General features: G+C 39.8%; 2 protein-coding genes and 2 long non-coding RNA genes across 6 annotated transcripts; 1 reads left to right on the top strand and 3 right to left on the bottom strand.

Moving 5' to 3' along the window:
- Positions 1–1782: 1782 nt before the first annotated feature.
- Positions 1783–39622, bottom strand: LOC128621492 (WSC domain-containing protein 1). The gene is made up of 10 exons (XM_053647299.1): positions 39583–39622; positions 38492–38548; positions 25508–26098; positions 24676–24790; positions 18792–18976; positions 9836–9957; positions 9102–9273; positions 6986–7150; positions 4414–4614; positions 1783–3703 (listed from the first exon to the last, which is right to left on the bottom strand). The coding sequence occupies exons 3-10, from the start codon at positions 25911–25913 to the stop codon at positions 3351–3353; spliced, it is 1719 nt and encodes a 572-aa protein (XP_053503274.1). The 5' UTR covers positions 25914–26098; positions 38492–38548; positions 39583–39622; the 3' UTR covers positions 1783–3350.
- An 18562-nt stretch (positions 39623–58184) lies between these two features.
- Positions 58185–59291, bottom strand: LOC128621060 (uncharacterized). Its single transcript, XM_053646538.1, has 2 exons — positions 59214–59291; positions 58185–58706 (listed from the first exon to the last, which is right to left on the bottom strand). The coding sequence occupies exons 1-2, from the start codon at positions 59289–59291 to the stop codon at positions 58185–58187; spliced, it is 600 nt and encodes a 199-aa protein (XP_053502513.1).
- An 8944-nt stretch (positions 59292–68235) lies between these two features.
- LOC128621688 (uncharacterized) lies at positions 68236–79721 on the bottom strand. Of its 3 annotated transcripts, XR_008388307.1 has the most exons (5): positions 76384–76404; positions 76107–76233; positions 75677–75956; positions 70317–70509; positions 68236–70189 (listed from the first exon to the last, which is right to left on the bottom strand). It is a non-coding gene; the product is annotated as an uncharacterized LOC128621688 (long non-coding RNA). The 3 variants fall into 3 exon arrangements; XR_008388305.1 differs by having other exon boundaries at positions 76107–76414; XR_008388306.1 differs by lacking the exons at positions 75677–75956; positions 76107–76233; positions 76384–76404 and adding an exon at positions 79620–79721.
- Positions 79722–93582: 13861 nt separating this feature from the next.
- On the top strand, positions 93583–94187 carry LOC128621683 (uncharacterized). Its single transcript, XR_008388304.1, has 3 exons — positions 93583–93683; positions 93797–93891; positions 94149–94187. It is a non-coding gene; the product is annotated as an uncharacterized LOC128621683 (long non-coding RNA).
- Positions 94188–121896: the final 27709 nt, after the last annotated feature.

The following is a 121896-nucleotide window of genomic DNA, read 5'->3' as shown; positions in this document are numbered from 1 at the left end:
AGCATATTAAAGTAAAGTAAAGTAAGCATATTAAAAAGTCCTAATTGTCAAGAATTATAATTATAATATTTGTATAATGGAAATATAATTTCCCATGTAGTTATTCTGTTAAACTTTGAAGTTTGGAAATTTAAAACTGCGTAAAATGTAAAAACCTGAAAAACCTTCAGATTCTAGCTGTAAGATTATGTGTTAAATCGGGTTTGGCTAACTGTCTCGCTAACCATGTCCACGTTAAGTATCATGGGCCACTGGAGATTCTATAATCTTTAAATCTATAATCTCACTGCTGCTACACCAAACCTGATCTCGATCCATGCAGCTGTGCTACCCAGTGTGAAATTCAGACACATCTGGAGTGGACTGCCATCGCACTAATCTTCTTAGTGAGGATTAGCAGGATGCTAGCACCGCAGTTTGTCTATTAAAGCAGGCCAGATTATGTTTAAAGAGGTTTCAGTAAGTAAGTTGAATCAACATGACGGTCATTTGGGATGTTTGTGTAGTGAAGAAAAGCCACTTTTTAAAATGGGACTTCTGACTGTTTAGTGATGAACAACGTTGCTATCAAGTCCTGTTTCTAAGAGCTTTCAGGTCGTCGACCAAACTTCACACGCAGTTGACACCTTGTGTTTGTAGCAGCATTGCAAGCACTCTGAAATCTGATCATAGTAATGTCCGATACCCAGCTCTATATTCGCACCGATGCGTGACAAGTCACTCGTAACGCTTGTACTTTGCTTCTTGCGGGCGTGGAGCGAGCATTGCTCTTGTCGCTCGTAGGTGTGTACCGTCATTTTTAGCTCTGACTAAACAGTATAGAAAGAGTAGAAGCCAAAATGTAGCCTACAGCACACTTACATTTACTGCAGTATACAATTTATTTGTCTTTAAAGTGTACTTGGAATGAATTCTAATATGCTAATCAAATGAAAAAGTCTGAAAATCGGTCATTTGAAGTATGCTACGTGCCAGGTTTCATATTAGCTTTGTTAGCAGATGAAACTAACTGTACTAGCTACATACACTCACAAGAGGCACCACCCTATACAGCGCCCTCTACTAATATTGGCACCCTTGGTAAATATGAGCAAAGAAAGCTGTGAAAAATTATCTTTATTGTTGAACCTTTTGATCTTTTGCTAAAAATATTCACAAAAATGATCTGCTGTCATGGATATCAAACAACTGCAAACATAAATGGTTTATCAAAAATATATTTTTGTTAAATACAGGTGTGAAACAATTATTGGCACCCTTTTAGTCAGTTCTTTGTGCTACCTCCCTTTGCCAAGATAACAGCTCTGAGTCTTCTCCTATAACGCCTGATGAGGAGAATACATGGCGAGGGATCTGAGAGCGTTCCTCCATACAGAACCTCTCCAGATTCTTCAAATTTCAAGGTCCACGCTGGTGGGCTCTCCTCTTCAGTTCAACCCACAGGTTTTCTATGGGGTTCAGGTCAGGGGACTGGGATGGTCATGACAGGACCTTGATTTTGTGGTCAGTAAACCATTTTTGTGTTGATTTTGATGGATGTTTTGGATCATTGTCCTGCTGGAAGATCCAACCACGGCCCATTTTAAGCTTTCTGGCAGAGGCAGTCAGGTTTTCATTTAATATCTATTGATATTTGATAGAGTCCATGATGCCATGTATCTTAACAAAATGTCCAGGTCCTCTGGCAGAAAAACAACACCAGAACATTAAAGATCCACCTCCATATTTAACCGTGAGCATTAGGTACATTTCCATATGGCTACCTCTCTGTGTGCACCAAAACCACCTCTGGTGCTTATTACCAAAAAGCTCTATTTTGGCTTCATCTGACCATAGAACCCGATCCCATTTGAAGTTCAGTAGTGTCTGGCAACTTCCGGTTGCTTCTGATTGTAGTTTTGGAGATGTTCTGACCCCAAGACGCAAGTAACATCTGCAATTCTCCAGCTGTTTGCCTTGGAGATTTTTTGGCCACTCGAACCATCCACTTCACAGTGCGTTGAGACGATATAGACACACGTCCAATTCCAGGTTGATTCATAACATTTCCAGTTGACTGGAACTTCTTATTTATCGCCCAGATGGTGGAAATGGGCATTTTCAATGCTTGTACTATTTTCTTAGAGCCACTTCCTATTGCGTGAAGCTCAACAACCTTTTGCTGCACATCACCGCTATATTCCTCGGTCTTACCCATTGTTATGGATGACTAAGGGAATTTGGCCTTTGCGTTACCTGTGTTTCCTTTTCCTCGTCACCCAGGTGTACTAAAAAATGTAAAATATCAATGGGAATATACTATAATATGTTTCTCATATGAATTCGTAGGGGTGCCAATAATTTTTTTTTTTGCTAAACCTGTGTTGTGTTTGCAATTGTTTGATATCCATGAGAGCAGGGTATTTTTTTAAATGAATTTTTTGAACAAAAGATCAATCGTTTAAACAATAAAGATAATTTCTCACAGCCTTCTTCGCTCATATTTACCAAGGGTGCCAATATTAACAGAGGGCACTGTAATTATAGGTAGGGAAATGAAAAATTGTTGTACTACACGCGGCATAGGATTAGTCCGAGGAATCATCGAGTGTACCGTAGCTAATTTGCTTAACTCACGTGTTGTTGCTGTTGCTGAAATTGCGGCTACGTAGAAAATGAAAGACCACCCGTTTCTTTCTCATTTGCTAGTGTGAACGTACAGTAAGTGTGGTGTAATAACACTTTATTTTAAGGGTCACGCATCAGTGTGGTTAATTAAGGTCTTGTTGAAGAAATGTTGTTCAGTAAAGCCCAAATTAGACACATAATTCGAGGTCTAATAAACAGTGCACCTCCTATTCCTATCTGTATTTGTTTATAACACATCTGTTCATTCCCAGTAATAAACTCGTATTGGGTTACAACCCTAATATCAGTGTAGAATATGCATCATCTGACTGCCCCGTCATTGTGTAATGATATTATTTGTGTAAGAAATCTCTACGGAAGTCACATTTTCTTGTTTGTCAAATCATTTTATTGAAAAATGTCACTTCTTATCTAATTACACTGAAAACATTTTGGAGACTAAGCAAAGTTTATTAAATGTAACTTTAGAAAATGGCATACACATTATAGACATCAGTTTCCACTCGGTCAAAATACTCAACGTTTTGAATCTCAGAATCTCACGAGATCGAATCTTTAATGAATCTTAAGCATGATGGAGTTCTGCTGAGTGCCAAAGCTTTAAACTGGAAAACAAATGTCAAATCCTGACCGAGCTCCAAGAACAGAACCGACATTTCTCTCGAATAAAGCCCTTCGTTTGAAACTTTGAAGGAAAATGAAACATGGGATATAAACCCTCATCATCTTGGGATGTACTCCTGAGGCAGGCCGCTGTGGTTGCTTTCTCTGAGTGCCTGATCCACGACCTTAATATAACTGTCAATCAACCGCCTCATGTCCGGGGTGAAGGGGTCAAAGGTGGGCCGGCGAGCGCCGGAGCGTTTGAAATGCCCGTCCTTGTTGGTTTCGGCGCAGAGGAGGCGTTCCTCGCTGGTGCTGACGTTGAGAAAGACGATAACAGAGCGGAGCCTGGGCACCAGCGACTCCTGCAGCTCTTCATAATGAAGCACCAGCAGCTTCTGGCCAAATCGGAGCCAGTCCAGAACATGAGACGCCCACCAAGACGCGTAACTGCCGACAAACTCGGGCCATTCTGCATCGACACAGAGATAGCACAAATATCTGTTTAATCCTTGTGTCTCAATCGTCCTTAATTAAATTTCGCAAATACAACTGGCTCTCTGCCTTTTGCATTACTGAGACAACAGCATCGACTCAGGCAATGAGTGAGAAACAAAACACTCGGGGTTGTGCTGTTATTGGAAAAGAATCAACGACTGAGTTACTGTCGCAATACCAAAGTTTACAGTTTTATTTTCCTATAACAGCACAACCCCAAGTGCTTTATTCCTCTTATACTAAAGCATCTGAATTAAATGATAGGTTGTATTTTTTTTTTTATCCATTTGTAGTTACAATTAATGTTGTGGAATGTCCATAAAAGCGTTATGGGAAAACTGTTAGCATTTAAATTATATCAGCTCTCACTAGTCTCTCTCTTTTTCTCTCACTTGAAGTTAATAAAACCAAAAATTATCGAGAATAAAAGCAAAAACTGGCACCGGAGACTCCTTCCATACCTGCTAAATAAACCTCTCCATACAGAAAACATGTTAGTTGTCGTTACTATAGAAACAATAATGTTTTATAATACGCTACCGTCAGAGCTGCTACTATAGAAAATGAATCAGCACCTTCGGACCAATCAGAATCCAGAATTCAACAGTTAAGCCTATTATATATTTATTTTTTATGATTATTATTTTTTTTTGCCAGTGAAAGAATGTGGCGTGATGGCGATACCGTTACTCTTCCAGTGCTGGTCCGAGGCGTAGCCGAGATGTCCTGCACATTTGCGATTAAACTCGGCCATGAGAGAGCGGTACGGGTTTCTGATCAGCAAGATGGCTGAGTCATACATCTCGATGTCGCGCTTGCCGCTCTCGTGCGTCTTCACGCAGATGGTGCGGCCACTTTTCCAGTAATCCTTCTCGCCCTTGAAGCCTGAACAGAAGGAGGGAGGTTTGAGATGTGATGCCAGAAAGACGTGGGCGGATCTCAGAGCCACGTCTCAATCCAAACACACACAGTTTCGAGTAATCTGAGTAATGGAGCTTCTCCTTCACACACCAGACTAATGATGTCAGGTCAGCGATGGATATGAGCAAGTGTCTGACTTTCAGTGTCGGTCAAATCTACATCTCCCTGCTTTACCCAAGGCCTTATCACTTTTTTAATTACTTATTTATTTCATGGTTACTTTATTATTAGTATTATTTTAAAAGTATTTATCTTTTCAATTTCCTGTTTTTCTTTGAGCTGCATTTAGTGTATGAATTATACTAGATATAGAAGTCTTTATTATTATATGACTTATGTAGGAGTCAAGAAAGCCTCAGCTATTCATCTTGAATCAATAACTTGTACACTATATTTAGTAAAATGTTGTGAAAATGACAGAAAGGCTGTGCTGTTACAACATTGACGATTCCTAAATCTGGACCTGACAAGGTCTGAGTGAAGTGGCCTCTGCCCACTTCCAACTGAACTCTAGTGCAGCTTGACTGCAGCAGGAAAGCGATCTGACTGCAGGAAGTGAATTAATCATGCTGTGTGTTTTGGCTTGCAGTATTTTCATACATGTGAGCTGCTAAACTCAGCCATGAGGTTGCAAACTGAGCCAAAGGACATCGCTGTAGAGCTGCAGAAATGTCACATGTTATGGAGATTTGTGCCAATGGATAAAAAAACCAACAATATAAACCTCGAATGTGATACACGAAATGGTTTAAACTAGCTGTTTATATCTAATTATATTTACATCTAATCGTATATTTCGCCGTGCCCTCCATGCTCGGGTGATTTTGATCATTTCTATAGACAAATGGCGAAGCTTTGTTTAATTTTCGGTTGCATTTCCACCAATGAATAAGAGAGTTTTTACAATTTTACCTTTAATTATGTAGAAAGAATTTCTATCAAAAGATTTGGCAGCTGCCAACATTAAATGACAAATATGGAGCTCAAGTTGAATAAAATACCTCTCCTTTACGATATACCTCTTTTGGTATCTGTATGTCACAGCGTCCATCTCGTTAAGAAAGTGAAGGTGATCTGTATGCATGATAAACCCACCCCTAATCGGTACTTCCGGTAATTTTCAGATGAATTAAATCATATCAGTTATTACAAATTTGCAAGCAAGTGGAAGCCCATTTTTCTCCAAACAAATCATTAATGACTTTTTAGTTATTTCAAAATCTTGCAGTATCAGTACAGCAACCTATACAGCATGCTATTCAAACAAACAAACAAACAAATAAATAATAAACAGTTTAAACATTTGACATGTTTTCTATGTTCTATTGTGAATAACATACGGGTTTATGAGATTGTGCAAATCACCGCATTCTGTTTTTATTGACATTTTACACAGCGTCCCAACTTTTTTGGAATCGGGGTTGTATTGTAAAGTGTTACCGAGGCTCTTTGCATGGTTAATGTTCTTGCTTCCTAAATGAAAAAAAAACAAACAACAAAAAAGCTACTTGAATTGACTTCATTCAAATGCGTACATCGGTTCCACATGATTTACGTGAACACGGTTTGTTTTCATATATCCAACATGATATGATCACGTATTTCCAAAACCTTGAATAAAAACTAATGCCGCACGCTCACTTAAACTGAGGATCAAACCCAGATGGCATTTTGCCACAGCCATTGCCACTGTACTATTCTACTACTACATTTTAAGTGTTCATTTATTACTATAGTTACAGTTCCAGTCAGTGCCAACATCCTCACGAGATTTCATTACGTAATTGGTTTAAATTAATACTACGCAAATAATTAAATCTAGGAATTAGAACCTTATTAAAATCCCTTTTTTTTTTTTAAATGAGAAATGTAGTATTTTTTATCTAAACTATATGTAATACAGTCTCTTAAATCTGACCGACTACATATTCCATTTCTTTCAGTGCAGACGGACTAACTGGTATTATAATGATAATGAGTCTTTATTGGTCACATATACAGTAGAGCATAGGAAAATTGTTTTCTTTGCATACCCCAGCCTGTCAGGAAGCAGGGGTCAGAGCCATGATACAGCACCCCTGGAGCAGAGAGGGTTAAGGGCCTTGCTCAAGGGCCCAACAGTGACAGCTTGGCAGTGTTGGGGGTTGAACCCCCAACCTTCCAAGCAGTAACCCAGAGCCTTAACCACAAAGCCACCACTGCCCCTGATATTACACTCCTATCACACTGATATTATATTATATATACACTATATTACTATATATATTACATATACAGTATGTAATATATTACTATATAATGGATACAGTTAGAAGAAAATGTCAGGTCTGTTTACCTCTATTATAAAGTGTGCCATCAAAGTAGTAGCTGCCTGTGTAATATCCAGTAGCGAGCTCAATCAGGTGTCTCACCCAGGTGTTACCCGCTCCAGGAAAACTGGACAGAGCGACCAACCGGCTCGATTTTTCTGGCAGGAATCTTCGTTCCGTACATCTGGAGTCTGCAGGAGGAACACTGTGTTATTTATCACCAGATGAACAAATGGATGAACCTGTTACATTTTGCATAAAAACGTGTGGTAATGTAGCAAAACGTTTCCCATTTTTGGATGGTAATAGTACACAGGACACACATGCAAGTGAGTTTTTAGTTTTTGAAAAAGACTGTTTTATAATTATTAAATTAATGTTACCGATATATGAAGATATATATATATATAGAAAGATGTTAGATTTCTTGTTTATTTGGAGACAACAAAACAGCGAACAATTCCACAAAATGATTGGTTAGAAACGCATTCATATAAAAAAATAAAATCAACTGAAATGTGTCCGAAGTCTAGCTGCAACACAAACACAACTAATGATCTTAATGCTCTATTAAAACATCATTTAAAATGCTTCTGTTTCATCAGTTCAGTCAGATAAACTTTGAATATTAATGAGCTTGGAGGCAGTGAAGGAGCCAGCGTGGGCACAAGGGTTATTAGAGAATATTTCTATAACATTCAGAAAGGGAGGATACAAACTTTTGAACTGATTTCATTTGGATTTTTTCCACTATGAATATATTTGCATTCATCAACTGACCATTTTTGCTATTTGGTTTATATTAATGCACTCGTTCTAATACGTTATCGGAATTGATTTATCTTTTTATACTAACAGCTTACTCGTGGACTTAAATAAACACATTTAAGGGGAAAAAAAAGTGTAATTGTTGATAGTGGTTTCTGTGAGGAGATGTTTAGTGAGCATTTTGTGAAAGGAGCCTCCAGTGTCAGAGCTTGGTAACAGTCAGAGATAAAGCTGTCACTTTAAGTTCCCTTTCAAAGGGAACTCCACGTTGCCTGAGTTTCATGCTGTGGGAAGCGCCTTCGTGTGTGACCAGTATCTGAAGCTTGTGTAACATCATGCCTATTTATAGGCCTGCCGTGATCAGGAGATGACGTTTGACTGCTACTACTTGCACGTATCAGTGCCCCTCCCCCAGATATTAAGCACTTTCCAAGTCACGAAAACAAATATGGATGCTTCTTGCATACTTCGTGAGTACTGTTTTATTGTATTTTCAAATTGTTGCTGGACTGTTGGTTCGTCCCAAACTGAAATAAGAGCCGGCATCTCTTCTCTACACCAGCGCCACTTCGACTGCTCGGATGCTGTGTTGTGAATGGAGCATGATCATGTGCCCAAGTGATGCAAACATCGAAGTTCATAGAAAGTACAACCCACCAGAAACTCACTCCTTCTTCGACCATTTTAATTCTTTCTGGATGCCAGAGATTTATCACTGAGGGGACGTGTATAAAAAATTTTTCCAACGTCCCCTTGCTAAACTAACCCAATCCGAATAGGAAAGTCCATAGCTGGGTTCAATACACGGACATGCAAAGCGAAACAGGAATTATCTATGATCAAAATGCAGTGTCAAAATTAAGATAAACAGAACTGAAAGCTGAGAAACACACGATAACAATAAACCAAGGCAAACTATTGATGAATCAAACACAGAACAGGTGAACACTATCAGTAACAGACCAATGACGGGATAGGGAAGGAGACAAGACCAAAACAAAACAAGGCGGATGGACAAAATATAAAGCAAAGCATTTGGAGAACTAAACAAGTGAAAGCAGTGCTTTCAGAGGAATTTGCTGCTATAAAGTAAGTGATGACAGGAACTAACTTGTACCATGGATGTTCCACGATATTAAATGTAATTATAAATGGAAAAAAAAAAGCATGACATGATGTTCTTAAATAAAACACCACCCCATCATCGATTTGCTTCCTGTAACACCGAATTCCTTACGTGTTGTCTTTATTATGTTCAAGGGGGTACAAACCTTCGCACCGAGTTGCACAATATTAAAGGTTCTATGCACCGAAGCTACACGAGAATCAGCCGACATGTCGGTGTGTTTGATTAGCACTCGGTGTGGCTCTTACCCTGCACAGGTGTCTGATAGACCTGAAGGACGTACGGGAGTGGTTTTCCAGTCGGCAGGCTGCTGTTGATCTGAGCACAGTGATCTTCATTCACTGGATCGTGGAAGGAGAAGGTTGGAGTAGCGTAGCCGCAGAAACACTCCGGAGCGCTCAGCATGGCTAAGGGAAACTCCTAATGAAAGAAACAGGGAGTGTGTTAATGTCCTGGAGAGAAGAAATGTATGGAGGCTCTTCAGCTTTCGGGTTGTGTTTGTGCCAAAGCAGCATTTCAAACATCTGTGATGAAAATGATGAAAATATCGCTGAGACATTTACTCAAACAGCGATCTTTGTTTTTCTGTGTATCATTACCTGCATTTATTTTTAGATCCTATTAGCAGAAAACACTTTCAAATACCAAAATTTGTTTCACAGTTGACAATCAATTGACTCTGTGGGCAGAGCGTAGCGAAGCATTACCATCTAACCTCGGGTTCTCCAATTACTCTGGAATAACACCACTCAGCAAGTTGCATGCACGATTGATTACAGCATTAATTGATTGTCTTAAGGGCCACATTAATGTTTAAACTAGCAGATTGTTTTCAGAAGGGCGGCAGCAGAAATCTAACTCAGTGAAAAGCTTTACTCTGAGCTTGGACGCCAGGAGAAAGGACAATCAGTGCTAATCTCCTAGTGATGTAAGCAGAATAATGAAGCATAAAGGGGGATGGAAGACAGCAGGGAGGCAATACCTTGTCCATGCAGGCCTCGATGCACATCTGGGAGGTGAGGTTAGGCTGAACCAGGCGGATCAGAGACGCCGTGGTTGTGTTGTCGGGTCTTCTGAAGCAGCCACGATAGCGTACGTTCCTGTCTGAACGGGGGGAAAAACATGACACAAAGAATCAGATCTGTTATTAATCTGATTTACGTGGATCATTCGAACTCAAAAAAATTATTACCAAGATTTAACAGATTCTCTGATGTGGTTTATCCAATCGCACGTGTTTATGTAAATTATTTAGAAGAAGACGAGCTTCAGGGATAGAGATATTAGCTCAGAAAGTGGAGAGTTTTCACAGAATGTCACTGAGTTTGAATTTCTTTGTCTACCTGACTTTCAAAATCTCATCGCTTAATCATTCACAATATACAGGAAGTTGCAAGTGAGTAGTTGCTGAGCTGGGGGGCGGGGAATGAGGGCGGAGGGAGGCGGGCGTTGTTGTGTTTGACTTACCTTGGAACTAGGTCAGGAAGTCAGAACTCGGAATGATGTCATTTTCGACCTCCGTGTCGTGTCGTGCAGCAAATGTGTCTGTATGTTAACTGATCTAAAGTAAATACTTGTATATACAGTATAACTCATAATGATCATTATAATCAAATTATAATTTGTTTACTGCTGATGCTGTGAGCGGCCATGTTGGTTTGATGTGACGTGCTGAACACGGGGTTAAGGAGACCTTCCTGAGTTTATGAGTAGAAATTCTGTGTCGAAGGGGCTTTGGTGTTTTTGTTTTTTTCCTAGACAGAAGTTGGAAATTCACAGTTTTAGTCTAACACACCATTAGTCGCTGAGCCCTTAAATTAGTTGCTGACTGGGAAATTTGGTCTAAAATCATGTACACTACTTATTAGGGAACTGAACACACAGCTTGTTTAAAAAAAAAACAACCATAATGACGAAAAAGTAATGTTTAAAGACAATTAGACATAAAAGTCTTTGTTTATTTTCCCAGGGTTAAGTTCAGTGCTCATGACATGGCAACATTAAGCACCACTACAAACGAAATATGACCACCAATTTGGCTTAATTATATCCATGAGCCATCAGTAATGGTTTTTGTTTGTTATCAGAGGAGTTTATGTAACTGGACCCTTTAAAAGCAGTTAGCTAGCCAACTAAGATATTTGAATATGGTGAATATGGTGAAGTTTCTGATTTGCATATTCATAAATGTTCATAGATCCTTTCAATTCCTTAGTAGAGTAAAGGTGAAGGTTGAGAGGGTTCGTAGGTCGTTTGAACAGATTCTTGATAGATTCATGAGCATTAAAAGTGCTCTAAAGGCACTATAAGAAACCTCAAAATCCATATAGGGTGAAAAAAAAAAAGTGCTGCAATAAACTTACATGAAATCAAAAGCAAAATTAATTTCAACTGATCTGCCTCAAGGCTATATGAGATAATACAAAAACAGACTAATTGAAGGCATGTCTGCATTTCTGAAATGCCAGTTCCACTTTCATCCAATGGTGAAAACAGCTAATTATTATTATTATTAATTTTTTTATTATTAAATAAATAAGTAAATAAATAAATTATATATATATATATATATATATATATATATATATATATATATATATATATATATATATATGTATGTATGTAATGGAGCATGGTTTGCAATTCAGTGCGACTAAACTACATGAACTACATGCTCAAGAAGTTGGTTAAGATAGACACTAAAGCTACGTTCAGATTGATTTAATTTGAATTAATTCGTTCAAATTAATAGAATTTATAAAAACCAAGATCATTCGAGGACAAACAAAAGCTTGTTTCTCTTAGTTGTAATTCTTGTAATATTTTATTTATTCACATGTGGTGCCTCATCTAGTGGATAACTTATTAAATGTAAAGCAACGTTCGATGTTATGTTAAGTGAAATTACGTACATTAGAAAACAGTATACCTAGATCAATATAGTGCATCTTTAAAACTAATTTAAAGTACATCATTGGACCTTAAGGACCACTGATGTACCATTAAAGCTTTACTATAATTGCTAATTAAAAGTACAGGTTAAAGGATAACGATACATAATAAAGGTATAAAAATATATCCCCTTGATGGTACCTGCTAATTAAGGAAAAAATAAAATTTGATACCCTTATTTCTGTAGGTGAGGATGTAGATGAGAAGGAGAAAGAGAGCTATTGATGTGCAATGGCGGTATTCATAGCGAATCCTGTGTCATAGACTACGTTGCTATCTGACTTTGTTTGAAGATCTCAGGGTGAGTTTCATCCAGGGGTGAAGTAAAACCAGGCTTTGAGGGAAAAAAAAAGGGTACCGAACTGTACTTTTGCTTGTCGCTGGGATGGTAGTATCAAACATACACATTGTGTAACTTTAGCATTAACTTTTGTATTTCAGCAACGCATGCATTTATACCACTCGCGCTGCATTACATTACATATCCAAATATGAAAGCGAAAAAAAAAAAGGTGACGCTGTGCATCGTGGAAATCAGTATTCTATTAGCTTTGTCTGTAATGCAGTGGCATTGTTTGAACACCATAGATCCCAACCTGTGCACCCCGTAGAGTTAAAATATGTATGTCAGATGATCGTGTTCTTGCATGGAGAACCTGCGAGATCTGCACTTAGCCCGATAGCTAAGGATCGCAACAATCAAGACACATTATACGTTATACAGTTACACAACCATGTACACGACCAACAGTTAAAAGAGCTCTTCGGTAGCTTTTAAGCAACACCAAAGGCCGTGGAAAACGGGCAGTTTAGCCGATTTGGAGCTCTATTTCTGCTATGTAGCTCATTTTGTTTCAGACGATTATTTTCAAAATCCCCGGGTCAGTCACGTAGTTTGTTCAATCAAAATTTTGGGGAGAATTAATAAATGTATTTATTTATTTAATTTTTTAAGATATGGTGAATCTGTGGTACATTTTGTATGAATTTTGTGGTATGTTTACAACCGTAAATTTGCTCCATTCAAAATTTGTTCAAAATATCCCGAGAATCAGATCAAATCTTGATCGGAGTGTGTCGTTCCACCCCTACATGTGACGCACAGTTGAGCTTCTTGAATGTTGTTGCCATGTGTCCTGGTGGAATGGACGATTCTTTCAGTGGGACTTTGACTTCAGCAAGGTGGCACTGAAGCTGGCAGGCTTATTTTATTTCTTATTTATTTCTTCAACAAAAGACTCCTAAAAGTGTTTGTTTTTACTCTAGATACACGTGGAACAGTATCTCTACTTCAGTGTTGAAATTCGTCTTCTTAGGCCTTTCGGTATACTCCATGTTGCGGGCCACTAGGCTTTTTAAACGGAAAGTCGTTTAACATATTTGGCAATTTGAGGGCGTCGCTTTGTGTTAATAAGCGTGGCTGTAAACAAGCACAGCGATTCAGAATATGTGGAATTGATCAACTTGTCCTACGCACACGTTGATAAATGAGACCCTTGATTTGCTTGCAGTGTGAATACAGACTTGTGACACCGTCATCAGACGCATCAAGTCGTATCCCACCCATCTCCGAGAGTGTGTGCACTGCACAATTACAGCAATTCCAGATTCTTTAACTAGCATGTGTCAGCTTGCCTGTGGGACATGCCATGACACACAATACCCATCAGCACCTCGGTGGAATTAACCAGACCCAGACTATTGTTTTGTTTTTTGCGCTCCAAATAATTGAAGCCTCAGAAGGACTCGAACAATGTTTGAACCTCTGTGGGCTGTAACAAGGAAACAACTCCAAAATTATTACACACACCGCTTTGGAAACTTGGGGTTTAGTTGAGAGACTGAGGCGTAATGACGGTAAGACTATAACACCCGACACCACAGTGACACAGCTGTGTGCGGGATTTATTAAACAGCCATAAGCTGTTCTTGCTACTATGTCATTAATAGACAGGATTGAGCTGGATTTATAGGAATAGGTTACAGAGTCTGCATGTAAAACATACAAGAACATTTGATTTGTTCAATTTTCATTCAAATTAACAAAGAACCGTGCATATTTAAGGTATAAAATATGCTTTGGGAGGTGTGTGTGTGTGTTTGTGTGAGTCAGGTGAGTCAGAGTGAGAGGATGTAGCTGTTGTGGTGTTGTGTCGTGTGGTTTGTGTGGTGTTGTGTTGTGTGGTGTGATGTTGTGTGGAGTTGTGTTGTGAGGTGCTGTGTGGTGTTGTGTGGTATAGTGTTGTGTGGTGTTGTGTGGTGTTGTGTTGTGTGATGTTGTGTGGAGTTGTGTTGTGTGGTGCTGTGTGGTGTGGTATTGTGTGGTGTTGTGTGGTGGTGTGGTGTTGTGTGGTGTGTGGTGTTGTGTTGTGTGGTTGTGTGGTGTGGTGTTGTGTGGTGTGTGGTGTTGTGTGGTGTTGTGTGATGTGATGTTGTGTTGTGTCGTGTTGTGTGCTGTGGTGTGATGTTGTGTGGTGTTGTGTGGTGTGGTATTGTGTGGTGTTGTGTTGTGTGGTATTGTGTGGTGTTGTGTAGTGTGGTGTTGTGTGGTTGTGTGGTGTTGTGTGGTATTGTGTGGTGTTGTGTTGTGTGGTGTTGTGTGGTTGTGTGGTGTGGTATTGTGTGGTGTTGTGTTGTGTGGTTGTGTGGTGTGGTATTGTGTGGTGTTGTGTTGTGTGGTGTTGTGTGGTTGTGTGGTGTTGTGTGGTGTTGTGTGGTATTGTGTGGTGTTGTGTTGCGTGGTGTTGTGTGGTGTTGTGTGGTGTTGTGTGGTGTGGTATTGTGTTGTGTGGTGTTGTGTGGTGTTGTGTGGTGTTGTGTTGTGTGGTGTGGTGTTGTGTGGTGTGGTGCTGTGTGGTTGTGTGGTGTTGTGTGGTGTGGTATTGTGTGGTGTGTGGTGTTGTGTGGTGTTGTGTTGTGTGGTGTTGTGTGGTATTGTGTGGTGTTGTGTGGTGTGATGTTGTGTGGTGTTGTGTTGTGTGGTGTGGTGTTGTGTGGTGTTGTGTGGTGTGGTGTTGTGTTGTGTGGTATGGTGTTGTGTGATGTTGTGTTGTGTGGTGTGGTGTTGTGTGGTGTGATGTTGTGTGGTGTTGTGCGATGTTGTGTGGTGTGGTATTGTGTGGTGTTGTGTTGTGTGGTTGTGTGGTGTTGTGTTGTGTGGTATGGTGTTGTGTGATGTTGTGTTGTGTGGTGTTGTGTTGGTTTGGCTCCAGCTGCACTTTGCCAGGGTCAGAGAAGCAAAACTCAGACATATGGCTGTTCACAGAACTGAAGCCAGAATCTAGTTCACCTTCTGGATAACCTCTATTAGACAGGATAATAGCAGTGTAGTGTGTGTGTGCGTGTGTGTGCGTGTGTCTGTGCGTGTGTGTGTGTGTGTGTGCGGGTGTGTGTGTGAATAACAAATATGCTATTCAGAATGAACAGATAATGCATATTAAATGAATACAAATAGAGATATGAATACGAGGCACACATTTTTTTTTAGAAAGCTTGCCAGAAAAGGTCACAGGTCACAGACTGGAGATGTGCATCAGGATCCCAGGACACAACAAAAACCTGCCCGAGTGGGAGGTGGTCAGATATGAAGCGTGCGTCACAACAAAGACCATCTTCATTAATGAGAACATGCAGCAATCCTTGGTAAAAGCCTAGTCTAGATCATGATGGTTTATAGTGTGGGAAACAGAACCAAACAAATTCATTACAAAATATCACAGGCAATCAAAAATAATAACTGCATAAGTGGGATGTAAAAAAAACAACAACAACAGTTCCATACAAGGCTCCAGAAGAGCGTTCACGCTGTCATCAGGAGATCGTTTTGGAATGAGTTCGAATCCCAAAGATATCACAGCCAGTCAACATCCGGGAGACAAGGGAGCAAAACTGGCCGTGTTCTCTGCATGGAAGGGAGGGTATACTCTCCGTCCGCTGTCAATAACAGTGACGCTTGCCAATCGTGGATGTCTGTGAGCTCATATATGTAGAAGAGGGTGGATAGAGCTTTCCTCAGAGTATGTTACACTGCCTTGTCATGCAGCATGAACAGCATTTTGAAAAATGGGTGTCTCAGAGGAAGCATGTGTTCGCCCTCACCCTCACCAATAACTACCATGTGATAAGCTAGATATAACTGGGGACATAAAAATGGGTTTGCAAGCCCAAAAAGTCCTGTGCACATCTTTGAGGAACCATAGCCAGATAAGACCACGCTGACAGTACTGGTATGGTGGTATGGTTTATATTTAAAAAAAAAAAAAAATTAAAATAAATTCTGGTTTAGGCCACGCCCACTTGAGATTCAATTCCAAATTTGAGATATTTGGAGCACTAAGCAGATTATAATGCAATACCACTATATATATATATATATATATATATATATATATATATATATATATATATATAGGTATTGCGTTACACTCCTTGCTTGTGTGTGCATGTGTGTGTAGGTTCTTGGAAAATCTGTTGGATGTCTCTGTGGAAAACAGCCAGAACTGAAAAGAATATCTACAACAGACTTTGACACCTCTACTTTAAGAAACCGTAAATATGTTTCAAAATGATGAGGAAATATTTTTATTTCCTTTCCAACCTTGCCTTGGCGACTTCCTACAAAGGGGCCCGTGTTCCAATTTGAAACTGTCTAAGAGAGACTAAATGAGCCCCTGTGCTATGAGGCGCAACTATAATGGATTCATAATAGTAATGCTGTGTTTCTGAAAGGTTGTAGAACTCCTTTTAGCCCTCCCATTCACTGGTGTGACCGGTCGTCAATGAATATATGCTGGGCTAGCCTAGTCTGTTATTGACCGTATACTGATCTAAACATGAATGCACATCTGCCTGCCAATCAGAAACCAGTATTTTATTCTTACATTCATTAGTTCATATTGAAATTTCCATAACATTGGCTGCTGCTTGTCATTCATACGAGTCTGGCACAGAATATGATAAAGAGCTTATTACGCTAATTACCCAGCTAATAACATGCACGATAAAGGAAGAGGCGAGTGGAGATCTGGAACTTTGGATTTATAACCTGTTTTAGTTTCAAGCCTGAGCAGGAATTTGCTGATTCATTATTTATTTGAATGAAACCCTAAAAGAAATCAGTCGTTAATACATCACCGGTTCTCCATGCTGTCCTGTAAGAATATGAGCAGGTCTGTGAGTAGAAGCTGGAGGATTGCCTGAGGTCAAATTTCTTCAGTGTTTATGAAGAGGTTTTGTCTTTGGGGAACGAGTGAGAAGATTTATCTACCACTTAACATCAGGAACGGTACATTCGATCACATTTGATCTTTTCAATGAAGTTAGTTTTGACGCTGAAAACTAGAGATATATCGTTACCGGTATATGATACCGGTGTCAGGTGTCAGTCCGCTCGTTGACTCATACTCGTGAAAAATGCTCTGATACTGACATCCAGTATAGGGAGATGCAATCCAATATGTCATGTGATCCTAGTGTACAATTTCACACTATTGAACAGATGACACGAAATGGCAGCGATCTAAAGGTATTTCACGATTGATGACAATCGAAAGCAAAGCAGATTGCGAGATGTGCTCTGTGAAAATTTCAAGAGGAGGAACTACAGCATCTTCCTACAGTATAAGCGTCACGTAAATAACGTAAAGGAGGTTAGGACGGATGGAAGTGCAGATGAGAGCGTTTAGTAACGAGAGGCAGGAAGACAAATCCAAATCATGAGCGTGGTCAAAAACAGGCAGTGGGTCAGGCGATCAACAAACAGGCATAGAGTCGAGAACGAGAAACCACGAACAAGCTCAAAGAACACGAATCAAAATGAGGAACAGGGAACAAACGCTTGGTACGGTGATAACACTCAATACTTCGCAAAGTCATTGTGTTCAAACAGTCTCTTTATACTGTAGTTGTGAGTGCTTGTGAACTGGATGCAGCTGTGCGTGATTAGAATGAATGAGTGTTCTGGGAATTGCAGTCCATGGCGGCCATGTTTGTAGGCCGCAATGCTGGATAGGAAATATAGTCACTGGTTCGTTGTGACATGACAATAAGCAGCCTGAATAAACATCTTAAACATAAAACCTCAGCACGATGAGTTCAATGCTAAAACCAAGCACTAGCTAGGCGAGATCAAATGTCTAGGTGAGTGAAAATAACAGCTATGTTGTTCTTGATGATCGGACGCTCTCAGTCATCGACAACTCGGAAATCAGACACGGGAAAAAACAAAAACAAAAACGTGCTCGACTTGCAGCTGTACAGAAACTCTTTTTCCGTAGTGAAACAAATCCCACGCTTCTCCACCGCAACATTTACTCGATCCAAGGTAATTAATGTAGCTTGCTAATGCACTTCATTTTAAATCAAGTAGCTAATGTGATAAAGAACGGTCCTAGTAAGGTAAGTGCATGACCTTATCTACCCATGTAGAATTTTCATTGCTGCTATTTAAACTAGGAAAACACCAACAGAGCTATGATCAAATGTTAAGTTCTGTGACGTTCCTGATTGAGTTATACTAAATAGGTTATTCATTTCAGAAATAAGCACTTGCACATGCTCCTACTCATACATTGCATCCCTACTACAAACCACACTGGATAAAAAGTCAACTGTCACAATATATAGAACGGTGTCCAATTAAAAGGAAAAAAAAAAAAAAAAACATGAAGGAAAAAAAACTATTGAAAAACCCGATCTCAGACTCTTTTACTCACGAAAAACCCAGCGGCCTTGGAACTGGAGCCCAGAAAATCAGCTTTCTAATAGGTGCATAACCCGACTCTGAATACGCAAACGTTTCCCTGTGTTGATCTACTGATGTAACGTTTGGATTTAAGGCACACTCTAATGTATAATGTATAGCACCGTATGCATATGTAAACAATATACATATGTTTCTGAGGGGAAAAAAAATCCCAAAACATATCAGAATGGTGCAGTAATGACCATCAGAAGATGACGATGGGAAAATGAAGCCTCATACTCACATCTCCTCTGGCCGGGAAGAACTTCCTCCACTTTGTAGACAGACAGACGGGCCACGCCCCCACAGATAGAGCCCTTCTCTCCTTTACAGTCCAGATTACACTCTTCCTCCTTCACCCGAGCACCGGTGATGCGGTTGCCACAGTAACACTCGGACCCGTACTCCAGGCCAGCATATTGGTACCCACTGTGTAAATGAACAGCGGACAAATGCGATTCCAGCCTTTAAAGGAGATTTGCATTTTCTACAATGTTTCCCTTGATTGTTTCTCTATGCAGTTCATCAGTCCAGACATGTTTAATGTCTGGGGTTTGTTTCTTTTTTTTTATGTGATGGATCGACAAGGCTAGAGTTTAGCAGTATAGCATCAAACACTTGCCTAATAATATATCATCCGTCTAAATAATATCAATATCAGCAATATCAGTTGTAAATATATGTCTTTATTGGATACTAATATGTATAGTATTTGCGTAGCAATGCAGATCGAGAATTCATAGCCCATTCAACGTCCGTGATGGCATCCACACCATGAAAGATCTTAATAGATTAATTATTTAGAAAGTATTTAGTGTAGAGACTTTAAATGGCATGCATTTGCAATATAAAAGTTGCTTTGTGATGTTCAGTTGGCAAAGGAACACTCTCCAAGGCTTTTATGTTTCTGTTTATGTTCTGTTAGATTTTTATAAACCGCAGACCCACAACTTTCAAACAAGGCCCACTGACCAATCACGTGTCTTGTTATTCAGTCTCTACACCATTCATACAAGGTGTGTGTACACCATCAATCTATCTGTGCTGAAAAAAATATTAATATCAAGCCTAGATGACACCAAACAGGAAAAACAATAGGCATTGATCTCGAATGTTATGTCCATCCATTATGACAATAGCAGATTGATCAGAACGAGGCTCCTCTTGGTTTGTCCAAAGTGTGTGTGTGTGTATATATATATATATATATATATATATATATATATATATATATATATATATATATATATATATATATATATAGGTGAGTGATATGCAGTTAGCAGATTGATAACATGCATTAAAATATTGGCCAGGGTTGGAGTGGAATTACAGCAGCATCATTTGCTATCATATCTGCAGTTTGAAAACAAATATGCACGGTGGAAAAAAAATGAGCACATTATCTCTGCGATGAAGTGGAACACTGGGAATGCGTGTGAGTATACATCGTTTGCGTTTCATTCCTGCAAGAGTTTCCATGAAGCACTTACGCGGAAATAACATTAAGATAAGATGAATAAACAGACTTGCTAACCTGCCAAATGATCTGTATTTTAACACCAGGGTAAGCTGGTAGGACTGTCTCCGCCTCCAAAATGTAATGGAAAGCCTTCCCAGAAGAATGGAGGCTGTTACGGCACCAACTTTGGAATGGGATGTGCAACAAGCACATATAAGCATGACGGTTTGGTGTCCACATACTTTTGGCCATATCGTGTATATTTATTAATCAGCAACAGAAAATCGCTTTTATTATTATTATTATTATTATTATTATTATTATTATTATTGCTTTGATTCAGTTTGGTTTTCATCCAAAAGAAGAGAAGAAAGGCTGAAAATGATCAAATCTACTAATTTACAAAAAATTAGGTTATGTTTTTTTTTTTTACTGGTAGTTATATTGGTATTTATTCAGCGGGACTATGCATTATTCCTCTTTGAAGTTGGCAGGTCTGAATAAATGACATATGCTGTACATACTGATACTACATATACAGGTCTGAGTGTCTCGTATCATGGCCCGGTGTCAAAACCCTGCTATCCGGGGCTGATTAGTGATGCTCTTTTATAGCACAGGAGCCTCTATTTCTCTCTCCACTCCTAGCTGCAAGCCAGACAGAGCCTGCAGAGGGTTAACAGTTGGTTAATGGCCAGCTTGCAGCACTAAACATCTGTCTCACTGTCTCTCTTGGGTATGGAGTGCAGCCCGAAGCCTCTTTGTAGCGGCAGCTGTCTGCAGGATGCCACCTGGCCATCGAATCCACGGCCGTATGAATCTCCTGGCAACCTCTGCACACGTCAACAAGCCATACGCATCAGTCATGGAAGCTAGCTGTGACGCACATCAAATAACAGCGGTGTACAAAAGGTAGGAAGTGCCTGGTCCAGAGCTGTTAAAATGAGCACTGGACATTAGACTGAGCAACTGTTCCCTGATCCTCAGGTCGATATGTGGCATCGATATATTTCTATGGCAACCTAAATTGATCCTCTTCTGGCTCTACTGTATTGCTGCAAGCGAACTGCTCATCGGCAGACGGTATGCTCACGTCTACCTGTTTCTTCTGACGCCTCCTAAAGCTATCATCGCTCTCAGTAACATCATTTTAAACAGGTCATTAGGTTTCAAACTCAGATACTGGCAGCATGCGTGCGAGTTTGAAAGAGTTTTAAAGCGGTTTCTGGTTCATCTTCGGTTTAAATGATGATATTTTGCTCAAACTTTATTCTGAGTTCATTAAATTCACCCATCCTCTGTCCTGTTCTGGATAGTGGGTTTATCCATCCATCCATCCATCCATCTTCTACTGCTTACTCCTTCTTCAGGGTCACGGGGAACCTGGAGCCTATCCCAGGAAGCATCAGGCACAAGGTGGGGTACACCCTGGACAGAACTCGAATGTCCTGCACAGATCTCTGACCTCAACCCCGCTCAACACCTTTGGGATGAACTGGAACTGGAGCCTCTTCACCATCCCAACATCAGCGTCTGATCCCAACCTCACTAACGCTCTTGTAGCTGAATGAACACAAATCCACACAGCCACGCCCCAAAATCTAGCGGAAAGCCTTCCCAGAAGACTGGAGGTTATTTTAGCAGAATAGGATGTTCAACAAGCAAATACGGGTGTGATGATTCGGTGTCCACAAACTTTTGGCCACACCGTACGTAAAGGCAAACCTTTGACATACAAGTTAATTAAAAAAAACAACAACAATGATATCACTATTCTGAAAAACTCGGGATGCAACACTGTGAAGCGATATAATTGATCCCAGTGCTCTCACAGTAAATTACATTCATTTGTTTATTAAGTTTGTCCTAATGGCATGCAAACTCTTGTACTTGACGGTACTTACTTATAAAAAATGGCAACTCATATATGCCAAGGCAGTTGGTCTGAATAATTCAGTTGAGTGAACTTGATGAATCGGCGTTTACAGGCGCTGTGTGAACTGTCTGGTTTTTTTTTTCTCCCCCCCCCCTCCCCCCCACGCTTGTTAGAGCTCATTGATTCCTAAAATACCGCAACACTGACTCAGGCCAGGTGCACTAACTGGTTTATACACACTGCTTACTGCTCATGCCTGCATAAAACTCATGTTCAGTTGAAAATGACATTCAGCCAAAGCAAATATATTCCACTGAATTCAATCCCAGACTGCCAATTTCCCCAAGCGAAAGCAGCATTCACATATGCGCAACACTAACCCTTCACACTAATCACTGACTTCTGCATAATGCATGAAATGCAGTGTAATTAACTGTAACGACTGTTACTGTCTGCATCTGTCATCTTTGTGTCAATAACTTTAGGGTCAGTTCCTACAATATCTAATAGCTTAATGACTACAGCTCCATTCAGATGGGATGAGTTCACTTGGGAACTCACGGGATGAGTTAACTTAAAAACTTAAAAATTTTTAAAGTTGATAAATCGATTTCTTTAAGCCAAATCCACTTAAATATAACAAGTTTGAGTTCAATTTGTGTTATATTTAAGTGCATTTGGCTTGAAGAAATCGATTTATCAACTTTAAAAATTTTGAGGTAACTAGTTTCCTCAGATTTTTTGAGTTAACCCTCTTACCCCGTATGGCCGAAAAACCGGCTTGCCCGTCTTTGATCTATTCCCGTAAGGACGATATACCGGCTTGGTCGTCTATGCCAAATCCCCGTAAGGCCGATATAGCGGCTTTACAGTGTAAACGTTGTCCCCGTAAGGCTGGTATACCGGCATTACTCTGCTATGATTCCTTACTTATTTAATTATTATTTTTTGACCCGGAAGGTTGATGACGTCATGACGTCACGACGTGATTACGTTATTACGCCGACATTGCGATGAAGCTGATCCAAGCGTGAATATTGGTGTACTAGTAGAAGTGAACTAAAAATGCCAAAGCGAAAAGCTAATCGTGTTCCCGCTAAAGTTACACCTACAGTGACCACAGGTACATCTAAAACAGTGAAAAAAAAGAAAACATACACAGTTACACAGGCCAGAGCGAGGATTCTAGATAGTGACAGCAGTGAAAGTTCAGGCGATGTTGAAACCGAAACCGAAACTGATAGAGACGCAAACTCTCCTGATTCAGACCCTGATCCGTCTCCATCTTCAGCATCAACCAGTGCGACTGACACTGCAGGGGTCTGGAGTCATAACGGGACCATTTCTGTGCATTCGTGAAAACACTACCTGCTGGTCTGATTATCACCAGAAAGTTGACTTTTGGCGCTAAAATGCATTTATTTATTTATTTATTATTTACTTGAATTTATTCAAAGGCATTGACCACGCTGATGCTCGTATGGTACTTCTAAATGAGTATAAGGATTTTAGCGAGCATTTTTCGTCATTTCTCTAGTTAAGAATTGTGCTCTAAGTGGAGTAAAAACACTGAACTGCTTCATTTTCAAAATAAGATTACACAAATACATTATTATAAGTTGTTTCAAGGCCTAAAAATGTTCAAATTAAAATGCTGATTTTGGCCCAGGAACTCAGGGTTGGCGTGCTGTTTCTCTGGGGAATACAGGGTTATGGGACATAATACTGTGGGAACTTAGGGGTTAGAGGGTTAAATGAACTTATCCGGTCGTACAGTTCCTGAGCTACATTTGATTTCCATGCTGGAAGCCACCTCAAATGTCAGCATGAGAAAAGTCAGTCCAAATCAGAATGCAAATAACAAATCGGGTTTTCCACTCAACTGTCTACCTATCCGTCCGTCCGTCCGTCTGTCCATCCCACAAAGCGACTGCAAATGTCATCAATGTTGTTAAGTAAGCCCTGACATATTGTGGGATAATTAGCAGGGGCAGTCGTCCCTCGCATCGTCTCTCTGGTGATCGTTTAAGTCCAGGCTGATGAGCTGGAGCAGGTGTTGGCTCCATCACTGCAGACTTTAAAGACACCCCTAACACATATGCTCACAAACCCCAGAGCTGAGCCTCCCTAACCGGCCCTGTTCTCAATCCCAATGTTTTGAACTGACACAATCACTGTGCTAGAATTGGAAGATGAGATATATTAGGCATGCAGCATGTTTACCTCCAAAACTCCTTATTTTAGACATGTACTGCTGTTTCCTCAGACAGAGGAGTACATCCAATTATATAAAGAATTGCTTGATTTGAACATAGCTACCATTTATTCATTTTTTGGTTACTGACACTGGGTTGTTTTTTATTTATTTTATTTTTTTTACTAACTAACTAGCTAGCTAACACAATACAGCTTTCGCAGCTTAGGTAGCTACAGGTCTTAGCTCACAGAAAAAAATTCTAACCAGGCATCATATTCACTCACTAATAAGACTAAGACTTTTACTGACACTGTTATCTGTGTTTTTCTCAATTTTCTGTACTATAAAGTCCAGAAAGCCCTAACAGTAGCTCTTTATAAAAGCCACCACTTTAGACACACCTCAGGATCTATTTCAGATAGGATTGTATAAACTGTGTGCGCTGGTGGCTGAGAAAAGTGTGCCAAGTGTGAAAGGAACGTAAGGGGTAAGTCTGCTAGCTTTGAAGGATGCTATTATAAGCAACTATCTTCGAAATGAGAAACAGATAACAGTTTTGATCGTTGCAAAATTCGTGTGGAAATTCTGGGTACCTCTCTGTGCAGGTGTCTTGACATAGAGTGCTGGTCATTTTGCGGAAATCGTAGAACACCATGCCCTTCAGGGTTCGGTCCTTAGCATCATCCAAAAAACATCCAATGTAGGTTCCTTGATAGAAAACACAAACAAGAACGATACTTATCTTTTTTTTTCTTCTTCCCATTTCTGATTAAATCATCTTGTTGGCTAAATGAATGAAAAATTCCTGTCAAATGTAACGCCGAGTTTCTTCGTACTCATGCGCGTACGTTGGTTGATGAATGCCAATCTGTCATAAAATTACCAAGCATGGTCATGGCATAGCTGATTTTGTGTTTACTGACGGCAACAAAACTCCATAAAGGGCAAAAGCTCGCAGAGGGCTGGAAGTGAAACGTAACGCAGCATGCAGGAAATCTTCCAGTAATGCAGCTCAGCCACTGCAGCACATCAGCCTCCACAGACTCACACTGACTTTTCTACCGTTTATAGGGTGCCATTACTTTTGTTCTAATTGACAGGCCAGTCTTATTGTTTTGGATTGCTTTCTTTCAGGTCATTGATATGAAACGAATTAGTTTCACAAAAAGTTTGTTAAACTGGTACGTTCAGTTGAAATAAATAAGAGTGATTTATGATTGATAGTGTGACCCGCATATAAATTCGTCTCCTTAAATATAAATGTACACAAACTCAGGAGCTTCTGTGGGAAGACCAAGGTTTTTTTTTTTTCCACACTAACTGGATTTTCCTGCCTACCACGTTTCTTGTCTAAATGTTCCTGTGAACAATTTCCGAATAAATGTAAGAATAATTTAAACAATCGAAACGTCAATAATGAGTTACCTTTGTGCCTGACTTTCCTCTTCGGAGTAGCTCTCTCGACCCTGTTCGTGTCCTGCTCAGACATCAGGCTATGGAACCATCGTCGCCGGAGATGCCGGATCTCTTGGTTACGTGACATCAGCCATTGTGTTTCTCTCCCATCATCTGACTCGCCAACCTGATAGGTCTTTCTACCCAACCGTGAAGCCATCACACCATGCCCAGTCCTGAGAGCAGGAGCTTCGAGTGCTCGTGGAGGTGAAGGCAGCGAGGGTGGAGGGAGCAAGCTACCACGCTGAGAAACCACCAGTCCTGATCTCTGCAGCAAAAGGACACTTCCTGCCATGATGTAAGCCACGCCCAGGAACAGAAACACCAGCTGAGTCCGCCGCAAGAAGCGCTGAAGTCTGTAGAACGGCTTTGCCATTTTGGCTTGGTTTCAAAATGTCATCGCGAGAGCGTGGAATGAAATCGAACCTTAATACATCCCCGGGGAACGCTTATTTACATCCTTATGATTTCGCTTTGTTGAGTTAAAGTTCACTTGCAGGAAATTTCAGTAAGGTGCTCCATCGCCTGTCGTCTTCATACACAGAGGAAACCTCTGGGAACCTGAAGTGAAAATAGAAAGCGGTTAGATACAAGTCAAGGCACATTGTTCCCACATTGTTCCCTTTTTTACCCTTGGTGATAAAGCTGAAGGCTGGAGAGCGGAGGGAAATTATGGTTCAGGTGTGCGGAGGGTCTTACTGGTTATACGTCTCCATTAAAGAGAAGGAAAGTCTTCTCAGCTGAGCTGACACCTCTACTCTTCTCCCATCTCCTTCTCTGTACCCTTATCTGACACAGATACAGCCCACTGGTGTTAACCCACCACAGCTAGATTGAGTCTGCATTACTCTGGAAGATTTCCTCTAAAGATGGTGTTCATAGCACTACATAAAACCTACTTAAGCCCTTTCTGACAACAGACACAAACTTGTATGCCTTTTATAAAAGCTTTGGTTCTAACATCCTTCAACTGCTTGTTTATATATATATATATATATATACAATTGACATCGAAAATAAGTGACATCTTGACGTTATGAATAGTAATAAACAGAACCAATATCCATCCATCCATCCATCCATCTTCTATACCGCTTATCCTTTTCAGGGTCACGGGGAAACCTGGAACCTATCCCAGGGAGCATGGGGCACAAGGCAGGGTACACCCTGAACAGGGTGCCAGTCCATCGCAGGGCACAATCACATACACACTCACACACCCATTCATACACTACGGACACTTTAGACACGCCAATCAGCCTACCATGCATGTCTTTGGACTGGGGGAGGAAACCGGAGCACCCGGAGGAAACCCCCGCAGCATGGGGAGAACATGCAAACTCCACACACACAGGGCCACAGTGGGAATCAAACCCCCGACCCTGGAGGTGTGAGGTGAACGTGCTAATCACTAAGCCACCGTGCGCCCCAGAACCAATATATACAGTATATTTTGTCATGGGTTTTATTCCTTACACGTCTTATAGTAAGGAATCATACACTTGGTGTCGATACTACCGTCAGACGACAGTGTCATGTGATGGAGAATGAAGAGCTTTCATTGTTACCTCTACAAAACTGATCATTTTCCTATAACAGCACAACCTGGACATCGAACATCTCCAAAACGTTTGTTCTTGTTGTGAGAAGCTTTCCTTTATTTTCGGTGTAGTTTTTTTTTCCCCATAAGAGCATTGTTTTGTTTAGCCTTTTGAGGTACCTAAGGATGGATGTGTTGTCTGGTCAGTTTCAGACAGCATATGAGGGAGACCTGAGACAACATTTTTATATATTATATATTGAGAGTTTAAATGCATGTGGATTTGTGTTTTAATGTAAATCGTGTTTCAAAAAAAACAACCTAAATACGCCTCCAGACAAGCTCAATCTAATCAACCAGTTCATTCCAATGTTACATCATAGCAGCTATAAATAAACAGCCATTCTTTTTTTTTTCTTACCAGCCCCTCTTTTCATGTAAACAAGACAAAAAAAATGTAGTTTCTCATGTTAACAAGTAACCTCCATCTGTCCTAAAGACTTTAAATTGGAAAATTCCAAGTCCCAGCTTTACTTCTACTATTACAAAGCTCTGAAACTGGAGACTCCTTCTCTGAAAGTAAAAAAAAAAAAAACACCTTTCTCCCAGAAAACGTATCGACACCATATCAGCAATTATACAATATACGCTTTTTAATCTGTTTATGTAGAGCGTCCACCATACAAATAAAAAATAATAACTTAGAAGAATTGTGCATTAATATACGCTACGCTACCGGCAGAGCTTCTGACCAATCAGAATCCAGAATTCAACAGCACTATGGTTTAATCATAAGTATGAAGCTGGATGTACTGTAACTGTTAAAACCCTTACAGTCTAACAGTGTCCAGAGCTCACTTTAATATTAAGTAACTCTGAAATACTAGCAGTACACCGAGCTACAAAGTCATTTGTCATGACAATAGAATGCGAGACAGTGTCATAACACCCTTATGACAGTGACATAACAACCTCATGTGTAGAAAAAAAAAGTTATTTGACTTGTGTTAGGTGTGCTTGACATCAAATCTGACAAATATTCATGAAAAAACAATGTTTGCTGGAATTATCCTTTATAAATGTTCATGAGGGTTTATATCAGTTCTTATGAAGGGTTTATGTAGGTGTCATAGGACTATGAACATTGCTTGTAAACGAAGTGTTTGCCATTATTTCCTTCTGTCTCTTACAAAAGCACATCCTCTAAGCTGAATATTACGTCATTAACGAATGAAATGAACAAAAGCATTTTCGATCGTATTTATAATGCATTGTATACTCGAGCCTGACCTGAGCACGGACAGACTTTGAGAAAGCGATTTTGTCAGATAGCATTTTTCATTTCAGAAACGTCCTTACGCAGCATTTCCCGCTACTTAATCAGCCCATTATTTCCACTCTAAAGAAAAACGCTGATACGCGCTTATAAGCTTGAAAAACAAACGGTGTAAAGAGGCTAATTGAAGTTTCCGGGCGGGCCGTCTCCTGGCGCCCTGCACTCCTGCCAATCGCTGAGCTTTGCACAACTCACTTAGTCCGTTTCATTTGAAATCCATCTGCCGAGACCTCGGCGGAGGTAAACACAAACCACGTCCTGCGATGATTAATTTTCAGTGCTAACAGAATAATCAGCCGACTGTCTATGAATATGAATGTGGGCTCAGTCTGTAGCACAGGATGTAGAATCAAAACATTTGAGTTCACACAAGACGGCTGGGAATATCGTTCCACCGACATTCCACGGCTCCGTGGAAACTACCGCCGTTCATCACCCAAGCGTTTGGTTGTCCCTTGAATTGAATTGAAAAGAAAAGTCCATTGAAACACATTCAATATGTTCAGATCGAATGTTTGGGAAGTTTTTGTTGTGTATTTTCATAATACCATAATATTCATAATTCCTTTCCGCTGCCCTGACGTCACAGGTGGACATTGTTATTGTTAGTGCAGGTGCAATGGCGTTTAATAAAAGAACATCTCACCTTTCACAAATCTTACACATAATGATAATGAGATAATGGCAATTATCTCTGAAAAAAAACAACAACAAAAAAAAACAGCACGAGCTTCTTTTTTCACTCACAATTTTCCATATGAATGAAAAAATCCAGAAGGTCCCAGAATGCAATGCAGCTATACGGTGCAGTTTCAGCTAATTGGCGGTCTACGAGATGACTAGCATGAGAACGCTGTCACGGTATTGGCATGAAAGTTATAACTTCTGTTTATACAGATAAAGAGGTTAGATAGCTGGACTGACTAAGGTACTAGTAAAGCGCCGCTGCATCACTCTCTTTGCGTAGAGCTGAAGCAAGGGCTAAATCCTACTGCACCAATATGAGCAGGTCGTTGAACTGTTCACTAAAGAAAGTCAACTCGGAAATTTCATTACAAAGAAATGGGGCGGCTGTGGCTCAGGTGGTAGAGCGGGTTGTCCACTAATTGTAGGGTTGGCGGTTCGATTCCCGGCCCACATGACTCCCACATGACAAAGTGTCCTTGGGCAAGACACTGAACCCCAAGTTACTCCCGATGGCAAGTTAGCGCCTTGCATGGCAGCTCTGCTACCATTGGTGTGTGTGTGTGTGTGAATGAGACACAGTGTAAAGCGCTTTGGATAAAAGTGCTATATAAGTGTACCATTTACAAAGTAAATCTTTATTCATTTATATATAAAGACTTTGATGATCACATGTTAATTCTAAAGATTGATATGCAAGTCATTCAGGGTGGGTCTATCGATTTTATTTCCGATTTTATTTTAAGACTGATTGAAAATCTTCCCCGGGCAGAATTCGCATCCCCACAAACGCTGCTTAAAAAGGCAGTTCCGCCTTTTTAATCCCCTGCTTTTGTCCCTGTAACCTCTTGTCCCCTGTTCTGGACCCAGCTTTGGCGAGTGGCCCAGATCCGCATAAAGGCTGAGGATGCAGCGGCGGGCGTTTTTGCCGGCACCAGGGGAAACCATCGCTGAGATCCTGATGAGAATGTCAATCAGCTCGGCGCCTCATTATTCCACAGCCGGTGCACAGTGAGTGACTGGTGGATTTCGTTCGGTCGGAAGCATTCTGTAGCTCCTGATTACTCAATTCGTTCAATAATAAAGACAGGAACAGCCTGCATCCGGTAAAAATGGCAGCTTTCACTTTTTTTTTTTTCTACATCAGTTTGAACACCCTATAAGCTGATAATTACAGAATGAATTAAGGAATGAGACTTGTCACATGCTGTTATAGTAAAATAAACCATGACGGGGTGGTGTGATGAAGCAGATTTACTGTTACCACACCAGATTTGATTATTTTACTATAACAGCATGTCCCAAAAAGTTACACTTTATTTATTTTTTTATATCTGTTTATAGTAACATTTAATGTTGTGCATGAAAACAGCCATGAAACAAGATGCTATGAACATTATCGTTCTCTAACCAGCCTCTCCTTTTTTTCCTCTCTTGAAGTTATTAAGACAAAAAAAAAAAAAACAAAACACTGAAAATACTGGAAATAATTTCCTTTTTGGCAGAGAATCCTTAGATGAGTCATGCTGATTTGATGTTTACTGTGATTCTGTTGGTTACTGATGTCACGGTTATCAACCTGTTTTTTTTCTTTTTGTTTTTTTTTTAATTATTATTAAGAGGTCCGTCCATGTACATAAATAATTTATTCACAGTTTCAAAGGTTGTAAAGCGAGAGACTGACTGTTTTTCACAATATTGCAAGTAGTTTTGATTGAACCCTTTACTGTATGCTATTGCTACATGGCAGCATGCCTGTTTATCTGGATTTGTATTCACTGATTGGCCTTTAGAGAGCAGGTGGGCGAAATTCGTATCTCTAATTAGAATATAACTCATATTTCCGGTGGGAGAGTCATTTTCAATGAAAGTAAGCATTGATCAGTTTGAAAATCTTTCAAATAAAAGTCATTAAATGTTCATTAGGCCTACTCCTATTGTTATACAGCAACGTATCATAAACTCCCACTAAAACAAATAAATAAAATACATTTTAAGTCTTAAAAAACACAGTATAAATATTTCCCCCCATGCGATTATCATAATGTGTAATTCAACGCTATGACGATATTTTGTGCATTTAAAAAAAAAAAAACAAACAAACAAAAAATCAGACCAGTGTGTGTGTGTTCTCTCAATAAATAAATAATGTTGGAATACAGATTTATGCAATATGCAAATTCAAACACATCTACTGATCTATAGGCTCAGGCGTATATTCGATACATTTTAGTTTCTATTTATATTTTATATATTTAAAAAAAAAAAATCCTTATATTGATTTTCAACAGGTTCACTTTCATCCTGATAGAAGGACAGGAAAAAAAAGTAAGCCGATTAGGGTGTGGTACCTGGCTTTAAAGCTTTAATACCATACGCCGATCTGTCGCTCAACGGCTTTGAAAACCCACTCAGGTTTAAAACTCAGTGTTCCGTTTCAGACAGCTTCTCTATATACGGCCGCATAGATCCAGGTGTTTGGGAGTCGATGACTGTGTGGAATTATAAATGAGCCTCTTCCACACACAGACCCATTTCTTTCAAAATGAGCCATAGGGTTTGTAGTGATGTTAATTAAATGATGGCCTACATTAGAAAGTTGCTTATTTCATTTGATGTTATCATTACGTAAACGTCCTGGATGCATTCTTCATTACAGCTCGATCATCTCTCTAAATAACTGCATTATAAATACAATGTTTTGTTTTTTTTTTGTATTTAATACAGTATTTTTTAGTTTACTGGATAAATGATAGTGCTGCTGCTTCACAGCTCCAGGGTCCCGGGTTCGATCCCGAGCTCGGATTGCTTGTGGGTTCCTCAGGGTTCTCTGGTTTCCTCCCACATCCCAAAAACATGCCAGTAGGTGGAGTAGTTTTTAATTCATGCCTCACACAAAGTGTTTCCGGGGTAGAATCCACTGTGGGCCCGGCCAAGATGAAGTGCTTACTGAAGATGAATGAAGATGAACGATGATGAAAAGGAAAAGTGGATGGATGAATGACGTCTTTTTTGACACTTTTCAGTTGCGTTTACGTTATCTTGAGTAGATTTACTTACAGAAATCTCCACCACAAACATAACCAACAATAACTTAAAACTTCCCGCTGTCGTCATGATTGTCCTCATGGGCTGCGACCTTACATTCAAAAGTATTTCCTGATCTAGAACATCCAGAAAAGTGGTACACAAAACAGAGATTTCGGTTGGCTTGAACGTGACGCAAGAAGTTTTTTTTCTAAATTCCAACTGATTTAGACACAATGCTAGCGTGCTTAGCGGAATTTAGATGGCCGGGGAAATTTCTCCAACAGTTCAATGAAACTAAAGTGTTTCACCACCTTATTTATAAATCAAGCATAACTCTCCTCATGTGGAGTCGTGACCCCTAGTCTGGGAAACCCAGGTCTAAGAATAGGCCACGCCCTAAGCCACCAGCAGGTATCTAGTTACCTAATTGAATCAGTGCTAACTTCATCACATCATGATTATAGTATATCGGTTATAGTGTCTCTGCTGTCATGCAATATGCTATATCATATAGTACAAGCGAGATAATGATTGTGTGTACACGATGCTATATCTAAGTCATGAAATGACAACGTGTGCACTTTTTATTTCACCATATTGATTTGTCGAATAAATAAAATAATGTCAGCGCTTTCGTTAATTTCATGCGCTCCCCTCCAACAAAATCATTCCCACGGTTTGAAGGAGAAACTGACCGAGCACTCATCTACTACAATTACAGCTCACTTTCAGTGCTGTTTATAATTTTATCTATAAAAATTCACTGCTCAATACAAGCAGGGTCTTCAGTTAATATGCTGCCTCGTCCGGTGTCGTCTCTCGCAAACTATTACACGTCTGGACGACTAGACAATGACGAACTGCACCTCCTAAATGCGTATCATTGAAGAGCTCAGCATCAGGTCCAGCATTTCTTTTATCCCCATATTCTTTTTCTTCAACATTGTATAGAAATTCCCCTGGAAATCTTAAACAATGAACGCTTTCTCTGCTCCACTTTGCATGTCGCCATGGGGAAAAACAGACATATGAGAGGTGACCCACTGCTCCGAGGCCGTGCGGTAACCCCAATCTGTCTCCTTTATCTCGGAAAATTGGCCTCGATTGTTATTTAAACAAGAGATTCCCGAGTAAAACCAGCAGACTGAATGTGCCGTATCTTTACATTTATTTGTTTGCTACAGGCTTTAATTAAAAACCTATTTGACGCAAGTGCAGTCTGAGCATTCGACTGTAAAACTAATAGCACAAAATATAGAAGGGAAGAAAGGGAACACCAGCGCAATACCGTACCATGACTTTCCTAGCAAGAAATAGACAAAACAATAAATCATTACAGTCGGGGTTTATATGCAAGTTTTTGGTCCTGAACTTGTTATTTGTTTTTACTAATAGGCAGAAACGGGATCAAATCATTGTTTCACACGTCTTGCCATTCAAGTCCCAAGTCAAGACTGATAATTCCAAGTCCTTAAATTTATGTTTCAAGTCCTAAATTAATCATAATGCGTTCTTTAGCAATTTTATGGCCAAAGTAATAATTAATATAGTATATTTACAGAAATCACTGTTCATCACTTTCTAGACGAACTTTATAACTCAATGGAAATATATGGCTATTTGAGAGACACGTAAGTTTGGCTTTAAAAACTCTATTTCTGTTGAATTTCTCATGAGATGTGGTGCAGACTATTCTCCCCAAGTGTACATCTGTCTGAATTCCATTTGGCTCAGTTTTGGGATTTGCTTTGTGCGACTTCAAATGGCGAAAGAAGTTGCCTGATATTCTTGAACCCTTTCGTTGTTGCAAACGACATAGTGTTCCTAGGCGAAGGCTACTCTCTTTGGGAGCATGGCAACCACGAACGAGTTCATGATAGTCAGCCTATGAACAAAAGAGATTGCATTATGCTGCAGAGAAGCCGGTATCTCGTCTTCACCAGGTCGGCAGTCTGATCTTCCATGTCCCCACTGCAACCGTCAATCCTGGGCTCGGATCGGACTAATCAGCCATCTCCGAACCCACTCCCACTTAAACTGATGACACTGTGTGGTCCTCATCGACTTGGATGGACGAACAAGGGGAGGGCGGTCTGGCTGTTTGAACGTTGACCTTGGAAATGAAGATTGATGCTGATTTGCTGACAATGAGTTGTTTGTTGTGGAAAAAGAGTAGTTGATTCACTGCACACGTTTAAATGTATAACAAACAGATTCACTGTAAAGTTACTGATAGATTTTATATGACATTCTCGTTTCGGTGCCTTCGATATTTTGAGATTTCTGTACCGCAGTGAGCCGTTTTCCATCTTTAGGTCTACGTTCAGAGTGAAGTGTACAGCTGTTTATGTGCAGAGGAGTAAACACAGCCCTCACACCTGACCCGTGTCAAGTGCGCTCCACTTCACCGGGCCAAAGCATTTACGAGCCCTTTAAGGCGCAGCGAGAGGCGGCCAATTGTCCAATTTTTGGACTGAGCTGCATTAGGTTATTTATGTTTCGTGTCGCTTGAGCCGCATTTGCATTTTTCAGATTTACTGCGTGGCCGTAAACAAGCCACGGCAACTAAAATCCGCTCGATAAACTCCTGCTAAAATGACGGCAAACACCATCGCTTTATCGCGCTATATTATTCGAACAGGGGGGTCTGTGCAAAGCTGCGAGAAGAAGTGAAGCGGAGGCAATGCAGGATTATGTGAGAGATCTACAAACACACCTGCAGAAGGACTGCACCCGCACACGCAAACGAGTGTGTGAGTAGATACGATTATAATGCAATTGCAGTGCATACTCGGTGGAAATTTTCAACATCTGCTTGCTTAGCTCTTAGTGTGAAAAACAGTCCGCAAAAGAAAAGGCCGGATGTGTTCAGAGTTTTAGAGGAGACCGTTTTCGACCACTACAACGACATTGACTACGTTTACGTGAACAGCAGTAATCTAATCATTGACCTTATTCTGAATAAGACAATATTCTGATTAAGGTGTTTACATGAGTCGCTTTTAGAATGCTCCTTTCATGTTCCTGTTTTACATGTTATCGAACATAGAGAGATTAACGTCACACGTCATTACGTCCCCACGCCAACGCCGTCCGACGTCCCTCCAGAATTTCACGTATCGACATACAGTTCGTCTTCGTTATGGGACCGTATACAGTTTTTGGTGTTTCATTTTTAATTTTATGAACGCTTCAAGTGCGGTTAATTATTACTCATGCTGTACGTGCAAATAGACGACTGCTTGGGCTGCGTCCCAAACCGTGTACTTACCTACTACTGTATATACTAACTGAAATGCACGTATTCGCCTACTATATAGTAGGTGAGTACGCGGTTTGGGACGCAGCCGTGCTCTCTTGTTTGCCGTCAAACGGTCGAGCGCTGCCGTGTGTGTACGTGTCCTGTCGCAGAATGCGGTGAAAACTCCCACACGACGTTAATAGTGTGATTAAGGTGTGTACACGTCTGTAACGTGACTAAAACAGGAATACTCCACATGTCATAATTCCATTTGTGTTTACTTCGAGTATGACTTTAATCAGATTAAGGTCATCAATAATCTCTGTTTACATGCTAGTTTCCTAATCAGAGTATCGTCTTAATCGGGTTCATATCGGATTACCGTTGTCCGTGTAAACGTACTGATTGTGACAGATTGGAGACTCTCTCATTATTTATTAAATCAAAATCGGTGGAGCTTTTTGTGCTTGTCTATTAGTAATATAGACACCAATTCTAGAGTATATCTAGAAAGAAAAAAAAAAAGAAAAAAAAGAAATTTTGTAGGTTCTAATTTTATTCTCCGTCACTTCTGGTCCTGTGTTTAAATGTTCTCAAGCCTTGGGGGCGTGTCTTGGTCTAACAGTAGCTGCTTGTTAACAGTAAGCATGGTCAGTGTGCCTTTAGCTGTGTCTTCCTGGTATACGATTCCCTTTTCTAAATGTTTGGAGTTTATTCCTTTGGAAGACGGTGGTGTGTGTGCGAGTTGGCGCAGGAGTGTTTTACCGACTTGGGGCTGTACAGTGCCAGAACATCACTACCCCAGCATCTCATCGTCCTAGTTAAACGGGACAGGCGTGGGTGAAGGCGGCAGTGAGAAATCCTCCACAGCTGAGTCGAGGCTCTCGTTTTAACTCCCCACCATTCTCCAATGTTTAGCTAGTTCACTAAGCTACCTGTCGGGTTTGTTTAGATTGGGCAGTGGTGTGAAGTGGCGTGGCGTATCGCAAACGCCATTGGCTGTTATTTCAATCAGTCAAGCACTCCAGCACGTCGTTACTCTGTCAACATACAGAATCAAATCACGCCTCTCGAGCCATTTCATAGGGACGTTTACTGCCAGGCATCGTAAAGCAAAATGATCCTTATGAAAAGTTTTACTGGTGTGACAGAAGGAATCAACGCGCTTTCCTGAACACTGAATGCAGACTAATCAAAGTGCCAGACATGAGCGTTATTTTCACGAAGAAGTAAAAGAAAGAGAGAGAAATGTATTCCAATAACTGGGTTTGATTTTTGGATTTTCTTCAATGCCCTTTATTAGACACTTGTTAAGAAATAAACTTCTTCTGGAATGAAAGTTCCGATTTTAAAGATCCACTAGATTCACTTCCTGGGATGGTTTTTATCGTCTTTAATCGTAGCTACACAATCTGTACACAATCCGTGTTCCCTGCCTGATCTGCACTCGTTCTAATCCGTTATGGTTTCCATAGTAACACCTTATGCAAGGATTTGCATGATGGTGGACGCTCTACAGAAATTGATTAAAAGTAAAATTTGTAGTTGTCGATATGGTATAAGGAGATGCTTATTCAACGTTTATGGAAGGAAGGAGTCTCCAATGTCAGAGCTTGTTTTTTTTTTTTTTCCAACATGACACAGTCGTCATCTCTGTAACATGAAAAACTGCATTACTGATGTCTTATTAAGTCGTATTTACGTCAAAAATGTGAAAAAAAAAACAGAGGCTGGTAGCTAAGGAAATTACTTAACATTTATTTACACAATAACGTAAGTGATAACTTCATTTGTGGATTTTTTCACAGCATTAAATGGATAACAGTCGCTCTTTAATGAAGAAAAAAATCACTCGCGTTGGCAGATTGCGGTGGTGTCAGAGGAATAAAACACTTCGGGATGTTCTGTTATTGGAAAACAGCTTTAGTGTGGTAACAGTAAGTCTTCATCACACCACCTTGTCGTTGATTCGTTCCCTAAAACAGCACAGCTCCAAGATTTTAACTTGAAAGTAGGAAGTTTTTTCCTTATTATTGTATTTTGTCGATGAGGTTCAAGGCAATTTTGAGCTGGGAAACAGCGTTCTCTCGGATAATGTCGCACCGAATAGTGTTCTCTGTAGCTGACAAATGGTTTTAAAGTGTAAACGTGATCTACGCAGGTGAATTATTTTAGATCTGCAGATGTGGGTGTGATGAGATTGAACGAAACCAGTCAAGTGACTCCGTCCCTGATATTAGCAAGACATCTTCATCATGACAAGTATGTAGCGCACATTACACTATAATATACAGTAGGGGAAAAATTTTTTACGAGTAAATATCTATGATAGAAATTCAACCTGAATTATTTACTTATACTCTATATAGTAACTTTAGGCTTGATCGCTGCTTTCCTGCTGTCATTTCTTCTCATGGAGTCGGGGTGTATAAGGGCAACTGTAACCAATCACTCGTGATTAACACCGTAGGGTCCGGAGTTTAAAAGTGACTCATCAACACTTCCATGAACACTTTTCAGAGAAAGAGCATTCACACAAATCACAGTATATTCACATAAATATTTTTCCTGTGCATAGCTCTTAATTAAAATCTATATTTACACACACAGCTGCATGCACAGCTGTCCTTCTAAATTGAATAAACCTTCACGTCCAGTCGTAGTGATAAAACTCATACACACATGCACACACAAACAGAGTAGAGAGCAGGGTTAACGCACTGATATCCATCCATTCATCCATCCATTTTCTGTACTGCTTATCCTACACAGGGTCACAGGGGAGCATGGAGTCTATCCCAGGGAACTCGGGGCACAAGGCAGGGTGCATCCTGGACGGGGTGCCAACCCATCACAGGGCACAATCACACACATTACAGACAATCTGGAAATGCCAATCAGCCTGCAGAACATGTCTTTGGACTGGGGGGAGGAAACCGGAGTACCCGGAGGAAACAAACACCGATATGTGCTCCTTTAAAGTGAAATGCACATGGCCTTCTGCTGCGGCTTCACTCTGAACATGAATAAAGAGCCTGAGCTTTTCACTCCAACTTCCTGCGTTCACTTATTATCACATACATGCTGTATTACACACCGTCATGAAGCCTTAAATACACTCACGTCATTCACTCAGTCACCTTCCTCGACCTCTGACCTCCGACCTCTTACCATCAAACACTGAAACACAAAAGCACATTCATTACTGAATTAATATTCACATTTAAATAGATAGAGAGATAGATAGATAGAGAGATAGATAGATAGATAGATAGATAGAGATAGATAGATAGATAGATAGATAGATAGATAGAGATAGATAGATAGATAGATAGATAGAATCAAAAGTAAATCCGTAAATATGATAGACTGATAGATAACAGATAGATACATGAATGAATAAATAAATAAATAACGATAGATAGATAGATAGATAGATAGATAGATAGATAGATAGATAAAATCAATAGTAAATCAGTAAACATTTAGACAGATTGATAGTCAAATAAAAATAGATAAACAAACAAACAAGCAAACAAACATCAGATAGATAGATAGATAGATAGATAGATAGATAGACAGATAGATAGATAGATAGATAGATATATAGATAGATAAAATTTTGATATGTTGCTGTGTTTAACACATCTAGTTCCTGACAGACTATTTAATCTCTGTCTATAATCAACTATAAAATAAACACTCTTGTATTATTTATACAAGATCTGCTTTTACAGGAAAACACAAACAACAAACAATATCGTTATATTCCTGTTCTACCATTATAATCCCATTATAATCCCATTACACTCCCATTTCATTTCATTACTTACTTGCATGTCAGTTTAGATTTAATGAGTTAGAAATCGTCAAATTATGAGTTAAAATAAAAATAACCACACACACACACACACACACAAAGGTGTCATGTCTGTGTCTGATCATCACCTGTTTGCATCTACAGTCACAGTAAATCCCTTCTGACCCTGCTGTTTCACATCATATTATATATATACAAACTTTAATCATAACTCAGGGGTAAAGTCTGTAAGAATAATAATGACAGAAGTTTAATATTATTGTTAATCATCATCATCATCATCATCATCATCATTTTCTCTTATCATAAATTTTGGACAGGACAATAAATCCAGATGTGAAGGTTTATATTAAATCAGACAGTAATCAGAAGTGCTTTAGATTAGATGTCTTACCTCCTTGTCACGGTGAAGTGTGTGTGTGTGTGTGTGTGTGTGTGTGTGTGTGTGTGTGTGTTAGGGATCAGAGTTCCTCCACACTCCCGGTTCTCGGTGTTTGTGCGTGTCTCTGCTCCGCATCTCGGTCCCTCGCCGCCTCTGTTTCTTCTCTCTGTGTGACGCACTTCATTCAGTCACACCGATAATCCGTCTCCAGATTTAGTGTGTGTGTGACTGAGGAGCACCGGACAAGCAGAAGTGGGTCTGTGCGCCGCAGCGCGTGCGCTTCCCTTCGCCGTGTCTGTCGCTCGCGCACAGCAGAGCGCAGCACCGACCGACGAGCGGCCGAGTTTAAGGCGGAGAGCGCAGCCGCACTGCGCATGCGCGGATTCATTTTCTTCTCTCTCTTTATCTCTCTTTCTCTCTCTCTCTCTCTCTCTCACACACACACACACAATACTTTGTACTTCAGTGTCTTTATTCTGCTGATGTTTATTTTGACCTCTGTAAAATCATTTTCTCTGTCATGTGTATATGTTGTTTACACATTTATATTTTGTCGCTATAGCTTATTTTGTAGCTTCATGGGGGAAAAACTTCACTCTCTGATCATCTGACTCACTGAAAACCTAAAATGTTTTGTTTTGTCTGTGTACTCTATTTATTTATCCATCCATCCATTTTCTGCACCGCTCATCCTATACAGGGATCGCAGAGGGAGCATGGGGCCTATCCCAGGGATGCCCGGGCACCAGGTGGGGGACACCCTGGACGGGGTGCCAATCCATCACAAGGCACAATCACGCACACATTCACGTACTGCAGAGCATTCAGAAATGCCAATCAGCCTACAACGCATGTCTTTGGACTGGGGGAGGAAACCAGAGTACCCCGAGGAAACCCCAGAAACACGGGGAGAACATGCAAACTCCGCACACACAGGGTGGAGCTGGGAATCCAACCTCCAACCGCGGAGGTGCAAGGCAAACGCATGACAGCCAACACCATCACAAAAAGACAGTACAGGACATATGCAATCTCTTACTTTAGGTCACCACCATGCCACAAAGGGAGCATAGTATCTTACATATCAGAGACAAACAATGTTAAAATCCGTAGAAAATTACAACACAGCCAAGCAGAAAGCAAGGGTTAAACTGCGACTGTACAGGTGGAGGAGTGCTACTTCTTTCCTGGAGGCCAACCATGTAGCAACCATTTTGAGTTCTCATTGACTACGTTTACATGGACAGCAGTAATCTAATTATTGAGCTTATTCTGAATAAGACAATATTCTGATTAAGGTGTTTACATGAGTCGCTTTTAGAATATTCCTTTCATGTTCCTGTTTTACGTGTTATAGAACATAGATGGATTAACGCCACACGTCATTACGTCACCGCATCACGCCGTCCCTCCAGAATTTCACGTATCGACACAGAGTTCGTCTTCGTTATGGGACCGTATACAGTTTTGGGTGTTTTTATTTTTAATTTTATGAACGCTTCGAGTGCGGTTAATTATTAGTCGTGCTGTACGTGCAAACAGACGACTGCTTGAAGCCGTGGGCTGCGTCCCAAACCGCGTACTTACCCTCTATACACATGAGTTACATGTATTTCACTTTCTACTATAAGTACGCGGTTTGGGACGCAGCCGTGCTCTAGTGTTTGCCGTCAAACGGTCGAGCGCTGCCGTGCGTGTACGTGTCCTGTCGCAGAATGCGGTGAAAACTCTCACACGACGTTAATAGTGTGATTAAGGTGTGTACGTGTCTGTAACGCACGTCGATAACGCGACTAAGACAGGAATACTCCACACGTCTTAATTCGATTCGTGTTTACTTCGAGTATGACTTTAATCGGATTAAATCATATCATTATTAATTAATAATTCATTTATTAAGGTAATAATAAATCATTGTTTACATGCTAGCTTCTTAATCCGAGTCTCATCTTAACCGGGTTAATATCGGATTATTGTTGTCCATGTAAACGTACTGACTGTCTGTTTAGGAATCATAATCATCTTCTAATTGGAGCACACAGCACACTAACAAACGCGGGCAACACCCTTACCTTATTAAGCTACGCTCACTGTTCGTACTATGAGGTCGCCAGTAGGCATTCCTACTACTGGTTGCCATAGCAACATATATCGGTGGGTGGCGCAACCACCAGTCAACTTTTGACAACAAACCAGTTTTTTTGCCGCTAAAATGAAACATTGTGGAGGGAGAGCGTTTGTATCATATCCTACGAGATGAAGGAGAAACAGTGTGTGTGTGTGTGTGCTCTTTGCCGTTCCAACCATCTATCTGCAGTGAAAGTATGAGCAACAGACTGTCTGAATCTCCGGAGCAATTCGGACTCTCAGGCAGCATGGCCGATCACGGATCACGTGCGCTCTACTGTCTTGACTCCCATTGATAGTCGCTGCACCGAGTCGTTCTAAATGTGCATAAAGTTAAGCTTTTTTCAACTTTGTCGCATCGCTGGACACGCCCACGCCTGATCGGCACCGGTCGCCGGAAGTCGCCAGCTCTCATCGAAAACGAACGGTCTCCGGTCGCTGTATGTGTGAACATACCCTTAGTCTATTAGATAACACTGATAGAAATAAATACACAGATAATGCACGCCTTCTGACAGGTCAGACTTGAGAATTGAACCGCACTCTGGGATAAAGGACGTGAAGTGTGTGATGTGTGAGGAACCTGTGCGTGTAAACATATTTTGTTGTTGTTTTTGTCTGAATACAAGATTGATTCAGAGTAGAAGTTTAATTCAGGTACACTGATTCTGTTTGATATGGCAGAGATGTTCAGTGCAATCCTATTTTATCGTATAGCATCTGTAATTTCCCCGTCAGACTCAGCCGAGTGTGTGAGAGCTGATAGCCGAGCTCCACGTGCTGTTTTATCCTTTAGTGCGCTCGTGTTTTTCTGAAATTCAGCCCGAAGTGGCCACAGTGGCGTCATTATCTCGATCGATGAAATCAAGATCGACCCTGAGGTCAGAGTCAGAGATTGGACAACAGGAAGAAATGTGTGTGTGCGTGTGTGTGTGTGTGTGTGTGTGTGGCAAGCAATAACGTCATGACCTGAATCAATGAGATCAGTACTAACCCTGAGGTTAGAGTCACAAATTGGATAGAGAGAAGAAATCCATGTCTCTCTCTGTGTGTGTGTGTGTGTGTGTGTGTGTGTGTGTGTGTAGGCAGTGCAGTGTCCCCATATAGAAATGCCACATAAACGTCCCATATGTGATTTACACATATAGTATTTTAGACATTGTGTCATTTTATGTTTTCCACATTTTCACATTTAATTTATTTGGGGGTTTTTTTATACACTTGATTTATCATGACGTTAATTCTTAACATGTACCGAAGTGCAGGTGGTTTTATTTTTAAGTTGTAGATCAGTTACGTAAGTTGTAGTTTTAATTTGACTGGGAGGACACACTGCTTATTTTTTTTTTAACATGAAATATTAACAATAAGGTTATGTGACAAATGTGGGAGTAATTCACTAGTACACTATCTTCTACTGTGAAGTGACAGATATTATACTTCAGATAGACGTTAAATAATTACAGAAAAGGGCCAAATAGTAGTAAATCATGCAAATTATCCAATCAGGGAAAAGTGTGATCTGTGTGACTTTGACCGTGGAATGGTTGTTGGTACCAGACGGGCTGATAACTTGGGATTTGATTTTCACACTCAACAGACTCTAGAGTATTCACAGAATGGTGTGAAAAGCGAAAACTTCCTGCGTGCTGGAGGTTCTACAGTCCTTGTTGATAAGTAAGATCAGAGGAGAATGATCAGACAGCCGCCAGGAAGTCTACAGTAACTCAAATAATCACAACCGTTATGAGCAGAAAAGCATCTCAATATGTCGAACCTTGAGAGAGATGGGCTACATCAGCAGAAGACCATATCGGGTTGTACTCCTGTCAGCCAGGAACGGGAATCTGAGGATTCAGTGGGTGCAGGATCACCAAAACTGGACGGATGAAGACTAGAAAAAGACCAGGTGATGTTTCAGGTTCATCTGTTCAGGTTTGATGAACCTGGGCCTGCTGTAGACACTCTGGCAAACCATGGAGTAATTGTGGAGTAATGTGAATCATTCGCCAAGCTTAGGATGTTGTTTTTGTTGGTTTTTTTCCATTGATATTAGTGTTTGTGTTGTTATTTTCATGTTTAAAGCAAGGCCATAATGTACTTTTGTAAGACAAGGCAGGTTTATTTATACCGGACATTTCATACTGTGACGCCGAACTAGAGGTACGCGCCCCAGAGAAGATCGCTCCTCGTACGACTGCTGCTGGGATGTTGAAAGGAATGTTCCCTTTCAGCACCCCTAGTGGTTTGGACAGGATCAGCACATGGCCATAGCTGCCCCATGCACGGTGAAGCCCAGGATGTCACAAGCTCCCTCCCACCAGAACCCCTATCTACTACTCACGCTGGATAGCCCCTGTTGGCCATCTGGGCCCGCCATGTGAAGAACCCACCCTGTGCATCCACCCTTGGAGAGTCTGAGACGTGGCTGAGGGAAGCCCCCAGGACCTCGGGAAGTGCAGTGACAGAGGCCGAGAATGATTTCCTGCCCTCAGTGGCTGAGGAGCAAAGGGCCACGAATGCTACAGTCAAATGCGCAGAGAAAGGGACTTTTCCCCAAGATCTGAAGGACATGGGTAGTAGATGAACCTCCCGAAACGGGCCCCCATCAGGATGTCCTATATAGAGATAAGAGACACAGCAGGAGGGATCGAAACAGAGCAGATATCACCAAAAAAGGTAAAAGCTAGTCATGTACTAACCACATTCTGTTACTGTGCTCGACAGATCCCCACAGAATGAAGCGAGATGTCAGAGGTTATTGTTAGTAGATTATTTAACCCTAGCATCTTTCCGGGGAATACAGGTCTGGAGCACAGCAGAAAAGAGAGAACACAGAGAACTGGGTCTGACTCTTTAATCCACACAGTAAAATCCTCTCCTTTGCAGAGTAAGGGGGAGATTTATGACTCTGATGCACCTGATATGAGGAACAAGGTGGAAGCGCAGAATGCCAACGGCGTCGCCAAGCAAGGTGTGGGTGGCAGCGGTCAGGTGGTAGTACATACAGGAATTGCCAGCTATGAAGCGGAGGCCAAAGTGAGTACTCCCTCACCCAGCCACAAAACCTGGCCCCACGAGCCCGAAAGCAACACTGGGCCACACCCCCAAAGAGCAGTAGGATCGGAGCAAAAAAGGGGGTGGGGGGTGTGACATCGGAGATCAGAGGTATGCGCCCCAGAGAAGATCGCTCCTCGTACGACTGCTGATAGGATGCTGAAAGGAATGTTCTCTTTCAGCACCCCTAGTGGTTTGGACAGGATCAGAGCGTAGCTGAGGGGCGGGGCAGTCCAAACCACGCATGGCTGGTGACTACTGATTGCAGAGGTGGCTCTCTACCATCACAGAGACAGCGGAAGAGAATAAAAGGGCGCACCAGGAGAATAATATTGGTCTAAAAACAGCTAACTCTGTGGCTTTTGTGAATTGTTTCCAGAGGACTACGCTGATAAAGATGACCATGCTCCCCGGCTGCCCATCGTCTCTGCTCCCTCGGTGGATGTCTTCCTCCTTTTGGAGTCCCTGCTGCGATGCTGCACAGCTCTCTCCTCGTGACCAGGCTCAGCTGGGATGAGGGATCACCAGCCACCATCAGCACTCCCTGCACTCCCTTCACAACACTCCTGCATGTTTCCCCCTTTCTATTTCTTTTCTATTTTATAATAAACCTGGCACTAATTCCCCTCCAGTCATCTCTGTGTGTCTGTGCTCTGCCTGCCTCTGCTGCGAACCCGCTACAATACGCAAAAGCAATTCAAAGTGCTTTACATAAATAAAAGCAAAGTACATTAGGAGGTGATAAAAAACATTAAAAAAAGTGACATGATAAAATTGGAAAATCGGCAGAATTACTCAAGTCAGTTTTACCCGAGTCTTTCCCAGCACTCTGTGAGGAAGATTACACAACCACTAAGATATTAATCAATCCTTGGGCTGACAGTGCTAGCATTTATGCTCCAAGGAGTTGATTATATTTAGGAGGAACTAAAAAAAAATATGGAGACTGTAAAAGAAACCGTTTAAAAGCATAAATGGGAAACTAAAAACACTGTGGGGAAAAAAAAAAAATCTTGAACGGGGAATGTTTTAAAACATAATTAGTAAAATAAAAACTACAATGCTACAGAAGTGAAGTGCAAGTTTAAGAGCTGAGTTGTAGGCACAGGAAAAGAGATGTTTTTAACTTGGATTTAAAAATGGCTACATTTGTGGTAAATCTAAGATCTTCTGAGAGTTCAGGCTGTATGTAGCATAATAACTAATTATAAAAACCTGTGTTCTAAGCAAAATGATTGTTGGTAGCTTAACACATCGGAGATGTGTAGTTGAATCCTCAAGTCCTTCTACAGCATCACTGAAATGGTGAAGTCTTCCTATAGCATCACGGAAATGGTGAAGTCTTCCTACAGCATTAGTGAAATGGTGAAGTCTTCCTACAGCATCAGTGAAATGGTGACGTCCTCATACAGCATCACAGAGATGGTGAAGTCCTCCTACAGGATCACAGAAATGGTGAAGTCCTCCTACAGCATCACAGAAATGGTGAAGTCCTCACACAGCATCATGGAAATGGTGGTCTTCCTACAGAATCACAGAAATGGTGAAGTCCTCGTACAGTATCATGGAAATGGAGAAGTCCTCGTACAGCATCACGGAAATGGTGGTCTTCATACATCATCACAGAAATGGTGAAGTCCTCCTACAGCATCAGAGAAATGGTGAAGTCCTCCTACAGAATCAGAGAAATGGTGAAGTCCTCCTACAGCATCAGAGAAATGGTGAAGTCCTCCAACAGCATCAGAGAAATGGTGAAGTCCTCCTACAGCATCAGAGAAATGGTGAAGTCCTCCTACAGCATCAGAGAAATGGTGAAGTCCTCCTACAGAATCAGAGAAATGGTGAAGTCCTCCTATAGCATTACTGAAATGGTGAAGTCCTCCAACAGAATTTGGGAAATTGTGAAGTCCTCCTAAAGCATCACAGAAATGGTGAAGTCATCCTACAGCATCAGAGAAATTGTGAAGTCCTCCTATAGCATTACTGAAATGGTGAAGTCCTCCAACAGAATCAGGGAAATTGTGAAGTCCTCCTAAAGCATCACAGAAATGGTGAAGTCCTCATACAGCATCAGGGAAATGGTGAAGTCCTCGTACATCATCATGGAAATGGTGAAGTCTTCCTACAGAATCAGTGAAATGGTGAAGTCCTCGTACAGCATCATGGAAATGGTGAAGTCCTCCTACAGCAACACGGAAATGGTGAAGTCCTCATACATCATCACGGAAATGGTGAAGTCCTCCTACAGAATCAGAGAAATGGTGAAGTCCTCCTACAGAATCAGAGAAATGGTGAAGTCCTCCTACAGAATCAGAGAAATGGTGAAGTCCTCCTACAGAATCAGGGAAATTGTGAAGTCCTCCTAAAGCATCACAGAAATGGTGAAGTCCTCATACAGCATCAGTGAAATGGTGAAGTCCTCGCACATCATCATGGAAATGGTGAAGTCTTCCTACAGAATCAGTGAAATGGTGAAGTGCTCGTACAGTATCATGGAAATAGAGAAGTCCTTGTACAGCATCACAGAAATGGTGAAGTCCGCGTACAGCATCAGTGAAATGGTGAAGTCTTCATACATCATCACGGAAATGGTGAAGTCCTCCTACAGCATCAGAGAAATGGTGAAGTCCTCCTACAGAATCAGAGAAATGGTGAAGTCCTCCTACAGAATCAGAGAAATGGTGAAGTCCTCCTACAGAATCAGAGAAATGGTGAAGTCCTCCTATAGCATTACTGAAATGGTGAAGTCCTCCAACAGAATTTGGGAAATTGTGAAGTCCTCCTAAAGCATCACAGAAATGGTGAAGCCCTCCTACAGCATCAGGGAAATGGAAATCCCTCACTGTACCACTGTCATCATACCTAGACTATAAGCCCTAGGTCTATGAAAGGCACACAAAGGTACTGTGTTAAGAGCTTGGAGCACTGTTACTGTTGTGTGTATATGTTCTGGGACCTTTTTCCTTCCTGTCCACTTATTGGATCTCCTCTCCGTTGGTGTTCCAGTACCTCCTGTTTTACAAATGGTTTAAAGCACTGGTTTAAAGTGCAGAGATGCTTATACTATTGTGGTGTTGGGAAGGGTCCAGGTGAGTTGTATAGTCTGCCTGGCTCAGGGAAGAAGCTGTTGTTGGATCTGGTAGTGGTGGCACGGATACTCTTGGACCTTCTGCCAGAAGGCAGGAGCATGAAGAGTCCATGAAAGTGGTTGTGGCCTTGCAGATACATCTTTTGTTGTAGTATCAATGGTGGGTAGAAGATGAATGTCTTTAAAAGTTGCTCAATGTAACCTCGATAACAATGCAAAATCTATCGTAAAAAGTTTCAAACGTGAAACACTAGAGTGATTAGAGAACAGAGAACAGTTTCGTCCCATCCTGACACTGCTGGACACTGATTCAGAAATCTACAGATTCTTCAGCTTAAAAAACCACTGAATGATATCGAATAGTCGCCTTTAAACTATTTTTTTCTCAGCCAAGCATTCACTGAGCTGTGCTGTGCTGTGCTGTGCAGTGATATGGTTGTTGGAGTGTAGCCTGTTGACAATACCCCATGATTTATAGCCTGCTCCTAGAATCCGCCTGGTTTAATTTCACTGCCAGCCACATGTTGGCTCGTGCTCCCTGCCTCAGTCCTACTTTCCAATAGTCTCTCTATCTCCTTTCAGCACAGCCTGGTCACAATGGCGATGGAAGACAAGGGCACACAACAGAGCCATTCGCTTCAGAAAGACCTTATTCCCCACCGGGAGCCTTCTTCACAAAACTGTTCCATTTAAACGCCAGACCTTTTCCTCCTCACACAACAGAGAGGGGATTAAAGAGAAATGAGTGTGGTCGTCAAAGCCACACACCTCGCTGTGTGCTATTCAATCTAAGCTCCGAAGGTAGAAAGTGCACATGGTTCTCCGCTTTCTGTCTCTTAGGCAGGACTTGATCTCACCCACGGTTTTAAGTCTGCGCATCTAAGGATGGAGCTTAACCTCTTAATAGCCATGGTTTAAGCCACCGACAAAAAGCTCATCTGTTTGTTCCCCAAAAATGTCTTTCAGTTATATCTTGCAGAAAATCATCGTTAAACTGTAGACTGACCATCACCGTGACAACTTGGGAACCTGATCACTGCTAATTTAAAGATGGCATGTCATGAATTCATTAGATTGACAGTCATATATGCTAAAGAAAACTATGAATCCGCTTAAACCTAGTAGATATTAATGTAAAACAATGCTTCAATCTCAAATCGGATCGGTCAGATTTTTTGGTGTTTGATTAATTCTCTAAAACAGCCGCTCTGACGGAAGTGCAGCCGCCAATCATACGTTTATATTAACACACTCGTTATAATACATTACTCTCACTTACTTGGGTGTATGGATTCTGTCTCTAACAGTTCCTCAACCTCACCTACATCCCTCCCGTTCATAATTATTTTCAGTGGGACTTAAAAAAAAAAAAAATTAGTTTTCTTTGCAGCTGCCTATGATATTTTCTAACGAATTTAATCGTTTGTCTTCCCCGGAATATAGTTCGTCCCTCCAGGATTTCATGATTTTGCGATCTCAGAAATGAACGCAAAATCAAGATCAAGCAAACTCCACAGTACTCGGAGGAGCTTTGCGATTTTCCAAGATTACCACAGGTTTGGGCTCAGGCGCATCACGTGACATCATCACAACATCAAGCACGAAAGACCGTGCAAAACAATTTTGTGCAATTTTGTGCAGTTTTGCTAAAATTCAAGTCGTTTTCCACAAACACAAAGCCCATATATAGATTGTATACTTTGGAATGAAAGGACATTTCTTCAGGACCGGGTACGCAAGACTACATGAAGTGCAAATACAAAACAGTGTGAGATGAGTGCAAAACATTAAATATACAGAACAAAACAGTGAATACACAGGACAATAAATACACAGAACATGGACTGTAAACTGTTGTGTAGTGTAGCAGCACAAGTATAGCAGCAAAAATGAGTTCCATAATATAAAGTGACTGATGCAGCTATGTAAAGTGCATTGTGCAGTGGTATGAGTCTTACTTGGTTAGGTGTTTGGCTAGCCCAGGTGAGCATTGGGAGGCAGCAGGGTGTTGAGTAATCTGACTGCCTCAGGAAAGAACTGTTGCAGAGTCTGCTGGTGGTGGAACGGATACTCCAATTACCTTCTGCCAGATGGCAGGAGGATGAAGAGTCCATGAGAGGGGTGAGAGGGGCCATCTGCAATTGTTGAAAGAGTGTCATTGATGGGTAGACAGACCCCGAGGATCTTTTCAGCTGCCCTCACAATTCTCTGTAGGGTCTTGCGGTTGGAGACTGTGCGATTCCCGTACCACACAGTGAGACAGCTGGTCAGGACGCTGTCTATCATCCCTCTGTAGAAGGAGGTAAGGATGAGAAGAGGGAATTTGGGTCTCTTCAGCGTCCGCAGGACGTGGAGGCTCTGCTGGGCTTTCTTGACTAGGCAGGTGGTATTGAGAGTCCAGGAGAGGTCCTCAGTCATGTTCACACCAAGAAACTTGTAGCTTTTGACTCTCTCCACAATCGTTCCATCGATGTACAGTGGTCCACTTGGGTTCTCCTAAGTCGACAATCATCATTCCATCATGAAAGTAAAACTTTCCCACTCACGCAACTATTCTGTTGCATTCCACAGGATCCCAGACTCAATGCACACCTCTAGTCTCAACCAGATGGCCAGTGGGGAAAAAACAAACAAAAAATACCCCCTAACAGTGTGCCTCCTATTGATATCTGCTTAATCTGGATTCAGTTAAGTTCGTAATTCTTACACAGGAACAGGTAAAAAAAAAAACTTCAAGGAGAGTTTTATGGAAGGAGTTTCTAGTGTCGTTTTGTAACAATCAAAGATAAAGCTGGAACTTTACGTTTTCTTCAGCACAGAAAGCTAAATATTTTCCCACAATACCACACAGGCTGTCATGCTGAACTGTAAAACGCATTTATAGCATGATACGGTGCACAAATTTCTTGTTTAAATTACATTGTAATCATAGTGTTTTCTAATTATATGTTTTAAATGACACATTATCGTTTGTCACATTTATTTGCGTGGTGTTTACAGTGAAAATATATTCTTAACAGCTTTTGACAGCTTGTTATGGACAGAAGGTTTAGTGTGAAACAGTAAATATGTCACGCCGCAGGCTCCAGGGAAGGATTTGGATTTCATGACTCATTCAGGGACAGAAACATGCATGATCATACACTTAATAAAAGAGAAGAGAGATAGGAGAGTACACATATAACATTAATGTTATAGTTTCCTTTCAAGACACAAAAATCACCCATTATTTCCTAAATTTAGATGTCTTAAATTATTGTTATTGCAGCAGTCTTCCATAAAAGACATAAAAGGTTGCGAGGCTGGCTTGTATATTAGCTACATAAAACTGCACCATATTCCCCACTCCAGTAAAACAACCAGTGTTCATGGACCCTGAGAGACAGACATTGTGTCTCACTGACCCTTCAGTTATATAAGCACTGCTCCAGGAATGAGAGCTGTGCTTATATTCACAGAAACAACTTAACAGACATAAATCAATCACTTCAGGCGTGCTGTTTTAGGGAGCGGAGTTACTGTTCCCACCCTGAACGTTGATTATTATCCAATAACAGCACGGTCTGAAGTGAACTTGCCAATGATTACAGTTTTTATTCATTAAAGACAGTTCTGTTTATAGTTACATTTAATGTTGGGACACATCTTTGAAACAAACTTCCTGTTATCACTTACATTACAGCAGCGATAAACAGTCACTCCCTCACCAGCTTTTCTCTCTCTCTTTCTCTCTCTCTCTCTCTTGAAGTTAATAAGCCAATATATACTATTGTGTACATTCTGAGATGGTTATACCGGTTATGTTTTGCCATTTGTGTTAGCAAGTAAGGATTTCAGGATGCTAAGTCATAATCTTGAGATACTATCTCATAATTAATTATTAGATACTGGCACATAATTCATCGCATAATTAATTCTGAGATACTAATCATTATTTGATACTAAATAAAAATGAATAATTATGAGATACTCATCACAATTATGAGATACTCATCACAATTATGAGACACAAGTCATAATTTCGAGATACATTGTCAAAATTATACGATACCAAGTAATTATTGCGAAATACCAAGCCGTAATTCCGATATGTGGCTGGAAGTCATAATGATAATATACAGTCAGAATTATGAGATACTGCCTCTTAGTCTCAAGCTCAAGGTAATATCTCATAATTCCGAGATACTAAATCTACTAAATCAGAATTATGTGATAAATCATAATTCCATGAATCACAACTTGCAAATCAGGTTTATTGTCAAAATTTACAGACTTTCAGCTGTTTGCGATGAACAAATAATAATAAAAAAAAACACAACGAGTGCTTCAAGTGGTTTCCCCAAATTCAGCTGAAAATGCAACTGATAATGATTTCTCCATCTCTAAATTATTCAATCCCCTAAATAGAATCCTTCACAACAGCACAAATATGCAAAACAGGTGTTGTCTCTAGCACACCTCATGCAACTAATCAAGTCATTAGTTGCACCAGTTGTGCTTGAGCTGGAACACATGAAATACCTGAACTGGCTAGGGGGTTGTTGAGTGTACTGTACCTGGCTGGGGCAGAAAAAGGAAGCTAAATATAATTTATTGCAACTGTATACTCTCATATATATATATATATATATATATATATATATATATATATATATATATATATATATATATACAGACTTCATCATATTAAGAATGAACTGCTTTTCTTTGTTAGGTGACAAAACATTTTAATTGGTTTTAATATTAAATAATGTGGAATGACTGCCATGCAAGTCCCTGTGTAAGCTGTTACTATAGAAACAGTAACGTATTAGAACATTAGAGCTCGAGCTACAGAGCTACCCCTTTGTCAGAGCTGCTGTTATAGAAAATTGATCAACAATCAGATTCTTTATTATATATCTGACTGTCTTCAGCAGAGGAGAGGACTTGACAAGTGCTGGTATTTATTCATTTGTTTCATTATTTATTTATTTATTTTAACGTAGCGCGTACAGCTGGCTTGACGTCTCCTCTGGTTTCAGGCACAGGGTGAAAATTGCTTTAATGATCTCCATCCCTTCGCTTCCTCAGGTGCTCCTCCGTTTTCTATGCTCACATCACGCCTCTGCACCCTGTCATTTTCCTCCCCATCACCTTCTCCATGCACAACAACAACAACAACAGCGGCAGCAGCAGCAGAGGTGCTGAATGCAGACAGAATAAAACTTTTCATGTATAATTTCCCCACGCAAGAAATAAAAGAATAAACTTAAGTACTATAGCCTCAGGGGTGATGTGTAATAGTTACAAAAGAGAGAAACATAACTTCAGTTTCATAACCATCCAGATAAATGTTTTGCTCTATCGCAGATTTCTAGAGATAAATATCTATATGCATTATTAAAGGACTCTTGCACTTCAACACATGATATATGAATTGAAACACATGAACACATTCAAATGAATAACCAACATGGTTACACTTACAAATGCGTAACTATTTGCATGACTCAGTTTTTATTAAAAGATGCTAAACTTCACGTGAGGTTTAAGAGTTTGGACCACAAGCTCATCATGCCTAAGCAATCAGTAATAAGGTAAATATCCTGCTAACTTCGACAAACCTATAATTTCTCATTCGTTAGCTAATGTTTAATAACCTTTTTGAAATTAATGCTAATTAGTAATAACAAAAAAAACAGATTAGTAACAAAACCAAAAAATAACTAGCTAGTTAATTGAACAAGCTAATATACAAAACTTAGCTAGCGAACTGAACAAGCTAACATACGAAACTTAGCTAGCGAATTTAACAAGCTAATATACAAAACTTAGCTAGCGAATTTAACAAGCTAATATACGAAACTTAGCTAGCGAATTTAACAAGCTAATATACGAAACTTAGCTAGCGAATTTAACAAGCTAACATGCGAAACTTAGCTAGCGAATTGAACAAGCTAATATACGAAACTTAGCTAGCGAATTTAACAAGCTAACATACGAAACTTAGCTAGCGAATTTAACAAGCTAACATACGAAACTTAGCTAGCGAATTTAACAAGCTAACATACGAAACTTAGCTAGCGAATTTAACAAGCTAATATACAAAACTTAGCTAGCGAATTTAACAAGCTAATATGCAAAACTTAGCTAGCAAATTTAACAAGCTACATACAAAACTTACCGAATTTAACAAGCGAATATACAAAACTTAGCTAGCGAATTTAACAAGCTAATATACAAAACTTAGCTAGCGAATTTAACAAGCTAATATACAAAACTTAGCTAGCGAATTTAACAAGCTAATATACAAAACTTAGCTAGCGAATTTAACAAGCTAATATACAAAACTTAGCTAGCGAATTTAACAAGCTAACATGCGAAACTTAGCTAGCGAATTGAACAAGCTAATATACAAAACTTAGCTAGCGAATTTAACAAGCTAACATACGAAACTTAGCTAGCGAATTTAACAAGCTAACATACGAAACTTAGCTAGCGAATTTAACAAGCTAACATACGAAACTTAGCTAGCGAATTTAACAAGCTAATATACAAAACTTAGCTAGCGAATTTAACAAGCTAATATGCAAAACTTAGCTAGCGAATTTAACAAGCTACATACAAAACTTACCGAATTTAACAAGCGAATATACAAAACTTAGCTAGCGAATTGATCAAACTTAGTTAATTAATTTAATTTAATGACAAACATTAAAGACATATCTTCTTTTAAGTGGGAGGTAAATGAGAGGGATCTCATCCTCTATTAATTGATAACTCCAGCAAAAGACATGATGCTAAGAAAAATCTTACGGAATTCCGGATTTGTAATAATTACTTCGAAGGTCACAATGATTCTTTCTTCATCTTGGAATTTTTTTTAAGTATGATTACAAGTGTTCAATTTCAATAATACTTAAGTAAGGTACAAATCCTCCAAAGTAGTACGTACTTGGGTAGAGCAACTAAATACACTTACTCAGGTATTTCCCACTCTTGTGTATTTTCCTATCTAGATTAGATTAGAGATGAGATTAGCGATGTAACCAATTACTAGCACATTCTTTAGAATGAACACATCATGTGTTCTCAGTGGATACAAATACAGATACATGTGAATGTGTGTGTGATTGTGCCCTGCGATGGGTTGGCACCCTGTCCAGGGTGTCCCCCGCCTTGTGCCCCACACGAGTTCCCGTATGGCTCGCCCATGACCCTGTGAAGGATAAGTGGTATGGAAAATGGATGGATGGAATAGAACCAACTAAATTTGTTAGAAAATATTGCAGGATTAAAAAAAAAAAAACAGCCTCAAGTTGTGACTGATAATGAACTGGACTGATGTAACTGAGGGTGAGGAACTGTCAGAGCCAGAATTCAGCGTTTTCCAGAAGCGTAATTGTAGTGGTCATATTTAATTTAAAAAAAAAATCTAAATCAAAAAATCCTGTGGTTTAGGCCATACGCACTTAAGGTTTAATGCTGCATTGCACTAGAGTCGGAACTCATATTTCGCAAGAAAAACCAAAGAAAACACCCCCTAATACTCCCTTGTTAAATCTATAACACTGAATATACAGTTCACTGTTTTGAAGAGATAAATCTACATCACTCATCATAGTTAGCTATATGTTTTTGCCTAATTTGTAGCACTGGCTTACCACTTCTGAGGTAAATTGAATGCAGAACAAATCCAGATACAGATATGAATTTTTGGAGCAGTAAACAGATACAGATTCAGATAGTGTGATTGTGCTACGTCCTTAATTTAGATGTAGAGCCATTCCTATTAGATTTTGGCACTTTTCAGGGAATTAAAACCACAGAATCTACAAGTTATTAATGAGGATTATATATAGTATACGCAACAGCATCAGTATTACCACTGTAATCCTGTTCCACATGATGGAAGGCTAATAGAAATGTGAGTATTCTTATTTAGCTTCACTTTAATTCAACTGTCATTCTTTGTCATATCCTATCCACCAGCTAGCTTTACAAAGATATATTTACCTCATGTTGGCTGAAGCATGTCCAATTATCCGAGCAGCTCTTCCGTGCGTCACCAAGGCCACATGGTCCGGAGTGATTGGCTCTCAGCGCCGAGGCTACACTGGAACTAACTTAATTTCTCCTGATGTAAAAAAGAGTCCTCCGCACCCGCCTGCAGCCTGGCCAGGCTGAAAATAGTGTTTGTGAAGGCCGGATGACAACAGGCCAGGCTGACAAGTGTAATGGATGAAGCCCTCAGCTCATTACTGCCTAAGCTCTGGCTCAGGTGGTAGAGCAGGTTGTCCCCTAATCGCAGGGTTGGTGGTTCGATACCAGGCCCACATGTCTCCACATGCCGAAGTGTCCTTGGGTAAGACATTGAACCTCAAGTTGCTCCCGATCGCAGGTTAGCGCCTTGCTAGCCATCGTACAGCTCTGATTTCATCGGTGTGTGAATGGGTGAATGAGATACAGTGTGAAACGCTTTGTAGAACCACTAAGGTTAAAAAGGCGCTATGTAAGTGCAGATCATTTACCATTTGAAGAATGTTGAGCAGTCAAGGCTCACAAAACCACGGGGAGTCTTGTGGAAAACTGCTTGATGTTTATGGTCATTTGGACTGACATGTTAATACACAAGAGCATTTATACCTAGTGTTGCTAATGGGTTGTTTTTGGTTTAAAGAGGTGCAGAGCAAAATACTTGAGTATTTGAGTAATTTGGTAGCATTAACTGATTATTCCTTGCTAATGCTAAGTCAGACTTAGTTTAACATAATTGGCTAGGCTGCAAGTCAAGCTGTAGTTAATGGTAAATATTGGTTATTTACAGGATATTTAACTTCTGATTAATTCATTAACAAAGTCATTCATATGATCAGGACACTTACAGAAATTGAAGGATGTTTACAGGCAAAATGGCATAGTTGCTTTAAAACAACAACAACAACAACAACAACAAATATCCTAAAAATGACGTTTCACATGAAACCATGACGCGAACATAATTTCATCTGTTGAAAATATTCACTTTTTACTTTTTATATTTGAGTACATTTTTTCGGCTGGCTGCTTCTATCTTGTAACTAAGATTTTGACACAAAGCAATAAACTCTGCGTACATTTACATGAAAAAGCGTGCAATACCCTCTCATGACAATGACATGTGCCATGCCAAATATCCGGTGGTAACACATTATTGCAGAAATATGTTGGGTTGTTTTGGGTTTTTTTTTGTTTGTTTCTGGTGTAATTCTGCTCAATGCTATGCCTGGGGCATATACGGACCAACTCATTTGAACGGCCATGACACTCACATTTCAGAGACAGGTTGTGTTATATTTCTGCGGCTCAAGTCTGCCCGTGTCAGTTCCGAGGCAATCATAACAGGGAGGTTCTCAGGTCCCTCAGCTTTTCCCCCTCAGGCCTGTCGAAGGTCGACATTCAATATCACAATTCCACATTTTGTTGGATAAACTCTAGACTGGTGCATATGAATTGTGCTGTTCTAACCTGACAGAGGAGCTTGAAAACGCTTTAAAATATGCACATGTCATTTTAAACCATAATAGTATAGGCTACATGTAGAATAATGAATAATGTTTTCTAGTACCCAGGAAATGCTGCAATAATTATAGAGCTTATGGAAACTCATCCATCATAGCTGTTTAGCTAGGCTGGCATGTCCTGCCAATTCACACTGCTACTGATTCATTCATCCATTTATTTCACACCTCATTCATTCACTGAAGGAGTGGAGCTTCATTTAGGTGCTGTCTCATTATGAGTCATTACATATACATAGTGCAAACTGTATCGATAGTCATCTGTATCTATAGCAACGGCATTCACAGGGACTTGCATGGTGGATGCTGCACATAAACAGATTAAAAAGTGTATAATCGTTGATATGGTGAAGTTTTCTGTAAGGAGATGTTTATTTAGCGTTTATGGAAGGAGCCTCCAGTGTCAGCGCTTTTGTAACAGAGGTAACGCTCAGATGTTTTCCGACAAATTTAAGACAGATGAGTTTGCACGTTGTGGTTTCTTGCTAAGATGACAAGCGAGCGAAGGAAAAAATAGAGGCTGGTGTTTGTGGTAACAGGGACTAACTTGTTTTTTTTTTTATGGACATTCCAATGCATTCAATGTAAATACGTGTAAATGGATAAAAGTACAATGTGTCATTGTTTAATTACTGAAATGTTGTCAGCGTCAGCAAATTGCTGTGGTATAAGAGGAGTAAAACTCCAGAGCAGTGGTTGGTGGCTCTGCGGTTGGTGGCTCAGTGGTTGGTGGCTCAGCGGTTGGTGGCTCAGCGGTTGGGGGCTCTGCAGTTGAAGTTGGTGGCTCAGAGGTTGGTGGCTTAGCGGTTTGGTGGCTCTGCGGTTGGTGGCTCAGTGGTTGGTGGCTCAGTGGTTGGTGGCTCTGAGGTTGGTGGCTCTGAGGTTGGTGGCTCAGCGGTTGGTGGCTCAGAGGTTGGTGGCTCTGCGGTTGGTGGCTCAGAGGTTGGTGGCTCAGAGGTTGGTGGCTCAGCGGTTTGGTGGCTCTGCGGTTGGTGGCTCAGTGGTTGGTGGCTCTGAGGTCGGTGGCTCTGAGGTCGGTGGCTCAGCGGTTGGTGGCTCTCCAGTTGGTGGCTCAGAGGTTGGTGGCTCTGTGGTTGGTGGCTCTGCGGTTCCAGTTGGTGGTCAGCGGTTGGTGGCTCAGTGGTTAGTGGCTCTGCGGTTGGTGGCTCTCTGATTGGTGGCTCTGCGGTTGGTGGCTCTGCGGTTGGTGGCTCAGTGGTTAGTGGCTCTGCGGTTGGTGGCTCTGCGGTTGGTGGCTCTGCGGTGGGTGGCTCTCTGATTGGTGGCTCTGCGGTTGGTGGCTCTGCGGTTGGTGGCTCTACCTTTAATTCATGACTGAGGATTGTTTAAAATACGAATTCTTTTTTGCACACCATCTGTCTGTCCTTTTTCAATAACAATCACAACAACAATATATAACAACAATATATATCAGCAATAACAATATATAATGAATTATAACCAATGATTGTTGTCCATTTATGATTGTCAATACATATCACTTCCTGTCACTGATCATTATGGTTAATTTCTTACACTTGCATTATAAATGTACCAGCTCAGTGAAAATATTTTATTAAGACTTGTATAATTTGAGCACTTCAGACCTAACGCTGTTATTACTGCTTTCACTTTGAGCGGAGACACTTGGGTAAACCCTGAAGTAGCTTATTTGTGTAATTAATGTAACGCCATCCTGGAGTCAGACCTTGTGCATGTGCACACTCTTCTCCCAACCATGAAATAACGTCTTATAGCAAAAAAAAGTCAATTAAATCATTTTTTTTCCCCTCTCCTGTTCCCTCTCGGCTTCCTTCTCCGAGCTGTACCTGGCAGCGGAGACTCAGTGAGGCTTGGTGTTGTTGGGCTTGAGAGTTCAGCCATGCATTTGACAGCAGTTTAATCATTCTAACCGCAGTGGTGTGCGGGTTCTCCGGGTGTGAAGAACTCCACTGGAAGCCTTTGTGTAATGAGACTGACACTCATGGCAGGGGACCATTCACTGATTGCTTAATGCATGCAAATGGGATGTTAATGTGGGAGCTACACGCCGAGGCGAGTTTCACTCGAACCTGCCAAACGTCGCCACCCCGAACCAAACGCGCTGAAATTAAAGACATTATCGAAAGTGTCAGCTCCTTGAAAACAGCATTTTCTACACCGCATCTTTATTTCCTTTGAAGTTTGTCAGGCTCCTATTAGAAACATGATTGCTTTTCATTTCTGGAGTATGCCTCGCTGCAATTTAAAGTGACCAAGTAGACGTGAACAGTGTTTTTGTTGACCCCCCACACCCGCGCCTACACGCCGCTTTTGATCTGCTTTGAGTGCATGTAGGCTTTAAATAATAGATAAAATCGTAGATAAAAAGGTATGACATTTCCTGTGCCATTCTTCTGCAGTGTTAATAAAAGGTTTTAATAAGAAGGTGACCTTTTTGGAATGGATTTGTAAATGTCACAAGGCAAGCATCCTCTATAGGAAGGTTCTGAAGGAGCTCAAGGCACACGGGGTCGTCTGCCGTCGCTATCTCCCCTATAACTATTCGTACTCGATGCATATTCACATTCTTGGTGTGTAACAGCACCATGGTGCTTGGCTCGGAGGGCATTCAGCTTTGACTGCAAAAATTACATACATAATTAATCAGAAGACGCAGCTCAAATATGCTCGACGAGGCTCCAGTTGTGCGGGTGCAAAAATAAATCTTATTTATTCGGTAAATATTTTGTACAGACCGTGTCAGAAATGTGTACATTTTACCACTTTTTTTTTTCTTTTTTTTTTCTTCTTAGTTGATGCGTCTCGCTGCAGATGAGACGCTGTTCAATATGTATGAGACGTTAAAATACTCAGACCAAGCACATTAAGCTATGATTCATCGACTGGTTTTGAGTCTACAGTTCCTTCAATTTTTTTGGACCGTGATAATTATTATGTGCAGCACACACGGTGGTTTTTTTATGCGTGTGAAAAGGTTAGACAGAAAAGTGCCTGGAAAACAACAACAACAACAACAACAACAACAGGAAGACAGCATTTAAACAAGCTGTTTTTAAGGTTGGTTTAGAGGAAAAAATTCCAACATAACCATGCGTTCACTCTGGAAAAACCTCTAGCAAGGCGCTCGTGTCACCTGTAGTTTGTGTCTTGTGGGTGTGTAGAGACGTGTACTGTTGTCGCAATGTCCGGTAGATTAGCAAATTAGCAATGCAAGCTAACTGTACTACTTAACAGAGGCACAAATGACCTCTTTCAAAGTATTTTCATAATGTGTCTGTAGACTCAATGTAACACAATGATACTATCTGTATCTTATTAGTTCTCAAAATATCCAAATCTGTATTTAAAACCAAAGCGGACATGACCTAAACTTATTATTTTTTTTCTTAATTAAATATGAACCCTAGCACTATGTCCTAGGAATACTGGAAAGCGATGAAAATACTCCAAATGTAGAAATTTACACAGTGACAGCATGGTGTGTGATTTCAGGCTCTGACAGTTCCTCAACCTCAGCTACACCATCCATCCATCTTCTATACCGCTTTATCCTTTTCAGGGTCACGGGGAAACCCGTAGCCTATCCCAGGCACAAGGCGGGGTACACCCTGGACAGGGTGCCAATCCATCACAGGGGCACAGGGGCACTATCACATACACACTCACACACCCATTCATACACTATGGACACTTTGGACACACCAATCAGCCTACCATGCATGTCTTTGGACTGGGGGACTGGGGGACTGCAGCACAGGTAGATGGGTCACTGTGGGAATTGAACCCCCGACCCTGGAGGTGTGAGGCGAACATGCTAACCACTAAGCCACCGTGCGCCCCTCAGCTACATCACTCGTGAGTGTGGAAGTGAGGAACCGTCAGACCACATGCTCAATCATTTGCAGTGTCATTACATTAATCCTTTACCGTTTCTTTACCGTGTCATAACAAATATGCGTAAAATTGGGGTTGTTTTTTTTTTATATTGTTGGTCGTTGCTTGCTGTTGCAGCTGAAATCGCAGCTGTGTGTTGCCTAGATGCATGTTCTGGTTCATGTTTTGGTTTTTTTCCCCACTTGCTAGTGCTAACCCATGGTCATAGTATAATGACTCTCTTAAACAATCTCATTCTCCATCTCTTTCGAGTTCTTTGTCCTCATGATACAAAAATTGTATTAATTCATCCACGCACTGGAGTTTTGGAGCTCTTCATGCTTACGACTCGCTCTGATGACCCAAAACACAAAGGAAGCCTTTCATCCCCTGCTTTAAAAAAAAACTCTTCTGTGGTAATCATACTGAGGAGAGAAGTGGTGTGAAGAGTGAACACGACACCTGGCTCTGTGTGAGTGGTCATTCTTTATCCTCAGGGACTGCCTTTGTGTTTAGTGTCCTTGGACGGAGCAGATCCCTTTCAACGATATTTCTCATGCGGAATGAAAATGCAAACGGGACGTGCGGACGCTCAGTGTCATGGTTATTTTTTATGAAACTCTCTCTTCTCTGGAACAAATCCCGTCAATGGGCTTCATTAATAATTTTTTACTAAACGTTTTACTTTGTAAATGTTTTCGCCAAACTAAAAATTCCTGATAGACTTACGTAAGTTTCACTTCATACTCAAGTGAGTATGTTGATAAATGCCAAAATAATGATAAAGAGTGTTCCTTGGTCACACATACATTACAGGCAGAGTGAATTTTTTTCTTCACATATCCCAGCATGTTAGGGTCAGAGCACAGGGTCAGCCATGATACAGCACCCCCTGGAGGGGAGAGGGTTAAGGGCCTTGCTTAAGGGCCCAACAGTGTTAGCTTGACAGTGCTGGGGCTTGAACCCCCGACCTTCTGACCAGTAACCCAGAGCCTCAACCACCAAGCCACCACTGCCCTAATATGCCCAAAATATGGCAAACACGTTAATGGCACAACTGATTCACATCTATATTAAATATATATATAATAAATGGAAAACTGAGTGCTTCCTAATCACAGCATGTGCTAAATCAATCCAGGTGAATTAAAGTGCTTACTGATGACTAAGATGACTTACCACATGAATGAATTATACCACAAGGATATTACTGAACAGCATGAAGCGTCATCTTTCATAAATATACAGAGGAGATACACCTCGACAGATCTGTAGGGCCAAATAATGCCCTCGCCTTACATCTTACACGAGCTCACAAACTGTATTTCATCATCTGTATAAAGTATAAAGTGTGCGAAGCATAACGCAGAACGAAAAAGAAATCCGGGAATATAGGTGCAATTAGTGGCCTTCATTTTTCTCATTTTTAGCAACATGTTAGACATTTCCACTCACTGTATTTTCTTTAAAACGCCACAGTCACAGCATTAACACGTACAAAAGAAAGAACGAACACGTTACACCTGTTTCCGCATTGTTGCACTGGCTGCCTGCTCCTTTTCCAAACTGGCTGGAGGATTCTTTTGCTGGTTTATAAAGCTGTTAATGGATTAGCACCTTCATACGTCTCTGAATATCTGACCCACTCAATTCAGGGTCTAAGATCATCAAATGATCCTACGAATGAGGTACAAGAATGAAGTCTTTCTGCTTTAGGCTATTAAGCACAAAATGTGGTGGAACAGTTTATATGGCGATCTCTGGCAGGTATGTGCCATTCATATATTTAAAAAAAAAAGCTGTTAAGAAATGTTCTATTTAATAATAATAATAATAATAATAATAATGGCTGCTCAGGTTTAGAATGCCTTTTTTTGCAAAGACATTGCTATCCTATTTATTTATTTAGTTATTTATTTATTTATTTTTACTCACAAATGTTTAAATCCGGACCCCCCCTCCCCTTTTCATTTAGGCAGGTTTTTGTCTGTTTTTTTTTTTTTTTTTTTTGGTTTTTTTTTTTTTTTTTTTGGTTTTACATTGGTATTAGAGAGGCAATTTGTCAGAAATGAGAAGGCTGGGATGCAAAAGGTTTTACTGCACAAACCCGGGCAGCCAAACAGAAAGGGCAAGGCAGTAATCAGAATCAGTGGGAAGGCAAAAAGGTCAGGCAATGTACAAACTAGGAAAGGAAAAAAAATAGACTGATGTAGTAGCAAAGTGAAAACCAGACATGCATTATATATATATATATATATATATATATATATATATATATATATATATATATATATATATATATATATATATATATATATATATATATATATATATATATATATATATATATATATATATATATATATATATATATATATATATATGTGGATGTTGCTATATAAATTAACATAAAAAGTAAACATTAAATCCAGTACCGCTGTCAGACATTTTGGAAAAATGAAAAAAAAAAAAAAAAAACTTCATTAACTTAACCTGTTAACAGATGAATGCTTATCCTTTAAACTGTGCATTTTTTATTATTTATTTGTTATAGGAGAATGCTTGGAATAAAAAATTAATCAATCAATTTGATGAAGTCAGTTGCTCAAAAGAATGAATTAAAAGCATAAGAACAGAAAACCCAGCAAATCAACTAAAGTGCCTGTGTAACCCAACTCTGAATACTACGCAACTTTCCCTGCATAAATATCAGTATAAGCTCTTCTTAAATTTTAATATTAACATTTTTATTATCATCCTGCATTAAGGGGAAATGTCCAATATGTTCCTAAAATGACACAAAAATCATTTGCAATTCGACTCCTGTATTTTCGTTCAAACGCTTGTTCTCTTTGCTTCACTAAGTTCATACAGTTAAAGGTACAGTGCGGGCGGTTTCATGTATTATCTGGCTCTATAGTTATGAAGACCTATGTCTCGTCTGCGTAACTATAAAAGGTGAACTCCAAACTGTTTAAAAATGACCCTGGGGTATGTAGAATGGAAAAAAAAAAGAAAAAAGTGGGCCTAATACAGAGCCCTGTGGTACACCTTAGAAATTTTAGGGTGTTTTCAGACCTGTAGATCTGCGCTTTGGTCCAAAACAGGGACTTAAATTGTTACATTGTCGCATTTTCTCCTTGGCTCGGTTGGCTTTCACAAGGCAACATTTCAAAGTGCACCGAAATGTGTTTATGCAAGCCACATGTGAGTAAAATGTCCTCTTATTGGTCAGTGTGCGCCTGTTTATGTTCTGTCATCCATCAAGATAGATAAACAGCAGCTCCCCGAGTTTATTGTGGCTTTCTTTTTAGCTGTAGTTATTATAATTTATATGTTCCACAGAGTGATTAAAGCCCATCTACTTGAAATGCTCGCAAAAACACCCTCTAACCATCTGTCGATTTTTTTAATGTGTTTTTGAAAGTTGTTCAAAAGTATGTTCGTCAGACCAACTTTCAATGAGGCATTTTACCTCGTTTTTGGTCCAAGTTCAACCGCGATTAATGTTGTGAGCCATTAACAAAACAAACACTTTTTTTTTTTTTTTTTACATAATACAGTTTCCATCATGTTTTGTTATACAGGTTGGTTTGTCGGTCTGTTGGGGCGGATTGCTTTCTCACCGCAAGTGAACCGCGCCAGAGATTGTTCACAAACGGGCCGAGACCACCTCTTCAGGGGATCTCGGACAGATTGTTTTGGGATTGCCGTGTTCATATATGTCTAAACGAACCGAACCAAATAAGAAAACGCAGCAGGTTTCAAAACAAACGCTCTAAATGAGCCATGTGTAAAAACGCCCTTATTTTCTCCATGATAAACGGAACATACGTGTACTCTATGATACATCCCCTTAAGCAGTTGAGGGTTAAAAGTAACAGAAGCAAGGGTCTAACATGACACTCGTCTAAAATGGCGAAATGCAAATAAAGCACGCTAACGGACAGAAAAAGTAACCTTATTACCTCAAGCTCACTTTGAAGAATGTTTGTGTTTATACAACCCCGTATTCTCCACGAGCTGATTTCCGGATTCTGCAGATTGATGATGTAAACAGAACGTAGTTATTTTCTTCATCGTTTAAACTTCATCACACGTTATATTATTTTAGATTGTTATTGGGATTTTTATCAGGATAAATGATATGTTTTCTTCTAATACACTGCTGGAATCGCACAGTCTAAAACCATCTGTACGTTCTATTAATCCTAAATAGTGGACCAAAGGGAACCAAGGAAGGAAGATTGTAGGATTTGTGCTTCTACCAGAAATCATTTTTTACCCATCGCATACGCCATTGTTTTTACGTTTTGCCGAAATAGCACATCTTCTATATTGCAGTTTATTTCAAAGTGGTTTATGGGAGTTTTTTTTATTTATTTATTTTTTTTTCATGAAATTAGACAGACTAAATGTTTTTGTGAATATGAAAAATATAATAACAGTGAAATGGAGAAGCAAATATGCTTGTCTGGAAATGTGCAAATAACACACAACGATGCTGGGTATTTTATTGAACTCGCAATTGCTTTTTAATGAATTTCAACAGATGGGCTGACGGTTTGGGTATAAAACCATTTTCCTTTCCCGATGCCTTTTACCCTGTTGACATTCTGGTAAACACGACGTGTCCATAACTGCTTAATGTCAGAAAAAGTGATTGGCAGTTAGGCAATCACAAAAGGCCACCGTATTCTCCATGTTACTCCCATGGCTTCAGAAACAGAGCGACGGCATCACGCCAGAGTTTCTGCATTCAGAGGTCAGCAGAGCTGTTGCTCTCGTCTTTCTGCGTGTCAGCTGGCCGTGGTTTGTTGATGAGCAGGCCTGATTGCGCTGGGCAGGAGACGGAAGATGAAGGTGAAAATTGAATGTCTCAGGAGAGTCTCCCAGGCAGCACGAATCAATACTGCTTTTCTCAAATCTCTCTTTGTGACTACTAATGCAGTCTGTGTATGGAATGAGACTTGGGTTTTTATTTTATTTTATATCGTGCAAAGAATAGCATCACAAATAATCATTTCAAAAACTCATCATAACATGATCAATATCATGTGATCATGATTTCTACGCATGGAATTTTGGGAATGGCAAGCTACAAAGCGACAGCACAAGGAGCAATTTTGTTTACTTTAGCTTTATTCATTTTGAAGGGATCAAATAAATCTCCATGTCATGCTGTTATAGGAAAACGATCGACAACAGGATGGAATTATGAAGCCGAGTTACTATTACAATCACCAAGTTGATTATTTCCTATAACAACAAGCACTTCATCAGTGCGTCGTTCTCCATCCGGTCCTCCTCTAATCCCCAGAGCGTGTACTGGTACTACAGAGGGATTTGAAGAGGAACGGATGGAGATTGACGCAAAACAAGTCGAGCTATTAATATTTGTGCATCTTTCTACATTCGATACGGAGGATCGATGTAAATTATGAAAGTAATTCAGCGCCATCCATTGGTGTTTGCGTACGCAGCTGCGTATGCGACGATTTGAAATTATGCACGTCTATTTCATATTCTTTCTTATAGAGCAAGTCTGATTTAGTTTACTCCTACGTGTTAATTAATACATTAACTAGCAAACATGTACTTAAGATGGTCGTTATTCACGCACGAATTCATAAGACTCACGTCGTAGTTAAGGTTAGCTCTTCATTAGTTCATGATTAGTACATGCGTTAACTCATCCTTCGTTTATTTAAGTAAGTGTTATTTCAGCTATTTGTGAATGCTTGTTCATGTACTGTTATTATAAAGTGTTACCGGTGCACTATTCTTCCTTTTTTTTTTTTTCTTTTTTTTCACGGGTTTGACTTGCCACAGTGCTAGGTCTCAGCTTCACAGTAGATAACGATACCATGTTCGGTTAACGTTACGGATCTTTCTGGAATGCGACAAACCCGAGAGCTAAAGTAAATCTGATCCAATATTATTAGATTGCTATTTGGGAAAGATATGGTTGTTTTTAAAAAGTTAGCTTACTCGTACACAGGTAGATAGAAAGCTTTCCAGAAAGCTTCAGTGGTCTTCTTAGAACTCGAGTGATGTCAAAGTTAGTACGTAAGTAAGTCGAGTTTTATTTATGAAGCACATTTAAGACAGCAAAGCAGACCAAAGTGCTGAATAGAGTAAAGACAAGTGAAATAGAAAACGGAATAAAATCAAATAAAGACAGACAATAGACACTAGTAAAAAAATAATAATAATTCAATTAGATGAAAACCTATTTTTAAACGGGATCGAGGGACATACGAAAGAAACGCATCAGAAGATCTTAAAAATCTGCTAGGTGAATGTGCTGTAAGAAGATCTTTGAGGTAAGAAGGAGGTTGATCATTAAGAATTTTAAAGACAAACAACAGAATCTGGATCCTAAAATGGACCGGGAGCCGATGGAGCGATGCTAAAATTGGGGTGACATGATCAAATTTTTAATTCAATTCAATTTTATTTGTATAGTGCTTTTAACAACGGTCTCAAAGCAGCTTTACAGAATCATATAAACACAGGATAGAGATTGTAAGTGTGTGGATTTATCCCTATTGAGCGAGCCGGTGGAGACGGTGGTGAGGAAAAACTCCCTAAGATGATACGAGGAAGAAACCTTGAGAGGAACCAGACTCAGAAGGGAACCCGTCCTCATCTGGGGAACGACGGATAGTGTGAAAGTAAAAGAAAGTTCATTATGGTTTTATATGAAGTCTGTTTGTTGAACTAGTCCACTGTTCAAATTTCTAACCCTAACCCTAGCCCTGGTCAACAGCCTTGCAGCTGCATTCTGAACCATCTGGAGACGAGCAAGAGATGACTGACGTACTTGAGGTTGAGGAACTGTAGAGTTTCAGGAGTTGAATAAAGTTCTCAAATATGCTATACCGTGTTGTAAATCTTTTCTGGATTATCAAAATATTGCAGTTTCACCAGAAGTCTGATGTCTGAAGAATCAGGAGACCAAGAGACCCAAGGTATAGTCAACGAGATGGTTTATTGTGCGCACGAAAACAGCATGGGCACTGCATAGTCTATACATCAGGTGTTCTCAGCTAGCTTAAATACTGGAGTGTGTGTGTGTGAGTCCAGGCCAAGATAGGGAACAGACATGACTCAAGAGCAAGCAGAAACTAAGAGCAAGGACAATATATAATAAAAACAAATAATAAATGTATGCATTTACACATGTACATTTATGGACACAGGACAGGCATGTATACATTTATAGACACTGAAGAACAGCAGAAGTCACACAGGAAGAATCCACCATGATGAAACCACATATTCACACATAATCATGGAAAATAAGGGAAAGAGATGAAAAATATTCCACAATTGTATGCGATTAGCATTTGATTGCTATTTTTTTGTGAATGAAAGGTGACATCTTTTTCAGCACCGAAGATTTGTTTGTTTGTTTGTTTGTTTGTTTGTTTGTTTCCCTCCCAGAACATAGACATAAGACATAAGATTCTCCATCCATCCATCCATCTTCTATACCGCTTATCCTTTTCAGGGTCACGGGGAACATGGAGCCTATTCCAGGGAGCATCGGGCACAAGGCGGGGTACACGCTGGACAGGGTGCCAGTCCATCGCAGGGCACAATCACATACACACTCACACACCCATTCATACACTACGGACACTTTGGACTCGCCAATCAGCCTACCATGCATGTCTTTGGACTGGGGGAGGAACCCGGAGTACCCGGAGGAAACCCCTGCAGCACGGGGAGAACATGCAAACTCCGCACACACATGGCCACGGTGGGAATCGAACCCCCGACCATGGCGGTGTGAGGCGAACATGCTATTCTCTTTAAAAAATATATTTTTTTAAGTTCGGGCCACACCCACTTCCAGTTTAAATTCTAATACATACATTTGGAGCACTAAACAGATGGAGATATTGGATACTACCATTGCCTTCTCATGCCTCAGGTACAGCTGACACCATATTAGCCAGGATAGTTGCAAGTTGGTGCCTTTATCCCCCTCAGACTCTCCTGATTATGACTTACCCCCCTTCCTCAGTGCAATTTGAAGCGTGCTGTGTTGGCCGTGTGGATGTGCTGGCTGAGGAATTGGCTCCAGATTGATAGTAGTGGAGTCTGCAAAGGAGGTCCAGGACCCCATGTTGCTTTCTAAATGAGTGTGAGTAGAGACCTCGCAACACCACTGAGAAAGTGATGGAAAGATGGTTAGAGGTGCACACTGAACATATACATTAATGAACGTACATGCGATGAGTATTTTAACAACGCTCCTTGACTGTTAAAAAATTTGTACATAGTGATTATATTAATATCAGGATTTTTAAATCATCTGGATTTTTTTTTAATTGTGCTATGTCAGATTACAACGCATATTTAATTGGCAAACTTTTGACTCCTGCTAGTATACTGTGTATTTACTAGTTTTCTTATTCTTACTCATTTTTCCTCGCTGGAATGTTCTTTCGCTTTGACACGACTAGTATAATCATGTGCTGGAGTTTAATAGGCTCAGGGATTATGTGGGTTATGTTTTGACCCTTGAAGGTGATGAACAGCAGTACAGGTATGCAGAGCTGTCCCACTTCGGCCCGACGGCACAGCACAATCTCAGCAAAGGGAAATGGGCCTCATGCATATGAATGAGGGAAAAAAAAACCTCAGGGAATGTGAGGTGTGACCCGAGTGTTGCAGTCATTAGTAATAATGACGATGTGCAGTGGGGACATCACCACCGAGGATCTTCACAGGGGTCACGGTGTCTCTGCTGTCCTCGCTTCGAGTGTCCGCGTTCTCACAGGTTTAGCATTTGGGTGAAACATGACTGGTTTCTTAATGAAGTGGGACATTTCCAAGTCGAATTTCCAAAAGGTCGAAACGGATTCCCAAAACAAGGTCATGTTGTATGGCCAGTCTCTCAATTTGAAGAAGCAACCTACAGTATAGTAAAGATCAACTATTTTTTATCATTCATATAAAAATATGTCACCGTTGTCTAATCATGTTCGGAAAATCGGGCTGAAATGAACGGAATTATGTGACAAATAATCTGTAAAACTTACGAAGCAATCAAAACATCCTTTCTGAAGACAAAAGCTACAAAGTAAATGATGCGAAGGGAAATCGGGTTGCTGTGACCGTGAGCCGCCGTTTTGTTTTGACGTCTTGGAATTCCGTGTTGAAGGACAGTTTCCCTGTCTGTTCTCGGGTGTATCCGGGTTCCATGGAAAAACACGTAGATGGCTCCAAGTATTCCTAATAAAAAACAAAAACAAAAAAAAACACACACATTGAAAATATAGCTTCAATTCCTAATAGGAATTATGATTCTAATGGATTTAATGGTAAATCAGGATTGAATGGTTTCCAAAGAGTTGTCTTTCACATATGAAGGATTTAGTCCAGGAATATTTGTCTAAAATTTCTAAAGCTCCAATGACATACTGAATGGTGACAACAGTTACCATTTTGATATGAATTCCCCCTCTTGGTTTTTCCCAATTTTCCCAATTCTCAGTCTTTCCCAATTTTGATATGAATTCCCCCTCTCGATTTTTCCCAATTTTCCCAATTCTCAGTCTTTCCCAATTTTGATATGAATTCCCCCTCTCGGTTTTTCCAAAGCACAATGAGCGCTGCTCTAATCTGTTTGGTTTTGAGTTCATGTCACGTGTTTTTGTTTATGTTCCAGCTACTGCTCTTATTTCGGTTTCAGTCCTGTCTCCGCCCCTGTCTTGTCACTGGCATGTTTTCCAAATGTGTGCACCTGTAACGTGTTAAGCCATTAATTAATTTGTTCATTTATACCCTGCTGGTTCATTGTCTCTATGCGGCGTTTTATTGTACTGCAAATCCAAGTCTCTTATTTCCTACTTCCTGGTTTTGTCCCTGCTAACGCTAATGTTTTTGCTTTCTGATAATGGATTACTGGTATTAAATGATGCCTACCTGAACTAATCCTGCTTCAAACGTTGATGAAGATTTATAAAATATCATGAGTTTCTGCCCATGCGTCCTATGTCATCTAACCGCACGTTACAATTGAACTATTAGCGATTCGTTTACATCTATAAACAGGATAACTTGTGTGGTTTGGTTTCGTTTCACGGTGCTAACTTCATGTTAGCACTTTTGTTTTAGCTAGTTCCATGGACTCTGAACAAATCTATTTAGAATTTGACGTGGGGAGAATAAACACATTTCTCCATCCAGTTGATTTTCAACAAGATGTTTTTGCCGTCGAATTAAACAAGCCATGGCGCTAGTTCGTTAATCCAGAAATGAAAAATCTATGAAAATCTGTGAAAACTCTTTCTGACATCTCTAGTACCGTAGTTCATCTCTGATCAGATGAGCTGCCTTGAGCTACATCGTTTATATTAATACATGTGATTGGATAAGCGGCAAAAGAGGATCTGCTACTTAAACCATATTCCTGTTTAGAGTCACTGAATTACAGACAGTTATTTGTTTTAATACGTTTATCAGCTCTGCTGCAATATTTCTTCAAACGCTCGGCAAATACTTGGCTGGATCTGTATCCGGAACACGGACCACGGTCCACCTGTTGACGACCCTGATGTAGTCGATTTGAATCGAACCCTTGTGTGTTTACTTCCTTGGTGCAATTTGTCTTGGCGAGGAAGAACACACTAATTGCACTTGGGTGCAGACCAAAACAAGCGATCTGAGACCACCTGAGAGGTGTCTCGCTCCACTTCCGAACAGACTCTCGGGAGGTTTGATTGCAGTGAGAGAAGGATTGGATTTCACTGCAGCGAGTGAACCAAGCGTGCTGTTTAATTTGGATTGCGAGCAAGCTGTTAAATTGACATATGAGCAGCAAGCTGAGTTAAGATACAGTGCTATAGAAAAAAAAGAAAAAAAAAAAAAAACCCCACACACAAAATCTCACAAAATAATTGCAAAAATAATAGTTATTAGGTATTTATATTTGATATATTTGATTATTTATTAAGCGCAGGCTCAGTGTTCATCATGCTTGGTTGATTTCTGCAATTTGCAAAAATATATATATATTTTTATATGTTTATATTTTTTCATTTCTGGCCAATGGGGAGGGGGAAAATAAAGTTTTATGAGTACAGCAAAGATCGCAGAGAAACCTAAACTTGGCACATTGATTAATAAGTGAGAATGCATCCTTAATAAAATATATATACATACTTTATTTCAGTATTTTTATTTTTTTTTTTAAAATATGTGACTGATACTGCTGAACTCAACTGAAGTATTGAACTTGAATCTAATGACAAATTGAATAAAATGTCATTATATTTCTTATATTATAGTTCAAATTTTGGGAATACTCTACGGTGTCAAAAAAAAAATAAAAAAATAGCCCAAATATTATTTAAATCCAGTAAAATAGTAAGATTATACGGTATTAATCTGTGCTTGTATTTGTATCTGTATTTATTTGGACATTTAAAAGGTTCTGAACATAAACATTTGTAAAGGCTGATATCTATCCCCTTCATTGAAGATGCTGTGATATGATATCAGTTGTATTATATGAAGAGAAACGGGATTTACTATAAACATAAAGGAAAATAAAAGAACTATCGGAAGGATTCGTGTTGCTGTATCCGTGTCAAGTGTCAAGCTAAGAGTCTTAAAAGCTGTATGATGACTTAATATCAATACTTTCTTGTTTTCTTGCAGATGTTCTGATGTGCAGGATCATTACAAATGTGAATGTTATGCAAGTCCATTAGGTCTATCGATTCAGCATGAGACCACATAAGAGATCAACAGATTCCTGTAGGGCGTCTCTTAATTCTATTAGAAAACCATTTTAGGCATATATCTATTAGTCATAGGTCTCCTGTTCTGAGGCATTAATTGCGTTATGAGTCAACGTGGATGACACGAAATCCACTAGTGTCCAGTTGTAATAATTACATAATCCTTTTCATCAATGTTACATTTCTATTAGTTATTCTGTACTTACAAAAAAATTGCTACTGTACCACAGCGCTGTTGAGTTCTTGATTTTGATTGGTCAGCAGGTGATTCATTTCCTATAACACCAGTGAGGTTTCTATAGTAACAGCTTAGACGGGGCAGTAGTGGCTTGGCGGTTACGGCTCTGGGTTACTGATCAGAAGGTCAGGGGTTCAAGCCCCAGCACTGCCAAGCTGCCACTGTTGGGCCCTTGAGCAAGACCCTTAACCCTCTCTGCTCCAGGGGGCGCCGTATCATGGCTGACCCTGCGCTCTGACCCCAGCTTCCTGACAGGCTGGGGTATGCGAAAAAAACAATTTCACTGTGCTCTACTGTATATGTGACCAATAAAGACTCATTAGACGTCTCCAGCCAACACTCTACGTAAACGGATTTAAATCATGTGTACATTTTCTGTAAGTTGATATTTATCGAGCATTTATGGAAGGAGTCTCCAGTGTCAGTACATTTTTCTGAGGTGGGAAAGTCTTGAGGACAGATTAAGTTTTGTGGTTTTTCAGTGACATCTGCTTTTTTTTTTTTTTGTCTTATTAATTTCACAAAAAAAGAGTAAAAAATTTAGTTATTTAACATACTGTAGAGAAATGTACTGTCAAGCTGGGTTTTTTAAAAAAAATGATTTGTCCCATTAACTTCAAGAGAGAGAAAAAAGTGAGACGGCTGAGAGAGAGCGATTGTTTATAGCTGCTATAACGTAAATGACAACAAGAAATAACTTGTTTCACGGACGTTCCACAACATTAAATGTAACTATAATTGGATAAAAGTTATGGCGTCAATGAAAAAGTGAATCGTTGGCAAGTTGCTGCGGAATATGAGGAATTAAACACTTCGGGACATGTTGTTATATAAAAATAATCAGCTCTTGTCCAGTAACAGTAACTCACACCACCCCGTCGTTGATTACTTTTCTATAACAGCATGCCCCTGAGCATTTTATTCCTACCATAACGAATATGATTATCGGAATTGATCATCGTTGACTAGAATGAAGCCGCTGCGACTGTGAAAAGGTTTTTTTTGTTTGTTTTTTTTTTAAAGTGCAGTTAATTATAATCAAATCAAATTCATCATAAAGACATAAGCAAAGAGCAGCAGTAAATTGTGATAGTCATATCCACTACATATCTTCTGTGAGGTTTAGAAGAACTGCGTCACGTTTCCAGCCGTGCTCTGAATGAGACGACGCGTAATGAGACAGTTGAAAGTAATTAACACACACATGCCTTATGTTCTATGAATTGCGTTAATTAAAATGTCCAAGTGTGATGATAAATCCTGAAACGCTCGGCGTGTAGCACTTAATAAATCAGCGTTGATAGCCTAAATGTAGAACCGTGGTTCATAATTAATTTTAATAATGTGCCTGATACCAAATCTCTTCAATATTATGATGTCATGTCTATTACATTACCAAAAAAAAAAAAAAGTTCCTACTCTCCATCTCATCAAAAATGTTCATTTTCTATATCATTTTACTGATATATTTTTTTAGAATAATCATGACGACATTAACACTATGAAATAATGCATAGTATGCAGTGTCCAGGAAGAGTGTTCAATTAAAACACGTTATATTTTAAACACTTCAAATTATTACTGTTGCAGCTTTATAGTCCTCACTGAACTCTAAATGAAAATGTAATGAATTCCATAGGGAAAGAATTTCTTTGTTAAGTGAAACGTATTTGTTTACTTAAATGAAATTTTTGATTCGAAAATGCATTTTCAAATAATTCCACCGTAAGCCTTTATCAAAAGGACGACGAAGTAAAAATGAAACAGTTGACGGTGAGCTGTTATAGGAAAATAATCAACAACTGTATGGTGTAATGAAGTTACAGAGTTACTGTGACCACCCAGCTGATTATTTTCCTATAACAGCATGCCACAAAATGTTTAAGTCCTCTTATACCACAGCGATTTGCCAATAATTACACTCTTTTGTTAATTAAGGACTTGACACATCATTACTTTTATCCTTTTATAGTTACATTTAATGACATGGAACGTCCAGGAAACAAGTTACACAGCACTGAACATAGAGACTCTATCTATAAACACTAAATCGATGTCTCCTTATAGAAAACTACACCAACTTTTACAATACTTTATCTACCGTACAAGTCCGTCTGAATGAGCTGTTACTACGGAAACGATAACATTTTACAACAAGCGCATTAATATATACCTGTGATTTGCAGCTGCGCTAGTGTCAGAGTCAGTGTTATAGAAAATGAATGCACACCTTCTGACCAATCAGAATCCAGAATTCAGGAGTACTGCGGTATAAAACCTTTTGACTGGTAGTGTGTGTGTGTGTGTGTGTGTGTGTGTGTGTGTGTGTGTGGATTTGTTATAGTCGTTAATTAAAATAAAAGTAATACTGGAATGATTTGTGTCATTTTGCAGAAGTTTGAAAGGGTGTAAATACTTCCACACATCTCTGTCAGCTGTGGTGAGAAACCCCGGCTGCTCGATCCTGATTGATGTGTCTCGAAGCAGGGTTTCAACATCGCTTCAGTAGCTCTCCGGATACCTGCTGCCATGAGCTGCTTTATGCTCACTGCTTTCACTCTGCATCACACCACTGCAGATTAATCCAGCTCTGATGGAGGCAGGCGCTTTTATGCTGAAAATATCGGCAAGCATTTTCCTTGCTATTCATCAACACGCCTCCGACATACCACAGGAGCCTGGGTCACTGTGTGTGGCTGGATTATGGACAGGAAAAAGAGCAGAGGTCTGAACCTCTGAAATGAATCAACACCTTCTGACCAATCAGAACTGAGAATTACACAGCGCTGTGGGCTGTGGTATGAAGTTAAAGTTCACATTTAAAAAAGCACTTTTATTTTGCTAACCGGGCGCACAGTGGCCTAGCCTTGCACCTCTGAGGTTTGGGGGTTTGATTCCCACCTCTGCCCTGTGTGTGCGGAGCTTGCATTTTCTCTGCGAACTTTGGAGTTTTCATCCAGGTACTCCGGTTTCCTCCCCCAGTCAAAAGACATGCAATGTTGTAAACTAATTGACATTTCCAAATTGTCCTTAGTGTGTGAATGGGTGTGTGTGTTTGTGAATGCTCCCTGCGATGGGTTGACGCCCTCTCCAGGGTGTCCCCCACCTTGTGCCCTGAGTCACCTGGGATACTGTAATCTCCAGGCTTCCTGTGACCCTGTGTAGGATAAAAAGTAGAGAAAATGGATGGATGGATGGATTTTGCTAACAGACCATGCCTGAGTTACTCAGAGTAAGAGAGAGAGAGTGTGTTCATTGTGATGCTCGCTCTACCATTTAATAACAATCTTTGTATGGAAATGCTTTTGGGAAACTCAGCCCATATTAGTTGTCAATAAAACTCAGAAATTGGTGCGGTAGTGTTCCAGGCTAGAGCAGGACATAAAGTAATGCTTTTTATTTTCTTCCAAGAGCCAAGTGCGCCGATTTAATTACTTCAGCTTTATTCTCCAGTCGTATAACACCCCTCTGAAACAATTCCCCATGTAATTGGATGGCTTTTCTGCCACATATGCAATACTGAAGCAGATGGAAAAACTGTGATATGATTTGGGAGTATCTTGTGAACAAGTGTTATTATATATATATATATATATATATTTCTTTTGGATTGAGACTATTCACAACTGCCTCACTGCCAACGTCCTGAAGACGTGTCTGTCTCCTGATTAAGGAAATGTTATGATTTATTGATAGTGTGCATTACTCCAAATTGTCCTTAGCTATTTTGAATACAGCAAATGTTCTTAGTGTTTTATTAGAACAGATGGCAATTCAAAATGATCATAATTCTTACCGTTTCATGAATTTGTCTTTTTTTTTTTACTTCATTTTCCAGACTTTTCATGAAGACACACAGGCTTCTCTTCACCATGTCTGTGCTTCCAGTCATTTTTCACCCCACACCCTTCCAGATGTTATACTGCACCTCTGGCAGCAGTAATGAACTTGCATTTCCTGTTTATCTCCATCACCAGTATTCGTTAAGGCGTGCCCTTCAGACAGTAGGTGTGTAAAAAATTTCAAGAAGGATTATAGGTCCAATTAATTGTGGGAAATTAGCGAGGCTTCATATGCGCCAGTTAGTTAGACAAGCCAAGTTAATATGAATTATACCGCAGCACTGTTGAATACTCGTATCTCATTGGTCAGAAGGCGAGGACACATTTGTAAGGTTTGTATTAATTGCACTTGTTGCTGTTCAGCTCATTCAGAGGGACTTGTACGGTGGAAAACTCATCACAATCTACGACTAATAAAAAACTGCACCCTGTTGATGATTATTTTCCTATAACATCACTCCACATCATGTATTTTATTTAATACCTGCCATTCACTTACATATATAAGTGAATATATATATATATATATATATATATATATATATATATATATATATATATATATATATATATATATATATACCTTCAAGGTATCATGGAGGGGAGGGATTTCTGAAACTCAGCAACTCACAACTGGCGTTCCACAGGGGTCAGTTCTGGGTCCACTCCTCTTTTCTATCTACACTACATCTCTGGGGCAGGTGATTGAGTCTCATGGCTTCTCATATCATTGCTATGCTGACGACACCCAGCTCTATTTGTCCTTCCAGCCTGACGATCCATCCGTCTCTGCATGTATCTCTGCTTGCCTGTCGGAATTCTCGGTCTGGATGAGGGAACACCACCTTAAGCTCAACCTGGCAAAATCTGAGCTTCTTGTTATCCCAGCCTATCCCTCAATCAACCACAATCTTACCGTACAGCTCAGCTCAACCGCACTCAAGCCAACCAGGACGGCCAGAAACCTTGGGGTGATTCTTGATGACAGCTTGACCTTTACAGACCACATCTCAACAACTGCACAGTCCTGTAGGTTCATCCTGTACAACATCAAGAAAATCAGACCCTACCTCACCGAACAGGCTACACAGATACTAGTCCAGGCTCTTGTTATCTCAAAACTGGATTACTGCAACTCACTACTCTCAGGCCTCCCAGCCAGCTCCATCAAACCCCTTCAAATGATTCAGAATGCAGCAGCATGCCTCGTCTTCAACCAGCCCAAGAGAACCCATGTCACACCCCTCTTCATCTCCCTCCACTGGCTTCCTGTAGCCGCCTGCATCAAATTCAAGGCCTTGATGCTCACCTTCAAGACCTTGTCTGGAACAGCACCCTCCTACCTCAACTCTCTCCTGAAGGCTTATATTTCCTCACGCAATCTGCAATCAATCAACGACCGACGCTTAGTAGTACCTACTCAACGTGGCTCAAGGTCCCTTTCCAGAACATTCAAACATTCCTCAGTGGTGGAATGAACTTCCGACCTCAATCCGGACCGCAGAATCTCTCACCATCTTCAAAAAAACATCTAAAGACCCACCTCTTCCGTGAACACCTAACCAACCCATAAAATAATAATAATAATAATAATAATAACAATAAAAAAAAATACTCTGGCACTTACACCTCTACTCTGCGCAATTTGCTTCTTCAGGAACTCAATTAACAGATCTTGTATGGTAGCACTACTTGTATTGTTCTCTGCTTGATATATCACTTTGCTTGTATTTTCTCATTTGTAAGTCGCTTCGGATAAAAGCGTCTGCTAAATGAATACATGTAATGTAAATGTAAATGTAAATAACCGGATAATTTTTGCTGTCAGTATGCTGAGATTGGAGGTTCTCACATAAAAGCCTTCATATTTTATCCGCGTTTCAGTTGGGTTTATTTTGAATTTTTTTTAGCTGCATGAATATTTTTCACAAATTATTGGCAAAGAACAAATAATTCAGTGCCAATTTCTATCAAAAGTTATTCTGTTAGGATCCTCTTCCTTATTATTTCTTCTGCAGAGCCAAATAGTGAAAGTGTGTGTGTGTGTGTGTGTGTGTCGCACCCACACATCTCACCCACGCACCTATGAGTGAGCAAACGGGCCGTGTGACATCATCGCAAATGACTTGTTTACTTGCTTGTTTCAGGGACACGCTCTCACTGCTCACACTATAAACACTTGATAGTGGTGGTTATTGCACTACATAACACCGACATGACTGACATGAACCTTACAGAGATACAGAGGAGCTTCAAATGAGTGTCTTTGTTTTTGATATGACACCATGCCAAAGTCAGAGTCGAGTCATTTTCATTTCATTTTCATTACATTTAAGCAATATCGCATGAGCAAGAGTGCTCTCGTACTGAATATCAGCGAGGTCGTGATTTACTGTAGGTACGAGGACGCAGGTAATCCCAGCCATGCTGATAATCAGTACAGCAGCACGACTGAGAGCGTGATATTGCTTTTATAGAACATTTCTATAAACAAGAAATTAATATAGCGTAACTCACCCCGACATTTCAGGCATAATATGGCCAAATATTTTTCTTTATTTTTGCTCCAGTTATGAAAATAGTTCCCAAAGAAGATCACAGCTGGATAGAGTGTTGCCTGTTGCCATGGTAACGCACAGACAGCCTGTCGTACGTGCGGTAGAGAGTTCAATGTAATTGCTAGCATTGGAAATGTATGTATGTAGTGAACACAGATGGAGTGATACACACAGTGACATGTCCCAGTGCTGTTATACTGAATAGCAACTCTTTTGGAATGAAGCATATCCAATCAAATTAGTGGACCTTCCGTATGGCACATTTTAAAGTTTGTTTGTTTGCAGTTATTTTTTGCATAATTTATTATTATTATTATTATTATTATTATTATTATTATTATTATTATTAGCATCACAGGTCATTTGCTAAATTAACTTAAGCAAGTGTGAAGGCTGAGTATGAACAATTTTACCCTCTGACATACTGACGTAAATTTTGCCAACTCTGAATAAATATTTCATATTAATAATGCATTTGATTAAAAAAAAACTGTAGCTCTTAATTTCCAACCTGGGACTAGGAAATACAAAGAAAAACCCCTTCAATTCAAGAAGGTCTCCTCAACCCCCTGAGTTCAGCAAGTGACGACAAATCAACATGGCTGCTCATAGCATCAATAGTAAACAACGTAACACTTCTTTACTTTTAAATCAGTTGTACTGTATATCCAAATATTTACTTTAGATCAATCAACATATTGGTGAAATCTCTAACCTTTGACTATACAGGTCGCTGGTTTGAGGAGGAAAATATACATCGCTCATTACGGTTAGCTGGCTAGCATTTTGCGAAGAAAAGATGAACATTGGGGTGTCCATGTTTTTTCCCCAGTTTGTACCTCGGATGCACGAAAGGTCCCACTTCCAAGCTAAGCCGAATGCAGAATAATTACAGGAGTGCCATAAATTTTGACACCAGTGTTTTACAGGGGGGAAAAAATGATTACTTCAGCAAACTTTGCTTGTTAGTATTTGTTTACTTATTTATTACTATGAAGGGTGCCAATAATTCTCGAGCTGACTGCATTTTTTTTTTATCACAGAATCAAATAAACTATGCGTTTTCGACCTAGTGATGATGATGATGCTTAACCGTATTCACTACGTGTCCCGGGGTTATTATATTTGCATATAGATAATATTACATTCCTGTGCTTTTTAATGAGAACACCCATAAAGCACACAACATGAAAGCCTTTAACACGCCACACACCATATGTTAGAGCCAAACAATAAAAATCATGCAGGCAGGTGGAAATATTCTAAAAATATATCCTGCTATAAAGGCTGTTTCCTCGGATATTATACAAGTCAACAGGTTTCTATATTTTTATTGCAAAGACAAACTTATGAAAGCATCTATCATGGTTTTAATCAAAAATCTTGTGTGTTAATACTCCAGAGAAAATGCAGAAGGTTATGAATTATTCAAATGTTTTGACTCGCAGCTTTAAATCGCCACATAAGCCACATTATCTTTTTTTTTTTCCCACATGAATAAAAGATGTAGTGCTGTGCTATGAGTGTAGTCGGTGTAGCAGCGCACGGTTGATCCCGTAGATCCGGGGGCTGTGTCACATGGATGAGACGTGTTCAGGATGACCAGGCTGAGCCGTGAGGGAGAAAGGTACAATGCAAAGGCTGTATACAGGCGGCCATGATGATGAGGGCTCATATGATAGAGGTTGTATAAAGGTTTGTATTACGCACAAATATAGAACAGCAAAGCAATGATGTGTGACATACGCATCACATACGCATGCAAATTTGAAAGAGTACTGTATTCGCCTTAAATAAAATGCAAAATAATACAGTGTGCTGGATCAAGTGCTATTCTATTTGATGTTGCTGAGTAACGAGCGTGGAAGCCATTTTGTGATTGTGATGATTACAAATTAGGACTGTTCATAAGTCGATATATTGGCCAAAATTACTAGACTCCTATTCTATGTTTATTTTTTAATGTTTTCCATCTTCTCATTTATTTATATAAAGTCTTTAAGATAGAGCATATTTTTTATTAGCTTCAAGAGAGATAAAAAAAAATAAAATAAAAAAAAGGCTGGTGATGGAGCGACTGTTTGTAGCTGTTATAACGTACAAACTCTATATAGCACGACAAATTCACCATCGTAAGTAATCATTTGAGAGCTACGACAAAGATTATTACGTTTTTAGACAAAGTTGGACGTCCCAAATTTTCCAGCTGAGAAGCTACAGAAAATATGATGTCATTTCCAGTAAGGGAACATAGTGAGCATCGATGCTCCTTGGTTTTTGTGGTGCATTGTGGGATTTTTTTAGATAGCAAATGTTCCAGTGCACTGGAAGGATTTTGCGATCGAGACAGCCCTTAAAATGGCCGACTCCCTGATCAGTGCCCTGACTACTGAACTAGGGAGCTGATTGAGTAAGAAAAAAAGCAGAGATGGGGGACAACCGAGCTCAGGGAGCATCTTAAATTAAATTGTATTTCACCTTATTTTGTGTAGTTGTTTTTTATTGTTGTAGATATCCTGAAAGCTGGGTTATTGAGCCATATGGTTACCATCTTTGGAATATTTATATATTTTTAACCCCTACTTCTGAATATACTCCCTAATTCCAGATTAACTACACAATATAATGATCTTGGAACACAGCCAATCTGATCTCATGGGAATTTCACAATTAAACGCATTCTGATCTTCGCTTTGAGGTGGATTATCGAACTTTGTTTCTCAGCCCGTGTAAGTTTACAATTATAAACCTTTCAGAAAGAAACACAGCCCTTTACTCGATGCAATTTCAAAGGCATACTTCATTAACATTTCTAATGCAGCCTTTCATCCTCGCTAATTAGAGATTCGTGAAGGGAGCATTGCATTTCAAAAGAGAGAACAGACGAGAGCACGACACCAAGGTCTCTGTCCCTGTCTCCACAAACTCATATACTGTAATGTCTAGGCTTTCTGCTATGGCAACTAATGATGCCTTGATTATTAATTATGAAACGGCTGTAGACGATATGCTAGAAATTCCTGACCTTGGACTAGTTTTGGAGTTTACATCACTGGATATTTCTGATCAAAGATTTTCTTGGGTTCAGGGTTAGCTTTTCCCCCTTTTTATTTTATTTATTTATTATTTTTTTTAAAAAAGTGTGGCATTTAAAAACCACAAACACAACTGTGTGAAATATTTTGCTTTTAATTAGATGTGCAGATTGTTGTAAATAGGATGTGGAGTGGATTTTTGTGGTTTTTATCTCTGACTGGAACAAGAAAGGGAAAAAAAAATCCAATTTCAAAATGCTTCTGTAAACAAAGAGCTATTTATTGAGAATCGATAATGGGATACGGCTTGTGCTGCAGAAAACCATTAATGATTTCTGAAAGGCATCTCGTTCATTTGTTAAATTCTGCTATTATACATTATACATTATATTTTGGTCCTGCATTATAGTGGACTCTATTGTAGCCTTGTAAGAGGTTCTGAATAGTTTACTCAAGACAAATGCCTCTTATATCCCAAAAAATCTAACAATTCATCCATGGTACGATGATCTGCTTTCCATGGTTTCATCAAATAGGTTTTAAAATGACTCATGTTTGTTCAGATGATGGGTTTTCTTTTAAAAATGCATTCCATACTAAGCATTAGAACTCCAGCAATATTACAGATACTACGCTATAGCTATTTTGTGAAACCTTAACTGTGTGTTATTTCTTAAATTTGCTGTTGGTTATTGGCCGCGATGCTCTGCTCGGCACAGCGAGACTGCAGGAGCTTTTCGCTAAATTTGTCTGCCTTTGTTTTCCATCTGGACTGGGTATGCCAGGCACTGCTTTCGATGGCGTGTTGCAGATGGCACAGTTCAGCTGTAATCCTATTTCTCAGTGAGGATTTGTCACCCTTCGATAATGATTCTGCAACACCATTTCCAAGAAAGCGCGCAATCTGAACCATCTGACTGATGTGTTGATGGGATGCTGTGGCCTCACCATGCTGATAAGCACCACATGCATACACGCGTACTTGTGAGTAACTAGAAAATAAAATGTTTGTTCTTTAGCTCTCTATGTGCAGTGGTGGAACTCAGAGTTATTATAGTTATTATTGAGTTCATATATGGACCGAGACAGTAAGTCCAAAAAGTAATGCCCTCATTTATGTGGGAAAGTTATGCATATTCAGAGTCAGGTTATGCACATGCTTAAGTTGAGTTTCTGAGTGCACCGTTTAGATTATGCAAATGGCCTGCGTGTAGTTCATGCCTCCAAGATGGAGTGGAAGTGTCTGAGATGGGTTTTTCAATAGACCACACGGATTTTTTTTAAATGTCAAATGTAATCAGATGTAAGAAAAACATTATAAAAATGAGACATTAAAAATAATGTGATAGCATGAATGACAAAATGGCAAGCACTGAAATGAAGATCTACTAGGAGTATACAGATATGGTATACAGATTCTAAATTCGAAATTAAATAGTAATGTGTGTGGAGGATGTAGGCTATTTTATCGCAATTTCATTTTGGTATTTTGTGTTCTGAATGAATAAAATAATGCCTTTTTTGTTAACTCAATGCGCTCTACTGTAAAGAAAATGTGTCCAAGGTTTAAAGGATAAGCTGACCGAGCACTCATCTCCTGCACTTACAGCTAACTCACTTTTAGTTAATTCATAACTTTATGATGTACAATAACATAGGAAAATTAAGAAAGATTCAATCCTAGAGATAAGAAATGGCTCAGAGTAAGATGCGTCTCCCTCAATCTCCTCCGTGTGGAAAAAAAATATTAATAAAGGGTCGATACTATTAATTATTCTAATCATTAATATTTATAATAATATTAATAATAATATTAATAGTTTCATATATTCATATTGGATGCAACTGGCATTCCATAGTGTATTTGAGTGTATTTGCAATCCAAAACATACATTTTAGCATGACATATTGTGGTTACAGCAAACTGTCAAAAGGAGATGTGAAGGGGTGTCGAACATGTGCGTGTGGGTCACTGTGTTCCCGGAGTGAGGCACGATGAACAGGCTGGAGCTGCAGTGTGGCAGCTCTGGGATCGGCATCGTCTTTGTCGTTGTCTGCATCTGGAAACAGAGAGAGAGAGAAACAAATCACTAGCCATGCTCGCAGAGACTGAACTCACCACGTCGTTTGTGCTGCGCGCTTTTACAGCTGTTCTTCTTCTCTCAGACGGTGAGAAGACGCCTCTCCAATCATCTTCTGCCAGTTGTATGTGTTTCTGCCTCCCCACTTTGCAGCCATGTGTGCTCTTGCTGTCCAAAAAAACCGGGGTGCTGAAATGGCTCTGTCCGTTCAGCACCCCACCGGTAGCTATGCGAAGAGGATGATGTGCATTGTGTGTGCGGGCTGCAGGCTCGCCGTCACAGTACCCCCCACCCCCTCCCAGCTCCAAGCCTATTGTCGGCATGGGTTGGGCCCAGACGGCGTTCCTTCTTGATAGGCTGTCAGCATTTCCATGCTGGGCCCCCACCCAGTGCTGGATCTGGAACAAGAAGTCCTGCAATGAGAAGAACCACTGGGTCACCCTGGCATTTGAATCCTTGGCCCGGGCAATCCATTGTAGGAGGGTGTGGTCGGTTACCAGGGTGAAGTGCTGTCCAGCCAGATAATATCAGAGTTCTTCTATGGCCCACTTTATTGCAAGGGCTTCTCATTCCATGGCATCATATTCCATTCAGCTGGGATCAGTTTTCTGCTGACATAAAGGACTGGGTGCTCTTCACCATTGAAGGTTTGGGACAGGACTGGTGAGCTGGTGAGGGCTTGGGCTTGTTGGAGGGCCTGGAAGGCCTGTTCTGCTTGCTCGGTCCACCGCACCTGGTCCGATTGGGCTTTCTTGGTCAGATCTGAGAAGGGGGAAGCTAAAGAGGAGAAGTTAGTGACGAATATTCTGTAGTACCCCACCAGCCCCAAAAAGGCCAAAAAGTACCTGTTTCTTTGATGTGGGCCGGGGGTAGTCTTTCACCGCCTCCAGCCTCCAGCCCCCTGCCGATGCGGTACCACAAGTACTGTGCTTCAGTCAGTCCTAGGTGACATTTCTTCAGCTTGGCCATTAGCCCGGCCTTCTGGAGGTTTTTGAGAATTTTCCCCAGGAGATAGAGGTAGTCATCCCAGGTGGAGGAGTGTATGACGACATTGTCCAAGTAGGCGGCTGCAAATTGGTGATATGACCTCCATGCCCATTAAATACTGGAAAATCATTGGCAGTCTGTGTAGGCCAGAGGGGAGAACCAGTGGCCACTGGTGGTGCTAAAAGCAGTTTTGGCCTTTGCGCCAGTGTGACCTGCCAGTAGCCCTTTGTGAGGTCTAGGGTGGAGATGAATTGGGCTCTTTCCAGATGCACTATCAGATCATTGACTCGATTCAGAGATTTGGTTGAGCCTCCCGAAGTCGTTGCCAAGACAAGAGCTTCCGTTGGGCTTCGGGACCACCCAGATGGGGCTGGACCAGGAACTGGACTCCTCAGTGATCCCGACCTGTAGCATATAGCTAACTTCCTCCTCAATAACTTGACGGCATGCCTCTGGGTCACGGTAGGGCTGCTGTCTGACCACCACCCCCAGCGGTGTCTTGATTTCATGTTCCACCAGGTGGGTCAGGCCTGGGGTGGACGAGAAAATATCAGCAAACTGATCCACTAGCTCCCTTAGCTGCTGGTGCTGCATGGGAGTGAGGTCTTCCCTTTGGTGGACCAAGGTACACTGGTTGGATTCTGTGGGGAGAACAGAGATGGCAGAGAGCGTTGGGGTGGGCTGGACCCATGTCTTCAGCAGGTTTATATGATATAATTTTGTGTCAGTGCACTTACAGGGCTGTTGCAGGTGGTAATTAACTGGGCTGACCCTCTCTAGGACTGTGTAAGGGCCCCGCCAGCAGGCTAGGAACTTGCAGGCGGTGTTTGGGAGCAGCAGGAGCACCTGGTCGCCATGCTGAAATTCTTTGGGCTGTGTTGGGCGGTTGTAGGCCCGGTGTTGTTCTCGCTGTGCTGTCTCCAAGTGTTTGTGCGCTATGGGGGTGACCACTCCTGCATCTCCTGCACGTAGTAGACGAGGGTTGTTTTTTAAATATCGTCAATCTATTGTAGGTGATTGTTTTACATTTGTCTTAGCTGAAAAAAAGTGGTCCATTACGACCCTTTCTACTACTTTCATGGCAGTGTGTCTTTTGGGCTGGAGCCACTTTCTGGCGATCTGGAGTAGAGTGTCCATCTTGGATCATGGATTGGCTACGGGTTGGTAGGACCAGCTGTGAAACTCTGCCGCCGTATTAACGGGGGATAGGCCACAACGGCTTATGAATTTCAGCCTTCAGAGCTGGATAAAAAGTGACCTAGTCAGGAGGGAGGGTGAAGTAAGCATGCTGGGCTTTTTAGCTGGTAATAGCTGAAATTATTGTCTAAGTTGATAATTGGAATTATTGAGGAATTTGCTTGGAAATAACTAGAATTATTGAGTAATTTGCTTGAAAATAACTGGATTATTGTCTAATTTGCTCGGAAATAACTGGAACTAGTGTATAACTTGCTTGGAAATAACTGGAATTATTGTCTAATTGGTTGGACATAACTGGAATTATTAACTAATTTGGTTAAAAACAGGAATTATTGAGTAATTTTATTTGAAATAACTGGAATTATTGTCTAATTCGCTTGGAATTCACTACTTCAGAATGGTACCAGTTCTCATTCTTTTTCTGTAAGAATTTACACTGAAACCTCTCTCTCCCTTTAAATATTCCATATCCAGGGCTTAAACTCAGAGTAAGCCTTTAGCACATCATGTCGGTGGCTAATTTAATCCTTAAATGACAGCATTTACAAAAGGATTAGCTCCTTATTGTCTCTGAATCAATATTAAATGTTATATTACGGTGGTCCTATTGTTCTGAAGGATAATCCAAAATAAACCACACTTTAGCTGAATCGCCTTACAGCGTGCAAGGTTCCCTACTTTTGTAATACTATCATTTACTCAGGTGTTGGATGGGATGGAAAATACACTTAATGCGTTTACATTTACAGAATTTAGCAGATGCCCTTATCTAGAGCGTCTAAGAATAGAATCAAGCTAAAACCTTGTTAGAATGTCAAGTAATTGTAAAAATGTAAGTTTATTATTATTATTATTATTATTATTATTATTATTATTAAATCAATGTTCATTTAATCACTTTACACCATTTGTCAGTTTGCAAAATATTATGTATTGCTATACAGTCCAGAAATTGTGCATAAGTGCAGAAATGTTTAAATGTTCTTGAAAATACACCCAAAAAACAAACAAACAACTGAATAAAATGTAGGTTACTCATCATCATACAAATTTTCCAATCAAACAATATTAGTTGTTTTTTTTAATATTTAAAAAAATATATTTGAACCTGTTGTTGATCAAATACTGCATTAGGTTGCATAAATTGACGTCCTGAGGAAAGAACAAAACAAACAAAATGCATGTCTTCAAGCTCTGGTGCTGTGAAGTGGAGGTACATGGTGAAAAATGACTGCATACACTGAAAATCTCCTAACCGCCCTGTAAAATATGATGGTGGATAAGCTCTGGGGCTGTTTTGTTATTCTCTCTAGGTATGACATCACCAAAATACACACACACACACACACACACACACACACACACACACATATATATATATATATAGCTCAGAGCATCAATAACCCACCATCATATTCTACAGCAGCAAAATAATGTTTGTTAATGATGAGCATAATTAATGTCTTAATTTAAGATCACATCCTTTTTGTATTATGCTGAAGAGTTCAAAACAATGTTGAAATCGCAGTGTGTTTTACAATGATTTATATCGATTTTTTGTTTTATTTTTTATTTACTCTGTTACTGTTGTCAATAATGAATATTAAGGACCACCTGCTGCAGTTATTTCTGTAATGTAATGATTTGTGTTTATAGGGAGGATGTGAGTAATGAATAAATAGCCTTCCATACTTTTTAGTGCATTTTCAGCCCGAAACATTAATTAAGAGGTGACAAATTGTTGTTACATCAAATTGTCACACAGTGGCACTGGACTTGTACACTGACAATGACACTGCACTTATCTAAAAAGTCTACAAGCTGCTATAGTTAAGTATTAATTAAGGGGTGTGTATACTTATGCACACTTATTGCTATATCACATTAAAGGTGGAAAAAACATCTCACATGATTGATCATAGTTTAATTTTTATCACAAAAACATCACTACGGATGTAACGGGGGTGTGTAGACTTTTTTTCTGTATGTTTGAGCTCACAATCGTTACACAAGCTAACTCAATTCACTTAAACATTTACTTTTTCTCATCTTCTGCTTATGTCATTTATTTCATCACCACAGGTCTATTATACGGTGTGCAAAGTAGTTCGCATTGCGCTTTAATGACATCATCTATCGTATAATGACGAGCATGGTAGATGTAGAGATGCACATACAGTATCTCAGCCATAGGAATGTGTTTTGATTGATCTGTCCATACTTTAAGTATATAAAGACTGTGAATGAGTCTCGCCCACCAGCTCTTGCTCAATCACCATCCACCATCTATGCAGCGCTGCCTTATGCAACATTTGCACTTAAACTCATTAATCAGGTGTCCAGCTTCCGCCTACGTCCCTCTTCAGTTTCAAAGCTAATTTACACCATAATAGCAGGTTTGCAGTACAGTAGCTTTTATCATTGAAATTATACACTTAGCCTTTTCCACAAATAACCACTGAGGTTTTGCATTTGTATCAACTAAACTCGTCATTGTTAAACCAAGGGAAGGACACTTGTAGGATTGAAGCATGCATCTCTGTCTATATAACAATAGTACTTTAATGGAATCAATGATCATTTGTGTAAGAACTGCTCAAAAAAAAAGTCTTGCTATTGTGTTTGTCAATGAAGATAATGAAACATCATTTACATACAGGTGTATGGAAACACTTTTTTGAAAGTGAACAAAACCCCATCTACTTGACCCAAGGTAACTTGGAGCTTGCTAATGCACTTCTTTTAAAATAAACTCTCTAATATTATAACGAAGGAGTCTAGAAGTGTAAGTGCATGAACACACACACACACAAACACATACACGTGTGCTTTTCATAGCCAATATTTAAACCAAGGAAACATAAACAGAGCTATGTACTATATAATGCCCCTGATTGATTAATACTAAGTAGTTTACAGTGGTATCAATGCATCCCCAATTTAAATTGCTTATCCCTCTAAAGGGCACATCAAGAACTGAACAGGCCACTGGAGGACATCGGTAACCTGACTGCAAATGAGCAGTGGCCCAGTGTTGGCCCACACTTACAGCTTTATCACGTTCACATCCTACTGTTGAAAGACAAATCTGCCTGCTAGGACATGGCCACAAGTCAGCTCTGATGAGACCATGTCTCAGGCATGATATGCAACAGAGCAGATGAGCCACTTTCATCCCAAAATTGAAATGCCAAACAAGCACTGACTGCAGTCGGGCCATTTCGCACCATCTTCCAAATGCCATAAAAACCTCAATGTGGCTGCTTACAGATGGCCTACAATGCACTCGCTGTTGTTATAACTTGCCATAACTCAGCCATATTTGGCTGGGATTATATTGTCCATTATGTGATTAGAAGCAAACTCAAAGGCAAGTAAATCATTCTTGTTTTTTTTTTTTGTTGTTGTTTTGTTTTGTTATAGCCATGTGTTGAGTGAGGCAAGAAACTGCATAACATCAGTAGACATAGCAACGTCAATAAATCCTACATATAAAAAAAAAAACAACGCAAACAACAAGCTTCTCGCTCTGCAATGAACTACCAATGTTAATCACTTGGTAGCACTGATATATCTATAAAGGCTGTATGAATAATGGCCCTATGAATAAATTCATAACATTTTTAAATGCATTCATAACACTGTGGAACATCCACGAAACAAGCTCCTGTTCTCACTTATGTTATAGCAGCTGTAAACAGTCATTCCTTCATCAGCGTCGCTTGTTCTCTCTGCTGAACTCCTCGGTCCTGAATACTATCCTGTGTCCGAAAAGTGACAGCTTTACCTCCGACTACCTCTTACAAAGCCCTGACACTGGAGACTCCTTCCATGTTGCATAAACATCTCCTCACAGAAATAATCAGCCTTTCTACAATTACACACTCATTCTTTCTTCCACCAGAAAATCTCTGTCTAAGTTGTTACTACAGAAACAACTTAGTCAGAAAATTTATCAATGGTTTTCTGACCAATCAGAATCAAGCATTCAACAGTGCTGTGGTAATTACACACACACACACACAAAAAAAAAAACAACAACAAAAAAACAAAAAAAACTGTGTGTCTTTATCTGGTCATGTAAATACCAGAAAAAGACTAGAGACTACAATTCCCATCAGCCACTGCACCACCTGACCTGATCATGTCACATGACTGTCTGCATTCCAAATTGTTGGATTGGCTATGCCCAATGTTTCTGCAATGCTTCTGATTGATTTTCCCATTTTTTCTCAAAATGGCTTGCTTTTCTCCCATAGACAGCTCTCTGCTCTTTATACTGGCTTATCCTTTTTAACAACAAATGCAGTCAAGTTAACAGGGCACACCTGGGCAGCAAGAATCACCAATCAGTCACATGTTCACATCACTTAAAAAATGGGTGGGTTCAAACGAAAGGTTCCATGTTCTAAGTTGTTTAGCACATCGAGGTGTAAATATGAGGAAATGACAGCTGAAATTCTGATCTGTCGTCTCATATTCATCTCTTGATCTCAAACCAAATGTCGTCAATGTATAGCAAAAACAATACAATTGGCCATGCTGTTCCAGTACTTTCGGAGGGGACTCTGGTTAGCTATCTAGAAAAGAGCTAGATTTTTTTACTTGGTGTATTTTAATCAGCTTACAGTCCTCTCACACATTTTTTAACTCTTATCTTTAATGATACTCAAAAAGAAATGATTTGATTATACTTTAAAAAAAAAACGATCGTCACAGTGAACATGTACTCAAGTATCGAGAGTACATGTGGTTCGTTACTTTCCACCCCTGTCCAAAACACACAAACTGATATTCAGTTTCTCAGCGAAGATACACAGACATTTCACACTACATTTCTTATTTCTCCTGATTCTTGTGCAACATTGCATTCTGCAGTATCTAGCGCGTTCAGGGAGGTAAAGGCAGAAAAGGATGAGCATGTATTAGCTGCATGACATTGAGCAGTACAGCGCTGAAGGCAAACAGAAATCCGGCTCTTTCACAGGTCTCCTGTACGAGCGCCTCTTCTAAGCTCGGACTCCTAATGAGCACGCTGCTCGCCTCAGGATAACATTTGTGAAGCTTATTAGTGAAGCTCGGTGGAACTGGATGTTTCCTCTCAGCAGTGCCCTTTTCAGGATTTGTTGTGCAAAACAGTCGGCATGCCAACCGGATATATATCTTTACTTTTTTTTTTTTGGAGTCTGGTTTTAAAGTGTGTATGTGAATCAATTCATTGGTGAACTTAGTATTCAAACAAATCAGAGATGGTTTCAGATCTTATTGCAGACATACAGGGTGAGACTATCAAAGACAACTTTGAATTAAAACGTCTTCCTCGAAACTACAAAAATACTTGACTAGTCGTACATTGTTGCTAAACCGCAGTATGGTTTTATTTTGGTGTATTTTTACTTGACTTGACTATTATTGAAATTGAATAGTTGTTTTCTTACATGTCCAAGTAAAAAAAAAAGCATTTTGAGGTATGCGTTGCTAATTTGCTAACATTAACTAGCTATATTTAATTAAGTTAGCCTGATTTTGTTTAATTTGTCATTTTAGACTAGTATTGATTCCAGTGGCTTAGTGGTTAGCACGTTCACCTCACACCTCCAGGGTCGGGGGTTCGATTCCCACCGTGGCCCTGTGTGTGTGCGGAATTTGCATGTTCTCCCCGTGCTGCTGGGGTTTCCTCCGGGTACTCCGGTTTCCTCCCCCAGTCCAAAGACATGCATGGTAGGCTGACTGGCGTGTCTAAAGTGTCCGTAGTGTATGAATGTGTATGTGATTGTGCCCTGCGATGGATTGGCACCCTGTCCAGGGTGTATCCTGCCTTGTGCCCGATGCTCCCTGGGATAGACTCCAGGTTTCCCCGTGACCCTGAAAAGGATAGGCGGTATAGAAGATGGATGGATGGATGGATTGATACCAGTAGTTAAAAAATTGGCTAGCTAACAGTAAAAATCACTATTTACTAGATATTAACTTCTGATTAATTGGTTAACAAACTATGTAGCATTAGTCATGCATATGACAGCAGTCTTACAGAGAATGAATGATGTTTTCAAGCAAAATGACATTGCTTTGAATCATAAATGATCTCACAGGATTTCCACATGAAAACATCACACTGACTTAATTTCATCAGTTAAAAACGTTGGCTTTGAACGTAGCAACTGTTTCACTTGTGTACATAATGCCACCATTGATGGCTGGGAGAGTGGGGCATATGGCACAAATTTATTTACCTGATCTATTACTGTATGTAGTTTATCAAGGTGCTTGAATATAAATGATGACCTCCTCCGTGCACGATGAGTCAGTTAATCAACATTAGCTTTCTAAATCTGACACAAAGAAATAAACAGCAGGAGCAGCGTAATGCAGCTAGGAACTCCATGGTAAGGGCCCCAACAGGACCAGTCAATGAGACCAACTACATCAACTACGAATCACAAGACTCTGTACAGGTGTTATGAATCGATTGGCTGGTCTTTTAGTCGTATATGTATGTTCTTACCATCAAATTTCAGCTTCTAATTTTTTTAAATAGAGCTTTTTAAAAATGTATTTATTTGTTTGAATAAATATGGAATTATTTATTTTTGTCACATCCGAATTCACCTCCACTGCAGAAGCCATCACACCTCCACCTCCAAATCCAGTCCAGACATGACCTCGCTCCTGATCACCTGATTACTGACCGCACCTGTTTCCTGTTAAATCATCCTTCATGTTATATATACCAGCTCACTTACCAATGCTCTTTGCAAGGGTTTAACATTACACAATTCATATTTACTGAAAAAGATACTGCGTTCGATACTTGTTTCCCCTGTGATTTGAAGCTATGTTTTTGTCAGAGCTGCTGTTATAGAAAATTAATCAACACTTTCTGACCAATCAGAATGCAGGATTCAACAGTGCTGTGGTATAAAGTGAGGTATTCAGTTATGCCACGTGACACTCATATTGATGTTACTGGTGGCATCATTTTTTACAGGTCTCTCTCGCTTTCTCTCTCGCTCTCTCTCTCTCTCGCTCTCTCTCTCTCTCTCTCTCTCTCTCTCTCTGTGTCAATCAGTAGGCATTGTGTGTATTATACGGTACATAAGTATAGAGAATTTTCAGTATGTGGATATGGACTGGTGGCTCACGGGGTAGAAAATAAACCATTTCTCTCCTCATTGTGTGCGTCAGCGTTGTGGGATGAAGCAATATAAATCACAGCCTGTCGAGCATGAAGACATGGTCCATGTCATTTATGAAGCATGAGGTAAAATTCAATTTGTATAGAAGCGACGTGATGGAGAACTGACGGCAATTTATGAAGCGCTCCTTAGGATTTGTTGAGCGTTTCTATAACTTGGAGTCGTTTTGCATTTCTCAAAATGACATGATGGATTTGTGGATCACGAGCTCTTACGCTAACCGAGACTGATTTTCTCCTTATTTCCAGATCGTTGCAAGGTCCCAGCCTAATTAGCATGCACTATCCTTGAGTCAGGTGGCATACTTGGAGTAATTAAAGTAAAATATTGAGCAGAGACTGAGGATCAGGAGTGTCCTTTCTGTTTTCATTGCACATCCAGCTCATTACCAATGGCACAGACTCAATTAATAACCCAGGCAAGATTTGTCAAGAATTCAGCGCACTCTCTTGGGAATCTCCACACAAAAAAAAGCAGGACAAGAGTGGAAATGAGGATGAAGTATTTTCTCAGAATGTAGAGCCATATGGCAGTGCATATTGAAGAAGAAATCAGACTTTCACCAAGGACAGAACTGAGCATGGATGTTTCCACTAGACCTTTCTTCTAGCAAAGCAAACAGAAGAAGAAAGATTCCTGGAATGTGGGAATTAATAGCAAAGGCTAAAAAATCCCTTTCAAATAAAGTAGTGTAAATTAATATGATTTAAATAAAGAATAAAACACTCTGGGTCGTGCTGTTATAGGAAAAAAAAAACAGTGACAGGGTGGTGTGATATAGAGTTACTGTTACCACTCTGAATATGATTTTCCAGTAGGTCCTGAAGTGTTTTATTCCTCTTATAACGCAGCAGTTTTTATTAAACAAAGATTGAAACATTTGCTAATAGATTGTTGAGCAATCTCCCTTTCTTAAATACTCACCTGTTGATTTTCGGTGGAGATTTAAACTGTGTAATTGACCCAAACTTAGATCGGTCTAATCCCCCGTACTCTGAATCAATCTGCAATGTCTAAAACATTTTCCGATTTCATGTGTCAGAATGGTCTGGTTGATCCCCGGAGATCCCGTAACCCCTTTCTTAAAAAGTTTTCTTTCTTCTCCCAGGTGCATCATTCCTATTCGAGGATTGATTATTTTTTTATAGACAGCACTCTTGATTGTTGTGTAGTTTTTTCTGACTATTTTGGGTATTGTAATTTCTGACCATGCGCCTCTACAATTAGATATTCCTCTTTCTATCTATAAACGTAGCCCACCGACTTGGAGATTTAATTCTCTTCTTTTAGCAGACAGTGAATTCTGTGAGTTCATTTCTACTTCTATTGATGACTTTCTTTTCTTCAATCAGAATGACTCCACCTCTTATTCATTGTTATGGGAGACTCTTAAATCCTATAGCAGAGGGCAGATTATTTCTTATTCTGCTCGCTGTAATAAAAAAAACGCACTGCTAGGGTTAATGAACTTACATCTGCGATCAGTAACCTCGATCAAAGATGTGCATTGAACCCCTCTCCAGAACTTCTTAAACAGCGTCTTGACTTGCAGGCAGGTTTTAATCTTATTTCGACTAAAGAGGCGGAACGCTTGTTGTCACGTACTCGTGGTTGATATTATGAACATGGCGACAAGCCGAGTCGTTTACTGGCACATCAGCTACGGCGACAGGCCACTTCCCGTCTCATACCTAGTATAAAAAACACTTATAATATTGTCACTACAGATCCCATGGAAATTAATGCTACTTTTAAATCGTTCTACTCTTCACTTTATAAGTCCGAATTTCCAACAGACAGTACTAAAGTGAATGCATTTCTTCAAAATCTTTGAAACCCTGTTACTGATTCTAATACTGCTATGCAACTGGACTCCCCACTCTCTCTTGAAGAAATTTTAATTTCAGTTAAAACTATGCAATCTAAGAAAGCTCCTGGCCCGGATGGGTTTCCAATTGAATTTTTTAAAACGTTTATTGGAAAACTAGCTCCATTGCTTTTGGCTATGTTCAACGAATCTTTGGAATGTGGGTCTTTGCCTCCAACATTGACACAAGCTTCTTAAGAAGGGTAAGGATCCATCCTCCTGCGGTTCTTATAGACCGCTGTCTCTGCTTAATGCAGATGTAAAGGTGTTGGAGAAAGTAATGGCATCTCGTTTAGAGAATATACTCCCTTATATTATATCTGAAGAGCAGAACGGTTTTATAAAGGGACGTCAATTATTTTTTTAATACCCGTACACTCTTTAATATAATTTATTCAAAGCATTCGTCTGTGCTCCCTGAGATTGTGATTTCATTAGATGCTGAAAAAGCATTTGATAGGGTTGAGTGGGAGTATTTGTTTGCAGTCTTGAGGAAGTTCGGATTTGGGGATAAGTTTATTTCTTGGATTAGCCTCCTTTACTCATCCCCTAATGCCAGGGTTCAGACAAACGATATTTATTCGGATTATTTTGTTCTCGGACGAGGGTGTCGTCAAGGTTGTCCTTTATCCCCTCTGCTTTTTGCTATCGCTATCGAGCCGCTGTCTATTGCACTAAAATCTTCTCCCTTGTTTAAAGGAATAGTTCGATTCGGTGTAGAATACAAATTGTCGCTATATGCTGATGATTTGTTATTGTCTGTAACCGATCCTATTGCCTCTCTGCCAGCTGTCTTTGGTGTTCTGGAGTCCTTCGGTGTTGTCTCTGGTTATAAATTAAATTTAGATAAAAGTGACTGTTTTCCTGTCAATACTGCAGCATTTTCTCTCCAACAGTCAGATTTACCGTTTCGATTTAGTCAGTCAGGTTTTAAATACCTAGGTATCAACGTGACACGTTCTTTATCTAATGTTTTATCAGCTAACTTCACTCCCCTTATCTCAAAGGTTAAATCTAACATCCAGAGTTGGGGTAACTTACCCCTTTCTCTAATTGGCAGGATCAATGTCGTCAAAATGAATATATTACCGAAGTTTCTTTTCTTGCTCCAGCAAGTGCCTCTTTCTCTGCCAAAATCATTCTTCGATTCATTGGATAAGATAATTAGTACGGCGAGGGAAGCCACCAAGGGTTAGTAAATCTTTATTGCAGAAATGTAGACTTAGTGGAGGACTTGCATTACCCAATTTTCAATTCTGTTACTGAGCTGCGCACATTCATAAACTTTGCTACTGGGTTAAATCTCCTGGATCTTCTTGGTCTAAATTGGAACTATCTTCTTGTAGGGAATCCTCTTTACCTGCTTTGCTTTACTCCTCTTTACCTACAAAACTCTCCCTATATACTGATAATCTAGTTGTCCTCAACACACTTATGACTTGGTATCAATTTAGACAGCGCTTTAAATTTGTAGGTGCATCCTCTTTGGGTCCTGTAGTCAACAACCATCTATTTCCTCCATCGTGTTTGGACTCCACATTTTCAATATGGTATGACAAGGGTATTAAACAAGTTAGAGATTTGTATGCCGATGGTGTGTTTGATAGCTTTGCAAATCTGGCATCCACTTATGACCTCCCTGTGACGCATTTTTTTTTCGGTATTTTCAAATTCGGAATTTCGTTTCTAGATGTTTTCCTGATTTCCCCTCTGCGCCTCCTGAACAGGCTTGGGAAAGCTTGTTTTCAAACAATCCACATCAGAGAGGAATGATTTCTAGGATTTATGATTTTATTCTGGCACTAGGTAGTGAGTCGAGTAACAAAATTAGGAATGCATGGGAAACGGAGTTAGGAGTACAGATAAGTGAGGAGTGTTGGGAACATGCTATAGGGAGGGTACAGTCTACCACTTCTTGTGCTCGTCTTGGATTTATACAGTTCAAAGTTTTAAACAGAGTCCATCTGTCCAAGTCGAGACTTTCTGTGATGTATCCGGACGTAGAGGACAAGTGTGATAAATGCCATGGCTCTTCCTGCCATCTTGGCCATATGTTTTTCTTCTGCCCTGATCTCCATGGTTTTTGGTCTGGTTTTTTTTACCATCATGTCCACTATTCTCAGGGTAGATTTAAAACCTTGCCCATTGATTGCTGTATTTGGGATTCCTGATGACTCAGTTCCATTGAGCTCGATACAAAAGGATGTTATTGCTTTCACATCCCTTATAGCAAGACGTTCCCTACTGTTGCATTGGAAGTCTGCTAAATACCCATCTATCTCCCAGTGGCTAAAGGACGTGATGTTTTTTCTAAAACTCGAGAAAATAAGGTATACGATGAAGGGTTGTACGGACAAGTTGTTTTTTTTTTTTTTTATAAATGGTATCCCTTTATCGTATACTTTATGGAGTTACAGACACTTCCCACTTAAATTTTTGTGCCTGTTGTTGCATCTTACAATATCTATATAACCAGCAATAGTTATTGGGTAGCCATGATGAGCCGGGGGGGCGGGGGGCGGCTACTTTTAATTTTGTTTTCCTTTGTTAGTACAAAAAGAAAAAAAACTGTGAATGTTTACTGCTGTGTGTTGCTCAATTTGGTTTTTTTTTTCTTCTCAATGGAATATTTGGGAAAGGGAGGGGAGGAGAGAAGAAAAAAGGTGATGTTCAGCAGACATGTTTGGCAGACGTGTTCAGCAGAAATGTTCAACAGAAATGTTCAGCAGAAATGTCCAGCAGAAATGTTTAGCAGAAATGTTTAGTTCAGCAGAAATGTTTAGTTCAGCAGAAATGTCCAGCAGAAATGTTCAGCAGAAATGTTCAGCAGAAATGAGATTGAAACCATACTTTTGTATCTGTTTTATCTGTTTATACTTATAAACATCTATAAACCATTGTTCCCGCCCTCTCTTGAAGTTAACAATTTCATAATAATTTAATAATTTCACATTTGATCATAATTTTATCATAATTTACCATACTTTTATCATGATTGAATAATTTCCATACAATAGACTTCATTATAAAACTCTAATGCATTCCCTGGTTACACAATTGCTCTTTTTTGACTATATATCACACAGTTATAAAAGGGAATTATTTATAATCGCACTCTCCGGTGTCACCCAGATGAGGACGGGCTCCCTTTTGAGTCTGGTTCCTCTCAAGTTTTCTTCCTCATATCGTCTCAGGCGGTTTTTCCTTGCAACTGTTGCCTCTGGCTCGCTCATTAGGGATGAATTTATACATATCAATTTGATGTCCTGCTGCTTTGTGACAAAGCGCTATACAAATAAAAAATGAATTTAATTAAATACTTTCTGAAAAGGAAAAAAACTCTGCTCTTGGGTTTTATTTTGAATCTCTGAGGGACAATGGAAGAACTATAAAGTGCCTCTTAATATTGTCACGTAATCCTTGTAATGGACGTTATGACAGATGCAAGTGTAGTTAAAGACTTTTATTTGCGAAAGATAGGCAGACAAATCCAAATCATGATACAAGAACGTGGTCTAAACAGGCAATGGGTCAAGCGATATACAAACAGTCCATGAACCTGAATCAAAACGAGAAACATGGAACAACCGCTTGGTAACGAGAATAACACTCAATACTACGTAATGTGCAAAGAGACATGAGGGGTTTAAATGACAAACGTAATCAGGGGTGAAACACAGGACAGCTGAAAACAGTGAGGACAGACATACGTGAAACAGCCAATGACGATACGGGGTGGAGACAGGACATAAACCATAACAAAAGCACGTGTCCAAAGTAAACAAAGTCAATATCACTGAAGACCCAAAAGCGTGCATTCGCTAAGAGTTCGCACAACGGGATCGCGCAAAAACTTGTGCTTCAGTTTTCCGAGCACGCTGCAATACTGCAGCGCTAGCTCGAGGGGAAATCGTGACAAATATTCAGAACTTGTATGAAATTCCTGTATGAAATATGTTAAGGTTAAGACCTTTCAGAAATTGTAATTGTAATTGTATGGTATAAATGTATGTTGTGGTGTTCATGTGTGTTCACCCTTGTAGTTGCAATTGTAATACCATATATAAAGGAGATTTGTGTATGTCCTGTGCTTCTCTTTTTTATTTCTTTGACCATCTCTGGTAATACCATTGTATATTTTCTGGAGTACATTCTGGATTTGCCCCTGGGAATTGTTTATTCGGTGTGTTCACTGTGTTTGACTCTGGACTGTATATGCTTAAGAGTTTGAATTGTGGACTTTGTGAGAATAAATGTCTTGCACAAAGACGTTATATAAGACGGCTTATATACGTATGTTACTGATATTTACCCTTTTTTTTTAAGAACATATGGCTTTCCACAGTTAAAAATAAGACATGATAAATTCTCAAAGAAAATCACATGGAATAATTGAATGTACACTAACTGGCCAAAAGTATGTGAACACCTGACCATCACACCCATATGTGGTTCTCACTCAAACTGTTGCCACAAAGTTGTAACCACACAATTGTATAGAATGTCTTTGGATGATGTAGCATTACAATTAACCTTCACTGGAACTAAGAGACCCAAGCCTGTCTCAGAAGGGGCTTTGCAAGTATTCTACATATTGTTTAAAAGTTCTTGGAAATGCTGACTGTAAAAATACAATCATAATAAGTGCAGTGAACAAATCAGAAATGCAGTTTAGTTCATTATACGTGCTTTAGGTCAAATATTTTACTGGCTTTTGCTAAATTTTATACTCTTTTGCAAGCCAGTATTGTGTTAATATTAAATGCTTATTATTCACAATGATTTATTCACTTGTTCATACTGAAATTTGTGTACTCCCACAATGCACTTTTTTTTTTGTCCCCTGAAGCCCCCACACTGTCAAGAAGAGAGGCAGAGTGCAAATAGAAGTGAGATACAGTGCTGTACCTGCTGTATTTTTTTAAAAAAATATGCTTTTTATTAAGTTACTAGTTCAGGATGTGCCCTTTTCTTCTCATATGCATATAAGAACACTACATACTCCTTATGACATTTTCATCAGTTCTACCATTGTGAGGAGGGGGGAAAAAAGTGCCAGGTCTACATTTGCTATAATCCCATGTCATTTCAGCTTCCATCACTCTGAGTTAAAAGCACAGTAAAATAACATTGCTTATTTCGAGTCTAAAAATAAATGACACTCCACATGCCCAAGGCTTGTGAGGTAGACTGTGCAGAGGATATCCACAAGCATGGTTCTTGAGCTTGCTGGAAAAAAAAAAAAAGAAAGACTGAATGTATGGCATAGCCACCTACATAAAAGCAGACGACAGCAGCAAAGGCCAGCGAGGATTCTCGATTCTCAGCTTTAATTAAAGGATTGTTGATAATACGAGGCTTAGTGAAGGGGTCGGAGAGGAGAGCTCTCGGATCACGTGGATCTAATTTGAGTGGATGAAGGGTCGTCTTTTGAAAGCCCTTTCCATTTCTGAAAAAGAATAAAAGCTTCTTTGCATGTCATAACTGATGCATGAATCTGCATTACATAAGTGTGTCTGGCGGCTCATCTCACATTGTGTAAGAGAAATTATTAAGAAAATATATTTCCTTATATCAAATGCACACACGGCTTTTGGATGCGACTTTTGGGGCACCGTATCATGGCTGACCCTGCGCTCTGACCCCAGCTTCCTAACATGCTGGGGTATGCGAAGAAAAGAATTTCACTGTGCATATGTATATGTGATCAATAAAGACTCATTATCATTATCAAATTAATATAAACCTGTGATTTGCAACTGCCCTACTGTCAGAGTTATAGAAAATGAATCAACACCTTCTGACCAATCAGAATTGAGATCTCAACAGCAGGGCATGAAACAGTTCAGGGGTGTAATGAGCGTATGTTTCGGTCCACTGGATTATCCCAAATAGAATTATAGTTCTCATGAATCTTGCCTGCTGTGTGATTATGTTCTGACCCCTGGTGCGTAAAAAAAAACAAAACTTTCCTCTTCAAAAAGCAAAGATTGGCGCAGAGTCTCAGACTGTGCCTTTGCTAATTCTCTGCAGTGGCTGTGCATGAATGAGCTGGGACAAACTTTGGAAAACAAGTTCCGTTCGACTGAGGAAGTCAAGTACGCTGCATGCTAAATAGGATTAAAAGATTCACAGTCATGATGGTGGGCGAAGCCCCGTTCTCACCACCTCTCAGAAGCTGCACGTTTACGACCCTATCCAGCTCAAACCCCCTGTCGCTTTCTAGTGTCTTTTTGCATGCGGCTCGATTTGCATATTATGATTTGCACTAATTACAGGCCTCATTAGTGCAGCGTTCCTCTGAGGTTACGAGCAGCACACTCTGTCTACTGGCGCCAGAACGAGCTGAGAAACTCGCTCGCTAGCCTGCTGAGGAGAACAACACCTCGCTTTGTAATTACATATAAAAATGCCAACCAAAACTCTTCAGACACGTTTCAAAATAACAGATAGGTGAATTTTCCATGAGTGACAGATGGAAATGTGGTTGCTAATGAATTTCCACTGCTAGCTCAGGGAGAACACAAAAGAACAGCTGTATTTGCACTGTGTTTGGACAGCACAGGCAATTGACAAAATCGGGTTTTGTTTGTTCAATTTGGCTCGATTAGATTTTTTTGGATTTAAAAATCAAATCCAGCCATATGGACTTGGTCAGAACTGAAAAGACCTGACTGAAGTGGGTTGGACAAGGAAAGTATCAGATCCACTAAAGGGGGATAAAAAAAAAAAAATCAGTGTTTAACTTTAACCTCATATCCTAGAAGAAAACATTAATATGTATTCTAGGTTATACAGTGGATATAAAAAGTCTACAAACCCCTGTTAAAATGGCAGATTTTTGGGATGTAAAAAAATTAAACCAAGATAAATCATGTCAGAACCGTTTCTACCTTTACTGTGAAATGTTAACTTATTAATTAAAGTGAAAAACTGTAAGATTAATTTTGGTACATCTTGACTTAGCAATATTGTTACCATTCATCCTTGCAAAAACATTCTTACTCTGTCAAATTGGCTGGATAATCTCATGTATGCAGACCTTTTCAGGTCACCCCACAGATTGGATTTAGGTCTGGACTCTGGCTAGGCCATTCCTTTGTTGATCTGGAGGTTTGCTTTGGATTGTTGTTATGCTGAAAGCTGAAAATCCTCTTCATCTTAAGTGTTTTAGCAGAAGTCTTAAGATTTTGTGCCAAAATTGACTATTCATTATTACCTCCACCAGTGGGAAGAAGAGCACTGGGCTGACATCCTCGCCCCTTTCCTGTCGGGGGAGGAACAGCGGGAGTACAACGCCCTGACACCCTCTATCCCATGCTAAAGGCGGACATACTGAGCCAATGCGGCCTAACCCCCATCAATGCGAGTTCCACAGCTGGTCCTACTGACCTGGAGCCACCCCACAGCCACCCTGCTCCATATCACCAGAAGGTGACTCCAACATCAGAGAAGAAGTGGAGAAGGTCATGATGGATCGCTTCCTGCGAGCTCTGCTGCCTGAAGAATGGAAAGCGGTGGGGATGAGGAATGCCAGGGGCCAAAGGGAGATGGTGGAAGCCCTCAAATGTGCCCTGGCCATGCTGAGCATTGGCAGGGGAGAGCTGAGGGACCAGCCACTGGGGCTCTGCTGGAGCCAAGCCATGCAGTGGCCAGAGCGCGTCCTCCATTGGAAGAGGATACCACAGTAAAGCCGCCCGTTTCCCACTTATTCAATCCTCCAAAGTCACTGCCGACGATGCCTGAGGAAGAGGACTGCCACCACAGGCTGGGTCCGGGCCACCTACATGGCCCAGGGAGACAGGGACACTGTGGGACAAGCCTCCTCAGGTGAGACACACACACCCTCTAACCCAGTCTCCTCTGTATTTCACCAGGTCACTCAGGTGCGAACAGAAGAATGGTGACTGACTGAGGCACTGCAGGGGCCAGGTGCATCACCCAGCCACCTACTTCCTGGTGTCCAATGGCCTCCTCTACTTCTGGATGGAGCGCCGAGGCCAGCTGTGTGACCTCCTGGTCATCCCTCACTCTAAGACATGGCCCCTGATGTACCTGGCCCACATCCATCCACTCAGAGGCCTCCCTGGTGTCCAGAACACCCTGGCCAAGCTACAGGACCGATTCCTTTGGCCTGGGATGGATGCTGAAATCTGAGCCGCTGGACGCTGATTCCACCACTGAGGGACAGATAATGTGATGGTTCTGGAAAGGGACCTTGAGCCACACTGAGTAGCCACTACTAAGCATCAGTCTTTAACTGATCACAGATTGCGTGAGGGAACATAAGCCTTCAGGAGAGTGTTGAGATAGGAGGGTGCTGATCCAGACAAGGTCTTGTGCGTGAGCATCAAGGCTTGAATTTGATACCGGCAGCTACAAGAAGCCAGTGGTGTTTTGCCTACCAGGTGTCTGTGTTCTGCCATCCCGGCCCTGAGCGGCCACAATAGTCAGTGTAATCTGACTACAAATAAAGCAAGTTAGTGAGAATATGAATAACAAATAGCTTTTGTCCTACTGAATTAACAATAAACTGAGGTTACAGCAGAGAGTTAGGCTTGTAATTGCACAATAATACAGCCATAAATAATTAAGAAGAGTAAGCTTATTGAAAGTAAGATAATTGGTTTATGTGTAAAGTGATTCGAACACTCTGATTAGCACTATAATGAGGCGAGAAAACACACTGAGATTAATCTTTTGTTTTAAGAGAACTGTGTATACAAAAAAGGGATTCTATAAAATATATTAAAGAAATAAATATGTCTGTTTAGTCACAAAATGAGTTGCTTTTTTGTGTGTTTTTTGTGCTTGCTATGGCACTGAATGTACATGAGGCTTATCAGGCTGATCCTCCTACACACTCTTCCGGCTTGTCTGTAGCGTAGGAGATAATAACTCTTTGGCTCTTAATACTCTCAAGTACTGTATCTGTTAAAGTAAAAGATATATATACTCAGCAAAACAAGAAACGTCCCTTTTTCAGAAGACTGTATTTTAAAGATAATTTTGTCAAATCCAAATAAACTTTACAGATCTTTATTGGAAAGGGTTTAAACAATGTTTTTCATGCTTGTTCAATGAACCATAAACAATTATTGCACATGCAAGTGTATATAATAACAGTTTACAGGCGGTGGGCAATTACGGTCACAGTTACAATAACTTAGGACACTAAAGAGACCTTTCTACTGACTCTGAAAAACACCAGAAGAAAGATGTCTAGGGTTGTTAATTAGACAGCAATAATCTAATTATTGACCTTATTCTGAATAAGACAATATTCTGATTAAGGTGTTTACATGAATCGCTTTTAAATTATTCCTTTCATGTTCAGGTTTTACATGTTATAGAACATAGATCGATTAATGACACACGTCATTACGTCACCGCGCCACACCGTCCGACGTTCCCTCCAGAATTTCACATATTGACATACAGTTAGTCTTCGTTATGGTACCGTATACAGTTCTGGGTGTCTTTATTTTTAATTTTATGAAAGCTTCAATTGCGGTTAATTATTTGTCATGCTGTACGTGCAAATAGACAACTGCTTGAAGCCGTGGGCTGCGTCCCAAACTGTGTACTTACCTCCTATATAGTAGCTCAGATACATGTATTTCTCCTACTATATAGCAGGTAAGTACGCGGTTTGGGTGTTTCTTGTTTGCCGTCAAACGGTTGAGCGCTGCCGTGTGTGTACGTGTCCTGTCGCAGAATGCGGTGAAAACTCCCACACGACATTAATAGTGTGATTAAGGTGTGTACATGTCTGTAACGCACGTCGATAATGCGACTAAAACAGGAAAACTCCACACGTCTTAATTCGATTCGTGTTTACTTCGAGTATGATTTTAGTGGGATTAAGGTCATCAATAATCTCTGTTTACATGCTAGTTTCTTAATCAGGGTATCGTCTTAATCGGGTTAATATCGGATTATTGCTGTCCATGTGAACATACTGAGTGTCTTGTGTTTGTCTTTGTTACTGTTCATGTCGTGTCTGTGTGTTACCATGCCTACCATAATTTAGACCATAGTCTGTATGTTTTGCTGTTTTGTGTGTATTCTCCTAATTAGTTGTTATTTTTACACTCTGCACAATAAACGGTCTGCACTTACATTCACCTTCGCCTCCATCTCATGCCAACTATATATGAAAAATGATCATGAATTAACCCTTTGTAAAAAATGTGAAAAAGAAATTTCATGTGTAAAATAAAACTAATCACGTGAAAATAAATGAAAATGTGAATTAAATCATGTGAAATTAAAAATACATGCTTGAAATAGATGTGAAAGTAAATGAATCACATAAAGATCATGTGAAACATAAAAACATACGCACTGCATTTGAAAAATTAATTATTAATGAAAAAAAGTCAAAATAAATGAAAATGTGTGTGTGGGGGGGGGAATCATGTGAAAAATAATTGTTGAAAAGTCATGTGACTTTTCTGTACAGGAAGTGAGGTATTGTACTGATCATCAGATTGTGGAAAGCATCTGGACAAAGATATTATTCATCAATAAATAGGATTTATTTGAAATATTCATGTTTCAAAATGCACATAATATTAAGTCAATACAGCAAGAACAGTGCTGACTGAAGCATGTGAGCCCTGAGAGAGAGAGCGAGAGAGAGAGAGAGAGAGAGAGAGAGAGAGAGAGAGAGAGAGAGAGAGAATTTTATATTCTGTACAGCTGTCTTTTTCACCGTCAGTGCTGATGATAAATGTCGGCCATTTTAAGTCCATCAGTAAAGCTTGAACCAAAGCCAGGCTCCATACTCTTTTAATATCATAGGCAGAGGAGCAGGACAAGACTGAAAATGTGTGTGTGTGTGTGTGTGTGTGTGTGTGTGTGTGTGTGGGGTACTGACTCTGGTCAATAAGCAGAGCACAGAGGTTTTTCAAAAGAGACCATTTCTGATGTTCAGCTCTTAACTACCGCTTCAACATTTCTATCAATGTGTAAAGTACTTTCAAATGAGACTCTCTGCACTTTCCTCATGGTCAAGTCTCTGCAGTATCGATCAAAAGGTGGTGAGTTCGATGTCCACAGTTGGGTCCTTATCCCTCTCTGCTGCTTATCGTGACTGATCCCTGCTCTCTGACGCCAAATTCCTAAGGAGCTGGGATTTGCAAAGAAAAGATCAGAATTATTTTGTGACATGATGTAGTGTGCAATGTTGCTGTCTCATAGCTCCAGGATCCCTGGTTCGATCCTGACCTTGGGATACTGTCTGCGCATGGTTTGCTGCGGGTGGGTTCACATGGGTTTCCTCTAGGTTTCCAGGTTTCCTCCCACCTCACAAAAGGATGTTGGTGACCCTAGGTGTTAATGTGCTCCAATGATAGGCTACAGATCCAATGCCGCCCTAACAGTGTTCCAGGGATAGTCTTCAGATCTGCTGCCACCCTAAAAGTGTTCCTGGGATAGGCTCTGGATACACTGCCGCCCTAACAGTGTTCCAGGGATAGTCTTCAGATCTGCTGCTACCCTAACAGTGTTCCTGGGATAGGCTCCGGATGCACTGCCGCCCTAACAGTGTTCCTGGGATAGTCTTCAGATCTGCTGCCATCCTAACAGTGTTCCTGGGATAGTCTTCAGATCTGCTGTCACACTAACAATGTTCCTGGGATAGTCTTCAGATCTGATGCTACCCTAACAGTGTTCCTGGGATAGTCTTCAGATCTGCTGCTACCCTAATAGTGTTCCTGGGATAGTCTTCAGATCTGCTGCCACACTAACAATGTTCCTGGGATAGTCTTCAGATCTGCTGCTACCCTAATAGTGTTCCAGGGATAGTCTTCGGATCTGCTGCTAACCTAATAGTGTTCCTGGGATAGTCTTCAGATCTGCTGCTACACTAATAGTGTTCCTGTGATAGGCGCCGGATCCTCCGCCACCTTAAGTAGGATAAAGTGCTTACTGAATTTCAAATCAATGATTATCAATATTTTTGATTTGTAACTTTTATATTAATTTGATATATTTTTTTTCTGCATGGAGGAGGATCCGAGATCCTCTACAAGTGTCTCCATTTGTGTTAAAAACCATTAGACGCAAAGACTCAGTGCTGTTATTCTCTCTCCTGGAGGCGTCTCCGAATATTAAACACGTGGGTGCCATTTATTTGGAAATTGCCATTTTGCAGAGTACTTCAGAAAACTTTGTTTTAAATATGTTACAGTAAAACTCTCAGCTTTCAAAAAAAAAAAAAATGTCAAAATCACTCATTGAAATTTCTTTTAAGTGTTATTTCTTGCTAATTTTCCTCAACGGTGCCAACAATCCTGGAGACGACGGTAAAGAAAACAAGAAGTACGACAAATGGAATTAAAAGTTAATAAAGCAGTAGATTTGAGTTTACATTCTTAATATCTAGCTGGAAGTGTAGGTTGAGCCATCATATTTCTTAAACACTTTTTACAGTTCAGTATCTACACACATTGTCAGTAATCAGTAAAGGAAAAAAGGCAGTCTTATGCTTCACTTTTCTGCTGCTAATCTATCTAATCCATCATGCAGAGCTACAGCTGAGTTAGCAGAACTCTGCTCCACAAGGCTGCTTGGTTTCATGGCCGATCACTCAGCACGGAGTTAGAATATGAGAACATGGGCAGGAGAGTTTGAGCGATGCCTACAAACTGGGATGACGTGTAGATTTAAAGATCTAGAGGACTCATGTTGCACATTTATAATTCATATTAGTATGTCTTGAATTTTAAACTGAATGCGATGGTTTTATCCGACGAGCTGCTCGTAAGTCAATATGGCGATTGCAAAAAAAAAAAAAAAAAAAAAAAAAGCAGAGAAGAAAAAATACAATGCTGTGAAAACTCCTATGCATCTATGCATCCTGTATTTTTATATACATTTTGTTTTGCATGCTTATTTCGTGCTGTAATTCTTAGTGGATTCTGATTGGTCAGAAGGTGTGTTGATTAATTTTCTATAACAGCTGCTCTGACAGTAGTGCAGCTGCAAATCGCAGGATTATATTAGTGTGCGCGTTCTAATATCTTTTCGTTTCCATAATAACTTAACTAACTTATCTGGAGCATTCATACAAGACTACTAGTAAGCAATTTTTTTTTTTTAAATGCGCTATTTAACCAAGAAAGCTTGCTGTACATTTACCAAAAAAGGAAAAGAAATACCTGAAGAAATACTTCAGCCACCCAAGTCCAATGGAGCAAAAATTGTCCTTGCTCTCTGAGTGGGAGGTTTGGTATACTCTCTCTCTCTCTCCTGTCAATCAGAGTGACACTCACCAGCAGAGGGCGTCGGTGAGTTTGTGCATGTGGAAGAAGGTGGATCCCGTTTTCCTCCGAGTGTGTTACACTGCCTTGTGACACAGCATGAGCTGCAGTTTGATAAGATGTGGAGGTTTCTTTCACGTGTCTCAGAGGAAGCATGTGATAGCCTGACACACAGATGGGTATCACAGACGAGAGATCAAGGTCAGGGGAAATCCGACACTCAGGCTTGGGTCTGGAGCTCCGCCACAACCGGCAACCAGTGAACAAATTCCACAAACAGCCAAAAATATTCATATAATAAAACAGAAAACAAACATACACAGAGCATACTCTCAAATGGAAATAGAGACAAGGTTAAATACTTTGTTGTCATCTAACATGCCATTGTCACATTATAAAATGAAGACTTCACAGTATTTATGTAATTTCTAATTGTATTTCAAGTGGCATGATGGAGCAGTGGGTAGATCCTGAGTCTGGAGTTTTAGCTACATAGCTACTTTTATTTGAAGACACCACCTCAAACTTGATTATTTTGTAACAACAGCACATCTCCAAGTGTTCGTTGTTTTTTTTTCCCCCTCTTATACCACAATACTTAGCCGACTATTATGATTTTTATCTTATTAATTGTCAGGTAAATCAGAGAAGGAACTCTGAACTACAGTTCCCAGCAGCCACTGCACCTCACTGCATCACAGTCACATGACCACCTGCACCAGTTCCTATTAACGAAGTTAACACAGTTTGCACTGCACTCTTTGTCTCACGTTTGTCTTTCTTTGCCATGTGATGCTCTCGGCTTGTGTTTTGTTTCTTTATCCTTATACCTTGCCACAAGTTCCATAGTTCTTGTTTTGTTTGGAGCTTTATTAAAAGTAAATCTGCACTTGCATCCGTCTCTGCCTTGAAATCGTGACATTGATAAACAACATTTGTCCATTTATATTATTCCTTAAGGAGAACGTGGAGTAAACCTACATCTAAACGTGAAGAACATGCACAGAAACTCCACACAGACCCTCAGTAAGCTCAAGATCGAACCCAAGACCAATGCTACCCACTGCACTACCCACATTTAATGTTGCAGGGCAAGTTCCTGTTTACAAGCACATTATAGCAGCTATAAACTGTTGTTCCTTTACCCGCCTCTCTTTTTCCTCTCTTTGCTTAATTACAGTGTTGGAATAAGTGAGTAACTGTAGCATGTAGCATTGGCTAAGTATGAAAATTTCTCTTCTGTATCTGTATTTATCACTTCCATCAGGAGCACTAATGTTTCTAATTAGTCAGCTTTGGGCTTTCTGCTTCATTACAGTTATTGAACACAGCGTATGTGCAGAAGCTCTGTGAAATATTGTAGTGTAGTGCAATGTGGAGTTATCTCCTCTGCACTCATCTGCATGCACTCACACCAGTGTTGACACATACACTCGTTTAGTAATGGACGGTATGGAGGTTAGGGCAACGCATAAGTGGATGAGAGTGTGTGCAGAATGAAGGATTATAAAAAAATGCTGGCCAGTGGTGTGCACTGACCTGGTGAGAGATAACAAAGTCAGCGAGGGCAACACGGCACCCCGTGCCCTCATCTCCACCTCTTATCTTGAAAGCCGTCTGGCACTCAGGCCCTTATTGATCCGAAGCGCTGGAATAAAAACATGCTGAAGGACCACCTATAGAGACTGTACACTTGGGCGCTGGGGGGGGTTGAAAGCCTTTATTTACAGAACTGGGTTGTCATGTGAACAACATGTGCTCAGATGAAAATTTTAAAATAAATGAATCCTGTGGTTAGAAAAAAAAAAAATTCAAATGTGAAATAAAAACATATTCATAAAAACACATGCGCTACACAATTATTAAAATTGACAATGGGAAACTTCAATGGATCGTGGAAAATTACATTAGAATAATGAACATGAAAAAAAAAAATGACGTCAAATAAATAAATAAATAAATAAATAAATCTCATGTGGAAAAAAAACCAAAAAAAACCAGATGCTTTCCACAATCTGATGATCAGTATGTCAAAAACAAAACATAAAAAATGTGAAAAATAAAAACCCATGCATTGCATGTCAAAATTAATTTGGAAATAAATGAATAATGTGAAAAATAATATCATATGGGGAATACTGTAGAAGGAAATGTGAAATAAAAATCAATTAAAATGTAAATATAAATTAATAATGTGTAAAAAAAAAAATAATAATAATAATGTGGGGTGGGAAAGAGAAAAATGTGACATAAAAATCAATTGAAATGTAAATATAAATTAATAATGTGTAAAAAAAATAATAATAATAATAATGTGGGGTGGGAAAGAGAAAAATGTGACATAAAAATCAATTGAAATGTAAATATAAATTAATAATGTGTAAAAAAAAAATAATAATAATGTGGAGGTGGAAAAGAAAAAAATGTGAAATAAAACTCAATTAAAATGTGAAAATAAGTGAATAATGTGAAATAAAAATGTGTCAAAAAAGAATGTGTAAAAAAACAATAATGTGAGGGTGGGAAAGAGAAAAATGCGACATAAAAATCAATTAAAATGTGAAATAAATTAATAATGTGTTAAAAAATAATAATATGGGGGTGGGGAAAGAGAAAAATGTGACATAAAAATCAATTAAAATGTAAATATAAATTAGTAATGTGTAAAAAATAATAATGTGGAGGTGGAAAAGAGAAAAATATTAAATAAAAATCAATTAAAATGTGAAAATAAGTGAATAATGTGAAATAAAAATGTGTCAAAAAAGAATGTGTAAAAAAAAAGTAATGTGAGGGTGGGAAAGAGAAAATGTAAAATAAAAATCAATTAAAATGTAAATCTAAATTAATAATGTGTAAAAAAAAATAATAATAATAATGTGGAAAAGAGAAAAATATGAAATAAAAATGTGTCAAGAAAGAATGTGTAAAAAAAAAAAATAAAACATGCATTGCATGTGAAAAAATTATGCAAACAAATTAATTTTATGTTTAAGTCCATATGTGAAAAAAAAAAAGTAAAACAAAACGTTCACTGTCTAAATAAAGGTGTAAATTTTACATGTGTATCAGGGGATCATTGACGTGGAAAGTCCCTGTGACTTCTCTGTCTTTTTTGTGTTGAAAGCTCTTTGGTTTTGCCTCATGGTGATGGATGAAGAGATGTTACATGGGTGCGACTCATATTTACTCCAAGGCTTGACAAATTGTCGCAAACAAATAGTTCTTGTTAGAAGAATCGTTTCGGTGCTAATAATTCATAAGCTGTATGCATAAATAACTGCATGAATCTTCTTTAAACCCGAACGGAAATGGACAGAAGCTCTGTGTTGCTTCGCAAGTGAACAATCTTTATGTTCTTCTTGTTTATAACAAGATTCTGATGGAGATTCCTTTTTTCTTGCATGGCAGTACAGAGCATTTTTTTTTTTTAATCAAATATAAAGTAACTGCATGTTAATATCTGCCACATGTAACTTGGCCAGGGGTGCCCAAACTTTTCTGCATACTTAAGATGTTATTAAGATTAAAATCAATTACTACATGTGTTACTCGATGATTCAAACTTGACTTCGGCCTATCTACTGCTACTCTGCATGCGCTGCATATGTTCCGAGCTTATTCGCCTCCATAATTGTCTCTATGATATATAAAATAATGAAATTACACCGCACATGTTTTCATCAGGGGAAACTGAGTCATTGTCTGTTGGCAAGAACTACACATCCTGAAAAACAGGATCATTATGTGCAGTCATGCCGCAGATGTCCCTGATGTCTCATTTGCACTCAGACTGAAATTAAGTATGAATTACCGAATCATTCGCACATCACTGCGACGCGCCGTGACAAAATCTCTGCGATTTTTGAGAGAAGGTGTGAAAATAAACATGAATTCCATTGATGCAGAAAAACTCATTCCAGTGTGATTTCATATCTAATATCAGTAATTCACCACGATAATGTTTATATTTCAGATTTCTGTAGGTGCCGTTATGTTAATCATCATTAATCATCATTAGAGTTGATTTCTGCCCCAGCTCTTAAGCCGATTTTCTACACGCGCTTTTAAGATTATGTCAATCAAGCCTCCGAGGTCGCCGCCTTTAGACTCAAACGCTCCCCTTTAAAACTGGAATTGATATATAGGGATAGAAATTGTGGACTGAAGAAGGAAATGCCCCCCCCCCCCCCCCCCCATGAGCAGTATCTCGATTTGATTTGACAGTTTTCAATTGCATTGAACAACATGGCTTCCACTCTTTTTATTCAGCAGCCTGTAAAATAGCACTTGATCCAGCACATTCTATTATTTTATCTAGAATTTTTTATTTATTTTTTTTTTTTTGTATCGCCCTCCCACAGATATTCACGCACACAGCTTGCGAAATACAAAGCCACGAAATACTACATTCTCTTTCCAGAACATTCAAACTGACTGTTCCTCGGTTAGTGGAATGAACTTCCAACCTCAATCCGGACCGCAGAATTTTGTCGCCATCTTCAAAAAACGGCTAAAGACCCACCTCTTCCGTGAACACCTAAGTGACCCCTAACTTGCCCACCCCAACCCTCCACGCCATTATTAAAAAAAATCATGAGAAGTTTCTTATGTGACACCTTGGTAATAAAAAGCCTTTTTATAGACCATCAATTTACTAACACAGCTGATATGAATTTGCACAGATAAGGGGTATAATTACTTACAGATTTCAGCTGGCTCCTTGCCTTACCTTGCCTTGGAGAACTGCTTTTTCTCAGTGTGTTCAATACTTTTTTCCCCGAGTCATTCCACTTTATTACAAATAACTTTATTTAATGAGTATGTTAGGTACTTTATCATACTTTTAATTCAATATTCTGAGTTGTCGGATTAATAAAATGTCAATGTTTTTTTTGTTTTGTTTTGTTTTTTTTGTTTGTTTTCAAAATTTGATTTATTTATGGCAAAAAAACATCAATTTCGGCCTGAATATTGCATATTACATCAAACTGTCAGACAACGGCGCTGGACTTAACACTGTTCCTGGTCTTAAATCGCTTTTACATGTAACTACTGATATGCACATTTCCAGTATTGTGCATGAAACTCGACTTTAAATAATATATATTTCTATATAGAGAATATCTAGAATAAGTGCCAGCTGTGAGTCCTTGAGTTGACGATCACTCTCCAGCTGTTTGTGCTTCTGTTTAGCCCCTCTAACCCTCTTGTGCTTTTGTACACTATAGATGTTTAGAGTAGAATTATGCTAATGGTAGAGTAATGTGAATAAAAGTGAGTAAAATTCTATGTAGATTGTTATTATTGTGATACTGTTTCATAACGTGACCCCCACCTCCACTTGGGCTCATTTTATGGCAGTCAATACACACACTGAAGGAGTATTCAAGAGTCTGAGGATATAATTATCTGCTTCTTGTTTATTCCTCAGTATTATAAAAGTGTTATGAGAGTGCTTTAAAAAAAAAACACACACACACAGTAATTGTCACACATACACAGTGCCAGGTGTATGATTTCTCTCTGAAGTCATATGAGACAAAGAACTCTTGTCGTGACCTGATTTTTATAGCAAGGTAGAAATTCAGTATGTCACTGGTGATGTTCGGAGTTCTGTATCACAGGTACTATAAAGTGTTGGACAAATGAGCCACATGCCCTTGATGACCTGCTGATTCCTCTATCTTTACTGGTTTACTAGATGTATATGAGAGTATATTTAAGCACGCCGTATGCATACAATATGTAAGTAAATAAGAGGTTAGTGGGCGGAGCTTGTTTCCAAGCAGTTGAAGCTGATACATCATTTGAGCTCAAATCACCTCTATATACTACAGTTTAATAAATCAGACGCAGGTTTGATACGTTTAACTGTCCTACGACATTAAAGTGAACGGATTATGAATTCGATTCAGTTGTGTGCGAAAGCTCCGCCCACTAACCCCATATTTACATATCATATTACACCTCAATTACGCCTCATATACATCTAATACTGTATATATGTAAATTACACCGTGTGCTCAAAGTGACTTGGAAATAAGGGGGATTATATATTATTTGCTGTTTGGCACTGAGATGCTTATGTACAAAAGTGTAATATTGTCCTCAGGAATAAAAAGAAAAAAGCTGGTACACTGGTACTCCTGCGAGGTTTCATTAACCGGCCGGGGGACCAGCATGACCCTGTTGTTCTGGACAAACAGTGTGGTGTACCTCCAATGACATTGTGCAGCAAAGTGATGACAAATATCCTGCTGTCTTCTCCCATGGGGTGGCATTAAAGTAAAGAGGAAAAGAACTCGTGGGCAAATGAAGTGAGTTGGCTGACACTCAAATCATTTACCCTACAATCCTCATTCCCATTACACCTGACCAGTGTGGCCTGAAAATCTCCTCCTCTGAGCCTGGAGAAGGATAGTCAGCTCTGGTAAGAAAAAGTATCTATCATCCATCTGCAACTATCAGGTCGATAAAATATACACTATATATACTGGTATACGAAATTTTTATACGACAGTAAATGTAAATAGTGTGTGTTTTTTTTATCATTATTTTATCATGACAATTTTTTAGTTTTGCTAAATCTAAATCTAAGCTTTTTTTCTAATTATTATTTTATCCTACAGCACTGTTAAATTCTCACTTCTGATTGGAAAGAAGGTGTTTAATTTTCTATATTAGCAGTTCCGACAGTAGTTCAGCTGAAAGCACAGGTTTATATTAATTGTTGATATTGTTCTAAATTATCATTTGTGTAGTAACACAAGTAACGGGAACTGGTCTTGCGAAAGCTCCGCATTAATGGATTTTTTTTTTTTTTTTTTAATATATAAGTATAATAAATAGGCATGCTCCTTGTTTTCCATAAGGAGACGTTTATTTAACAGTTATAAAAGGAGTCTCCAGTGTTGGCGCTTTGTAACAGTCAGAGTTTAGGCGTTGTGGCAATTTCCTGTGGTAAAAAACAATATATATGTAACAAATAAGAATAAGTTGTGCTGGCTAAACATGACTCAAACAACGGACAACAAATTACACGCTGAACATCATATTTTATTAGTTCTGCTTATTATATCTTCCCACCAGATTCTCAAAAACTATTGCTGTCATATAGATAATATAAACAGTGCAGCCCGCACCCAGTGAACCCACTTTTAGCTGTTTTACCCACAAAAATGTGTGCAAAACAACTGAAAACACATTTGATATAAGGGAAATGCTCTATATGGGCGCACGGTGGCTTAATGGTTGGCACGTTCACCTCCAGGGTCGGGGGTTCGATTCCCACCGTGGCCCTGTGTGTGTGGAGTTTGCATGTTCTCCACGTGCTGAGGGGGTTACCTCCGGGTACTCCGGTTTCCTCGCCCAGTCCAAAGACATGCATGGTAGGCTGATTGGCGTGTCCAAAGTGTCCGTAGTGTATGAATGGGTGTGTGAGTGTGTATGTGATTGTGCCCTGCGATGGATTGGCACCCTGTCCAGGGTGTACGCCGCCTTGTGCCCCATGCTCCCTGGGATAGGCTCCAGGTTTCCCCGTGACCCTGAAAAGGATAAGCGGTATAGAAGATGGATGGATGAAATGCTCTATGTGAAATCTATGAAAATCACACTTGATTTATAAAGGTAATGAAAGCAGCTGATTCGATTGGATATTGCCTAACTTACTGATAATGTACTATATCTATTGTAAACCCACCTTTTGTTATTTATTTATTTATTTATTTATTTATTTATTTACAATATCTCTGATCTGGATCAGTATACTTCCTGCCCTAACAACTTTTAACTTTAACCCCGAAAAACATATGTTGTAAAATATTGTACCACTTTCTATGATCTTATGTGCATTGGATTTATAAGAGCCCTAACCCTTAAAATGAGCATAGTTTGCAAGCTTGCTCGTAATCTGAAACATTAAGACACTATAAAGCTGTAACACTCTGAATGATGCAAAGAAATAAAAAATGTAAAAAAATGGCTACAGAAAGTTTTCAATGTTGTATTTTGTTTAAACCAGAACTCAGAACTCAGAAGTTCGGAGTGAAGACTGACTTCAAAATAACACCAGCACACAACACTGTGCATTATGTCTGAGTGTGCTTGTGTGTTTTTCTCCACCAAGACATCAAGAGCTTCTATTTCTCTGCTATTCAAGGGCACAGAAGAGCTTTTCCTCCGACTAGCTGTCACTTCAGCTGGGATCAACCTCTCATCTCAATGTCTGAAAGCAGCCTCTGCAGCTGGAGATGTGAGGGAGGTTCAGCTCTTCTGTCTCCATGCCAACATTCCCATTAGCACATGGGCCTATCGTCTTCACGCCTCACCCAGTCTCCCATGAAGAGATCTGAGGAATGTGTCTCAGACAGACATAATCCATTGCAAAGTTTGCCTTCGCATCATTCACTGATCCTTGTTCTAGCCAAGTCAATCCCTTAAATCCCTCAATCCTTAACAGTTGAGAAATGTCATGTTATTATGGTTCAAATGTGCACTTAATTATTTTTTTTTCTGATAAAGATAAAAACAAAATATTAAAAAACATGGCGAGATCTGTTTTGACCCTTGTCATTTTCCACAGTCTGTACTTGTTCATTTTCCACATTACTTGTTAATTCTCATCATTATGCGTTCTAATTAGTTACCACATGCATTTGTTCATTATTAGTTTTTTTGTTTCTGTCATTTGCTTGGCCTTTTTAGGAACTTTATTAGGAACTTTATTAGGAACACTATACTAGTACCAGGTAGGGCCTCTCTTTGCTCTCAAAACAGCCTCAATTCTTCATGGCATGGATTCCACAAGATGTCTGAAAAATTCCTTTGAGATTCTGGTCCATGTTGACATGATTGCATCATACAATTCCTGCAGATTTTTCCCGTGACTGGGAAGGCCACTGAAGAACACTGGACTCATTGTCATGTTCATGAAACCAGTTTGAGACTTCTGCTTTGTGACATAGTGCATTATCATGCTGGAAGTATCCAATAGAAGATTCTGGTCGTAAAGGGATGCACATGGCCAGCAATAATACTCAAATACACTGTGGCATTCAAACGATGATCGAATGGTACTAACAGGCCCAAAGTGTGCCAAGAAAACATTCCCTACACCATTACACCACCTCCACCAGCCTGGATTGTTGACACGAGGCAGGTTGAGACCATGGAGTCATGCTATTGGCGCCAAATTCTGACTCTACAATCTGTGTACCTCAGCAGAAATCAGGATTCATCAGACCAAGCTACGTTTTTCCAGTCTTCAGCTTGAACGACTCTGAACAAGTGTTTCCTCCCTCAAATCCCCTGCTCACTGGATTTTCTTTGGGTTTTTTTGTTGTTGTTGTTGTTGTTGGTTTTTTTCCACACCATTCTGTGAAAAGTGGGTATGAAAATCCCAGAAGATTTTTGAAATACTCACACCAGCCTGTCTGGCACCAGCAACCATGCCGCAGTCAAAGTCGCTGAGAACACGTTTTCCCCCTTTCTGATGTCGGATATGAACAATAACTAAAGCTCTTGACCTGCATGATTTTATATATTGTATTGTTCCGCTGCGACATGATTGGTTGATTGGATAAACGTGAAAATGAGCAGGTGTACAGGTGTTCCTCTTCAAATGGTACATGCAGATCAGAAAGCATGTTTTTCATGCACATATGATATGACTTTTGATATTTTTATTGCTACAGTTTAAGAGAAGGCCTGCTATAGATGCAATTATCCAAAGATCTGAAGAAAAAAAAAATTGGACATCAACAATTTTATTCATTTTAAAGGAGTTTATCATCTTAAAAGATTAAATGAGTGCTCATATTTAAAGCAAAAGATGGCCTGGAGTCGGTGATCCATTTCTCTCGCCAGATAGGGAGTCTGTTTCCTGATGATGGCGCCGCAGGCCTGTAATGGTGCCATTTTCAGTACCTGCTTATTTGAGGGGTATTTTTTGCCTTCAAGCGTCTTTTCACTAAGCACTCCTGCTCAGTGGGATTTTGGTCTGGTGATTGACTTGGCCAGTCACAAAGTTTCCAATTTTGGCCCTGAGAAATACTTGCATTAGCAGGCCAAATGGAAGATAACGCAACATCCAGAGGTATTTCCGACATCCTGCTGCTGCTACATCATTATTAAAGACTAGTTGCTAGAGTTGTTCCTCTGACATGTTAGCATGATTTGGATGATTTTTTTTTTTACTTCAAGCGTTCTCTGTTTGTAATTATAGTTCACATCAATCGTCATGACATTCATAAGACTTACCACAGCCCTACAGGCTCTAACATGCCTTTTCTATTCCAAGGGATTACCTGTAGTTTGTATCTTGTAGTGAACCTTCTGAGCTCATTTTCTTCGCTTTTTAGCCACTAAGACATCCTGAGGAATTGATAAACAGCGTTTCTTTACGATTCGGATTTCAGATTTAGATTTTCAGTACTCTATAACTCTTCTTCTCTGCTCACCAGTAATTTACCTATCTTAGGTTCTCGTCAACAGACTCCTGATGAAAAGCCTAGGTTTATAATTAACATCGTGAACTAGAATAGCATTAGTATCTCTGCGCCGCATCCAATACACACCAATGTGTCCCAAATCACTCCTCTTTCTTGAAGTAATGGGCATGGGAAGTGATGGTTCAGCTAGTAAATCCACATTACAGCCATGCATGGAATCCTATCCAAAGTAATGTGCATGTGTGGAGCGAGGTTTAGTGCCAACGTTATCATAACAGCGTGAATTACGGGAGTCCGTAATTCTGGTTCTTAATCACGCTGCTTGTAATCTTAACAGGTTCCATCTCAGAAAATCATCATCAGCAAATCCTGTGAGATTTTTCAAATGGACAGCAGGAAGAAGGGTTTGTGACCAGTCAGTCCTCAGCGTTTCATATTTCCATGACATTCTGGAACAAAGATACTCTGGTTGTTCAAAATAATATAAAATGCACACATCATCTATCAGTACAGATAACACTTTTACTCATCTTCTAATGTTACCAGCACTGTTTGGAAATAACACAAGTAATAAAGCAATATTATCAATATTTTTTGTTTACCTCATTTTGAGTGTATGGTCTGCATCTTTGCTGAACTTCTGGTGGATATTAAAACTTGAATTTTAACTGAAGTGGATTTCTCCATCTGCTTGAGAATAGAAGAGGCCCATCACACCACGCATCTAAGCACACAATTATTTCAACTATATTAAAATTAGATTGGCCTCAATCAGTTTACTCCATTCCAATGGAGGTGTTTTCAGGGTAGTGCTGTCTCATCTCAATGGTTATGGCACTGGGTTACTGATCAGAAGATCGGGGGTTTAAGTCCCAGCACCACCAAGCTGCCACTGTTGGGCCCTTGAGCAAGGCCCTTAACCTTCTCTAGTCCAGGGGCGCCATCTCATGGCTGACCCTGTGCTCTGACCCCAACTTCCTAACAAGCTGGGATATGTGATGAAAAGAATTTCACTGTGCTGTAATGTATATTTGACAAATAAAGGCTTCTTCAATAGCAGTTTTTATTCTGATTGAGCTCTCAGTCAGACTCTTAATGGATCATTAGGCTTCCCATAAACCTAACCAGTGTTGGGTGCTTGAATGATGCCGCTCAATTATAGGTCACTTTGGATAAACATTTCTGCTAAATGAATAAATGCATCACCTGGGTAGTGTTTGACTCTAATCTTCCCATTTAAAATGCCATATCTTACATGCATATTTCTTTGTTGATGTTGTTTTGTTTTTTTGGTATTTCCTTGTAGAGCAATGTTATAGTAATGTTATGTCCATGCTAAGATTGGGCTCTGGTTTAGGTAGTGCATGGATAGAAACATAAGCTGGATCTAGTCATTATAAATAGTCTGGCTTGGTTGTAAAGAAAACTAAAGAAAGAGGCTTGAAATGAAAGGGAAACCTGGTGGCTCTGGTATGCTGTGGGGCATTTATTTATTTTGGCAGCATGGTTTGCGTCCATTCGTCCCCTTCGAGTGAAGAATCACTGCAAATCAATCCCAAATTCTTTTAACTGATAACCTTCAATTAACAATAAAGCATTTCTATCGTGATGGGCATGGTCTCTTCCAGGATGACTCCACCCCCATGCACAGGGCATGATGGTTCATCATCATCATCATCATGTCCCGTAATCCTCCAGGAGAGGTCGTTTGGGCACTACAGATGATCTATTGACCAGCTCTCTCCATTTCACTCTGTCCTCTGCAGCTCTCGTTGCTTGGCTGAGCTTCAGTTTAGTCCACTCTGGGATGTTATCGTCCCATCCCTTCTTCTGTCTCCCTCGCTTCCTGTTTCCTCATACAGTGCCTTGGGGGATAGTCTTTGATCTGGTGATGTGACACGAGGGTTCACTGAATGGTTTAATGAGGATGAAAATGATGGAAATCATATGCCTTCACACTCACCTGATCTCAACCTAATCGAGCGCCTACTGTGTGAGAAATTTTGGAGTGACGTGTTAGACAGCGCGCTCCACTACCATCACCAATTAAAGGAATATCTTTTGGAAGAACGGTGTTGTAGTACAGTTCCAGAGACTGAAACAGAAGCTCTTCTGCAGGCTCGTGGCAGCCCCAGAACCATACTAAGACAT

The sequence above is a fragment of the Ictalurus furcatus genome, chromosome 17 (genome assembly GCF_023375685.1).
Source record: "Ictalurus furcatus strain D&B chromosome 17, Billie_1.0, whole genome shotgun sequence".
In the NCBI taxonomy this organism is placed as follows: domain Eukaryota; kingdom Metazoa; phylum Chordata; class Actinopteri; order Siluriformes; family Ictaluridae; genus Ictalurus; species Ictalurus furcatus.
This window is presented reverse-complemented; position numbering and strand designations above follow the sequence as displayed.

Coding starts and splice junctions, on each gene's coding strand:
- LOC128621492 (XM_053647299.1), bottom strand. CDS start 25,913: ATGGCAAAGCCGTTCTACAGACTTCAGCGCTTCTTGCGGCGGACTCAG. Junction 24,791..25,507: donor GAGGAAAGTCAGGCACAAAG/GTAACTCATTAT, acceptor TTTTCTATCAAG/GAACCTACATTGGATGTTTT. Junction 7,151..9,101: donor CTATCAGACACCTGTGCAGG/GTAAGAGCCACA, acceptor TTCCTCCTGCAG/ACTCCAGATGTACGGAACGA.
- LOC128621060 (XM_053646538.1), bottom strand. CDS start 59,291: ATGATTAAACTGCTGTCAAATGCATGGCTGAACTCTCAAGCCCAACAA. Junction 58,707..59,213: donor CACTGAGTCTCCGCTGCCAG/GTACAGCTCGGA, acceptor CATGAATTAAAG/GTAGAGCCACCAACCGCAGA.